At 38.5% G+C, this 144,179-nt stretch overlaps 1 protein-coding gene and 1 pseudogene across 3 annotated transcripts; one reads left to right on the top strand and one right to left on the bottom strand.

Annotated features, from left to right (window-relative positions):
* Nucleotides 1–4,990: 4,990 nt before the first annotated feature.
* On the top strand, nt 4,991–7,315 carry LOC129083036 (importin subunit alpha-4-like; annotated as a pseudogene).
* Nucleotides 7,316–47,116: 39,801 nt separating this feature from the next.
* ZNF569 (zinc finger protein 569) lies at nt 47,117–123,144 on the bottom strand. Of its 3 annotated transcripts, none has more exons than XM_054589088.1 (3): nt 123,106–123,144; nt 65,992–66,084; nt 47,117–49,302 (listed from the first exon to the last, which is right to left on the bottom strand). In XM_054589088.1, the coding sequence occupies exons 2-3, from the start codon at nt 66,011–66,013 to the stop codon at nt 47,480–47,482; spliced, it is 1,845 nt and encodes a 614-aa protein (XP_054445063.1). In that variant the 5' UTR covers nt 66,014–66,084; nt 123,106–123,144; the 3' UTR covers nt 47,117–47,479. The 3 variants fall into 3 exon arrangements, with proteins under 3 accessions (XP_054445063.1, XP_054445062.1, XP_054445064.1); XM_054589087.1 differs by lacking the exon at nt 123,106–123,144 and adding an exon at nt 66,397–66,604; XM_054589089.1 differs by lacking the exon at nt 123,106–123,144 and having other exon boundaries at nt 65,973–66,011.
* Between the last annotated feature and the right edge of the window lie 21,035 nt (nt 123,145–144,179).

Below are 144,179 nucleotides of genomic sequence, written 5' to 3'. Positions count from 1 at the left end.
AACTAGAGACACAACAACAAATAAATCCCAGAGCAAATAGAAGGAAGGAAGTAGTCAAGATTAGAGCAGAACTGAATGACATAGAGATGAAAAGAACAATTCAAAGGATCAAACAACCCAGGAGCTGGTTCTCTGAAAATATAAATAAAACCAACAAGCCTTTAAGCAGTCTCATCAAGAAAAGAAGGGAGAGGACCCGAGTTAATATCAGAAATAAAACAGAAGAAATAACAACTGATACCACAGAAATACAAAGGATTGTCAGAAACTACTATGAACAATTATATGCAAGGAAATTTGAAAACCTCAATGAAATGGACAAATTTCTAGAAAAGTATAATCTTCCAACACTGAAGGAGGAAGAAAAAGAAACCAAAAGCTTAAACAGACCAATAAGAACTGGGGAAATTGAAGCAGTAATCAAAAACCTCCCATCACACAAAAGCCCAGGGCCGGACAGTTTCACAGGAGAATTTTACAAAACATTTAAGGAGGAGTTAACCCCTGTCCTTCTCAGACTATTCCAAAAATTCCAAGAGGAGGGAAGACTCCCAGACTCTTTTTATGAGGCCAACATCACCCTAATCCCAAAACCAGATAAAGACCCTACAAAGAAAGAAAACTGCAGGCCAATTTCGCTGATGAACATAGATGCTAAAATCCTCAACAAAAATGGGCAAACCACATCCAGCAATACATTGAAAAGATTATCCACCACGATCAAGTGGGATTCATCCCAGGGATGCAGGGATGGTTCAATATACGCAAGTCAATAAATGTAATACATCATATAAGTAAAATAAAAGACAAAAACCACATGATCATCTTGATAGACATAGAAGCATTCAATAAGGTACAGCACCCATTTATGATCAAAACACTCAGCAAAATGGGAAGAAATGGGGGATTCTTCATCGTGATAAAGGCCATATATGGAAAACCTATAGCCAACATCATACTCAACGGGCAAAAACTAAAAGCTTTCCCACTAAGATTGGGAACACTACAAGGATGTCTGCTTTCACCACTTCTTTTCAACATCGTATTGGAAGTCCTAGCCACAGCGGTCACACAAGAAAACGAATAAAAAGGCATCCAAATAGGAAAGGAGGAAGTAAAGCTATCACTGCGTGCAGATGACATGACAGTCTACATAGAAAACCCTGTAGACTCTACCAAAAAACTCCTCAACCTAATAAGTGAATTTGGCAAAATAGCAGGATACAAAGTCAATATTCAGAAACAAAAGCCATTTTTGTACACCAGCAATGAAACAGAAGAAGAAGAAATCAGAAAAGAAATACCATTCCATATAGCAAGAAGTAACTAAAGTACCTAGGAATAAATTTAACCAAAGAGGTAAAATACCTGTACACTGAAAACTATACTACATTGAAGAAACAAATTAAGGAAGACACAAATAAATGGAAGCATATGCCGTGCTCATCGATTGGAAGACTTAATATCATCAAAATGTCCATACTACCCAAAGCAATTTATAGATTCAATGCAATCTGTATTAAGATACCAATGTGTATTTCACAGAAATAGAACAGACATATCAAAAATTTATATGGAAACATAAATGATCCAGAATAGCCACAGCAATTTTGAGAAAGAAACACAAAGTAGGAGGGACCACAATACCGGACATCAAACTCTACTACAAAGCCACTATACTCAGAACAGTCTGGTACTGGCACAAGAACAGATCCATAGACCAGTGGAACAGAATAGAAAGCCCAGAAAGAAGCCCAGGTCTCTATAGACATCTAATATTTGACAAAGTGGGCAGAAGCATAAAATGGAGCAATAACAGCCTCTTCAACAAATGGTGTTGGGAGAGCTGGACGGCTACATGCAAAAAATTTAAATTGGATCATCAGCTGACACCATACACAAAAATAAACTCAAGATGGATAAAAGACTTAAATATAAGTCACAACACCATCAAAGTCCTAGAGGAGGACATTGGCAGTAAACTCTCAAATATCCCACACTGTAGTTTTTTCACCGATGTGTCTCCTAAAGCAAGGGACACAAAGGAAAGAATAAGCTAATGGGACCTCATCAAAATAAGAAGCTTCTGCACGGCTAAAGAAAACATCAGCAAAATGAAAAGGGAGCCAACTGTATGGGAAAATATATTTGCTAATGATACATCAGTAGAGGTTTGATCTCCAAGATATATAAAGAACTCACTCAACTCCACTCCAAGAAGACAGACAATCCAGTCAAAAAACGGGCAAAGGAGCTGGGCAGACACTTTTCCAAGGAAGAGCTACAGAGGGCCCAGAGACATTTGAAAGGATGCTCGGCATCACTAGCCATCAGAGAAATGCAGATCAAAACCACCATGAGATACCACCTGACACCAATCAGAATGGCCATCATAAGCCAATCAACTATCAACAGTTGTTGAGGTGCTGTTGAGGCTGTACAGAAAGGGGAACAATAATACACTGTTGGTGGAAATGCAGACTGGTGCAGCCAATGTGGAAAGCAGTGTGCAATTTCCTCAAAAAGCTGAAAATAGAACTGCCTTTTGATCCCGTCATTCCTCTGCTGGGACTATACCCTAAGAATCCCAAAACGCCAATTCAAAAGAACCTATGCACCCCAATGTTCATAGCAGCAGGATTTACAATAGCCAAGTGTTGGAAGCAACCTAAATGCCCATCGGTAGATGATTAGATAAAAAAAAACTATGGTACATTTACACAATGGAATACTTTGCAGCAGAAAGAAAAAAAGAATGACTAAACTTCATGACAGCATTGATGGAACTCGAGAGCATTATGCTAAGTGAAATAAGCCAGGGGGCTAAAGACAAATACCTTAGGATCTCACCTTTAAGTTGAAACTAACCAACAAAACAAAGATGCAAGGAAAATAAGACTAGCAACAGTGAAAGGAAAAGAAACCAACACAGACAGGAGGGAAGTGGGGGGGTGCAGGAGAAAAGGAAGTGAAGGGGAAAGTCAAGGAACATAAAGCAAGGTCTCATGGAGAAAACCAAAGGGGAAGATTGAGGGGAGGAGGGGGGAGTGGGTAAGGGAAAGTGGTAGGGATAAGGCAGAGACAAATGTACTTGAAAAAATAAATAAATAATAAAAATGAAAATAAATAATATCAACCAGCATTTAAGAGACAAAAAAGAAAGAAAGAGCCCCTGCCTTTTGCGTCAACATTGATGCAACTGGAGAATATTATGCTACATGAAATAAGCCAGTTGGTGAAAGACAATTTTCATATGATCTCACCTATATGTGGAATCTATTCAACAAAATGAAGGAATTAACAAATTAAAACACAGGCATGGAAACATGAAGCAGAGTAAAAATGACCAGAGAGGATAGGGAAGGAGGACAAATGGTTGAAAGAAGGGGAAGTTACTAAACAAAGGACATGTAAGAATGACCCATGAACCTGGACAACAGAGTTAGAATTCACTGTGGGAGAGACGGTGGGGTAGGGTGGGTAGAGGAGGGCAAAGGGGGATAAATTGAGATAACTGTAACCGAATATACATGATGTGAAAATTAAAAAATTAAGAAACAAGAACTGATCTGATTCAACACCAGAAAGACAAACAATCCAATTAAAAAATGGGCAGAGAACCTGAATAAACACTTCTCCAAGGAGGGCTTACAGATGACCCATAGACATATCTGAAGATGCTCAACATCACTGGCCATTAGAGAGATACAAATTAAAACCATCATGAGATATCACCTAACACCTGTGAGAATGCTATTAATAAATCAACAAACAAATGGTGGTGAGGTTGTAGAGGAAAGGGAATCCTCTTGCATTTTACAGTAATCACTAAGAAGAATCCAGACCATACTTGATCACTTTGCTTAGAAATATCCTCAACTAACTATACAAGGTTATCACTCGTAAATTCTACCTTCCATGAAACACTGGAACACAGTTCAGTCAAGTTCTTTGTCACTTTCTGACAAGGATCATCTTTCTTTAAGTTTCCAATAATATATTCATAATTTCCATGTGAAAGATAATTAGAATCACCTTTATCATCCAGATTTCTACCTACAGCCCCTGTAATGTAATCTAGGCTTTTTAAAAAATGCATCTCAAAACTCTTCCAGCCTTTAACCATCAATTAGTTCCAAAGCTACCTCTACATTTTTTGGTATATTTTACAGAAGCGTTCTCATTTCACAATACTCAAATCTGTCCATAAAAATTACTTTTCTGCTTAAATTTACTATTGTTTTCCTTTACCTACTGAATAATGCCTGCATTTCTATCATGTACCAAATACTTCATCATCTGACCTCTGATTCCCTAAATTTACCTCTCTGGACTTCATTCAATTTTCTTGCAGTCTGCATAATCCCTATTCATTGTGTTACTTCCATGCAATTACATATGAGATTCCCTTTGCTAATATTAAAATGTTACTTAATTCTCAGTTCACATGGTGTTTATTTAATCTGTCTATATTCACTCAGGGAAAGCTTCATAATTTAACCAAAACTAGGTCAGGTACTCTTTTCTGCTCTCTCAAAGCTTTATGTTGTATGAAAAACACTTATCAGAGTGACCTTTTCATATAAAATAATTTCTTAGAAACTATGCATGCTGTTTCTAACATACTAAAAACTACGTAGATTTAACTTTTTGTTAGACCTCAGGTACACACAATTCCCTTTTTCCCCCCATCTTTAATCCCTTTAAACTCACTGTGTCCTTAAGTTTGTGTCTCATTTAAAAACATAAATGTTCTTCTTTTTCATTGCTTTTATTTTTTATAATTCCTTTATTTAAATTGTTTTGTAAGGCAAGTACCATATGATCTTGTCTATAAGTAGAATCTACTCAACACAACAAACAAGAAAGCAAAATATAATCAGAGACATTGATATAAAGAACAAACTGACAGTAGCCAGAGGGGAGAGGAGAGGGAAATAACTGGGGGAAAGAAGAGGAAGTGTCATCAAGGAACATGTATAAAGGATGCATGGACAAAGCCAAAGTGGGTTAGGAAAGAGGGTGGAAGGTGGGAGGGTGGGGTAGGGAGAGTGGTGATTGGGTGGAATGAAGACAACTGTAGTTGAACAATATAAATAATTAAATAAACAAATAGCTTTGTAATATTTCACCTGATTTTATTTGCCCACTGACTGAGTGATGAATATTAGATTACCTGTAATCCCACCATGAAACACCAGCCCTTTAACAACCACAACGGTAGATTATGATTAAAATTCTTGTACATATCTCATGCAAATATGAAATTTTCCCTGGGTTGTAAACTCAAGAACGGGATTGTGGTATCATAAGGTTTATTTATACTTAATCTGATTGAGAACTGCTACACCGTTCTCCAGAATGATTGTATATTCCTGCCAGTAGTGTATACGATTTCTTCTTTCTCCGCACCACTACCAATAGTTGGCATTATCCAGCTAACTTTTTACAATTGAGTATGTATAAATTGGTATGTTGTTTAAATTTTATCTAGCTATTGAAAAGTTTGTACATTGTTTCTTTGACTTGTTAAATATTTGGTTTCCTTATTGTATAAAATAACTGATACCTTTTTTCTCATTTTTATTGAAAGTATCTACAGAGACTCTCAACTACTGCCACAGCCATGGGAGTAGCCACCGCCAGAGCCACCTGCAGCTACAGCTGAGAATCCTGGCTTGGAAAACCACTGCATCAAAAGCTTTAAGAACAAGGGCAGCGATGTGGAAACAATGCAAAGATAGAAATAAAGTGATGGTTTAACTGTGAAAGAATAAAAGAGATGAACACTTACTGAAAAAAAAAGGAATATTCTCCAAGAAAGTTTAAAAGATTCAGATGCTGATGCTGATTTTAAAGCACAAAATGTAACCCTAGAAGCCATATTGCAGAATGCCACTAGTGATAACCCAGTTGAGTGCTGTCCAGGCTGCAAGAAAACTATTATCCAGTGTCAGAAACCCACCAATTGATGATCTAATAAAATCTGGGATGTTACCAATTCGAGTCAAATGTCTAGAAAGGGATGATAATCCTTCATTGCAGTTTGAAGCTGCTTGGGAATTAAATAATATGGCATCAGGAACTTCTGCACAGACTCAAGCTGTTGTACAGTCTAATGCTGTGCCTCTTTTTTCTGAGACTTCTCCATTTGCCACATCAGAATATTTGTTGGGGTGGGATGGGTGGAGGAAGGCAAAGTGGGAAAAATTGAGACAGCTGTAACAGAATACACATGATTTAAAAAGAAAAAGAAAAAAAAAGAATGTGAACAAGCAGTATGAGCTTTGGGAAGCATTATAGTGTGATGGTCCTCAATGTAGAGATTATGTCATATAACTGGGAGTTGTCAAACCTCTTCTGCCCTTCATCAATCCCTCCATTCCCATCACCTTCCTTTGGAACACCACATGGGTCTTGTCAATCTCTGCAGGAATTAGGACCCCCCACCACCACCTATGGAGCCAGTTCAGGAGATTTTGCCATCATTATGTGTCCTCATATACCATATGGACATAAACAGTCTTGTAGATGCTATTTGGTTTCTGTAATACTTGACAGATGGAGGTAATGAGCAGATACAGATGGTTATTGATTCAGGGGTTGTACCATTTCTTGTACCTCTTCTGAGCCACCAGGAAGTGAAAGTTCAAACAGCATCATTCAGAGAAGTCAGCAACATAGTGACTGGCACCAATGAGCAGACCCAGGTTTTTCTCAACTGTGATGTCCTGTCACACTTCGCAGATCTCTTGTCACACCCAAAGGAGAAGACAAATAAGGAAGCAGTGTGGTTCCTTTCCAACATAACAGCAGGCAAGGAGCAGCAAGTTCAAGTTGTAATTGATGCTGAGTTAATCCCAATGATTATTCATCAGCTTGCTAAGGGGGACTTTGGAACACAAAAAGAAGCTTCTTGAGAAATTAGCAACTTAACAATAAGAAGTAGAGAAGATTAAGTTGAGTACCTTGTACGGAAGAATGTAATACCACTGTTCCATAGTTTACTGTCAGTAAAAGATTCTCAAGTTGTTCAAATCATTCTAGATAGTCTGAAAAATCATTCTGATAAAGGCTGGCCATCAAGCAAGCACAATAGCTGAAATAATAGAAGAATGTGGAGGTTTGGAGAAAATCGAAGTTTTACAGCAACATGAAAATGAAGACATATGTAAATTAACATTTGAAATCATAGATTAGTATTTTTTTGGTGATGATATTGATGAAGATCCTAACCTCATTCCTGAAGCAGCACAAGGAGACACATAATTTTGACCCAACAGCCAATCTTCAAACAAAAGAATTTAATTTCTGAGTACAGTTGAGTGCAACATCTTTTCCACCTTCAGTGTGACGCACCACCAGATGGCTACCAAATTACAGGACAAAAAAAACCTCCACAACACAAATACCTCTTCTTCGTTTTGATGTTTCTAAAGCAAATCATGTCTCAGTCATTTTGCAGTTGCCAAAAGTCACTATCACTTGGACTGTTGATACATATGCATGACTTTCTAAACTGCTTTAGAATTTTCCTTAACAATTTCAACTACCTAGTTATTCCCTGTTCCCTGGTGCCACATGCTGACATTTGCAATCTCCAGTTTAGCATATTCCATAGTGGTGGTATGTTACCTGTCCACTTAATATTCCTTTGGAAAATGGTGCACTGTGGATCAAGACACTTTGGTATGATGTGTATACACATTGGAAGACTTTAAAGAAGTGCAGCCTGATATGAGCCTCCATCATTTTCCTCCACAAACATATTTTTGTATTCTTTATGTGGAAAAAATAGAATTAAATTGTAAGCCAAGTGATTTTCATTGGTAAAAGTGACACAAAAATGTCACTTAAAAAAGAAACTTGATTATTGATTAAACAGATAAGTTTTAAAAAACTACTTCATCTACCAGTTATTGGTGTGTTTATTATCTGCCTCAGAAGCCAAGACTGGAGGAATAAATTTAGCTATGGATGGTAATACTTTCTCCATATACTTAATTTTTGGGAATTAGATGAATAGAGTTAGATGAATCTAATTCCTCACCTCTTGATTCTTGGGTGCTATTACTGGTTTCTTGACCAATAAAATGTGGCATAAATAATGTTCTTAATGTTTTGTGGCTCCTGAAGTGAGGTCACAAGAAGCCTGGAGCTTCTGAGTAGTTGTTTTGGTACACTCACTCTTGGGATACCCCATATGGGAATCCAGCCACCATACTGTGAGAAGCTGAAGCTACACTGAGGATATTTATTTTATATTATTTGTACTTATATTTATTCATTCCCAACAACTGGCCCAGCTAAGCTCCTAGTCATCGGCTGGTACAGCCATATGAATAAGTCATAGTGGAAGTCTTAAAGTTTTTTAATCCTCACCTGAGGATATGTTTTATTGATGAGAGAAAGAGAGATCAGTGTCAGGCAGATCAGTGTCATCAATGTCAGACAGAAACACTGATTGGCTGCCTCCAGTAGGCACCTCGACAAATGAACAAACCTGCAACTTAGGTATGTGCCCTGACCATGGATCAAACTCACAACCTTTTGCTGTACAGGATGATGCCCCAGCCAACTGAGCCACCCAGCCAGGAAAGATGCCCTAAATTTGATGAAAGAGATGAAACTACACATCCAAGAAGCTAAAAAAACAAAACAAAACAAAACAAAAAAACTACCAGCATGATAAACTCAAAGAAATCCACACTGAGGCACAATATAATACATTTGTAAAAAGAGAGAGAGAGAGACAGACAGACAGAAAATCTTGAAAGCAGCAAGAAAGTGGAAACTCATCACAGACAAAGGATCCTTAATAAGATTAAGAGCTGAAATCATGGGAGCCAGAAGGCAGTGGGATAAAACATTTAAAGTGCTGGGAAAAACTTGCCACACAAGAATTCTATATTGACAAAACTGTCTTACAAAAATGAATACAAGATTAATGCATTTCCAGATAAACAAAAGCTAAGAGAGTTTGTCTCTACTAGACCCATGCTGCAAGAAATGCTAAAGTAGTTCTTAAGGCTGAAGTAAAAGGACATGAGATAGTAACTCAAAGCATAAAAAAAAAAAAAATCACTGATGAACTTGACTACTTGGGTATTTACATAAAATGTATTATTATTATATTTCTCATTTGTAACTCTATTTTTGCTTCCTATATTGTTGAAAACACAACTGCATAAAACAATTATTATAAGTCTATATCAATGAGCACATGATGAATACAGGTATCATTTGTGAAACTGCAACAGAAGTTTGGGATAGAGCTGGGTAGGAACACCATTAATATGTTATTGAACAAATTAGTATCAATTCAAATTTGAGTGGTATAAATTTGTGGTATTAACTGTAATCCCCATAATAACCACCAATAAAATAACTAAAAATATACTAAAAAATAATCAGGGAAGAGATTTCTGATCATGATGGCACAGTAGATAAATATGGTACTTGCATCCTCATCACACATCAACACATCAAAATTACAACTGAACTAAAGAATAAACATTTTTGAGAACATCCTCAAATCAAGCTGAACAGAAATTTTATAACTAAAAATATAAAGAAGAAGCCATGGGGAGGCCAATAAGAAAGCCAGTATGAGAAACTGGTTCCATACCCATGAGTGGTAGGTGGTGGTTGAATATAGTGAAAAATATCTCAGCTGTGCAAGTTATTCCCAAAGAGCAAGAAGTCCGAACTTCACACCAGGTGTCCTCTAGCCCAGGGTTCCTGGAGCGGAAAAAGAAGTCCCCATAATTTCAGGCTCTGAATACCAGTGGGGACTGTGGCTGAGTGAGATAATGTACTCTTAGAGTCCTAGGCATTACCCTGTAAAAGCCCAATGGTCTTATTCAGATTCACTGGCTATGAGCTCCAGGTATGGGGCAGCAAATCAAAAGGTATGTCAAGGACATATGGAAAGAACTGAATTGTCTGGCATTAAAGCAAGAGCTGAAGAACCATCTTTCTCCCAGAAAAAAGTGTTGCCACAGGCCATTGCATGTTTGTAGAGCCCTCCCCCTACAGAGTTCATATCTGAGCCTCCATCAAACTGGCTAACACAGCTTGCCCTGCTCTGGTGTTTCCCTGAGACTGCCCCACTTTCAGGCCTAACCAAAAATTTCAAGTTGCTTTTCAATACAAATGACTTCTTGTCTTATTCTGAGGATTTTCCTAAAATTTCAATGGTTCACAAAACCCAGATAAGCAGCCTGGCCTCATCATTCTCCATACCTCTTGTTAGGTGGCCCAAGGCCTGACACCAGTAGTAGCTGGCCTTAGTTTGCAGCTTGGCTTTTCTGGGCACCTTCAAGGTCAGAAATGGTAGTGTCTATATGCAGATCATTTAGTAGTTCATGCTGGGAGGACCCAGGCAAGACACAGGTGGCTGATATAGGCCTGCACAGTTTTAAAGCCCACAAAACCAGCATGTCCCAATGGCCAGCTTAAGAACATGCTAGGGAACAACCTAACCACCTCTACAAGTGACATACTATAAAGAGAGATTCATCAGGTACCAAAGCCCCACTGAGGCAAGTCCTGCTTTGTGGACCAGCCCCTGCACAGCAGCTCCTTCACTATGGTCTCAGCTCCTCTTTCACAGTTCATTGGTCAGAGGGTAAATTTCCTGAAATGACATGCCAACAGCAATAAAAGATCAACTACAACATAAAAGCCCACATGGGATTTGCACCTGGAACAACCAGATTGCATGACTGGGGAGGCTGCCTTACTGTACTTTGTAGGAAACCTACTACATAAGACAACTCTACCAAGATTTGGAGACATAGCAGTATTACCTAATACATAGACACAAACACAGACACAGCCAAACAAGTACAAAGAGACAGCCAAATAAAAGGAGATAAAGAAACGTCCCAAATTAAACAACTAAACAAAATGGAAACAAGCAAATTACCAGATGGAGAATTCAAAAGACTGGTTATACAGATGCTCAATGACTTCAGTGAGAACTTCAACAATCAGGTAGGAAACATAGAAAACAGACATTGATAACATAAAAAAGAATCTGTCAGAAATTAATGCAGTAACTGAAAAAATACATTATAGGAATCAACAATTAAACAGATGAAGCACATGATAAAATCAGCAATTTGAAAGATAAGGAAGCAAGAAACATGCAATCAGGAAAGCAAAACAAAAAAAATTGAAAAAACAAAAATAGTTTAAGGAGAACTATGGGATAACTTCAATTATACCAACATTTGCATCATAACTGGTGCTGGATGGAAATAAATAGAAGGAATTAAAAACCCAGTTTTTAATTTTTTGTCTCTTCACATTTTTTTATTTTTAAGATCTCTTTCCAGCTTTTAAAAATTTTTTTTGTTGCTCAAATACAGTTTTCTCATTTTCCACCCATCACTCCCCTCCTGCCCCATCCTTCCCTGCCTCCCACCAGCAATACTACCCACTTTGTCTTTTCCATGTGTCCTTTACACGTTACTTGATGACCCTTCCCCTATTTTCCCCTATTATCACTCTTCCCTCTCCCCTCTGGTTGCCATAAGTTTGTTCTTTATTTCAATGTCTTTGGTTATATTTTGCTTGCTTGTTTGTTTTGTTGATTAGGTTCTACTTATAGGTGAGATCATATGATATTTGTCTTTCACCACCTGGCTTATTCACTTGGCATAATGCTCTCCAGGTCCATCTATGTTGTCGTGAATGGTACTTCTTTCTTTCTGCTGCATAGTATTCCACTGTGTAAATATATTACAGTTTTTTGATTCACTCATTTACTGTTGGGCACTTAGGTTGTTTCCAACACTTGACTTGTAAATTGTGCTGCTATGAACATTGGAATCCATAGGTTCTTTTGAATTGATGTTTCAGGTATCTTAGGGTATAATCCCAGCCATGGAATTGCCAGATCAAAAGCCAGTTCCATTTGTAGTTTTCTGAGGATATTCCATACTGTTTTCAAAGTGGCTGCACCAGTCTGCATTCCCACCAACAGTGTCCTAGGTTTCCTTTTTATCCACAACCTTGACAGAACTTGTTGTTTGTTGATTTGGTTATGAGAGCCATTCTGACCGGTGTGAAGTAGTATCTCATTGTGATTTTAATTGCATAGTCTGGATGGCTAGTGATGCTGAGCATCCTTCCATATGTCTCTGAGCCCTCTGTATGTCCTCGCTGGAGAAGTGTCTGTTCAGGCCCTTTGCCCATTTTTTAATTGGATTGTCTTTCTGGTGTTGAGTTGGATGAGTTCTTTATACGTTTTGGAGATCAAACTCTTGTCCAAGGTATCATTGGCAAATATATTTTCCCATACTGTTGGTCCCCTTTTCATTTTGAGGATGTTTTCTTTAGCCATGCAGAAGGTTTTTATTTTGATGGGGTCCCATTTGTTTATTCTTTCCTTTATGTCACTTGCTCTAAGGACCTATCGGTGAAAATATTACTGTGCAGAATATCTGAAATTTTCCTGCCTATGTTCTCCTCTAAAACTTTTACAGTGTTGTGATTTATATTTAAGCCTTTTATACATCTTGAGTTTAGTTTTATGTATGGCATAAGTTGGCGGTCAAATTTCATTTTTGCATGTAGCTGTCCAGCTCTCCCAACACCCTTTGTTGAATAGACCATTTTTACTTCATTTTATGCTTCTGCCCCCTTTGTTGAATACCAATTGACTGTAGAGACTTGGGTTTATTTTCAGGCTCTCTATTCTATTCCACTGATCTATGATTCTGTTCTTATGCTATTTTTTATTACAGTGGTCTTGTAATATGCTTTGATATTAGAATTGTGATCTCTACTACTTTGTTGTTCTTTTTCAAAATTGCTGCAGCTATTTGGGGTCATTAGTGATTCCATATAAATTTTTGAAATGTTTGTTCCCTACCTGTGAAATATGTCATTGGTATTTTAATAAGGATTTTATTGACTCTATTAATTGCTTTGGGTAAGTATGGACATTTTGATGATGCAGATTCTTCCAATCCATGAATATGGTATACGCTTGCATTTATTTGTTTCTTCTTTAATTTCTTTCTTCAGTATTGTATAGTTTTCTGTGTACAAATCTATTACGTACTTGGTGAGGTTTATTCCTAGGTACTTTATTGTACTTGTTGCTATAGCAAATGGATTTTTTTTCTGATTTATGTTTCTGATATTTCATTGTGGGTATACAGAAATGCCTTTGATTTCTGAATATTGACTTTGTATTCTGCTGCTTTTTCAAACTCACTTATTAGGTCAAGTAGTTTTCTAGTGGAGTCTATGGGGTTTTCTATGTACACTATCATGTCATCTGCAAATAGTGAGAGTTTTTTTCTTCCTTTTCAATTTCGATGTCTTTTATTTATTTATTTTTTATGTCTGATTGTTGTCATTAGGACTTCCAATACTTTGAATAGAAGTGGTGAAAATGGACATCCTTGACTTGTTTTTCATCTTAGTGGGAAAGCTCTTAATTTTTGCCCTTTGGGTATGATTCTGGGTCTAGATTTCTTGTATATGGCCTTTATTATGGAGAGGTATGCTCCATCTACTCCTGCTTTTCTGAGTGTTTTTATCATTGATGAGTGCTGTATCTTATCAAATGCTTTCCCTACATCTATTAATATGATCATGTGATTTTTGTCTTTCCTTTTGTTTATGTGATGTATTATATTTATTGATTTGTGAATATTGAACCATCCTGGGATGGTTCACTGGGATGAATCTCGCCTTATCATGGTTATGATCTTTTCACTGTATTTCTGGATGTGGTTTCTCAATATTTCATTGAGGATTTTAGCATCTATATTCATCAGCGATATTGGCCTATAGTTTTCTCTCTTTGTTGTGTCTTTATCTGGTTTTGGGATTAGGATGATGCTGGCTTCACAAAAGGAGTTTGGGAGTGTTCCCTCTTCTTGGGTTTTCAGATAAGTGTGAGAAAGATAGGGTTTAACTTTTCCTTAAATATTTTATAAAATTCTCCTGTGAAACCATCCATTCCAGGGCTTTTGTGTGCTGGGAGTTTTTTGATTACTGCTTTGAGTTCACCAGATGTTATCAGTCTGTTCGGGCTTTCTGCTTCTTCTTGCATCAGTTTTAGAAGATTATATTTTTCTAGAAATTTGCCCTTTCACCCAGGTTTTCATATTTCTTGGCATATTGTTGTTAATTGTAATTTCTTTCAATCCTTTGTTTTTCCGTGGTATCAGTTGTGACATCTCCTTTTTCATTTCTGATTTTATTCATTGAGTATTCTCTTTTTTTCTTGATGAATCTTTAATGTTAAATGTTTGTTATTTTTGTTTACCTTTCAAAGAACCAGATCCTGGATTTATTGGTTCTTGGAATCATTGTTTTAGTCTCTATATCATTTACTTCCTCTCTGATCTTGGTTATTTACTTCCTTCTACTCACTCTGGGGTTTGTTTGTTGTTGTTACCCCAGTTCTGTAGATGTAGGGGTAGGTTGTTTATTTAAAATGTTTCTCTTTTTTAGGTACACCTGCATTTCTATGAACTCCCCTCTCAGGACTGCCTTTGCAGTGTCCCATAATAGATGGTATGTTGTGAGTTCATTTTCCTTACCTCCAGAAACTTTTTGTTTTATTCCTTGATCTCATTATTAACCAATTCACTATAATAGCATGCTATTCAATCTCCATGAATTTGACTGTATTTGTGTTTATTCCTTGAGGTTGGTTTCTAGTTTCAGGCCCTTGTGATCTGAGAAAAATATTTTATATGACTTAAATTACCTTGAATTTATTGCGGTTTGTTCTGTGTCCTATCATGTGGTCTATATTTGAAAATGTTCTGTATGCATTTGAAAAGAATGTGTATTTTGCTTCTTTGGGATGAAAGTTTCTATATATATATATATATTATATATATATATATAACATATATATATATATCAGTTAAGTCCATTTGATCTAATGCATCATTCAGTTCCACAATATCCTTGTTGATATTTTGTTTGGAATATCTATCCATATTTGATGGTGGCGTGTTAAAATCCCCTACTCTCAGTATGTTGCTGTCTATATCTTTCTTCAAGTACTCCAAGATTTTCCTTATATGTTTGGGTGTTCCTATATTGGGTGCATATAAGTTTATAATAATTATGTCTTCTTGATGGATTCCTCCTTTGAGTATTATGAAGTGTCCTTCTGTGTCCTTTTTATGGTTTTTGTTTTGAAGTCTATTTTGTCTGATATGAGTATTGCTACCCCAGCTTTTTTTCCCCCCTGTCTATTTGCTTAGAATATTTTTTTCCAACCTTTCACTTTCAGTCCATGTAGGTCCTTTGTTCTGAGGTGGGTCTCTTATAGGCAGCATATGTGCAGGCCATGTTTTCTCATCCATTCAGCTACTCTATGTCTTTTTATTGGAGCAGTTAATCCATTAACATTTATGGTTATTATCGATAGATAATTATTTATTTTTCCTGCTTTGTACCTATGTTCCTCTCTCTCTTTTTCTTCCTCTTATTAAAGCGGTCCTTTTAGCATATCTTGCAGTGCTGGTTTGGTGGAAGTATATCCTTTCAGCTTCTTTTTGTCTGGGAAACTCTTTATTTTGCCTTCCATTTTAACTGAGTGCCTTGCTGGGTAGAGTAGTCTTGGTTGCAGACCTTTGCTTTTAATTAATTGGGATATTTATTGCCATTTTGTTTTGGCTTGTGGTGTTTCTGTTAAGAAATCAGCTGCTAGCCTTATCTGATATCCCTTGTATATTACTTCATGTTCCTCCCTTGCTGCTTTTAAGATTCTCTCTTTGTCTTTAAAGCTTGGCATTTTAATTATGATGTGTCTTTGAGTAGGCCTCTTTAGGTACATCTTGACTGAGACCATTTATACTTCCTGAACTTACAATGTTTTTCTCTCTCCAGGTTATGGAAGTTTTCAGTCACTATTTTTTCACACACGTTTTCTATCCCTTTCTCCTTTTTATTTTCTCTTTCTGGTATTCTTATGATTCAAATGTTGTGTTTCATGTTGTGTTGCCATTTCCTTAAGCTATTATCATAATTTTTGTATCATTTTTTTGTGCAGCTGCTCTACCTGGGTATTTCTTTCTACTTTGTCTTCCAGCTCACTATTTCAGTCCTCTTCTTCATCCAACCTGTTACTAGTGTATTTTTTATTTCAGATATTTTATTCTTCATTTATTTCTGGTCTTGTTTATAGTTTATAGTATAAAACTTGTTTATAGTATAGTTATAAGAAATGTTAAATGGTCTTATTTAAAAAGAAAAAGATACAATATAATCTCACCTATAAGCGGAACCTAACCAACAATACAAAGACGCAAGGAAAATAAGACCAGCAACACTGAAAGGAAAAGAAATCAACAAAGACAAGAGGGAAGGAGGGAGGGGGGGTGGGGACAAGGAAGGGAAGGGGAAAGTCAAGGAACATATAGCAAGGACTCATGGACAAAACCAAAGGGGAAGAGCTGAGGGAGGGAAGGAGGGAGGGGGCAAGGGAAAGTGGTGGGGGGTAGGCAGAGACAAATGTATTTGAAAAAATAAATTAAAATAAAATTTAAAAAAATAAAAATATAAATATAAATAAAAAAGGCAATAAATATATAGTTATCAATAATTACTTTAAATGTAAATATATTGAATGCTCTAATCAAAAGATATATGATGTCTGAATGGATAACAAAACAAGACCCTTACATATGCTCTCTACAAGAGCCCCACTTCAGACTGAAAGACACAGAGACTGAAAGTAAAGTGATGGAAAAAGATATTTTACAAAACTGGAAATAAAAAAGCTGGGGTAGCAATATGTATACCATACAAGAATAGACTTTAAAACAAATGCTATAAGGAGAGACAGAGAAGGATTTTGATTCCATCTCTGTATATTTTTTTGAAGAACTTAAAATGCTAAATTATAGATATATGCACTCATGTATTCACTGAGGCATTATTTACAATAGGCAAAATATGGAAGCAACCTAAATGTTCATCAAGAGTTGAATGGATAAAGAAGTGGTGCATATATACAATAAAATATGACTTAGCCATAAAAAAGAAGGAAATCTTTTCATCTGAAGCAAAATGAATGGACCTAAAGGGTATTGTGTTGAGTAAATGCCAGACAAAAAAATATGAATGCAATGTAATTTCACTTATGTGTGTAATATAATAAATTAAATGAACAAGCATATCAGAAACAGACTCATAGATACAGATTAAATTTTGATAGTTGCCAGATTGCAGGGGGGTTTGGGAGATGGTTGAAAAAGGTGATGGGATTAAGAAGTACAAATTGGGAGGGGTTGAAGATGGTGGCTGAATAGGTGGGAGCTGAGTCCCCCTGCGCCCCCAACTAGGATTTTTGGCTTATCTTTGGACAATTAACCACAACAATCAATAGAATCTAAGCTGATATGAAGTTTTGAAGCCAAGTAGTACAGATGATATACTGTATCATCTGATAAAGAGATGTTATAAATTGACAGGGTAATACCCTGTGTGTGTTGTGCCAGCAGCTGTGGAGTGACTGGACAGAAATTGCAGCTTAGGAGCTCCTTCCTATCTTGGAACAGAGGTCCCTAGTCCCACACAGGGATTCCAAAACCTAACTAGGAGAGACTTGGGTGGATAAACATAGTCTGTGAGACCCAGGCAGCACATCGATAATGATAACACCAACCTGTAGAATTCAAAATAGGGATTCAATCTCCTAAAATGATGAGGCTGCTGCATCTGGATCTGTCAAAGGCACCAGCAGGCTATAACCAGCTTTGGTAATCAGAGACATTTTGCCTTTTGGGGAGCGGGTATCTATGAAGAACCAGCGAGTGACTGCGTACTGCGGTATGGTTACCACATAAAGTCTTTCTAAAACGGAACTGAAAAGTGGCTGGGCAAAGATTCCACATGCAGATGTTCTGCCAGAAAAGAGACCAGATTGAAAGTGTAGTTTGTTCCCACTGAATTCAGCTGGGTAGAAATTTCAGGAGATTACACAAGGGGTTTGCTGGACCCTGCCCAGCTTAGCCAGCAGGCTGGGAACTTTGCAGAACACAGAGTTATGGGCTGAGTCTCCAGCAAATGCAGTGGGCTGGGAGTTATATGGGCAAGAGTTGAGCACCACAGATCATTTATAGACAAGTAGACCTCCCATTGCACTGCAGAGTAAACACAACTAGGAAGGGAAAGCCATGCTCATCTCCCTCATGCAGAAACATCTCACCAGGCTCAAGAGCCCCCTGCTTGGTGTGTACATGCAGGGGAAAGAAAGGGAGACACCAAGAGGGGGCATTTCTGAGATTTTCTCAGCCATGACAGGACACACTGGGTATTCAGGCCCCATTCCACTGAAATCAGCTGGGCAAAGGGTGCATAAATTGGTACTGCAAGAGGAACTAAGGGCTCCACCAGGTCTCAGCTCTTATACAGAGTTGTCATTGGCACCAGGCAAGAAAGCTGTCCCTTTTAAACAGATTGGTCCCCACAAACAGACAGCTAACACATCAGAAATTATACATTACTGGATATAATCTGGGACAGACCAAGATGTGTGGAGTAGGGGTGGGAGAACACACCCATCATCTTCCCTAAAGTCTGAAAAGTACCCCCAAGAGGAGATCCAGAAGGCACATCTTCCCAATTGTACCAGAGCCCTCTCAGAGACAGATCAGCGGTAAGGATAAGGCTAATGGCAGGACCACAGATAGAGGCAGGTGGAGGTGGTACTTGCTTTCAAACACTGGATGACCCAACCCTGGGCCTTGTTATGATGAATTGCCAGCAGGACAGAATAGCAAGGACCATGCCAGACACAGCCAAGCCTAAAGAGACAGCCACAGACTGTGAATCACTTGTAGCCTCAAACAGGCTGCCTAGAACTAGAGAGTGATGTAATCTGACATTCCCAGATTTGGATCCAGAAGGAGAGGCCTTCAGCCTAGCACTGGACTCTGCTGAGATGAAGTCCAACTATTCTTTTTCATTGTTTGCATGGTTTCTTTCTTTTCCACATTTAAAAAAAATATTTTGTCATCAGTTTTGTTCTTATTAGTTCACTATCTTTTTTTATTTAAAATCTCATATTTTATCCTTCCTTTTTCTTGCTCTATATTGCCTTCTTCCATCCCTTTCCTATGTTCTTATTTTCATTTTAAAATTTATTTGTACCTTTCTTTAACTCATTCCTATTTCTTTTTTTTTAAATTAACTTATTGATTTTTCCAAATACATTTGTCTCTGCCTTCTCCCCACCACTTTCCCCTGCCTCCCCTGCCCCACCTCTCTCGCTCAATCCTTCCCCACTTTGGCTTTGTCCATGACTCCTTGCTATGTGTTCCTTGACTTTCCCCTTTCCTTCCTTTTCCACTGCCCATCCCTCCCTCCTTCCCTCTTCTCCATTGGTTTCTTTTTCTCTCAGTGTTGCTGGTCTTATTTTCCTTGTATCTTTGTTTTCTTGGTTAGGTTCTGCTTATAGGTGAGATCATATGGTAATTGTCTTTCACCCCCTGGCTTATTTCACTTAACATTGTGCGCTCGAGTTCCATCCATACTGTCGCGAAGTGTAGTAGTTCTTTTTTTCTTTCTGTTGAGTATTCCATTGTGTATATGTACCATAATTTTTTGATCCAATCATCTACTGATGGGCACTTAACGTTGCTTCCAACACTTGGCTATTGTAAATTGTGTTGCTATGAATATTGGGGTGCATAGGTTCTTTTGAATTGGCGTTTGGGGATTCTTAGGGTATAGTCCCAGCAGAGGAATGATGGGATCAAAAGGCAGTTCCATTTTCAGCTTTTTGAGGAAATTCCACACTACTTTCCACAGTGGCTGCACCACTCTGCATTCCCACCAACAGTGTACTAGGGTTCCCTTTTCTCCACAGCCTGGCCAGCACCTGTTGCTTGTTGGTCTGTTTATGATGGCCATTCTGACTGGTGTGAGGTGGTACCTCATGGTGGTTTTGATCTGCATTTCTCTGACGGCTAGTGATGCTGAGCATCCTTTAAATGTCTCTGGGCCCTCTGTATCTCCTCCTTGGAAAAGCATCTGCCCAGGTCCTTTGCCCATTTTTTGATTGGATCGTTTGTCTTCTTGGAGTGGAGTCGAGTGAGTTCTTTATATATCTTGGAGATCAAACCTCTACTGATGTATCATTAGCAAATATATTTTCCAGTATGGTTGGCTCCCTTTTCATTTTGCTGATGTTTTCTTTTGCCGTGCAGAAGCTTCTTATTTTGATGAGGTCCCACTTGTTTATTCTTTCCTTTATATCCCTTGCTTTAGGAGACATATGGGTGAAAAAATTGCTGCGTGGGATAGCTGAGTGATTCCTGCCAATGTTCTCCTCTAGGACTTTGATGGTGTTGCGACTTATATTTAAGTCTTTTATCCATCTTGAGTTTATTTTTCTGTATGGTGTTAGCTGATGATCCAATTTAAATTTTTTGCATGTAGCCATCCAGCTCTCCCAACACCATTTGTTGAAGAGGCTATTATTGCTCCATTTTATGCTTCTGCCCCCTTTGTCAAATATTAGATGCCCATATAGACCTGGGCTTCTTTCTGGGCTTTCTATTCTGTTCCACTGGTCTATGGATCTGTTCTTGTGCCAGTACCAGACTGTTCTGAGTATAGTGGCTTTGTAGTAGAGTTTGATGTCCGGTATTGTGATCCCTCCTACTTTGTGTTTCTCAAAATTGGTGCAGCTATTTGGGGTCGTTTATGGTTCCATATATATTTTTGAAGTGTCTGTTCTCTTTCTGTGAAATACGTCATTGGTATCTTAATAGGGATTGCGTTAAATCTATAAATTGCTTTGGGTAGTATGGACATTGATGATATTAATTCTTCCAATCGATGAGCATGATATATGCTTCCATTTATTTGTGTCTTCCTTAATTTGTTTCTTCAATGTTGTATAGTTTTCAGTGTACAGGTCTTTTACCTCTTTGGTTAAATTTATTCCTAGGCACTTTAGTTTTCTTCTTGATATATCGAATCATTATTTTTCTGATTTCTTCTTCTACTTCACTGCTTGTGTACAAAAATGTCTTTGATTTCTGACTATTGACTTTCTATCCTGCTGTTTTGCCAAATTCACTTACGAGGTTGAGGAGTTTTTTTGGTAGAGTCTACACAGTTTTCTATGTACACTATCATGTCATCTGCACGCAGTGATAGCTTTACTTCCTCCTTTCCTATTTGGATGCCTTTTTATTCTTTTTCTTCTGTGATCGCTGTGGCTAGGACTTCCAATACAATGTTGAAAAGAAGCGGTGAAAGCAGACATCCTTGTCGTGTTTCTGATCTTAGTGGGAAAGCTTTTAGTTTTTGCCCGTTGAGTATGATGTTGGCTGTAGGTTTTTCATATACGGCCTTTATTACGTTATGCCTCATTTATTCCCATTTTGCTGAGTGTTTTGATCATAAGTGGGTGCTGTACCTTATCGAATGCTTTTTCTGCATCTATCGATGTGATCATGTGGTTTTTGTCCTTTCTTTTATTTATGTGATGTATTACGTTTATTGACTTTCGTATATTGAATCATCCCTGCATCCCTGGGAAGAATCCCACTTGATCATGGTGGATAATATTTTCAATGTATTGGTGGATGTGGTTTGCCAATTTTTGTTGAGGATTTTAGTATCTATGTTCATCATGAAAATTAGCCTGTAGTTTTCTTTTTTTGTAGGGTCTTTATCTGGTTTTGGGATTAGGGTGATGTTGGCCTCATAAAAAGAGTCTGGGAGTCTTCCCTCCTCTTGGATTTTTTGGAATAGTCTGAGAAGGACAGGGGTTAGCTCTTCCTTACATGTTTTGTGAAATTCTTCTGTGAAACCGTCCGGGTATGGGCTTTTGTGTGCCAGAAGTTTTTTGAGTACGCTTCAATTTCCCCAGTTGTTATCAGTCCGTTCAAGCTTTTGGTTTCTTGTTTCTTCCTCATTCATTGTTGGAAGATTATACTTTTCTAGAAATTTGTCCATTTCATCGAGGTTTTCAAATTTCCTGACATATAATTGTTCATAGTAGTTTCTGACAATCCTTTGTATTTCTGTGGTATCAGTTGCTGTTTGTCCTCTTTAATCTCTGATATTATTAATTCGGCACCTCTCCCTTCTTTTCTTGATGAGTCTGCTTAAAGGCTTGTTGATTTTAGTTTTCTTTTCAAAGAACCAGCTCCTGAGTTGTTTGATCCTTTGAATTGTTCTTTTCATCTCTATGTCATTCAGTTCTGCTCTAATTTTGACTATTTCCTTCCTTTGACTTGCTCTGGGATTTATTTGTTGTTGTGTCTCCAGTTCTTGAAGTTGCAGTGTTAGGTCTTTGATTTTAAATATTTCCGTCTTTTTTAGGTAGGCCTGTATTGCTATGAACTTCCCTCTCAGGGCTGCCTTTCCTCTGTCCCAAAGGTTTTGGACTGTTGTCTGTTCATTTTCATTTGTTTCCAGAAATTTTTTGATTTCCTCTCTTTCTCTTTATTGACCGAGGCATTGTTCAATAGTCTACTGTTCAGTGTCCATGAGTTTGCAAGTTTTTGAAGTTTCTCTTTGAGGTTGATTTCCAGTTCAAGCACTTGTGGTCCGCAAAAAAGTTTGGTATTATTCAATTTTCCTGATTTTGCTGAGGTTTGCTTTGTGTCTTATCATGTGGTCTATCTTTGAAAAACTGCCATGAGCATTTGAAAAAAATGTGTATTTTTCTTCTTTGGGATGTAAGGTTCTATATATGTCAGTTATGTCTATTTGATTCAGTGTGTCAATCAGCTGCAAAATACCATTATTAATGTTTTTTTTTTTTGAAGATCTGACCATTTTTACAGTGGGGTGCTGAAATCCCCTACTATCAGTGTGTTGCTGTCTATATCTTTTTTGAAGTCATCCCAATTTCCTTATATACTTGGGGGTCCTATATTGGGAGCATATAAGTGCACAATGTTTATGTCTTCTGGATAGATTCTTCCTTTAAGTATTATAAAGTGCCCCTCTGGGTCTCTTTTTATGGCCTTTGTTTTGAAATCTACTTTGTCTGATGCAAGTATGGCGACCCCACCCTTTTTCTCTTCCCCATTTGCTTGGAATATTTTCTCCAATCCATTTACTTTCAATCTGTGTAGGTCTTTGGCTCTGAGGTGGGTCTCTAGTAGGCAGCATATGTGTGGGTCGTGTTTTCTTATCCATTCAGCTAATTTGAGTCTTTTCATTGGGGCATTTCGTCCTTTTACATTGAGAGTTATTACCGATAGAAACTTATTCATTTTTTCTCTTTGTACCTGTGTTTTTCTCTTTCTCACTCTTTTCCTTCATCTTCTTAAACCAGTCCCTTGAGCATATCTTGGAGTGCAGGTTTGGTACAGATGTATTCCTTTAGCCTTCTTTTGTCGGGGAAACTCCGTATTTCCCCTTCTGTTTTAATTGAGATCCTCACTGGGTAAAGCAGCCTTGGTTGTAGGCCCTTGCTTTTCATGACTTGGAATATTTGTTGCCATTCCCTTCTGGCTTGTAGTGTTTCTGTTGAGAAATCAGCTCCTAGGCATATCAGGGCCCCCTTGTGTGTTACACTCTCCTCCCTTGCTGCCTTGAGGATTCTCTCTTTGTCTTTGACAGTTGCCATTTTAATGATGATGTGTCTTGGAGTGGACCTCCTTGGGTCCCTCTTGAGTGGGGTCCTCTGTGCCTCCTGTATCCACGAGAGCCTGTCTCTCCTCAAATTAGGGAAATGTTCCATCATTACTTTTTCGAGGAGGTTCACTATCCCTTGCTCCTCTTCTTCTCCTTCTGGGATCCCTATTATACGGATATTATTGCGTTTCAGGTTGTCTTGCATTTCCCTCAATGTCTCTTCATTCTTTTTGAGTCTTTTCCATTTCTTGTTCTTTCTGGTAGCTGTTTTCTACCTTATCCTCCATCTCACTGATTTGATCCTCGGCTTCTTCCAGCCTGCTTGGATTCCTTCTACTGTGTTCTTCAATTCAGAAATGGTATTCTTCATATCCTCTTGTGTCTTCTTGATCATTTCTATGTCCTTTTCCAGGCTGATATAGTTTGCTGTAAGATCCTGATAGTTTCTCTGAAGTTTCTCATAGTTATCTTTTTTAAAATTTTATTTTAATTTATTTTTTCAAATACATTTCTCTCTGCCTACCCCCCACCACTTTCTCTTGTCCCCTCCCTCCTTCCCTCCATCAGCTCTTCCCCTTTGGTTTTGTCCATGAGTCCTTACTATATGTTCCTTTTCTTTCCCCTTCCCCTCCTTTTCCCCCTCCCCCCCTTCTCTCTTGTCTTTGTTGATTTCTTTTCCTTTCAGTGTTGCTGGTCTTATTTTCCTTGCATCTTTGTATTGTTGCTTAGGTTTCACTTATATGTGAGATGATATGGTATTTGTCTTTCGTCCCCTGGCTTATTTCGCTTAGCATAATGCTCTCCAGTTCCATCCATGCTGTCGCGAAGTTTAGTAGTTCTTTTTTTCTTTCTGCTGTGTAGTATTCCATTGTGTATATATACCATAACTTTTGATCCAGTCATCTACTGATGGGCATTAAGGTTGCTACCAACACTTGGCTATTGTAAATTGTGCTGCTATGAACAGTTGGGATAGCTGGACGGCTACATGCAAAAAATTGAAATTGGGTCATCCACTGACACCATACACAAAAATAAACTGAAGATGGATAAAAGACTTAAATATAAGTTGCAACATCATAGTTATTTTTGAGCTGGCTGAGCTCATTGAGCTTTCTTAGAACCAGTGTTTTGAATTCAATATCTGATAGTTCCCTTGCCTGTATTGCATTTAGCTCTGTGGGGAGCCCCCTTTTCCATTCATTTGGGGGGGAACTTCTTTTTCTTCCCATTTTTGTGAGAGTCTGTGAAGTAATTTACTTATTTATTTATTTATTTTTGCTTCTGCTTCAATTGGGCTATCTCAATTTCCTGACTTTGTGTATTAAACTTCTATGGTAGTAGGTGGGTCTTTTTATGTATTTATTTATTTATTTTTCCTTTAGTTTTCTTTCTGGGCCTGCCTCTGATGATGTCAGTTGTTGACCCTATATGACCTTGGGTCATTTGTTTGAGCCTTCCAGGAGTCTACTGTCTGTGTCTGACTCCTGCTTTGGGCAGCTCTCTGACCCCTTCGGCTAGGGATCCACTATTTCTGTGGATCGCTCTGCACTCTCATGCCGGCTCCTTGAGCGCTCTCCCTGGCCTGGCAGGATTCCCGCTGGCCTAGGCTCATGCGTGCTTGCCCCAGCCCAGGGGGCTTCTTTGCGACCTCATGTACTGGTCTGGCCCCCTAGTCCAGTGGGCACCCCTACACTGGTCCGTTTAGGGTCTTCTACTATGTGCTTTCCCTGCTTTTGGCTCTTTGGATGAGTTGCCTGCCCTCGTCAAATGGAGACTTCAGAAATGGGAGGAAGTTACAGCTCCAAGCCTCTCCGGTTAATCCTGTCTCCAGTCTCTCCTCCAGGGACTCTGGGCAGCTCTGTTACCCCTTCGGCCCGGGATCCACTATTTCCGCAGCCTGCTCTGCACTCGCGGACCTGCACGGGTCGATTTACACCTGTCCTTGCCGGTCTGTGCACTCCCTCGCAGGCCCCATTGGTGCCAACCTGTGGGAGGCCTTGCCAGCCTGCGCGAGCCCTCGGCAGCCTGCGTGGATCCACACACATACTCGCCAACCCTCGCCGGCTACTCAGCCCAAGTGTGCGTGCCTGCAGTGGGTGGTTTTGGGCTGTCTATTGTGTGCTTTTGACTTTTGGCTCTTTGAGGGTGTGGCCTCTTCCTGCACAATGGAGACGAGGGAAAGGAGAAGGAGTCGGGACTCCCCGGTTCCTCCTCATGTTCTTTCCCCAATGCCTCCATCTCCAGTCTCTCCTCAGAGGTCTCTGGGAAGTTCTGTGACCCCTTCACCCAAGTATCCACCACCTGTGTGGACCGCATTGCAATCTCGGGCAGTCTGGTTCATGTGCGCCCCGCTTCTCCCTCTTTGGGGGCGTGCCCTACCTGCCCAAAATGGAGACTACAGAATGGGGTGGGAGTCGGGACTCTCCAGTTCCTCCTCCCGTTCTTTCCCCAACGCCTCCATCTCCAGTCTCTCCTCAAGGCTCTCCCAGCCAGTTTTCTCTTAGCTCACACGCGCACAAGCTGTGTGCAGAGCGCACAAAAGGCAGGTTAATTGATTCCCTTATGACTGAGCGAGATGGTAGCTACAGAGTGGGAGGTGCGTTATCACCAGGGCTCCAGTGGCTGCCATCTCAGTTCTCTTCACAAAGTTTTCCTCACCAGTCTTTTCCCAGGCACCAGCCCACCCTGCTGCCACCTCTACCCAGAGATCAAGGAGGGTGGCTGCCACTGCAATTTTTGCATTGGCCCTTTAAATGTCTCTTTGCATCCCCAGCCACCTGTCTCTGGCAGAGAGCGCCCCTAAGGTTTTCAGGGTTGCGTTTTGTCTGTATTTTCCTGGTTTTAGCTGCTGTAGTTTAGAGGTCCCTGTTTATGATTCAGACCCCGTTCTTCTCGGGGGGAGTAACTGGCCATTTCAATGTCCCTCTGGTGCTAGTGCCCGTGGGCACCCAGCCCACCCTCTCGAGCCTCCACTGCACTTCTCACCCATTGGGATATGTGAGAGTTGAATCCACTGTGTGTCTGTGGCTCCAAGCCTCCTCTCCCACCATAGTTCCATTGTTTTCCAGGTGAGTACTCCACTATTTAGTCGCAATTCCAGTTTGGTCTTGGGAGGAGGTCAGTGTTACTCCCATTCACTCCTCCACCATCTTTCCACTTGTCATATTCTTAAAATGGTCCTTTTATCATATCCTGTAATGCTGGTTTGGTGAAAGTGTATTCTTTTAGCCTTTTGTCTGGAAAAATCTTTATTTCACCTTCCATTTTAATTGAGATCCTTGCTGAGTACAGTAGCCTTGGTTGCAGGCCTTTGCTTTTAATTACCTGGAATTTTTCTTGCCATTCCCTTCTGGCTTGTAGTGTTTCTGTTGAGAAGTCAGCTGCTAGCCTTATCAGATCTCCCTTGTATGTTACTTCCTGTTTCTCCCTTGTTGCCTTAAGGATTCTCTCTTTGTCCTTGAAACTTGCCATTGAATTATGATATGTCTTGGAGAGGACCTCTTTGTGTTCATCTTGTTGGGGCCTTTTGTGTTTCCTGAACTTGTTTGAAAATTTCATCAAATTAGGTAGTTTTTCCTTCATTACTTTCAAGCAGGGTTTCTATCCATTCTTCTTCTTCTCCTTCTGGTATCCCTGTTATAGCAATATTTTTATGTTTCATGTTGTCCTGCATCTCTCTTAACTCCTCTTCCTTCTTTTTGAGTTTTTTTACCTTATTCTTGGTGTATCTGGGGATTTTCTTTTTTTACCTTGTCCTCCAGCTCACTGATTCAAGCCTCTGCTTCATCTAGCCTGCTTTAAATTTTGTGTACTTTGTTCTTCAATTCGGAAATCGTGTTCTTCACTTTCTCCTGGCTCTTATTGATAGTTTTTAATGTCCTTTTCATGCTGATGTAGTTTATGGTAAGTTCCTTGTAACTTCCCAGTAGATTTTTCTAATTCTCACTGAAGTCATTGAGCTTCATTATTATCATTGTTTTTAACTCAGTGTCTGATAGTTTAGTTGCCTCTATTTCATTTAACACTCTTTCTGGGGGTTCCTCCTTTCCTTTTGATTCAGGGTTGTTTATTTGCCTCTTTGTTTCACAGGAGACTATTCTTATATGCTACTCCTTCTTAAATTGATCTGCTTTGACTCCCTGTCTTTGTGGTGTGAACTTCTATGGTAGGAGACCTATGAATTTCAGTGGTGCAGTCTCCTTGCTCTCCTGAAGTTGATACTCTTGGGATACCATTTATGCCACTTATGTTGGCTCTCTGGATGTAATTAGGTTTTGATTGTTGTTGGGTCATTCTTTGGTGGGTCCTTCCCTTCAGCTGGTTGACTGAGGGTCTGTCCACACACACCCTCTTGTATTTAGTTGTGCAGATGCTGCCAGAACAGACTCACAGGGCCCAGGAAACAAACCCATGCCCCCAAAAATAACTCCCACCCACAATCCCACTCTCAACAGCAAATGAACCATTATTAATAAAGGTATATAGACATTAAGACTATTATAAGAAAGGAGAGTGAATATGAGATGACCGACTTAAGGTAAAACGATTTTGGGAGGGTAGAGGTAGGAGCACTAATAAGAATAGGGAATCAGAGCTATGCAAAGAAAGTAATATTATATCATAAATAACAAAGGGAATTAAGAAGACCAAATGAAGAGAAGGGAAATGTATAGTATTATGCTTGAACAGAAATTTTTAAAAAATAAAATGAAAGCCCTGGCTGCTGTGGCTCAGTGGGTTGAGTGCCAGTATGTGAACCAAAGGGCCACTGGTTTGATACCCAGTCATGGCACATGCCTGATTTGCAGGCAAAGTCCCCAGTTGGGGGTGTGTGGGAGGCAGCCACACATTGATGTTTCTCTCCCTCTGTTTCTCCCTCCCTTCCCCTCTCTAAAAATAAATAAATAAAATCATTAAATAAAATAAAGTGAGAGAAAAAGGAAAAAAATAAAAATATAATAAAAAAGGAACCAAATTCGAGAAAAAGATCCACCACAGCAGTATCAACAAGTGAGCTAAATTTAATATGAGTGAGATGAGAATAAGAGAGAAAAAAGAAAAAAATAAAAGCTTAAGGGATGCCTAGAAGAAAGGGAAGTGATTTTGAGATGATAGAAGAAGCAATATTAAGAGTAAGGAATGACAATCAGACTAAGACAGGGAAAAATTAAAATTTGAGATTAAAAGAAAAAAAGGAAAAAGGGCAGGATGAAAGAGAAAAAAAGAAAAAAACAGGCTAAGAGAAGAAAAAATTAAAATGTGAGATAAAAAAAGAATAGGAAAGGGAAACAGTAAAATTTGAGATTTGAAATACAAAAATAGTGAAGATCTAGAGATAAAATTGGAAAAATAAATGCAGCAACTACCCTGCCCACAACCAAGAAGCAAAGTTTGCTAAAGGTGGTGAGAGAACATGGGTATTTTATTTTATTTATTTATTTTTAATTAATTTATTTACTTTTTAAATATATTTGTCTCTGCCTTCCCCCCACCTCTTTCCCTTGCCCCCTCCCACCTTCCCTCCCTCAGCTCTTCCCCTTTGGTTTTGTCCATGAGTCCTTGCTATAGAGAACATGGGTATTTTAAAAGCAGGAAAAGGAATGTGAGATGACCATTTACAAGGAAATTGGTTTTGAGAGGCTGGACAGGGAGAAAGAGTGCAGAATGGAAACAAGTTGTAGCAAGAGAGAAAACAAAATTTATAACAAAAATAATAAAAAGAAAGAAGAATGTAAAATGGGGTAAGAGAAGGGAGAAGCAAAATATGTGAATTGAAATAAACTATAATATAAAATCTAGTGACTTAATATGCACAAAATTGAAGGACAAAAAATAAATGTTAAAAAGTTATGTAGGAAACAAAATATTACAAATCATGAAGACCATGGTGAATTTTGTCTCAGTAGCATCTAGTATTTACCAGTGTTTTTTTTCTTTCTGGACCAACTTCTGGTGATGTCAGATGTTGACCCCATCTGGCCTTAGACAGCCTGTTCGAGACTACAAAAGATTTACTGTCTGTGGCTGACTCCTTCAGTTGATAATCTACTCTACACTCAGCAGTTAGGCTTAAGCACCATAGGTGGGGAAGAGTCCCCTCTGGGGGTGGGGCTATTGCTTCCCCTCAGGCTTCTGCCACTCAGAGTGGAGTGGTCTGCCTGAGCATGATGGCTGCTGCAATATGGGGGAAGACTCAGCACTGGGATCCCTGTGACTACTCTCAGTTCTCTCCCCAAAGCCTCCATCCCCAGTCTCTCCTCAAGTGTCCCTAGTCCAATCTGCCCCCACCTTTTCTAGAGCCCAGGGTAAGTGGCTGAAAATGAAAATTTATGTATTGGCCCTTTAAATGGCTCTTTACATTTCCATCCAGCCATCTCTTGCAGGGAGAAACCCTGCCGCTTTTCACAGCTGGATGTTGTCAGTGTACTTTTTGGGCTCTAGTGTTCTAGGCCGGGGATCCCAGCTAAGGGTTTAGACTCCACAGTTCTCAGGGGAATCTGACTGGCTGCTTAAATATCCCTCTAGCACTTCAGCTGCTGCCTGTGGGCACCAAATCAGCCTCCTTGTATCCCCTTCAACCTCCCTTTCAGGCATGTTGTACTGAAGCTATTTCTGCTGCCTGTCCATGGTTATAAGGCTTTTCTATTGTAAATGTTCAGTTGTTTTTCTTCTGGATGATTTCTCTACAATTTAGTTGTAATTCCAGATTGGTCCTGGGAGGAGGTTTGTGTAATTTCCACTCACTTCTCTGCCATCTTGGACCTCCTTTTCAAATTTAAGCTTTTACATTAATGGGGAAAATGTTTTGGTCTTGGTGTTTGTATGAAATTCTGGAGGTTTTGATTTAAATCTCTTATTGTTTTGTGATTTCTTTTCAGATGTCTTGTCAAATAAATGTTCCTATTAAAAACCTTGCCAGATGCCCCATAACCCAGTTGAGTGCACGTCAATTGGGTAAGGGAGAGCAGCTCAGCTCCTTTTCTTTTTCTTCTTCCTAAAGCAAGACCTTTAACATGTGTTGCAGTATTGGTTTGGTGTTTACAAACTCCCTCATCTTTTTCTTGTCTTGTTAAATCTTTATTTCTCCTTCAATTTTAAATAATAACCTTGCAAGGTAAAGTAGATTTGAGTGTAAGTCCTTGCTTTTCATCACCTTGATTATTTCATACCTATCCCTTCTGGTCTAAAATGTTTCTGTTGAGAAATCAGATGACAGTCTAATTGGAGCTTTCTTGTAGGTAGCTAACTGTTTTACTCATGCAGCTTTTAGGATTCTCTCCTTGTCTTTAGATTTTGACATTTAAGTTATGATGTGCTTTGGTGTAAGCCTCTATGGGTCCATCTTGTTTGGGACTCTGTACTTGCTAAACACTTGTCTTTTTCCTCCACTAGATTAGGGAAGTTTTCAGTCATTATTTCTTCAAATAGGTTCTCGATCCCTTATTCACTTTCTTCTGCTTCTGTTATTCCCATGATTAAATGTTCTTGTACTTCATGTCATTCCAAAGGTTTCTTAAACTCTTTTTTTTTTCTTGGTGCATTGCTTGTGTTTTTTCCTACCTTATCTTCAAAATCACTGATTTGGTCCTCTGCTTCACCCAACCTACTGTTTATTCTTTCCAGTGTATTATTTATTTCAGATAATACATTTTTTATTTTTGACTGGTCCTTTTTGATGGTTTCTATGTCATTTTTATGCTGTTGATATCCTTATAATTATTACTCTGACTCCATATCTGATAAATTGCTTGTATCCATTTCATTTAGCTCTTCTTCTGAATTCTCTTGTTCTTGCATTTAGGTCATGTTTCTTTCTCTTCCCATTTTGGCTGCCTCTTTGTATTTGTTTCTAAGTATTACATAGTTCAGCAGACTTTGGTGCAGCCCTATATTAAACACTCTATGTGACTGTCCCTGGACAACTTGTTTGGAGATATCAGCAATCCATAGCATGTGGCTTCCTCTGCTGGATCTGGGAGTGTGCAGGAAAAAACAGGCTAAGCATCAAGGTTGGCTTTTATCAGCACCAGGGCCAGGGGAAGGCTAGTAAAAGTCTCAGAGCTCCCAGAGGCCCACCTTGGACTTACCATATTTTAATGACTATAATGCATACCCATGTTTTTGGCCCATACATTCAGAAAAAAATCTTTCATTTTAATTTTTCAATTTTTTATTTATTTATATTTAGATATTTGTTTTTTTGTATTATAAATATTAGAATTTATTTTTTAACATAAGAAATTTTATGTATCACTAACAAATTTACAATATTTATGCATCATAGAAGGATAAGAACTCTCCATTACTATCAATATCATGTTGTTTTTTCATTTTCTAATTTATTTTATTGTTCCAATACATTTGTCTCCAATTACCCGTCACCACTCTCTCTTGCCCCATCCACCTCCACTTCCCCCCTCAATCCTTCCCCACCTCAACTTTGTCCATGTGTCCTTCACACCTGTCCTTTGATCTGACCCTTCCCCTCCCAGCTATGCCCCTCCGTCCCTCCTTCCCTCTCATCCCTGTCAGTTTCTTCTTTGTTGCTAGTCATATTTTCTTTGCCTGCTTGCTTTCCTGGTTAGGTTCCACTTATAGGTGAGATCATATGGCATCTGTCTTTCACCACCTGGCTTATTTCACTTAGCATAATGCTTTCCAGTTCCATCCATGCCATTGCGAAGGGTAATGGCTCGCTCTTTCTTTCTACTGCATAGTATTCCACTGTGTACCATAGCTTGATCCACTCATTTACTGATGGGCACTTAAGTTGATTCCAGCACTTAGCTATTGTAAATTGTGCTGCTATGAACATTGGGGTGCATAGGTTCTTTTGAACTGGTGTTTCGGGATTCTTAGGGTGTAGCCCGAGCTGTGGAATCTCTGGGACAAAAGGCAGTTCTATTTTTAGCTTTTTGAGGAAATTCCAAACGGTTTTTCACAGTGGCGACACCAGTCTGCATTCCCACAACAGTGTACTAGGGTTCCCTTTTCTCAACAACCTCGCCAGCACTCATTGTTTGTTGATTTATATATGATGGCCATTCTGACAGGTGTAAAAAGGTATCTCATTGTGGTTTTAATTTGCATTTCTCTGATGGCTAGAATCATAAGCAGCCTTTCACATATCTCTGGGCCCTCTGTATGTCCTCCTTGGAGAAGTGTCTGTCCATGTCCTTTGCACATTTTTAAATTGGATTGTTTGTCTTCCTGGAGTAGAGATGGGTAAGTTCTTTATATATTTCAGAGATCAACCCCTTGTGTGAGGTATCATTGGCAAATATATTTTCCCATATGGTTGGCTCCCTTTTCATTTTGCTGATGTTTTCTTTAGCCATGCAGAAGCTTCTTATTTTGATGAGGTCCCATTTGTTTATTCTTTCATTTATGTCTCTTGCTCTAGGGTATATATCGGTGAAAATATTGCTGTGTGGGATATCTGAGAGTTTCCTGCCGATGTTTTACTCTAAAACTGTTATGGTGTCACGAATTATATTTAAGTCTGTTATCCACCTTGAGTTTCTTTTCATGTATGGTGTAAGTTGGTGATCAAATTTCATTGATTTTTTGCATGTAGCTGTCCAGCTCTCCCAACACCATTTGTTGAAGAGGCTATTTTTACTCTATTTTATGCTTCTGCCCTCTTTGTCAAATGTCAATTGGCCATAGAGACATGGGTTTATTTCTGGGCTCTGTATTCTGTTCCATTGATCTATGTTTCATTTCTTATACCAGTACCAGACTGCTTTGATTACAGGTGCCTTCTAATACAGTTTGATGTCAGGTATTGTGAGCACTCCTACTTCATTCATCTTTCTCAAAATTGCTGCGACTGTTCGGGGTTGTTTATGGTTCCATATAAATTTTTTAAATGTTTGTTCTATATCTGTGAAATACATCATTGGTATTTTAATAGAGATTGCATTCAATCTATAAATTGTTTTGGATAGTATGGAAATTTTGATGATGTTAATTCTTCCAATGCATGAACATGGTACATGCTTCCATTTATTTGTGTCTTCCTTAATTTCCTTCTTCAGTGCTGTGTAGTTTTCTGAGTTATAGGTCTTCTATACCCTTGGTTAAGTTTATTCCTAGGTACTTTATTTTTCTTGTAGCTATAGCAAAGGGGATTTTTTTCCTGATTTCTGATTCCTATATTTCATTGTTGGTATAAAAAATGTCTTCGATTTCTGATTATTGGCTTTGCATCCTGCTGTTTTGAAAAGTTCACTTATTAGGTCAAGTAGTATTTTGGTGGAGTCTATTGGGTTTTCTATGTACACTATCATGTAATCTGCAAACGATAGTTTTACTTTCTCCTTTCCAATTTGGATGCATTTAATTCTTTTTCTTGTCTGATCGCTGTGGCTAGAACTTCCAATACTATGTTGAACAGAAGTGGTGAAAATGGACATCCTTCTCTTGTTTCCAATCTTAGCAGGAAAGCTTTTAGTTTTTGCCCATTGAGTATGAGGTTGGCTGTAGGTTTTTCATATATGGCCTTTATTATGTTGGGATATGTCCCCTTTATTTCCACTCTGCTGTTTTTATCATAAATGGGTGCTATATCTTATGAAATGCTTTTTCCACCTCTATTGATATAATCATGTGATTCTTGTCTATCCTTCTGTTTATGTGATGTATCACATTTATTGATTTGTGAATACTGAACCATCCTTGCATCCCTGGGATGAATCCCACTTGGGGGGGATCATGGTGGATGATTTTTTCATTTCATTGCTGGATGTGGTTTGCCAGTATTTTGCTGAAGATTTTAATGTCTATGTCAATCAGTGATATTGGCCTGTAGTTTTCTTTGTTATGTGTTTATCTGGTTTTGGGATTAGTATGATGCTGGCCTCATAAAAAGAGTTTTGAAGTCTTCCCTCTTCTTGGATTTCTTGGAATAGTCTGAGAAAGACAGGAGTTAGTTCTTCCTTAAATGCTCTGTAAAATTCTCCTGTGAAACCATCCAGTCCAGGGATTTTGTGTGATGTAAATTTTTTGATTACTGCTTCAATTTCACCAGCTGTTATTGGTCTGTTTAGGCTTTCTGCTTCTTCAATGTTGGAAGATTATACTTTTCTAGAAATATGTCCATTTCTTAAAGGTTTTCAAATTTCTTGGCATATAATTGTTCATCGTAATTTTTTACAATCCTTTGTGTTTCTGCGTTACCAATTGTTATTTCTCCCTTTTCATTTCTGATATTATTTGGGTCCTGTTCCCCCCCCCCTTTTCTTTGTTTCATGAGTCTGCTTAACAGCTTGTCAATTTTGTTTATCTTTTCAAAGAACCAGCTCCTGGATTGGTTTATCCTTTGCATTGTTCCTTTACTCTCTAACGCCTCATATCCAGTCTTTTCTCAAGTCTCTCTAGACCACTCTGCAACCCCTTTAGCCAGGAACCTACTATCTGTGAGCATTGCTCCATACTAGTACCCAGGCCTGTTGCAACACCAGGCTGTGGCTGAGCCTCCTGGGGGCATGGGTATTGTGTCCCTCCATGCTGCTGCCACTCAGGAGAGTGTTCTGCCTGAGCAAGTTGGCTTCTGTCATATGGGGGAGGAATCAGCACTGGGATCCTCCTGGCTACTCCCTAATTTCTCTCCCCAATGCCTCCATATCCAGACTCTTCTGAAGTGGCTCCAGACCACTCTGCATCCCCTTTAGCCAGGGACCCACTATCCGTGACTGCCGCTCTGTACTCAGTACCCAGACCTGCGCAACACCAGGCTGGGGCAGAGCCTCCTGGGGGCAGGGCTAAAGTGTCTATTCATGCTGCTGCTGCTCAGCAGAGTGGTCCTCCCAAGCAAGATGGCAGCTGCCAAATGAGGGGGATGAGTCAGCACTGGGACCCTGCTGGCCACTTTCTCAGTCCTCTCCCCAAAGCCTCTTTCCCAGTCTCTCCTCAGGGGGTTCCAGCCCACTCTGCTCCCACCTCCGCCAGAGCCCAGGTAAAGTGCCTGCCAGTACAAATTTTTGCGCTGGCCCTTTAAATGACTCTGTGTGTCTCCAGCCACCCTTCAGTGACAGTGAGCACCCTGCCTCTTTTTACAGCTAGCTGTTTGTGTGCTTCTTGTGCTCTGGTGCTGTAGGCTGGAGATCCCTGCCTATGGTTTAGACCCTGCTCTTCTCATAGGGGTCGAACTGGCCATTTCAATACCCCTCTGATGCTGCTGCCCATTGGCACCTAGCCCACCTTCTTGAGCCTGTACTGCACCCCTTACCAGTTTGGTTGTGCTAAAGCCAATTCCTCTGTCTGTCCGACGTTTTAAGGCTCCTCTCTCCTTACTTTTCAGTTGTTTTCCAGGTGATTGCCCCACAGTTTAGTTGTAATTCCAGGTTGGTCCTGGGAGGAGGTCAGTGTGACTTCCACTCACCCTCCACCATCTTGAATCCCCTCTCTCATGTTCTTCAATTTCTACAGTACTGGTGTCTTCTGAAGAGTCACTTTCCTCATCCTAGAAAATTTCATCATCTTCAGTTCCATCCATAGCATTGCTAATGCTGGATCTTTAAAAATGATTTCATTACTGCTTCCTTCTTGACACCATTCTACGATCTTCGGATCCAATCACAAACCTGGACAATAGATGCTTCCTTGATCCTGCCTGTAGGTATTAAATCATTACCAGCTGACTGCATCCACAATGTCCTCTCTTTCTTCATTATGGATTTAAAGGGATTGTTTACTGACACATCAAGAGGTGGCTGTTGGCTGGTAAGCCCACCAGGTATAAGAGCGAACTGGGTTTCAAGTCCACTGCAATTGCTTTTGTACTTTGCATGGCATGGCCTTTGAAGTGATTGAAAAAAGCAATCCTCCAGGCCTTTGTGACCAGACTTTGTTGAACCAGAATGTCATGCCTTCTTCATCCATCCATTTTCATGCACATGGACAATAACTCCATTTGGGATCTTTCCTTTTGAAAATTCTTTTATTTTAAAGATGATTGTAGGTGGTAGCTTCGTCCCATCTGCACAACAGACTAGAACAACAGTAAAATGTGTTTTCTCATGACCACTAGTTTTAACAGCCATAGTCTTTACTTCTTTGACATCTGCAGTTCTTTTGGATGGCACATCAAATATGAGTGGGACCCTATCCATGTTGGCGATCTGGGACAGCTCAAAGTTGTAAGTCTTTTGAAGACTGATAACATCGAGATGAAATTCCATAACTTGATTCTCATAGACTGCTGGAAAATTCTGGGCAAGTTTTGTTCATGTCCTCATGCTCAAACCTTCTCTCTTCATAAAGTTAAGGTACCATTTAGGTGTTCCTGAGAAAACATCAATGTTTTTTTCTTGTGCAATCCTTTTACCTTCTTCTTGTGTCATCTTGGTCGAAACAGAGACCCCAGTTTGACGCTAACACAGAATCCAGGTCTTCACTCCTGCTCCACCTCTGGCCACTTTGGAGGTTTCCCGCACATTCCCTTCTTCCGTCTTGGCATCTGAAGCTTTCCTTCCTGTTGCCTCCATAATATGATGACATTCTCTGTGGGAAGAGGTCCCAAGTATCTCTCGGCAGCTCTTTTGCCATGCTTTTTAGTATATTTAATAACTTTTAGCTAAAATCTTGCAGTGTACAAAAACTTTTGACATTTTCCAAGGAATTTTCCAATAATTTCTCCTGCCTAAACTGTACAAAGAGAAATGTCATACTGTTCATCCTATGGTAATAAAGTTGGCATCACCTATCTTTTTAAGTGGACAATCATCTATCTTACTCTGTGGATAACAATACATTGGTCTTAGTTTCATTTTGTTGAATCATTGGCCAAAACTGCTTTCATTGCCAGTTTGTTGTAAGTCCAATAAAACCAATTATTGTATTCCAGGGTATTATTTTGCATATGGATATTGTTGTTTTTAGAGTTACACTTTTAGCACATAAGCATAAATAAAAGAATTAGAAACATTTATATATGTATGGAATTAGTACAACCCATGTATAATGCATGTTATTTTTCCCTCAAAAATTTGGCAAAAAAAGTGATTATACATGGCAAAATACAGTAATCACTGAGACAGCCTCCAGCTAGATTCAATGGCCTGGCTTAAGCTCCACAGGATGGGTTGGAAAGAATTTCTGTGGGGTATTGCTTCCCCTGAATCTGATGCCACTTGGAGGGGAGTGCTCTGCCTGAGAAATGTGGCTTCTGCAGTATGGGGAATGACTCAGCACAGAGATCCTGGTGGCTGTTCCTTCAGCTTCTCCTCAGAGCCACAAACCCCAGACTCTTCATGCATTTCTAGTCCACTCTGCCCTCCCTCTGCCAGGGTAAGTGGGTACAATGAAATTTTGTGCATTGGCTACTTAAGAGGGTCTCTGCATCTGTCTCTCCCTGGTGAACAGAAACACCACTGCTTTTCACAGGTGGATGTTACTTAGGTTCCTTTCTTGCTTCTGGCACTCTAGGCTGGGAGCCCAGCTTGGCGCTTAAACCCCACACTTCCCAGGGGGAAACCCCCTGGCTACTGAAATATCCTTCTGAGTCTCTAGCTGCCACCAATGGGAGCCCAGCCAGTCCTCTCACTCTTCTGCATTTGCTACCAGTCTCATCGCGGTGAAGTTGCTTTTTCCATATGTTCTTGGTTATAAGACTCCTGTCCAGCTAGTGCTCACTTGGTTATTCAGGATGATTTTTCTTTAGTTGTAATTCCAGTTTTGCCCTGAGACAATGTTAGTATAGCTTTCACCTACTCTGCTGTGATTTTGGGTCTCCCCAAACATGAAAATATTTACGGCACAATTTCCTGAGATGTTAACAATGTGAGGTTTAGTGGTAAACTTACTCATACTCATGCATTCTCTCCTTTGTCACCTCAGAGATGCATTACTTATCATATGGATATGAGCATGAAAGTGTTGTTGGGTAAAGAACTGAAGTTTTGTTCAACAACTGAGACTTTCCATGAACAAGCTGGTTGAGAATTGAATTGTTTGAGATGGGAGACATTTGAGAACTGAGGTTTGATGGTAAAAACTGGCATAGCTATACTTGTAACAGACAAAATAGACTTTAAAACAAAGGCTTTAATAAGAGGCTAAAAAGGACACTACATAATGGAAAGGGGTCAGTCCAACAAAAGGATTAACACTCATAAATATTTATACATCCAACTGTGGAGGATGGTGAAGGCTGACATCAAAAACCAGGTTAAACACATGGCAAGGTCATGCTTGACCACTTGCATCTGCAAGGCAGGGCAAGCTGGAAGCTGACAGCAGCCAGAATCTGCCAAGGGTGAGAAGGGAGTAGATAATTGCAAGCTTCAGCCAAATACGACTGCAACCTCTGCAGAAGAAAGCTTTATCATGTGGGTAGCCTGGGAATGGAACAATCCATGCCTGCAGTGTTCCCTTAAGTCTGCAAAACTTCCTTGAGCTTTATCTAACCAACCCTTATAAAATAAACACGGAGACCACGTTCAGGGTCATTGTCTCTTCACCCAGGGACTATAGCCCACCTGACCCCCACTTTTCTCTAAACTGTTTGTGTTGTGTCTTTCTTAACCTCCTGTCACCCCCACTCAGGGACCACCACTCTGTGAAGGTCACAGCACCCAACATAAGGAAACCTAAATAAATAAAGTAAATCTTGATAGACACAAAAGGAGAGATTGATAGTAATAGTCATAGTAGTAAATTTAAACAACTAATTGGCATCAGTGGGCAGAACTTCAAGGTAGAAAAACAAGAAGTAAGCTGTGGCCTTAAACGACACACTTGATTAGATGCATTCAGTTGATATCTTTAGTGAATTGTATCCCAAAGCAGCAGATTAGACGTTCTTTTCAAATGCACATTAAACATTTGCTAGGATAGATCACATGTTAGGACACAAAATATATCTCAATAAATTTAAGAACATTAAAATAATAGCAAGCATCTTCTCTGACCAAAATGGTTTGAAAAGAAAAATCAAATACAAGAAAAATGCTTAAAAACACACCAAGACATGGAGACTAAACAGCATGTTACTAAAGAAATAAAAAATACACTGAAGCAAATGAAAATTAGAATCCAACAATTCAAAATTTATGAAACACAGTGAAAGCACTCCTAAAAGAGAAACTGAGTACAGGCCTCCCTCATGCAACAATAAAAATCTCAAACAAATAATCTAACTTTGCACTTAAAGGTACTAGAAAAAGAACGAGAAAGCTTAAAGTGAATACAAGAAAAGAAATATAAAAATCATGGATGGAACTGGAGAGCATTATGCTAAGCGAAATAAGCCAGGGGACGAAAGACAAATACCATATGATCTCACCTATAAGTGGAACCTAACCAACAATACAAAGATGCAAGGAAAATAAGACCAGCAACACTGAAAGGAAAAGAAATCAACAGAGACAAGAGGGAAGGAGGGAGGAGGGGCAGGGACAAGGAAGGGAAGGGGAAAGTCAAGGAACCTATAGCAAGGACTCATGGACAAAACCAAAGGGGAAGAGCTGAGGGAGGGAAGGAGGGAGGGGGTAAGGGAAAGTGGTGGGGGGTTGGCAGAGACAAAATGTATTTGAAAAAATAAATTAAAATAAAATTTAAAAAAAGAAAAATCAAAGCAGAAATTAAAAAATAACTAGAGGCTAATAAACTATATGAAAGAACAATGAAATTAAAGCTGGTTCTTTGAAAAAATAAACAAAATTGCCCTAGGTGGTGTGGTTCAGCGGATTGAGTACCAGCTGAACAAAAAGATCGCTGGTTTGATTCCCAGTGTAGGGCGCATGCCTCCATTGCAGGCCAGGTTCCCCAGTAGGAGGCACATGAGAGGAAACCACACGTTGATGCTTCTCTCCCTATCTCCCTGGCTTCCCCTCTCTAAAAATAAATGAATAAAATCTTTAAAACAAAAAAACCGTACCTTTGGTTAAAAAAGAACGCTTTAAAAATAAAGATAAACAAAATTGACAAAATGTTTACCTAGACTCAACAAAAAAAAAAAAAAAAGGATCCAAATAAATCAAATCTGAAATAAAAGGGAAGAAGTAACAACTGACACCAAAGAAATACAAAAAGAAACTGTATGAAGTATTGCAGACAACTATATGGCAAAATATTGGACAACCTGGATGAAATGAATAAATTCCTACAAATATACAGTCTTTAAAAACAGAATAAATAAAAATCAGAAAATCTTAATAGACAGATTACAACTAATGAAATTGAAGCAGTAATCAGAGAACTGCCAGCAAACAAAACACCTGGACAGGACAGCTTCACAAGTGAAGTTCACCAAACATTGACTAACATCTATCCTTTCAAAAGTATTTCAAAAAAAATTTCAAGGGAAGGAGACACCCCCAAGCTTATTTTATGAGGCCAGCATTATCCTAATATTAAAACCAAATAAAGACACTACAAAGGAAAAAAGTATAGGCCAAAATTCCTGATGAATATAGGTTCTAAAATTTTCAAGAAATATATTAGCAAACCAGATCTAGCAATACATTAAAAAGATCATACTCCATGACCAAGTGGGATTTAGTTTGAGGATGCAAGGTTAGTACAATATCCAAATCAATAAACATGGTACATGACATAATCAAAATGAAGACTAAAAAGCACATAATCATATAAAAATATGCAAAACATTAATAAAATCCTGTAACTATGATAAAAATTGTGAGAAGGAACGAACATATGTCAACATAATAAAGGTCATATATGACAAAGACACAACCAACATTATACACAATGGGTAAAAACTGAAAGTGTTTTTCTTAAAATTAGGAACCAGACAAGGATGTATTCTTTCACCACTCTTATTCAACATACTACTGGAAATTTTAGCCACAGCAGTCAGATAAGAAGACATAAAAGGCATTCGAATTTGAAAGAAAGAAGTAAAACTGTCATTTGCAAATGGCATGCTACCTTATATAGAGACCTGAAAGTGTCCACCAAAAAACTAGAATAAATGAATTCAGTGAAGTAATAAGATGCAAAATAAGTATCCAGAAATCAGTTGCATTTTTATATACCAATAATTACCTATTAGAAAGTGAAACTAAGAAAACAGTCCCATTTTCAATTGCAGCAAAAAATACCTAGTAATAAATTTACCCAATGATGTAAAAGTCCAATACTAATAATGTTATAAAACAATGAAGAAAGAAATTGAAGAAGATAAATGTACGCATATACCGTGTTCAGAGTTAGGAAAAACTAACATCATTAAAATGTCCATACTATCCAGAGCAATTTATAGATTAAATGCAATTCTCATGAAAATATCTATGGTGTATTTTATAGAACTAGAAAAAATATTCCAAAAATTTATATAGAACTACAAAAGACCTAGACTATTCATAGCAATCTTGAGAAAGAAAAACAAAGTTGGATAAATCATGCTAAGATACTAGACTATACCGTGAGGTCAAAGTAATCAAAACAGTATGGTACAGCACAAAAAGAGGCCTATAAATTAATAGAATATAGAGAGCCAAGAAATAAACCCACACTTTATAGTCAATTAAAATTTAAAAAATCAGACAAGAACATACAATGGGGTAGAACAGTTTATTCAATAAATGGTGTTGTGAAAATTGGACAGATATGTGCATAAAATGAAACTAGACCATCTTCTTACTCTATACTCAAGAATAAAATCAAAATAAATTAAAGACTTAAAAATGTAAAGCCAAAACTATAGAAGTTCTAGAAGAAAACATAGGTAGTAAATCGTGGACATTCTTCATAGCAATGTTTTTTTCTGATATATCTTCTCAGGCAAGTGAAACAAAAGAAAAAATAAATAACAGGAACATATTAAACTAAAAAGATTTGGCACAGTAAAGAATCCATTAACAAAATGAAAAGATGATGCACTGAATGGGAGAACATATTTGCTAATGATACATGATAAGGGGTTAATATTCAAAAATATTTTTAAAAACTTTTACAACTCAATAGCAAAAGAAATAAACAATCTAATTAACCTAAATAGACACTGCTCCAAAGACAACATACAGATGGCCATTAGACATATGAAGAGATGCTCAACATCACTTTGAATAGAAATTCAAATTAAAACCACAATAAAATTAGTTCACACCTATCAGAATGGCTGTCATTATTAGGTCGACAAACAAATTTTGGTGAGGATGTGGAGAAAAGGAAACCCTTATGCACTGTTGTGGGAATGTAGATTGGTGCAGCCACTATGGAAAACAGTATAATTTCCTCAAAAAAAATTTTAAAAAAATGTAGCTGCCCTATGACCCAGCAACTTCACTTCTGGGAATATATCCAAAGAAACATGAAAACATTAATTCATATATGCACTCCTATGTTCATTGAAGTACTATTTATAATATCCAAGCTTTCAAAGCAGCCCAAGTGCCTATCAGTAGATCAGTGAGCAAAAAAGCTGTAATACTGTTACAAAAAAAAAAAAAAAAAAAAAGGAAATCTTACTTTTTGTGACAGCATGGATAGGCCTGGAAGGTATTATGCCAATCAGAGAAAGACAAATACCATTATGATCTCACTTATATCTGAAATCTAATGAATACATTAACAAACAAACTCATAGACACAGAGAACAGACTGAGAGCTGTAAGAGAGGTGGTGGGTTTGGGGGTTGAGTGAAAAAGGTGAAGCATTTGAGGGAAAAAACCTCACAGATGCAGACCACAGTATGATGATTATCAGAGAGAAAGGTGTGAAGGGGAAGGGAGAGAGTGTAAGGAAGGGATAAATGGTGACAATAGGGGACTTTGGGTGGTGAACACGCAATATGATATATAGATGTAATATTATGGAATTGTACACCTGAAATTTATATAATTTTATTAACCAGTGTAACCCCAATAAAATTGGTAATAGAAATAAAATTAAATATAAAAATTATAAGACCCTGAAGAAATTATATAGGATACAAATATATAGCAGTGTATACTATGCTCACTAATAGAAAGACCAAAAAAGTTAAGAACCATATGATTTTACTCATATGTGAGACAGTAAACTGAAGGCAACAAATGAACAAACAAGAAGAATAAAAAAACTCAGAAACAGATAGTATGGTGGTTACCAGAGGATAGAAGGGTGTAGGTATAATAAAGGGTAAAGGGGTCAAATATATGGTAAAAAAAGATTTGATCTGGGTGGTGAACACAAAATTCAATGTAAAGATCATATGTTTAGAATAGTACAGTTGAAACATATATAATTTTATTAACCAATGTCACCCCAATAAATTTAATAAAAATAAAAAACTTTGATATATCTACTGAAAATGTCTATACCTACTTGGATTATTAACTGGAGAACTAGAATTTTCTCTCTTCAGTTTTATTGAGATATAATTAACATACAGCACTGTATATTTTTAAGGTGTACAACATAATGACTTTAATTATACAAATCGTGAAATGGTTATCACAACATGTTTTGTTAACATTCATCAGCTCATGTAGGTACAAAAGAAATAGAGAAAAATGTTTGTAATGAGGACTCTTAGAGTCTACTCTTTTAAGAACATTTCCATATAGCAGTGCAAACTGTAGTTATCATGATGTACATTACATCCCTAGTACTTATTTATCTTATAAGTAGAAGTTGGTATATTTTGACCACCTTCATCCAATTACCCTCCTTTATTCTTACTTCTGGTAAGCATGAATCTGATCTTTTTTCCTGAGCTTTTTTCCTTTTTTTTACTTGTCATTGTTTTTTAGTTCCACATATAAGTGATATTATACAATATTTGCTTTTCTCTATTTTTTTTCACTTTACATAATGCCCTCAAGGTCCATCCATATCAGGAAATGGCATAATTTCCTTCTTTTTACAGCTGAATAATATTTTACTATATCCAATCTTCTCTATCCATTCATTCATTGGATACTTAGTTTGTTTCCATTTCTTGATTATTATATAAATAATGCTACTATGAACATGGAGGTGCAGTTATTTCTCCCACATAGTTTTGTTTGTTTCCTGTGGATATATTTTCAGAAGTGACATTGTTGGACGAATGATTATAGCAGTGTTATTTGTAATAACCTCAAAATGGAAACAACCCAAATTTCACTCGGTGGCTAAATGGTTAAAGAAACCATGGTAAATTATTCATACCATAGAAAATTTAAAAATAACCCCCTCTACAGAGGAACAAATGGTTGTACTTGAAAAACTGGGATTTATCTCAAGGAAATTATGCTGAGTTTAAAAAAGCCTATCTCAGAAGGTTATATAGTTATATAGTGTATAATTACATTTAAGACACTCTATATGACAAAAATGATTGGGAATAGATTAGTGGTTGCCAAGGTTTAGGAACAGGAAGCAGAGAAAGGATGGATGTGACTACAAAGGGATAGAACAAGGGATCTTTATGGTGCTGGAAGTTCTCTATTTTGATTGTGGTGTAGTTACACAAATTTCATAAGGTAAAATTATATAGCATTACATGGACACACACACACAAGTGCATGTAAAACTAGTGAAATACGATAAGACCTGTGGATCATTCCAGTGTCAAAGTTGATACTGTACTATAGTTATACAAGATGTTACCAGTAGAGAAAACTGGATGTAAGGTACACCAACTCAATAGTACTATAGAATATTATATCTTTAACTTCCTATAAATCTACACTTACATATAAACATTTTTAAAGTCCCAGAAGAAAAAAAAAATAAAATATATCAATGGGCTACTCACATAAAAGGAAATTTGATACCAAAAATATCTGAAAGTCCTCAGTATATTATAAAACAGCTGTGGTAGTGACATTTCACATCCACGGGGCCCTTACCTGACTTATATAAAATCACCAGAATCTGCATCCTCATTTAAGGATCCAGAAACCAAAGAAACCTTATTTTGTTATTTTATTTTTTATTGTTGTTCAGTTACAATTGTTCCCATTTTTCTCCCCTTGTTCTCCCCTGCCCCATTCAACCTTTTTAGATACATTGAAATTGCTTCTTCTCTGATGTGAGTTACTATCCTTGGGCTTGACTTGTTAAAAAACTAACTTGTTATAGTATACATGGATGATGTCTTCCCCTCAATCTGAAACCAGCCCAGATGCAGGCAATTATTTTCCCAAAAGGAATGTCCATTATCCAAAATATTGAATATTTCTTTAGCTATTTTACTACTTTCAACTAGGAAAAAATAGAATTTGAAAAAACATTAAATTGAAAAATAGCTGGCCACAAATGCAATATACTGCTGATTTTTATTATCCTAATTAACATTATGAGGACACACTAAGCAAAGCATTATTTTAATTCAGGTTTGGTTTGTGTGTTAGGAAAGAATTCTCTGTAATATATGGCTAAAAATAAGAATCCACTTAAAATTATTTATATGGGTCCAGGTTTCTTGTACCAACTTGATTTCTTTTTTGGAACAATAGGTAATAAACAAAGGCAAGAAAGAATACAAAAAAAAGCACAATTTTGACAACCAGATTTGTTACCCCTGTCATATTTGCTTTCATTCTTTCAGTACTACTACTGGTAAATGTAACTACTCCCTCCATACCTTCACCACTCCCTAAAAGTAGAATCCATGGTAATATATGGATCCATGGTTAATACACAGTACTATTCTTTGTATTATTTTAATATATTGATACAAATATTGTCATTTTATTGTATACTTTGTTTTTTACTCCTATTATCTTGTAAACTACCCATGTAACTGCCAAATTTGTATTCTGTAAATACTGTATTATATCAAAGAAATAATCACATCAAATTGATCTCTATCCCATAGAAATCTATGCGATGCCCAATATACAGTAATACAAAGCATAATACAGTGAACACATTTTTTGTGCATATATGTGGGTGCTATAAAGACAATACATCACAATATAACACAGTGAACACACATATATATCTCTTTGTACACATACTTGAATGCCTCTGAAATCAATACACCAAAATAGAATTGTTTCATATTTATGTTTGTTTAAATCCTGTTACTCTAAAGTAATAAATATATTCTATTTTCATCATAGTTTTAGAATTTTGCTTTTTATGTTGTTCTTTAATCTATATGAATTTTATTTTTCTATATGGTGTAGGGAGCTGTTTTTTGTTATTATGAATCTTCCATTTATCAAATAGCCAATCCTTTCTCCTTACAAAATCCACATATCTCTATCCTTCAATCCTCAACTTGTTTCTATTGATTTACTCATCAATAACACGTTGTTTAAATGATGCAGCTTTAAAGTATGTGATATCTAGTAGACTGTCTTCTTTTTTTTGTTTTTCACATTTTCTTCAGCTATTTGCAGTACTTTACATGCCACTATAAAATTTTGAATGTTTGTAAAATTCTTAAATAACTAATGAAAACACTGATTGTAAGTACAAGTATTTCAGTGATTTGTGAAAACAATATTGTTTATAATGCCCAGTCTTTTCCATGCTATTTTTCTAAATTTTTAGTATTCTTTTATGCTCTTCAAAATGTGATATATACTCTTGTGTCTATTCTTAGATGTCAACACATTTTCTAATTATTTCTCATATAAAAGTTTATATAGTTTCTTTTTTCTTCTAATCTTTTTCTTGACAATACATTGGCAAGGAGCTCAAGTATCATGTTGATAAGCTGACTGAAAATATCTTGTTTCAGGCTTTAATGAGAATGACAAATAAAGAGCAATAAATAAGATATCTGCTAGAAGTTTTTGATGAGCAGCTTTTTCATTACACAATTTGTAACCTTGGTAATAATTCTCATGTTTCACAAGTGTGTGACTTCTTCAAAAGCTTTCCCATATTCATAGTTTTCTGCTCTACAATCAATTATGTAATATGCAAGGAGGTGTTAATTCTTTCTGAAGGTTTTTCCATATTCACAATATTCATAGGGCTCCTATTTCTAATAAGTATGAATTTTCTGGTGTCTAATAAGATGTGACTTTTGACTGAAAGCCTTACCACACTCATTACAATGATAAGGCTTTTCACCTGTATGTTTTCTCATATGAAGTGTAAGAGACGAGATTTGAGAGAAGGCTTTTCCACATTTACTGCAGTCAAAGGGTTTCTCACCTGTATGACCTCGTATATGTATGGTAAGGGATGAGCTTTGAGAGAAGGCTTTTCCACATTTATTACATTCATAGGGTTTCTCACCAGTATGACCTCTCATATGCACAATAAGGGAAGTTCTTTGAGAAAAAGCTTTTCCACATTCATTACATACATAAGGCTTCTCACCTGTATGACTTCGCATATGTAAATTAAGCAATGAACACTGAGAGAAGGATTTCCCACATTTATCACATTCATAGGGCTTTTCCCCTGTGTGACTTCTCAGGTGAAGAGTAAGGGATGCAATTTGAGAAAAGGCTTTACCACATTTATTGCAATCATAAGGTTTCTCTCCAGTGTGAACTTTCTGATGTGTAATAAAGTTTTGTTTTTGGCTGAAGGCTTTACCACATTCATTACATTCATAGGGTTTCTCTCCAGAATGAATTTTTTCATGAGCAATGAGATTTGATTTCTGGCTAAAGGCTTTGGCACATTCCTTACATACATAGGGTTTTTCTCCAGTGTGAATTCTCTGGTGTCTAACAAGATTTGACATCTGAATAAATGCTTTCCCACATTCATTACACTCATAAGGTTTCTCTCTAGTATGAATCTTTTGGTGTGTAATGAAGTTTTTTTTGTGGCTGAAGGCTTTTCCGCATTCCTTACACTCATAGGGTTTCTCACCAGTATGACTTCTCATATGTACAGTAAGGGCTGAGCTTTGAGAGAAGGATTTTCCACATTCATTACATTCATAGGGTTTCTCACCTGTATGAATTCTCATATGTATAATAAGCATGGAAAACTGAGAGAAGGCTTTTCCACATTTATCACACTTATAAGGTTTTTCTCCTGTATGACTTCTCGTATGAAGAGCAAGGGATGCAATTCGAGGGAAAGCTTTACCACATTCATTACATGCATAAGGTTTCTCCCCGGTATGAACTTTCTGATGTGCAACGAGGCTTTGCTTCTGGCTGAATGCTTTTCTGCATGCATCACATTCATAAGGTTTCTCTCCAGTGTGAATTTTTTCATGATCAATGAGATTTGATTTCTGACTGAAGAATTTTCCACATTCCTTACATGCATAGGGTTTCTCTCCAGTATGAATTCTTTGATGTCTAATGAGATTTGACACTTTAATGAAAGCTTTCCCACACTTACTACATTCATAAGATTGTTCCCTATTGTGAATTTTCTGATGTTTTAGGAGTTTTTCTTTATGGGTAAAGGCTTTTCTACATTTTTTGCATTCATAGGGTTTCTCTCCACTATGAATTCTCAGGTGTCTGATGAGATCCGAAGTTTGACTAAATCCTTTTCCACAATGATTACACATAAAAGGGATTACTGCGAGATTTAATGAGCTATTGCCAGATGACTTGATAGATTCATTATAGTCACAGTATTCCTTTCTTATAAGAATTCTCTCGTTATTATGACAGTCAAAATTATGTTCTAAACATTTTCCAAATAAGTTATAGTCATAAAGGTTGTGACTAGAAGAAAAAATGTCTGAGTTTGGAGAAAATGTATAAGAAGTTTTTTTATGATATTCTCTGAATTTTTCTTCCATCAGTGTTTTTATAAACTTATCTTCAAATTGTGTCAAAAGTCTGTCCTGTATATTCTGATGGTCATCAATTCTCCACATTTCTCCTAAAACAGATTGCAAATAAATATTAATTGTAAATTCTCCCAATGTTATAATAGCAAGAATATTTCAAAACATGCTATTATAGGATTGATTCATGGCTTAAGGCCTAATTTCCCACTATTAAGCAAATTTCAGGTACACATACCTGTTATTTTCTAAGGTTTAGAAAATTTGAGGAAGGTAAATATGAGTGGTGGCAGACATTTATGTATACAAATAGACTTGATTGCTTCTAAATGGGATCTGAGAGAAAATTAACTGTTGATAAAATAAAAGTAATGCAGAATTTACAAATAAAGTAAGAAGAAATAATAAAGAAAAAAAGGAAGTTATATAATAAATTTTGCAGGACTCTATTGAAACACATTATTATAAACTGACATGAATAATTTTTCTGGAAAATGTAAATCATCAAACTGACTCTAAAAGATATAGAAAATTGGGGGTTCTGGCCAAGATGAAGGTGTAGGTAGAAATGCTTCGCTTCTTCACACAACCAAAAGAAGGGTAACAACCGATTTAAAAACAATAAACAAGAACTGTCAGAAAATGAAGCTGCATGGAACTCTGACAACCAAGGAGTTAAAGAAACATTCATCCAGATCAGTAGGAGGGGCGGAGCCGGGCAACGGGCAGAGAGGACCAACCGCAAGGCAGTGGACAGTGCAGGGGAGGCTGGGGCTGGCTGACTGGGAAATTATAAACTCATAAACCTCAAGCTGTAAAATCCTGTGGGGGTTGTGAACACAAGAGAAACTCAGTCTCATAGGAGAGTCTGTTGGAGAGGCCTACAGGATTCCAGAATATACACAAATCCACCCTCCCAGGGAATCAGCACCTGAAAGGGTACACTCTGCTTGTGAGAAGCAAGGGAAGTGACGGAAAGTGGGGCTAGAGCAGAGCAAGCGGCATTGTGCCCACTTTGACCCCTCCCTCACAGATAATGCCACAGCACAGCAAAGAGGGTTGCCCTTCCCAGGTGAATACCTAAGGCTCCACCCCTTACAACAGAACAGGTGTGCCGAGACAAAGAAATATGGCCCAAATGAAAGAACATATCAACACTCCAGAAAAAGAACTAAGTGATGAGGAGATAGACAACCTATCTGATGCAAAGTTCAAAACACTGGTAATCAGGATGCTCACAGGATTGAGTGAGCTTGGTTGCAAAATGAAGGAAGAAATGAAGGCTATACAAAGTGAAAAAAAGGAAAATATACAGTGAAAGGGAGGAAACAGGGACTCAAATTAATGATTTGGAACAGAAGGAAGAAATAAACATCCAACCAGAACAGAATGAAGAAACAAGAATTCAAAATAATGAGGAGAACCCCTAGGACAACTTTAAGTGCTCCAACATCCGAATAATAGGGGCACCAGAAGGAAAAGAGGAAGAGCAATAAATTTAAAACTTATTTGAAAAACTTATTTGAAATAATTGGGAAAACTCCCCCAATCTGGTGAAGGAAACAGACGTCCGGGACATCCAGGAAGCCCAGAGAGTCCCAAAGAAAACGGACCCAAGGAAGAACACAACATAATTACATTACCCAAGATTAAAATAAGGAGAGAATCTTAAAAGGAGCAAGAGGAAAGTTACCTACAAAGGAGTTTCCACAGACTATCAGCTGAGTTCTCAAAAGAAACCTTACAGGCAAGAAGAGGTTGGAAAGAAGTATTCAAAGTCATGAAAGGCAAGGACCTACATCCAAGATTACTCTACCCAGCAAAGCTATCATTTAGAATGGAAGGGAAGATAAAGTGTTTCCCAGATAAGGTAAAGTTCAAGGAGTTCATCATCACCAAGCCCTTATTATATGAAATGCTAAAGGGGTTTATCTAAGAAAGAGAAGATCAAAAACTATGAACAGTAAAATGACAACAAACTCACAGCTATCAACAACTGTACCTAAAAAAAGAACAACAAAAAACTAAGCAAACAACTCAAACAGTAACAAAATCACAGAAGTGAAGATTGCATGGAGGGTTATCAGTGAGGAGGAAGAGGGAGAGAATGGGTGGGGTGTAAAAGGTACGCAGAATAAGAAGCATAACTGGTAGGCATAAAATAGACAGGGGGAGTTTAAGAACAGTATAGGAAATAGAAAAGCTTAAGAACTTATATGTACAACCCATGGACATGAACTAAGGTGAGGGGGGAAATCTGGAGGGTGGGGAGGGTGCAGGGCAGTGGGGGGATTATGGGGACAAAAATTGGGACTACTGGTAATAGCATAACCAATAAAATATACTTAAAAAATAACATATATAGAAAATCTAGTAGGCTGACTTCCATGAAATAAATAGAAAAACATAAAAAGAAATCCCTTAAAAACAAAACAAATAGAGATTCACAAAGAATTTTAACAAACATTTAAGAGAGCAATAATGCTGTGCAAAAATGTTACAAAAGAAAAAAGAGTAGAATTTCCTCTGTGTGTGTGTGTGTGTGTGTGTGAGAGAGAGAGAGAGAGAGAGAGAGAGAGAGAGAGAGAGAGAGAGAAACAAGCAATATTAATACCAAAACCTGACAAAGATGATGACCAAAGAAAGCAAATTATATGCCAATTTGACCCAGGAATATCAACATCGAAATTCTACATAAAATATCACAATGACCTAGAAGAAAAATAAAGGGACCCAGAAAGTACATTAAATATAAGATATATCATATATGAACAGATTTTTTTTTCAGGAATATAAGCATGTCTCAACATTAGAAAAATTCATTTACCATAAGTAAATTGGTCAAAAGTGAAAAATAATATCCAGAGATATTAAAGAGATGATAAAACTCAGCATGTTTTCTATTAAAAAAAACTTTATAAAATGGGACTAGACAAACATTCACATTTAACTTGAGAAATAAAGTACAGTAGAACTTAAACAAAAACACTGTACTTAATAGGAAAATTCTCAAATCATTAAAGTCAGGAAGAAGATGAGTACTATGCCACTATTATTACAGCAATGAACAGTGCATTAAATAAACATAGAACAGACTGATAGCTGTGAGAGGGGAGGTGGGTTGGAAGGCTGGGTGAAGAAAAGGTGAAGTATTGAGCAAAATATGTATAAAACACATAGACAGTAGGGTGATAGCCAGAGGGAAAGCGGGTGGGGGGGTAAAAAGGGGCAAAAAGGGGATAAATGTGGACAAAAAGAGACTTGATTTTGGGTGATTGTCACATGATGCGGTATGCAGATCATGTTTTGTTGAGATGTACACTTGCCTGTGTTTCTGTCAACCAATGTCAGCCCAACAAACTCATTTAAAAGCTTTAATAATTAACTCATTCCCATTATAATGAAAATAATAAAAAATTTCAAGATTATTGTAATTTTATTCTAGATGCACTTTTTTCCTATTTAAAATAATATTTATTATATTTTTTCCATTACCATTTAGTGCCCTAACCCCCCTCCCCCAGCAATCACCACCCTGTTTTTCATGTCCATGAGTCCTTTTTCATTTTTGCTCAATCCTTCCACCCCATAGCCTCATCCCTCACTAGTTATCATCTGTTCTCCATCTATGAGTCTGCCTCTGTTTTGCTTGTTAGTTTCATTTGTTAATTAGATTCCACATAAGAGTAAAATCATACGGTATTTGTCTTTCTCTCACGGGCTTATTTCACTTAGCATAATGTTCTCCAGGTCTATCCATACTGTTTCAAAGAGTAAAATTTTCTTTTTTATGGCCAACTAGAATTCCATTGTGTAAATGTCCCATAATTGTTGTATCCACTCATCTATTGATGGACACTTGGGCTGCTTCCATAGCTTGGCGATTGTAAATAATGCTGCAATGAACATAGGGGTGCTTATGTTGTTTGGAATTAGTGTTTGGGTTCCTTCGGATATAATCCCCAAAATGGGATTGGTGGGTCAAAAGGCATGCCCATTTTTAACTTATTGAGGTATTTCCATACTGCTTTCTACAGTGGCTGCACCAGTCTGCATTCCCACCAACAATGCTAAAGAGTTCTCCTTTCTCCACACCCTCACCAGCACTTGTTTTTTGACTTATTGATGATAGCCTTTCTAACAGGTGTGAGAGGGTATCTCATTGCAGTTTTCAATTGCATTTCTCTGATGATTAGTGACGTTCAGTGTCTTTTGATATGTCTAATGGCCACCTGTATGTCCTCTTTGGAGACCTCTCTATTAAGGTCCTTTCCACATTTTTTAATTATGTTGTTTGTTTTTTTTTTGGTGTTGAGTGTTTTCTTAAGATTTTAATTTTAGACAGAGGGGAATGGAAGAAGAAAGAGAGGGAGAGAAACATAAATGTGTGGTTGCCTCTTGTGTGGCAACCACAGGCATGTGCCCAGTAGTGGACACTACTGGGGACCTGGCCAGAAACCCAGGCATGTGCCCTGACTGGGAATTGAACTGATGAACCCTTGATTCACAGGCTGGCAATCAATCCACTGAGCCATACCAGCCAAGGCTTGCTGTTGAGTTTTGTAAGTACTTTATAATTTTGGATATTAACCCCTTTACAGATGCATTAGCGAATATGTAGTTCCATTCTGTGGGTTGTCTTTTTTATTTTGTTGATGATTTCCTTTTGCTGTGCAAAAATTTTTTAGTTTGATTAAGTCCCAGTTGTTGATTTTTTCTTTTGTTTCCCTTGTCTAGGGAGATATATCCACTAAACAATTTCTATGAACAATGTCCTAGATTTTGCTGTCTATGTTTTCTTCTAGGATTTTTATGATTTTGGCCACAGCTATCAGACAAGAAAAAGAAATAAGACATCCAAATTGGAAAGAAAGAAGTAAAACTGCCTTTATTTGCAGATGACATGATACTGTACATAGAGAACCCCAAAGATTCTACTAAAAACTACTAGAATAACTGAATTCAGCAAAGTAGCAGAATATGAAATTAATATTCAGAAATCAGTTACATTTTTATATGCCAATAACATACTACCAGAAAGGGAAATTAAGAGAACAGTCCTATTCACTATTGCTTCAGAAAGAATAAAATACCTAGGAATAAACCTAACTAAATACATAAAAGACCCATACTTGTAAAGTTATAAAACACTGGAGAAAGTCTTTGAAGAAGGTACAAATAAGTGGAAGCACATACCATGTTCATGGCTAGTACAAATTAACATGATTATTTTACCCTTTTAAGAAATTCAGAGGAATCAAGATGGCGGAGAAGTGAGTGGAAGTCACACTGACCTCCTCCCAGGAACAACCTGGAATAACAGCTAAATTGTGGAGAAATCACCTGGAACAAACAACGGAACAATAATGAAAGAGGAATCTTGTAACCTCAGAGACCAAAGAATCAGTTTTAGTGCAATCTAACTGGGAAGGAATGCGGTACAGACTCCAGAAGGTGGGCAGGGTGCCCACAGGCGGCAGCACCAGAACGATATTGAAATGGCTAATTGGACCCCCCTGAGAAGAGCAGGGTCTAAACCAAAAGTGGGGATCTCTAGCCTACAGCACCACAGCCCAAAAAGTACACAGAAAACAGCCAGCTGGAAAAAGCGGCAGGGTTGCTCTCTGCCAAAGACAGGCAGCTGGAGATGCAAAGAGCCTTTTAAAGGGCCAATGCAAAATTTTTATTTGTAGCCAATTACCCTGGTCTCCAGCAAAGGCGGGGGCACAATGGGCTAGATACACTTGAGGAGAGACTCGGGAAAGAGGATTTGGGGAGAGAAATGAGAGAGTAGCCGGCCGGACCTTGGTGCTGTCTCATCCTCCACGCAGCAGCAGCCACCTTCCTCAGGCAGAGGCCACTCCCCCTGAGCAGCACCAAAATCAGAGGACCCAATAGCCCCATCCACATGTGGGATTCCACCCAGCACTGTGCTGTCTAAGCTGCCTGCTGAGTGCAGAGTGGCAGCCACAGACAGTAGATCCATTGCTAAAGGGGGCACAGAGAGGTTTGGAGACACTTGAGGAGATACTGGGGATGCAGGCTTTGAGGGGAGAATGGAGAAAGTAGCCGGGGGGATCCCAGAGCTGACTCCTCCTCAACATGGCTGCTGCAAAAGAGAGGACCCAATAACCCTGTCCCCAGGAGGGACTCCACCCCGCTCTGAGCTGTCTAAGGAGGCCTCCTGAATGCAGACTGAGTAGATTAACAGCTGGAGGAGACAGCCACAAACAGTAGATTACTAAAGTTTCGAACAGACTGCCTAAGGTCAGACACGGACAACATCTGACATCATCAGAGGCAGATCCAGAAAGTAAAACCAGTGGTTTCCTACCCCAGAAGTTCACACCACAAACTCAGGAAATCAAGACAGATCAACTTAAGAGGCAGAAGCAAAAGAAAAGAGTCTCACAAATAATGGGAAGACAAAGAAATATCCCCGACTCGAAGGGAAAGGAGGAATCCCCACAAAGAGAACTAAATGAAATACAGGCAATTAAACTATCAGATATTGAGTTCCAAACAACAGTTCTAAGGAAGCTCAGCGACCTCAGAGAGAATTACAAAAACACTACCGGAAAACTACTAGGAACTTACTGCAAACTATGTCAGCATTAAAAAGGACATAGACACTATCAATAAGAGATAAGAGGAAATGAAGAATACAATTTCTGAGTTGAAGAACACAGTAGAAGGAATCAAAAGAAGGCAAGATGAAGCTGAGGACCAAACCAGTGAGCTGCAGGACAAGGTAGAAAAGAGCTCCCAGAAAGAGCAAGAACATGAAAAAAGACTCAAAAAGAATGAAGAGGCATTGAGGGAAATGCAGGACAACCTGAAAAATAATAGTATCCATATAATAGGGATACCAGAAGGAGAAGAAGATGAGGAAGGGATAGAGAACCTGTTTGAAAAGGTAATGATGGAAAACTTCAACTGGAGGACAGAAAAAGTCACACAAGTCCAGGAAGCACAGAGGGTCCCATTCAAGAGGAACTCAATGAATCCCACTCCAAGACACATCATCATTAAAATGGCAAATATCAAAGACAAACAGATAACCCTAAAGGAAGCAAGGGAGAAACAAGTAGTAACATATAAGGGAGCCCCCATACAGCTAGCAGCTGACTTCTCAACAGAAACACTGCAAGCCAGAAGGGAATGGCAAGAAATACTCCAAGGAATGAAAAGCAAAGACCTACAACCAAGACTGCTCTACCCAGCAAGGCTCTCAATTAAAATGGAAGGCGAAATAAGCAGTTTCCCAGACAAAAGAAACCTAAAGAATACATCCCTACCAACCAGCAATGCAAAATATTCTAAAGGGACTGCTTTAAGAAAATGAAGGTTGAAAGATGGCGGAGGAGTGAAAGGGAGTCACGCTGACCTCCTCCCAAAACCAAACTGGAATTGCAACTAAATAATGGAGTAATCACCTGGAAAGCAGTGGAGCAATAGTGGGAGAGGAGCCTTGGTGCCGCGGACAGTGGATTCTACTCTCACACATCCCAACGGGTGAGAATTGCGGTGGAAGCTCGAGAGGGTGGGCAGGGTGCGCACGGGCACTGGCACCAGAGGGACATTGAAACGGCCAGTTAGCGTCCCCCCGAGAAGAACGGGGTCTGAATAATAAACAGGAACCCCTAAACTAAAACAGCTAAAGCCGAGAAAATTACAGACAAAACGCAACCCCAAAAAGCTTAGGGGTGCTCTCTGCCAGAGACAGGTGGCTGGGGAGGCAAAAAGACATTTAAAGGGCAAACGGAAAAGTTGCAGCAGCAGCCACCCTCCTGGATCGCTGGGTAGAGGTGGCAGCAGGGTGGGCTGGTGCCTGGGAAAAGACTGGTGAGGAAAACTTTGTGAAGAGAACTGACACGGGGGCCGGTGGAGCCCGGGTGATAACGCACTTCCCACTCTGCAGCTACCATCTCGCTCAGGCATAAAGGAATCAATTAACCTGCATTTTGTGCACTCCGCACACAGCTTGTACGCATGTGAGCTACGGGGCTGAGTGCAGACTGGCTGGGAGAGCCATGAGGAGAGACTGGAGACAGAGGCGTTGGGGAAAAAACGGGAGGAGGAACTGGGGATTCCCGACTCCTTCCCGGTTCGGTAGTCTCCACTGTGGGCTGGAAAGGCGCGACCCCAAAGAGGCAGAAGCGGGGTGCGCATGAACCAGACTGCCTGCGATTGAAACGCAGTCCGCACAGGGGTTGGATCCCTGGCCGAAGGGGTCACAGAACTGCCCAGAGGCCTCTGAGGGGAGACTAAAAACGGAGGCATTGGGGAAAGAACGGGAGGAGGAACCGGGGAGTCCCGACTCCCTCTCCTTGCCGTAGTCTCCATTGCGCGGGAAGAGGCCACACCCCCAAAGAGCCAAAAGCTGAAAAGCAAACATAGACACCCCCAAAACACACAGAGCAGGCGCGCACACTTGCGCCGAGTGACCGGCGAGGGTGGGCGAGCGTGTGTGTGACCCACGCGGGCTGGCGAACGCTTGCACCTGGCGGCAAGGCCTCACACAGACTGGCACCCATACGGCCTGCGAAGCATTGCACAGAGGGGCAAAGGCAGGCGTAAATTGACCTCCCCGCCGCGATTGCGGAGCGGCCCACAAAATAAGTAGAGCTGCCCAGAGTCCCTGGAGGAGAGACCAGAAACAGGATTAACCGGAGAGTCCTAGAGCTGATTTCCTCCCATTTCCGTAGTCCCCATTTAGCGAGGGCAAGCAACGCACCCAAAGAGCCAAAAGCGGGGAAAACACGCAATAGAAGACCCTAAACTGACCAGTGCTGCGAAGCTCGCGTGCCAGGGAGGCCAGATGAGTAAGGAGGTCGCGAATAAGCCCCCTGGTCTGGGGCAAGCACATGCGAGCCCAGGCAGGTGGGGGACCCTGCCCTGCTGGGAACGTGCTCAAGGAGCCCACGTGAGAGCGCAGAGAGAACCCAAAAAATAGCTCAGCCCTGACCAAAGGGGTCACAGAGCTGCTCCAAGCAGGAGTCAGACACAGGCATTAGACTCCTGGAAGGCTCAAACAAACAACCCAAAGCTGTATAGGGTCAACAACTGACATCATCAGAGGCAAGCCCAGAAAGAAAAGTAAAGCACAAAAATACTTAACAGACTCTCACAAAAATGGGAAGAAAAAGAAGTTCCCCTCAAATGAGTGGAAAAGGGGACACCCCACAGAGAGAGCTAAATGAAATAGACGCGAGGGAATTATCAGATATGGAATTCAAAACAATGGTTCTAAGGAAGCTCAATGAGCTCAGCCAGCTCAAAGAGAACTATGAGAAACTGCAGAGAAACTATCAGGATCTCACAGCAAACTATATCAGCCTGGAAAAGGACATAGAAACTATCAAGAAGACACAAGAGGATATGAAGAATACCATTTCTGAATTGAAGAACACAGTAGAAGGAATCCAAAGCACGCTGGATGAAGCTGAGGATCGAATCAGTGAGATGGAGGACAAAGTAGAAAAAAGCTCCCAGAAAGAGCAAGAAATGGAAAACGACTCAAAAAGAATGAAGAAGCATATAGGGAAATGCAGGACAACCTGAAACGCAATAATATCCGTATAATAGGGATACCAGAATGAGAAGAAGAGGAGCAACGGATAGAGAACCTCCTCGAAAAAGTAATGATAGAAAATTTCCCTAATTTGAGGAGAGAAAGGCTCTCATGGATCCAGGAGGCACAGAGGACCCCACTCAAGAGGGACCCAAGGAGGTCCACTCCAAGACACATCATCATTAAAATGGCAAATGTCAAGGACAAAGAGAGAATCCTCAAGGCAGCAAGGGAGAAGGAGAAAGTAACATACAAGGGGGCCCCGATACGCCTAGGAGCTGACTTCTCAACAGAAACACTACAAGCCAGAAGGGAATGGCAACAAATATTCCAAGCCATGAAAAGCAAGGGCCTACAGCCAAGGCTGCTCTACCCAGCTAGGCTCTCCATTAAAATAGAAGGAGAAATACGGAGTTTCCCAGACAAAAGAAAGCTAAAAGAATACATCTCTACCAAACCAGCACTCCAAGATATGCTAAGGGGACTGGTTAAGCAGATGAAGGAAAAGAATGAGACAGAGAGGAACACAAGTACAAAGAGAAAAGATGAGTAAGTTTCTATCAGTAATATCTCTCAATGTGAATGGACTAAATGCCCCAATCAAAAGACACAGGGTAGCTGAATGGATAAGAAAACATAACCCACACATATGCTGCCTACAAGAGACCCATCTCAGAGCAAAAGACCTACACAGATTGAAAGTAAAGGGATGGAAAATAATATTCCAAGCAAATGGACATGAGAAAAAGGCTGGCGTTGCCATACTTGTATCAGACAAAGTAGATTTCAAAGCAAAGGCCATAAAGAGAGAAACAGAGGGGCACTTTATCATACTTAAAGGAAGAATCTATCAAGAAGACATCAACATTGTAAACTTATATTCTCCCAATATAGGAGCCCCCAAGTTTATAAGGAAATTGTTGGATGACTTCAAAAAAGATATAGACAGCAACACAGTGATAGTAGGGGATTTCAACACCCCACTGTCAAAAATGAACAGATCTTCCAGACAAAACATTAATAAACATATTGTGGCGCTGAATGAAACACTGAATCAAAGAGACTTAACTGACATATATAGAACCTTACATCCCAAAGAATAAAAATACACATTCTTTTCAAATGCTCATGGCAGTTTTTCAGAGATAGACCACATGATAGGACACAAAGCAAGCCTCAGCAAATTCAGGGAAATGGAAATAATACCAAACTTTTTCTCAGACCACAAGGCCTTGAAACTGGAAATCAACCTCAAAGAGAAAGTTCAAAAACTTGCAAACTCATGGAGACTGAACAGTACACTATTAAACAATGAATGGGTCAATAATGAGATAAGAGAAGAAATCAAAAAATTTCTGGAAACAAATGAAAATGAACAGACAACTGTCCAAAACCTATGGGACACAGCAAAGGCGGTCCTGAGAGGGAAGTTCATAGCAATACAGGCTTACCTTAAAAAGATAGAAACATTTCAAATAAAAGACCTAACTCTACAACTTCAAGAACTGGAGAAACAACAACAAATAAATCCCAGAGCAAGTAGAAGGAAGGAAATAGTCAAGATTAGAGCGGAACTGAATGACATAGAGACAAAAAGAACAATTCAGAGGATCAACCAATCCAGAAGCTGGTTCTTTGAAAAGATTAATAAAATTGACAAGTCATTAAGCAGACTCACCAAGACAAAAAGGGAGGACACAAATTAATAATATCAGAAATGAAGGAGGAGAAATAACAACTGATACCACAGAAATACAAATGATCATCAGAAACTATTATGAACAATTATATGCCAAGAAATTTGAAAATCTTGATGTTATGGACAAATTTTTAGAAAAGTATAATCTTCCAACACTGAAGGAGGAAGAAACAGAAAGCTTGAACAGACCGATAACAGCTGGGTAAGTTGAAGCAGTAATCAAGAAACTCCCAGCACACAAAAGCCCAGGGCCAGACGGTTTCCCAGGAGAATTTTACAAAACATTTAAGGAAGAGCTAACCCCTGTCCTCCTCAGACTATTCCAAAAAATCCAAGAGGAGGGAAGACTCCCAAACTCCTTCTATGAGGCCAGCATCACCCTGATCCCAAAACCAGATAAAGATCCTACAAAGAAAGAAAACTACAGGCCAATTTCGCTGATGAACATAGATGCTAAAATCCTCAACAAAATATTGGCACACCACATCTAGCAATACATTCAAAAGAGTATCCACCACGATCAAGTGGGATTCATCCCATGGATGCAGGGATGGTTCAATATACGCAAATCAGTAAACGTGATACAGCACATCAATAAACGACAAGACAAAAACCACATGATCATCTCAATAGATGCAGAAAAAGCATTTGACAAGGTACAGCATCCATTTATGATCAAAACACTCAGCAAAATGGGAATAAATGGGGCATTCCTCAATGTAATAAAGGCCATATATGAAAAACCTACAGCCAATATCATACTCAACGGGCAAAAACTGAAAGCTTTCCCACTAAGATCGGGAACACGACAAGGATGTCCGCTCTCACCGCTTCTTTTCAACATCGTATGGGAAGTCCTAGCCACAGCAGTCAGACAAGAGAAAGAGATAAAAGGCATCCAAATAGGAAAGGAGGAAGTAAAACTATCATTGTTTGCAGATGACATGATAGTGTACATAGAGAACCCTGTAGAATCTACCAAAAAACTCCTCAACCTAATAAGTGAATTTGGCAAAACAGCAAGATACAAAGTCAACATTCAGAAATCAAAGGCGTTTTTGTACACCAGCAATGCAATAGAAGAAGAAGAAATCAGAAAAAATATACCATTCGATATAGCACAAAAAAAGATAAAGTACCGAGGGATAAATTTAACCAAAGACACAAAAGACCTGTATGCAGAAAACTATACAACGTTGAAAAAAGAAATTAAGGAAGACACAAATAAATGGAAGCATATACCGTGCTCATGGATTGGAAGAATTAATATCATCAAAATGTCCATACAACCCAAAGCAATTTATAGATTCAACGCAATCCCTATTAAGATACCAACGTGTATTTCACAGAAATAGAACAGACATTTCAAAAATTTATATGGAACCATAAAGGACCCCGAATAGCCACAGCAATTTTGAGAAAGAAACACAAAGTAGGAGGGATCACAATACCGGACATCAAACTCTACTACAAAGCCACTATACTCAGAACAGTCTGGTACTGGCACAAGAACAGATCCATAGACCAGTGGAACAGAATAGAAAGTCCAGAAGTAAGCCCAGGTCTGTATGGGCAACTAATATTTTGACAAAGGGGGCAGAAGCATAAAATGGAGCAATAATAGCCTCTTCAACAAATGGTGTTGGGAGAGCTGGACGGCTACAGGCAAAACATTGAAATTGGATCATCGGCTGACACCATACACAAAAATAAACTCAAGATCGATAAAAGACTTAAATATAAGTTGCAACATCATCAAAGTCCTCGAGGAGAACATTGGCAGGAAACTCTCAGATATCCCATGCAGCAATTTTTTCACCCATATGTCTCCTAAAGCAAGGGACATAAAGGAAAGAATAAACAAGTGGGACCTCATCAAAATAAGAATGTCTTGCATGGCTAAAGAAAACATCAGCAAAATGAAAAGGGAGCCAACTGTATGGGAAAACTTATTCGCTAATGATACATCAGCTAGAAGTTTGATCTCCAAGATATATAAAGAACTCACTCGACTCCACTCCAAGAAGACAAACGATCTAATCAAAAAATGGGCAAAGGACCTGGGCAGATGCTTTTCCAAGGAGGAGATACAGAGGGCCCAGAGGCATTTGAAAGGATGCTCAGCATCACTAGCCATCAGAAATGCAGATCAAAACCACCATGAGGTACCACCTCACACTGGTCAGAATGGCCATCATAAACAGACCAACAAACAACAGGTGCTGGGGAGGCTGTGGAGAAAAGCCAACCCTAGTACACTGTTGGTGAGAATGCAGACTGGCGCAGCCATTGTGGAAAGCAGTGTGGAATTTCCTCAAAAAGCTGAATGTGGAACTGCCTTTTGATCCAGTGATTCCCCTGCTGGGACTATACCCTAAGAATCCCAAAACGCCAATTCAAAAGAACCTATGCACCCCAATATTCATAGCAGCACAACTTACAATAGCCAAGGTTGGAAGCAACCTAAATGCCCATCAGTAGATGATTGGATCAAAAACAATGGTACATTTACACAATGGAATACTATGCAGTAGAAAGAAAAATAGAACTGCTACACTTCGCGACAGCATGGATGGAACTCGAGATCATTATGCTAAGCGAAATAAGCCAGGGGGTGAAAGACAAATACCATATGATCTCACCTATAAGTGGAACCTAACCAACAATACAAAAATGCAAGGAAAATAAGGCCAGCAACACTGAAAGGAAAAGAAATGAACATAGACAAGAGGGAATGAGGGAGGGGGGCAGGGGAAAAGGAAGGGAAGGGGAAAGTCAAGGAACCTATAGCAAGGACTCATGGACAAAAGGAAAGGGGAAGAGTTGAGAGAGGTAGGGAGGGCGGGAGGAAGGGAGGGGCAAGGGAAAGTGGTGGATGGTAGGCAGAGAGAAATATATTTGAAATAATAAGTAAGTTAATTTTAAAAAACACAGTTAAAAATAATAATGCAATAAAAATATTAAAAATATAAGAATAAATTTAACTAGAAACATCTTCAAATTATAAGAAAACTTTAAAATCCACCCACAGATTTGAACAAATATAAAGGTGCCATGGGTTGCACTATGTACCTATCCCCCACCAAAATGTATGTATTTAAGTCTTAACCCACTTCCAGAACCTTAGAATGTGAGTTATTTAGAAATAGGGTTATTACAGATGTAATAAGGTAAGATGAGGTCATAGTTGATTCATGTAACCCCTAATCTAATGAGCGATGTTCTTATAAAAATAATAATACATGAAACACAGAAACATAGGAAGAATGCCTTGTGAAGGTAAAGAAAGACTTGAGCTACTGTGTCACAAATAAAAAAATTTCTGGAGCTACCAGAAACTGAAAGGGACAAGGAAGGGTCCTTCCACAGGTTTCAGAGGGAGTATAACCCTCTGACACCTTGATTGAGTATTTTTAGTCTTCAGAACTGGGAGAACAAATTTCTGTTATTTTAAGCCATTCAGTTTGTGGTACTTTGTTATGGAAACACTATAAAACTAAGGTAAAATGTATATCACATTCTTGGAAATGAACATACAACAGCAAAGATGACAATTATCACAGGATAACTTAATAACTTAAAGTGGTTTCAATAAGAATGTTTGAAAATACAATTATGTCATAGCTCAAAGGAGAATGATGCTAGGGTTTCCCAGTGTAATAGGACAGTAAAAAACTAGGATAATTCCTGGCAATTGGAATAGGGAAACTGAGACAAGGAAATTAAACAAGGCCAAACAGTTTGAGCAACTTACAGCCAGCTGGTGAATCACACAACCTTATCTCCCCTAACCAAGGACACCTGAGAGTAAATGGTTTCTACCTCTCCTCCCTAACCAATAAATATATATCTTAAATCTGGTCTGGGAAAATAGACAACTGAAACCCAATTAATGTCATTTGTGCCAGCTAAATAACAAAAAACCCATTAAAAGCCAGACAGGCCCAAGATAAAAGAAAAACAAGATAGGAGACCAAAGAATAATTCCAAACTCCCCATATGTTCATTTTGACACATCAGCACATTAAAAACGCACCTGGAAAGCCGATAAATATTCCATCAAAATGCTTCCCTAAGATACTTCACCACAGGAAAAAAAAGGATGTAAAGCTCTTAGGACAAAGACTCAGTGCAGGCTCTCTCTAGGGTATCCCATGCCCCTTCCCGGGCATGAATTTTTTCCTTTTTCCTAAACACTAAGGGACCCCAAGGGACTTGAAGTCAGGGGAGCAAAAGGCAGTGGCAGCTTGACCTAGGCTTACCCCATGATTCTGTCTCCAAGGTCCCCTTTTTCTCTGACTTCCAAGTGAGCTAAAAGCAGCCCTGCCTTGGCTAACTTCTCCGTGTCTCCGTGACCGTCTAATTTCTAACAATGCTAAGAATGCTGTTTCTAATTTCATAGGTAATTTCAGTTTTGGGAAAAGTCAGAAGCCACAGGGCACAAAATCTGGGCTGTAGGGGAGTTGAGTCACCTGGCTGATTTGATGTTTCACCAAAAAACTGCACGAAACATGAGCACAAGTGGACATGTTGTCATGATGAAGCTGCCCATCACCAGCTGCCCATTAGCTGCGGCCTTCTGAATCATCCCATAGTTTCCGCAGAGGAATGTTCAAGCTTAATGCAAAATCTGATGCAGATTCATTGTTCTACTTGCTCAGTCATTTTGAATATGATAGCCACACAATAAATGTGCTCACTCAACAGCATCTACTGCCCCCACTGACTAGTACAGTGAAGTTGTCATTGTTCACACATGCACATTCCAGTCCCTTCTCCTTGGCTGCCATGTTACAATGATGTTGTGCAAACCATTCTTGTTATATTAACAATGCTGGACTTTTCCTGGACAGACCTCGTATGTGTATGCACATATCACACATATACACACAGAAACATGAGCATATGTATACAAGATAAATGTAACAGATAATGTGAGCAAACTGAAAAGTACCACTGTCTTTAAAACTTTTCTTGAAGTAAAATGTAGCCATTATTGAAGTATGAGAGCAAAAGCTAACAATACAGTGCGTTCAATTATGTGTACAAAATATGATGTGAAAGCATTTACAATGGAAGGAAAAAAAGAAATTAGAAACTAAAGGACTATAATTATAACAGGTTTATTTGAACAACTGTAATTCCATGAATATCTGAACATAAAAAGAAAGGATCATATCTAAAAAGGTGGGCAGACACACTGAAGATGTCAAAAACAAAATGATTACCAATTTAAACCTGGAAATGAGTCAAGAAATATTGATATCTAACATCCAGGTAAAAAAGGCTAACTGCTCTTTCAAGTTTCTTGAAAATAACTTCTGAGGAAAGAAGAATCTTACCTAGAAATGATACCTTAAGTTCTTTTAAAAATTCACACTTATTGTCACTATAGAAGTCTAGCCTTTAGGAAAATATCTTTGAAGAACATTTTAGAAGAATCAACTATTCACATATTAATTATTATACGGTCCTGTCTCCTCCTCTCTTACCTGGTTACTTCCCACTAACCTGGGCAGTGTCTCCTTAACATTTCTTCCTCCACAACCCATGGTTCTTCTTGCTCCAACTTTAAAATCGCATAAGGTTTGGTGAATGGACAGCCTGTCAAAGGGAAATGACATTATTTAGGCATAAATACTAGAACAAAGAATTACTCAAGAATTTACGCTGGCCCAAGGAAACAAGGTTTTCTGAAGGACAAGAAGTGTGGTTTCTGGGGATGCTACTCCCTCCCTGAATCATAACCAAAAAGGACCTTCTGTTTTGAAAGCTGCAGCATGCATATTCACATGAGTAGAGGCATCTAAAGGCCAAATTCACTTTAATACTTAAAGGTTCCACACACTTCAGAAAACTGGGAGGAAAAAGCAAATTTATTCCAAGAATTTGGGTTATATAGTAAACTATCCTTACCTACTGTGATTAAGTTGTTATAGTTTTCTAGCATCACATTCCAGTACAGGTTCCTTTGAGCAGAATCCAATTGCTGCCACTCTTCTTGAGTGAAGGCAATAGCGACATCTTTGAATGTCACTGTTCCCTGTAACAACACACTCTTACTTAGTCTGAATTCATCCATCTTAGATGATGTGGAGAAAAAAAAACATACTGAACTGTGCTCTCATGGTATGCACAGGTTAGAGGCTATAAAAATTTACCTGCTTTTTTTTTAATTTCTAAAAGAAAAACATCACATTAGCATTCTATCAGGTTATGTTCATGCATTGAATTAGCAAGCACATATCTTTAACAATCACCATGGGTTAAAGAGGTCTTGGGCGCCAATTTATATTGAATGTAGAAGATGGGACAATATAAAACTTTAACTCAAGTTAACTGGTTTGGGAATTCTCTAGATGCCTGTGATTCACTGAGGCAGGGAAAAATGCAATCAGGGTTTGGATGGAACAGAAGCAGGGAGAGAAGGGAATGCAAAATTTGTGGTATGGTAGAACATCCAACTGAGATAGAATACAAGGCCTTCACAACTACCTTGGAGACTATGACAAACACCTTGTCAGCCACAGTGGAATATTAATAATGTATTAATAGAACCTAGGGCCAAGAAGGGAAGATGTGAGAATAAAAATCTCTCTGCTAAATTCTAATAACAGAACCCAGGGCCAAGAGAGGAGGATGTGCAACTGCAGGCATCCTGTGTTCAACATTCCCATAGAGAAGGGATATAGAACAAACACCTGCTGAGCAAAATTTAGCTGAAATCAAGCTATCATATATTACTGGGTGTCAAATAAAGACAAAGAACCTTTTTCTTAGACTTTATAGGCTAAGAGAAACTCAAAACCCAGCAGAATCCAGCAAGCCTATAAAACCTCTTTTTCTCTCACTTTGGCATGACTTTCTGGTTCTAACATCCAGAGTTTCTGCCCTCTGCAGAACTGAAATAAATCTTACTTTCATTATTGGTGTCCCTGAAATAAATTATTTTATTTCAGGAGACAAGAACCCATGTGTTTCCAGTCCGGTTTGGTATCACAGCTAGAGGTATACATTGACATATTGTTGAACATATTGTTCATTAGATCAGGAGAAATGTAGATGAAAAAAGGAATGTTCATTAGCTTATACTAGGTGTCTGAAGCCATGAAACTAGGCTATGATTTTTCAGAGTTCACATACTTTGAAAAAAGACGGCTATAGACAGAATTATAAAATAGAAAGAAAAAGAAAAGATTCATAAAGTTTTTTAATACTCTGAACTAAAATTATAAGTAGAACTAAGAGAAAAGATCATTAAGAAAGAGCTTTAGAGTAAGTTTCAGAAATGAGATGCTGGTGAAAAACTTCTTGAAAGTGATGTGAATTAAATATGAGAAATATCATGTACTTTTCCTAGTTAAAAAAAGTAGTCAAATAAATATAACAAAAAAATTTTCAACAGCACTAGAACAAAGGAAATTGTCCATACTTCCTGCCCTTTTAGGAATTTCTATGACTGATGGGTGAGATAGTAAGAAATTGCCAGCCCTGACTGGTGTGGCTCAGTGGATTGAGTGCCAGCCTGTGAACCAAAGAGTCGCTGGGTTTTTTTTTTTATACTTATTGATTATGCTCTTACAGTTGTCCCATTTTTTTCCTCTCCTTTATTCCCCTCCAACCTATACCACCCCCTCGCACATTCCCCCCTCACCCCCTTAGTTCATGTCCATGGGTGTACATTTAAGTTCTTTGGCTTCCTCATTCTCTATACTATTCGTAACCTCCCCCTGCCTATTTTGTACCTACTATTTATGTTGCTTATTCCCTGTACCTTTCCCCCCATTCTTCCTCCTCCCCCTCCACTCTGTTTTATTGTTCATAGCTTTTGACCTCTTCTTTTTATTAGATAAGTCCCTTTAACATTTCATATAATAAGGGCTTGGTGATGATGAACTCCTTTAACTTGACCTTATCTGGGAAGCACTTTATCTGCCCTTCCATTCTAAATGATAGCTTTGCTGAATAGAGCAACCTTGGATGTGGGACCTTGCTTTTCATGGCTTTGGAAATTTCTTGCCTGTTCTTGCCGGCAAAGTTTCTTTCGAGAAAACAGCTGATAGCCTCATGGGAACTTCTTTGTAGGTAACTCTCCTTTCCTCTTGCTGCTTTTAAGATTCTCTACTTAGCTTTAATCTTGGGTAACTTAATTATGATGTGCCTTGGTGTGTGCTTCCTTGGGCTCAACCTCTTGGGGACTCTGAGCTTCCTGGATCGCCTGGAAGTCTATTTCCTTGGCCAGATTGGGGAAGTTCTCCTTCATTGTTTTTTCAAATAAGTTTTCAATTCATTGCTCTTCCTATTCTCCTTCTGGTACCCTTATGATTCACATGTTGGAATATTTAAAGTTGTCCCAAAGGTTCCTAAGCCTCTCCTCACTTTTCTGAATTCTTGTTTCTTCATTCTGTTCTGGTTGAATGTTTATCTGTTCCTTCTGCTCCCAATCGTTGATTTGAGTCCTGGTTTCCTTCCCTTTACTGTTGGTTCCTGTTGTATATTTTTCTTTATTTCACTTTGCATAGTCTTTGCTTTTTTCCTCCATTTTGCAACCATATTCAACCAATTCAGTAAGCATCCAGATTACCAGTGTTTTGAACTGTGAATCTGATAGATTGGCTATCTGTTCATCACTTAGTTCTATTTTTTAGAGCTTTGACCTGTTCTTTCTTTTGGGCCATATTTCTTTTTCTCAGCATACCTTGGAAATTGTTGGAAGGGGCAGAGCCTTAGGGATTTGCCAGGGCGGGGCAACCCAGTTCACTGAGTTGTGACACTGTGTGAGTGGAGGGGTGGTCCGAGAGGGAACAATGCCTCTTGCTTGGCTCTTGGACAGCTTTCAGTCACTTCTTCCACTACCCACAAGCAAATTACACCCTTCTGGTGCTGATTCCTGGGTGGATGGGTTTATGTACATTCTAGGATCCTTTGGGTCTCCCCAACAGACTCTCCTGTGAGTCTGGAAGTTTCTCCTGCATCCACAACCCCCACAGGTTTTTACCTCCAGAGGTTTTGAGGCTTTCTTTTCCCACGCTGGAACCCTGGATTGTATGGTCTGTCTCACTCCCCAGCTGTTCCTCTGGTTTATCTGCATGCCAACGTGTGACCGCCTGGTCCTCCAGCTACCACCTTGCTGTGCATCCTCTCCATCACAGCTGTCCATCTCCATCCCTCCTACCGGTCTGGGTGAATGTTTCTTCTTTAGCTCACTGGTTGTCGGGTTTCCATGCAGTTCTATCTTCTGGCAGTTCTGGTTATTTTTTGTTTTTAAATTTGTTGTTGTCTTTCTTTTGGTTGTGCGAGGAGGCACAGACTATCTACCTACACTCCATCTTGGCCAGAGGTTGGGTAACTGGTTTGATTCCTAGTCATGGTACATAGCTGGGTTGTGGGCCAGGCCCCCAGTAGGGGTGTGTGAGAGGCAACCACACATTGATGTTTCTCTCCCTCTTTCTCCCTCCCTCCTCTGCTATCTAAAAATAAATAAATAATATGTTAAACAAAAAAAGAAAAAGAAATCACCATGAGCCCTGGCTAGGTGGCTCAGTTGGTCGGAGCATTGCCCCATGAACCAAAGGTTTGCAGGTTCAGTTTGTAGTCAGGGTACATGCCTGGGTTGAGGGTTTGATCACCAGCTGGGGCATGTACAAGAAGGAAACAGTCAATATTTCTCTCTGTCTCTCTCTTTCTCCCTTCCTATCTCTCTAAAAATCAACAAACATATTCTTGAGTGAGGTTTAAAGAAATAAATAATAAAAAAAGAAATAAGGAGCTAATTCACAATCACTGTTTCTATTAATTTATTTCTATGTCCTAAAAGGATCTTATGAACATAAACATTCACTAACACCAAGGTTTCAGGGTAGGCTGTGGGACTAATATGAAATCATCTTTTGGAACCCTTTTCCATTGAAGATCAAGAGCTTTGAAATAAACAGGTTTAAGAAACAAAGGCAATTATGGCTGAATAAGACATCCTTTCTTTGTTTCCTCCTCTCTCACAACAACAATTTGGCAACCATTCATGGGCAAAAGTGCCTTTGTGGGAGCTGTGGGATCCAGCACCATATACCAAGGGGCTCAGAAAGAGTTTTGCCCAACCATGTATTGGATAATAGGTATACAGACCTTAGCCCCAGCTATGGACCCTGCAGGAAGTCATGAACCAACTCTAGTCCCTCTTGGCTATGGTCCAGAAGCCCCTGGTAAAAAACTGTTTCAGACAATCACCCATGGATGACAGGTCTACAGAAGAAAAGTTTAAGCACACCACTGGAGTAAAAATGTGTTTTGACTTATCAGAAATGGTAAGAGAAACAGTTTGACTTGACTTGCATCACCTCTTCATCACTGTGGCATCAATTAGGGACATGAGAGATCCTCTGGGCCCATGATCTCATCCACAGGGAAAAGTAAGAGTGTGCAATTGAACATCTGGCTTCCTAGCATGCAAGATAGTGCCAAAAAGACTCATTTCTCTCTTGTCCCATCCAGGGGACTGAATTCTGAGCTAAATAAGAGGGGAAGAAAAAGCCTGGGATAATGGAACATAAGACTCTTGTTGAGCAAGAAAGGAACACATATCCTACTAACTGCATTGCAGACTCCATCAAGAAGCCTGTCCATGGGCTTCTGAGTATGCTTTGCCTGTAGATTCCCCCAAATGCTCATGCATACCTCAGAGATCTACAGGACTCACCCACATACCCCCAGAACCTGTAACTGGCTCCCTGTTCATGTTCCTGATGGTGGTGGAGAGAGCTGTGGAACATAACTAGTGAGCATGTGCAGACAGCCAGCCTGAATCTGCAGGCCAAGGAGAGATTACAGACAAAAGTTTTATAACTGCCTTTGGGAAAACAAAAGAGAGGTTCTCAGCAAGCATTCTGTGTAGTGTGTTGCAGGGTCAAGAGAAGGCATACAAGCTTAAGAATTCTGCCACAAGAGGGAGCAAGAAGAGTGGAGTGGGTATATCCATAGATGCTCTGAGAAAACCTCAGAATCCCTAGTAGAGCTAATGAAAATTGTTTCTTTCCTGAAAGTAACTAGTAAAGACTGGAGAATGAGACTGTTACTCCAATGCAAAACTTCAAGAAACCTATAAAAGAGTCAGAAAACAATGAATAAGATGATGGGAGTAAGTCCTTATCCATCAAAAATTACTCAAAATGTAAATTGATTGGATCATCTAATCGAACGTTATAAAGTGGCTCAATGGATTAAAAAAACAAGATTCAACTATATGCTGTCTACAAGAGGCTCATTTTAGCTTGAAGTATACACATAGGCACAAACTAACAGGATGGTGAAAGATATTCCACGCAAGTGGAAAATAAATAAGAAAAGTGGTACTTACACTTACAACAGAGAATATAGACTTTAAGACAAAAACTGTAACAAGCAACGAAAAAGACCATTAGAAAATGATAAAGTGGCCCTGATCAGTGTGGCTGAGTTGGTTTGGGCATCATCCTGCAAAGTAAAAGGTTGCCAGTTTGATTCCCGGTCAGGGCACATGCCTGGGTTGCAGGTTGTCCTTGATCAGGCTGTGTACGAGAGGCAACTGATAGATGTTTCTCTCTCACATTAATGTTTCTCTCCCTCTCTTTCTCCCTTCCTTCTCCTCTCTCTAAAAATAAATAAAATCTTTTTAAAAAGAAAATGATACAGTGGTCAATTCATTCAGATAATATAACAATAATAAATATATATGCACCCAGTATTAGAACATCTAAATATTAAGCAAATAATAATAGATCTGAAGAGAGAAATAGACAACAATACCATAATAGGAGACTTTAACCCTACTTTTAAACATGAATAGGACATGGAAATAGAAAATCATATATGAACACACTGAATTTGAACTATACTTTAGATTGCATGGACCTAACAGACATATAAAAAATATTCTATTCAAAAGCATCAGAATACATATTCTTCCAAGTGTATACAGAACATCCTACAGGATAGAATATTTGCTGTGTCACAAACAAGTCTTAGAAAATTGAGGAAGACTGAAATCATACAAAGCATCTTTTTCTGACCATAGTGGAATCCAGTAACAAGAGGACAGGTAGAAATTTCACAAATATGTAAAAATTAAACAATACATCCCAATAAGTAATGGGTCAATGAATACATGAAAAGGGAAACTAAAATATATCTCAAAACAAATGAAAATGGAAACAAACTATAAAAACTTAGAAGATGCAGCAAAAAGTACTAAAAGGGAAGTTAATAATGACAAATGCCTACATGAAGAAAAAAGATCTCAAATAAACAACATGTTACACTTCAAGAAACTAGAAAAAAAGAACTAAGTTCAAAATTAGCAGAAGGAAGGGAATAACAAAAATCACTGCAAAAAATCAATAAAAAACATTAGAAATAATCAACAAAATTAAAGACTGATTTTTGAAAGAAACAATATTGAAAAATCTCTAGCTGGACCAAGAAAAATAGAAGAGTCAAACAAATAAAATCAGAAATGAAAGGGACATTAAAATTGATACCACAGAAGACAAATGGTTGTAAGAGACTATTATAAACAATTATATGTCAACAAATAAATAAGTTAGAGAAAATGAATAAATTTCTATAAACATAAAACCTACCAAGAGCAAGTCATGAAGAAAGAGAAAATTTGAACAAAATAATTAACAAGTAAGGAGACTGAATCACTAACCAAAAATCTCCCAACAGAGAAAAACTCAGGGTCACATGGTTTCCCTGGTAGATTCCACTGAATATATAAAGAAAAGATGGATGCCAATCTTATTCAAACTCTTCCAAAAAATATAGTGGAAGGAATATTCTCAGTTCATTTTGAGGCTAGTTTTACCTTGATACAAAATCCAAATCAGGACACTATAAGAAGAGAAAACTATCGACGAATATCTGAAACATATAGATGCCGTGATCTCTCATTGTGCTTTAAATTTGCATGGACAAAGCCAAAGGGGGATAGGACTGAGGGTGGGGGGTGGGGGGTAGAGTGGTGAGGGGGGAATTGGAGACAACTGTACAACTGTACTTGAATAACAATAAAAATATAGATGTAATAATAGATCCGATGATGTAATATAGATGTAATAGTAGATCTCTCAACAAAAGATTAGTAAATCAGATCAATGGCACATTAAGAGATTCATAAAACATGATCAAGTGGGATTGATCCCTGGGATACAAGGATGATTCAACATATGCATATCAATAAATGGAAAACACCACATTATCAAAATGAAGGATAAAATCATATGGTCATCTCAATATATGCAGAAAAAGCATGCAAAAAACATCATTTTAAGATAAAAACTCTCAACAAGTTGAGTGTAGAAGTAACATAACTTTACATATTAAATGACATACATGACAAGCCACAACTAAAATTGTACTCAATGTTGAAAGACTGAAAGCTTTTCTTCTAAGACAAGAACAAGACAATATAATACTAGACAATTTAAACAGAACAATCAGGCAAAAAGAAAAGTAAAACGTATCCAAATCAGAAAGAAGTAAAATTATCTTCGTTTGAAGGTGACATAATCATACACACACACAAACACATGCACAATCCTAAAAGCTCCATCAAACTGTGAGAATGAATCAATGAATTCAACAGAGTTGCAAAATAAAAAATCAACATAGAGTAAGCAATCAACTGAATATATACACTAACAATAATATATCTATAAAAGAAAGAAAACAATCCCATTCCGAAAAGCATAAAAAATAGTAAAGTACTTAGGAATAATTTTAACCAAGAAAGGAAAAACAGGTACAAGAAAAACTACAAGACTTTGCTAAAAAAAAAAAAAAAAAAAAAAAAAAGGCCACAAACAAATGGAAAGATATCCCATTGACATAGATCACAGGAATTAATATTGTTAAAATGTCCATACTTCCCAAAGTCATCTACAGATTCAATGGAATCTCTATCAAAATTCCAACTGATTTTTTCCACAGAAATTACAAAAAAGTTCCTAAAATTTGTATGGAACCACAAAAGACCCTGACTACTCACAGCAATATTGAGAAAGAAGGACAAAGCAACATTACCTTTCTGATTTCAAACTTTAGTACAAAGCTACAGTAATCAAAACAATATGGTACTGGCATAAAAACAGACACAAACAGACCATCTAAACAGAATTGAGAGCCTAGAAATAAAGCCATGCACTATGGTCAACTAATAATTGATAGAAAATAAAGAATGCTCAATAGAAAAAGGATAGTCTCTTCAATAAATGGTGCTGGGAAAACTTGAATAATCACATACAAAAGAATGAAATTAGACTCCTATCATACAACACTCATTAAAATGAACACAAAAGGGTCAAAGATTTGAACATTAGACTTGAAACCATAAATCCCTAGAAAAAATAGGAAAAAAGCTCCTTGATGTTGATCTTGTCAATGACCTTTTGGATATGATACTAAAAAGCACAAGCAATAAAATGTAAAAATAAGAAGTGGTGCCACAGCACACTAAAAAGCTTATACATAGCAAAAACAAAACAAAACAAAACCCAAAAAGTGAAATGGCAATCGATGGAAGTAAAGAGGTTATTTGTCTCTCCCACCTTCCTTCTCTCTCTAAAAATAAATAAATAAAATATTTTAAAAAGAATTAGGGAGAATCAAGATGGCAGAGGAGTGAGTGGAAGTCACACTGACCTCCTCCCTGGAATTACAACTAAATTGTGGAGAAATCACCTGGAACAAACAACGGAACAATATCAAGAGAGGATCCTTGTAACCTCAGAGACAGAATAATCAGCCTTAGCACAATCTAACTAGTAAGGAGTGATGTACAGACCCAAGAAGGCGGGCAGGGTGCCATGGGCAGCAGCACCAGAAGGATAGTGAAACAGCCAGTTGGATCCCCCTAAGAGCAAGGTCTAAACCAAGAGTGGGGATCTCTAGCCCACAGCACCAGAGCCCAAAAGGTACACAGAAAACAGCCAGCTGTGAAAAGCGGCAGGGTTGCTCTCTACCAGAGACAGGTGGCTGGAGACCCAAAGAACCGTATAAAGGGCCAACACAAAATTTTTATTTGCAGCCACTTACCCTGAGGTAGTAACATATAAGGGAGCCCCAATATGGCTAGCGACCTACTTCTCAAGAGAAACCCTGCAAGCCAGAAGGGACTGGCAAGAAATATTCCAAGGAATGAAAAGCCAAGGCCTACAACCAAGACTGCTCTACCCAGCAAGGCTCTCAATTAAAATGGAAGGCGAAATAAGGAGTTTCCCAGACAAAAGAAGGCTAAAAGAATACACCTCCACCAAACCTGCACTGCAAAATATGCTAAAGGGACTGCTTTAAGATGAAGAGAAAGTTTCTATGAATATCCAGTTCCTTTCAGAGTTGCCAATACTTGATATTACCAACATTTTTAATATTCATTAATCTGATTGTGACGATGATGTTATTTTAATTGTTCCTTCATTATTTGTTGAAACTAAACCTGTTTTAGTATATTTCTTGCCTATTTCTATTTTTTTTTTTAAAAGCTTTAAATGACTTTTTGGTATTCTTTATCCATTTATTGATTAAAGGTTTGTGGAACTTTTTTCAAAAAAAAAAAAATAAAAACCTATTAACCAGGTTTTAGATGTGTTTCAAATACTTTTCCATTCTATTCCTCATCCTTTAACTTTTTTTATATGTACATTACTATGTAGTTAAATGTTTAATATAATCATATTGTCAATATTTACTTTATAGCTTCTGGGTTTGAGTATTTTACTTCAGGTCATGAAAAATACTATTTTGTATTTTCTCTGAAAACTCTTTAGATTCTCACATATTGATTTTTAACTCACCTGAATATTTCTTGTTAATGTGTGAAACAGGGCTCTATATTTGTTTTATTTCAAGTAATAGTGGACCATGCACCTTATTTGTTGAATAAGCCTTATTTTACCCATTGACTTGAAATATCAACTTAATCATATATTGTTAGGCAGATACATACATTTGTCTCTAGAATGTTCATTATATTTCATTGATCTACTTGATTATTTCTGTGCTGGTGTCATGTTGGTTTAATTGCTGAGACTTTATAAGGGTTTAAAATTTTTTTTAATATAATTAACTTTGACACTTAAAAAATAAATCAATCTGCATTTAAGAAAGAAAGAAAGAGAGATGGAACTGCTACCTTTTGTGACAACATGGATGAAAATGGAGAATATTAAGCTAAGTGAAATAAGCCAGTTGATGAAAGACAAATACCATATGATCTCACCTATAAGTGGGCTGTATTCAACAAAATACACTAATGAACAAAATAAACCACAGGCACGGAAACATGCAGCAGACTGAAAGTGACCAGAGGGGAGGGGAAAGAGGACAACGGTACAAAGAAGGGGAAGGGACTAGACAAAGAGCATGTATGAATGACCCATGGACATGGACAACAGAGTGGGAATTGACTATGGGAGTGGGGTTGGGATGAATGAATGGGGATAAAGGGGGAAAAATTGAGACAACTGTTATAGAATAAACATGATTTATAAATTAAAAATAAAGTAAAAAAATTGAAAAGAATTTTTAAAAAACAGTGAAAAGAAAAATTTGGAAATAAAAAAAGAAAACTTTAAAAAAAAGAAGTTACTTTTAACATGTGTATCTGATAAGGAGTTAATACCCTAAATATCTAAAGAATTCATACAACTCAGTAGCAAAAAACAAAAAAAAAAACTAATGAAAATATGGGCAGGAGACCTTAAAAGGCATTTTTTCAATGAAGACATACAAATAACCAACAGGTACATGAAAAGATGTTTGACATCACTATCACCAGAGAAAAAAATGATAATAATCTCAAAACCAAAATGAGATCTCACACCTGTTAAAATGATTATCATTGAATTGACAACAGATCAGTGTTGATGAGGATGTGGAAAAAAGTGTACCTTTCTACACTAATTGATGGGAATCTGAACTGGTACAGCCACTACACAAAACAGTATCAAGGTTCTTCAAAATAATAAAAGTATCAGATGACCCACCATTCCAACTTCTGGGTATATATCCAAAGGAAGTGAAATCAGGATCTCAAAAAAACATCTATACTGCCATGTTTATTACAACATTACTCATAATAATCAAGATCTGGAAACAACTTGGTGTCTATCTACAGGTGTGATATATAACTGAATATTTATTCAGCCATGAGAAATAAAAAGAAGGGCTGTTATTTGGGACAACATGGGTTCACCTTGAGGGCATTATGTTAAGTAAAATAAGTCAGGGAAAGACAAATATTATATTTTATTTATATGTGTAATCTTAAAAAGTCAAACTCATAGAAACAGACTAGAATGATGGTTGCTGAGGGCTGGGGTTGGACAAAATGGGGAGATTTTGGTCACTGAGTTGGTCACAAAACTCCAGTTATAAGGTGAATAACTGTGATGCCAGATAAATGGCGGCAAGAGATCCCTCTTGGTCTCTCTTCCAGAAATTTCAACAAGTTGAAGAACTATAACTCAACCAAGGATTCCCTGCTGAACATAGAGGCATGTCTGAGAGATTCATGCACTGAATCATCTAAAGGTGAGCAAGCACTAACAGAGAAGGCTCACATTGGCCACAGACTCAGCCATGTACCTGGGAGCTTACAGCAAGCTCAGCGAAGAAAGGTGAGGAAGCTGGCTGTGACTGGTGCTTCCTTCAGCTGGGAGAAGCAGAGATACTTGGTGTGCACTCCTTAAGGAGTGAGCAGTGCAAACTATGGCTGAGACAAGAGACCTCAGCGAGGACACAGCATAGGGGCTCTGCCACAGCTGTCAGGCAGCTGGCATTCCAGAAAAATAAAGAAAACCACAGAGTGCTCCCACCACATAAACTCCCAAAACTTGCATCCAGTCACACTTGGTGTTGGGTTGCAGAACACATTATATGTAAACCAGAGAACTATTACTACAGAATCCCTATTCCCCCTGAGTAAAGGGTGCTTTCTGTGACTAGTACCAGCTGGGGCACCTGTAGAAGGGACCTAACAGAAAACTTGAGATTACCTATACCAAGAAAACAAAACAAAAAAAGACAGCTGGGATTTCCCCAGACAACCCCACCTCCAAGGATCATGCCTATGCTAATGGCAACCATGGAGGTCAGTTTTAGAATTTCACAGAGCTAAAAAACTAGTGATTCACTGCCATCTACTTGGAAAATAATAAAAAAGACCTCTTCAAGCCACTAATACATGCATGCCTAGACAGAAAGAAAGACATCAAATACCATAAGTCACTGAGGTATCAAGGCAACTCAGAATGAATAAAAAACTCTTAGAAATCAAACTTAAACACATGGAAATATGTGGTATAAATGATAAAGAATTTAAGACTGCAGTTCTGAAAATGCTCAATGAAATGCAATAAAAATACACCCAGTCTATAGCAAATGGGGTTTCTTCCTAGTTTCTCTTCCTGGTATTTCATTTTTGGTATATAAAATGCCACTGATTTCTGAATATTGACTTTGTATCCTGGTATCTTGCCAAATTCACTTCTTTGGTTGAGTACTTTTTTGGTGGAGTCCATAGGGTTTTCTATACTATCATGTGAATAATGAGAGTTTTATTTACTCCTTTCTAATTGGGGTGCCTTTTATTTCTTTTTTTCTTTTTTCCTTTTTTTTTTTTTTTGCACTTTAAGATAGTATTACATTTTTTTAATTTATTTTTTCAAATACATTGTCTCTGTCTATCCCCCACCACTTTCCCTTGCCCCCTCCGCCTTCCCTCCCGCAGCTCTTCCTCTTTGGTTTTGACCAGGACCCCTTGCTATATATTCCTTGACTTTCCCTTCCCTTCCTGTTCCCCACCCCCCCACCCCCCGCCCGCCTTCCGTCTTGTCTCTGTTGATTTCTTTTCTTTCAGTGTTGCTGGTCTTATTTTCCTTGCATCTTTGTATTGTTGGTTAGGTTCCACTTATAGGTGAGATCATATGGTATTTGTCTTTTGCCCCCTAGGTTATTTTGCTTAGCATAATGCTCTCTAGTTCCATCTATGCTGTCGCGAAGTTTAGTAGTTCTATTTTTCTTTCCGCTGCGTAGTATTCCATTGTGTATAAGTACCATAATTTTTTGATCCAATCACCTACTGATGGGCATTTAGGTTGCTTCCAACACTTGGCTATTGTAAATTGTGCTGCTATGAACATTGGGGTGCATAGGTTCTTTTGAATTCGCATTTTGGGATTCTTAGGGTATAGTCCCAGCAGGGGAATCACTGGATCAAAAGACAGTTCCACATTCAGCTTTTTGAGGACATTCCACACTGCTTTCCACAATGGCTGCGCCAGTCTGCATTCTCACCAACAGTGTACTAGGGTTGGCTTTTCTCCACAGCCTCCCCAGCACCTGTTGTTTGTGGATCTGTTTATGATGGCCATTCTGACCGGTGTGAGGTGGTACCTCATGGTGGTTTTGATCTGCATTTCTCTGATGGCTAGTGATGCTGAGCATCCTTTCAAATGCCTCTGGGCCCTCTGTATCTCCTCCTTAGAAAAGCATCTGCCCAGGTCCTTTGCCCATTTTTTGACTGGATCGTTTGTCTTCTTGGAGTGGAGTCGAGTGAGTTCTTTATATATCTTGGAGATCAAACTTCTAGCTGATGTATCATTAGCGAATAAGTTTTCCCATACAGTTGGCTCCCTTTTCATTTTGCTGATGTTTTCTATAGCCGCGCAGAAGATTCTTATTTTGATGAGGTCCCACTTGTTTACTCTTTCCTTTATGTCCCTTGCTTTAGGAGACATATGGGTGAAAAAATTGCTGCATGGGATATCTGAGAGTTTCCTGCCAATGTCCTCCTCTAAGATTTTTATAGTGTTGAGACTTATATTTAGGACTTTTATACATTTTGAGTTTATTTTTGTGTATGGTGTCAGCTGATAATCCAATTCATGTTTTGCATGTAGCCGTGAGCTCTCCCAACACCATTTGTGAAGAGGCTATTATTGCTCCATTTTATGCTTCTGCCCCCTTTGTCAAATATTAGATGCCCATATAGACCTGGGCTTCTTTCTGGGATTTCTACTCTGTTCCACTGGTCTATGGGTCTGCTCTTGTGCCAGTACCAGACTGTTCTGAGTATAGTGGCTTTGTAGTAGAGTTTGATGTCTGGTATTGTGATCCCTCCTACTTTGTATTTCTTTCTCAAAGTTGCTGAAGATATTTGGGGTTGTTTATGGTTCCTTATAAGTTTTTGAAATGTCTGTTCTATTTCTGTGAAATACGTCATTGGTATCTTAATAGGGATTGCGTTGAATCTATAAATTGCTTTGGGTAGTATGGACATTTTGATGATATTAATTCTTCCAATCCATGAACATGGAATATGCTTCCATTTATTTGTGTCTTCCTTAATTTCTTTTTTCAATGTTGTATAGTTTTCTGCATACAGGTCTTTTACCTCTTTGGTTAAATTAATGCTAAGGTACTTTATTTTTCTTCTTGCTATATCAAATGGTATTTTTTTTCTGATTTCTTCTTCTTCTATTCCATTGCTGGTGTACAAAAATGCCTTTGATTTCTGAATATTGACTTTGTATCCTGCTGTTTTGCCAAATTCACTTACTAGGTTGAGGAGTTTTTTGGTAGAGTCTACAGGGTTCTCTATGTACAGTATCATATCATCTGCAAACAATGATAGCTTTATTCCTCCTTTCCTATTTGGATGCCTTTTATCTCTTTCTCTTGTCTGACCGCTGTGGCTAGGACTTCCGATGTTGAAAAGAAGCGGTGAAAGCGGACATCCTTGTCGTGTTCCCAATCTTAATGGGAAAGCTTTCAGTTTTTGCCTGTTGAGTATGATATTGGCTGTAGGTTTTTCATATATAGCCTTTATTACATTGAGGAATGCCTCATTTATTCCCATTTTGCTGAGTGTTTTGATCATAAATGGGTGCTGTACCTTATCAAATGCTTTTTCTGTGTCTATTGAGATGATCATGTGGTTTTTGTCCTTTCTTTTATTTATGTGATGTATTACATTTATTGACTGTCATATATTGAATCATCCCTGCATCCCTGGGATGAATCCCACGTGATGATGGTGGATAATCTTTTAATGTATTGCTGGGTGCAGTTTGCCAATATTTTCTTGAGGATTTTAGCATCTATGTTCATTAGCGGAATTGGCCTGTAGTTTTCTTTCTTTGTACGGTCCTTATCTGGTTTTGGGATCAGGGTGATGCTGACCTCATAGAAAAGGTCTGGGAGCCTTCCCTCCTCTTGGATTTTTTGGAATAGTCTGAGAAGGACAGGAGTTAGCTCTTCCTTAATGTTTTGTAAAGTTCTCCTGTGAAACTGTCCGGCCCTGGTCTTTTGTGTGCCGGGAGTTTCTTGATTACTGCTTCAACTTCCCCAGCTGTTATCGGTCTGTTCAAGCTTTCTGTTTCTTCCTCCTTCAGTGTTGGAAGATTATACTTTTCTAAAAATTTGTCCATTTCACCAAGATTTTCAACTTTCTTGGCATATAATTGTTCAGTGTAGTTTCTTATAATTCTTTGTATTTCTGTGGTATCAGTTGTTATTTCTCCTCTTTCATTTCTAATATTAATTTGGGTCCTGTCCTTTTTTTCTTGATGAGTCTGCTTAAAGGCTTGTCAACTTTATTAATCTTTTCAAAGAACCAGCTTCTGGATTGGTTGATCCTCTGAATTGTTCTTTTTGTCTCAATGTCATTCAGTTCTGCTCTAATCTTGACTATTTCCTTCCTTCTACTTGCTCTGGGACTTCTTCGTTGTTGTTTCTCCAGTTCTTGAAGTTGTACTGTTAGGTCTTTTATTTGAAATGTTTCTATCTTTTTTTAGGTAAGCCTGTATTGCTATGAACTTCCCTCTCAGGACTGGTTTTGCTTGTCTCATAGGTTTTGGACTGTTGTCTGTTCATTTTCATTAATTTCCAGAAATTTTTTTATTTCTTCTCTTATCTCATTATTGACCCATTCATTGTTAAATAGTCTACTGTTCAGTCTACATGAGTCTGAAAGTTTTTGAAGTTTCTCTTTGAGGCTGATTTCCAGTTTCAAGCCCTTGTAGTCCGAGAAAAAGTTTGGTATTATTTCAATTTTCCTGAATTTACTGAGGCTTGCTTTGTGTCCTATCATGTGGTCTATCTTTGAAAAACTGCCATGAGCACTTGAAAAGAATGTGTATTTTTCTTCTTTGGGATGTAAGGTTCTATATATGTCAGTTAAGTCTATTTGATTCAGTGTGTGATTCAGTGCCACAATATCCTTATTGATGTTTTGTTTGGAAGATCTGTCCATTTTTGACAGTGGGTGTTGAAATCCCCTACTATCAGTGTGGTGCTGTCTATATATTTTTTGAAGTCGTCCCACAATTTTCTTATAAATTTGGGGGCTCCTATATTGGGAGCATATAAGTTTACAATGTTGATGTCTTCTTGATAGATTCTTCCTTTAAGTATTATAAAGTTCCCCTCTGGGTCTCTTTTTATGGCCTTTGTTTTGAAATCTACTTTGTCTGATACAAGTATGGCAACCCCGGCCTTTTTCTCATGTCCATTTGCTTGGAATATTTTTTTCCATCCCTTTACTTTCAATCTGTGAAGGTCTCTTGCTCTGAGGTGGGTCTCTTGTAGGCAGCATATGTGTGGGTCATGTTTTCTTATCCATTCAGCTACCCTGTGTCTTTTGATTGGGGCATTTAGTCCATTTACATTGAGAGATAGTACTGATAGAAACTTACTCATCCTTTCTCTTTGTACCTGTGTTCCTCTCTCTCTTTTTTCCTCATCTTCTTAAGCCAGTCCCTTGAGCATATCTTGGAGTGCTGGTTTGGTAGAGATGTATTCTTTTAGCCTTCTCTTGTCTGGGAAACTCTTTATTTCCCCTTTTATTTTAATGGAGAGCCTAGCTGGGTAGAGCAGCCTTGGTTGTAGGCCCTTGCTTTTCATGACTTGGAATATTTGTTGCCATTCCCGTCTGGCTTATAGTGTTTCTGTTGAGAAGTCAGCTCCTAGGCATATCGGAGCCCCCTTGTATATTACTTTCTCCTTCTTCCTTGCTGCCTTGAGTAATCTCTCTTTGTCTTTGACAGTTGCCATTTTAATGATGATGTGTCTTGGAGTGGACCTCCTTGGGTCCCTCTTGAGTTGGGTCCTCTGTGCCTCCTGGATTCATGACGGCCTGTCTCTCCTCAAATTAGGGAATTTTTCCATCATTACTTTTTCGAGGAGGTTCTCTATCCCTTGCTCTTCTTCTTCTCCTCAGGGATCCCTATTATACAAATATTATTGCATTTCAAGTTGTCCTGCATTTCCCTCAATGCCTCTTCATTCTTTTTGTGTCATTTTTCCATTTCTTGTTCTTTCTGGGAGCTGTTCTACCTTATCCTCCATCTCACTGATTTGATCCTCGGATTCTTCTAGCCTGCTTTGGATTCTTTCTACTGTGTTCTTCAATTCAGAAATGGTATTCTTCATATCCTCTTGTGTCTTCTTGATAGTTTCTATGTCCTTTTCCAGGTTGATATAGTTTGTTGTAAGATCGTGATAGTTTCTCTGCAGTTTCTTATAGTTATCTTTGAGCTGGCTGAGCTCATTGAGCTTCCTTAGAACCATTGTTTTGAATTCCATATCTGATAGTGCCCTTGCCTCTATTGCATTTAGCGCTCTCTGTGGGGTGTCCCCTTTTCCACTCATTTGGGGGGAACTTCTTTTTCTTCCCATTTTTGTGAAAGTCTGTTAAGTAATTTACTTATTTTTTTATTTATTTTTGCTTCTTCAATTGGGCTGTCTAGATTTCCTGACTTTGTGGATTAAACTTCTATGGTAGTATGGGGGGGTCTTTTATTTATTTATTTATTTATTTTTCCCTTTACTTTTCTTTCTGGGCCTGCCTCTGATGATGTCAGTTGTTGACCCTATATGACCTTGGGTTGTTTGTTTGAGCCTTCCAGGAGCTTACTGTCTGTGTCTGACTCCTGATTTGGGCAGCTCTGTGACCTCTTTGGTCAGGGCTGGGCTATTTTTGGAGGTTGCTTTGCACTCTCACGCTGGCTCCTTGAGCGCACTCTCTGGCCCGGCAGGATACCCTGCCCGCCTGGGCTCTCGCGTGCTTGCCCCAGCCCAAGGAGCTTATTCGCGACCTCGTATACTCGTCTGGCCCCCCTGACCAGAGAGCTCCCCAGAACTGGTCAGTTTAGGGTCTTCTATTGTGGGTTTTCCCCACCTTGGCTCTTTGGGTGTGTTGCTTGCCCTCACCAAATGGGGACTACAGAAATGGGAGGAAGTCAGCTCCAGGACTCTCCAGTTAGTCCTGTCTCCGGTGTCTCCTCCAGGGACTCCGGGCAGCTCTGTGACCCCTTCGCCCAGGATCTACTAATTTTGTGAGCCGCTCAACAATCGTGGGCCAGGCGGGTCAATTTACGTCTGCCCTTACCGCTCTGTGCACTCCCTCGCAGGCCACATCGGTGCCAATCTGTGGGAGGCCGTGCCGGCAGGTGCAAGCATTTGCCAGCCCACGCAAGTCCAACTCACGCTCACCAACCCTTGCCGGTCACTCGGCACAAGTGTGCACGCCTGCACTGGGTGGTTTTGGGGTTTCTATGTGTGCTTTTCGGTTTTTGGCTCTTTGGGGGTGTGGCCTCTTCCCACACAATGGAGACTAAGGCAAGGAGAAGGAGTTGGGACTCCCCGTTTCCTACTCCTGTTCTTTTCCCAACGCCTCCATTTCTCGTCTCTCCTTGGGGGTCTCCGGGTAGTTCTGTGACCCCTTCGGCCAAGAATCCACCCCCTGTGTGGACTGCATTTCAATCGCGGGCAGTCTGGTTCATGCATGCCCCACTTCTGCCTCTTTGAGGGCACGCCTTTCCAGCCCACAATGGAGACTACGGAGTGGGGAGGGAGTTGGGACTCCTTGGTTCCTCCTCCCGTTCATTCCCCAATGCCTCTATCTCCAGACTCTCCTCAAGGCTCTCCCAGCCAGTCTGCACTCAGCCCCACAGCTCACACGCGTACAAGCTGTGTGCAGAGCGCACAGAAGGCAGGTTAATTGATTCCCTTACACCTTAGCGAGATGGTAGCTGCACGGTGGGAGGTGAGTCATCACCGGGGCTCCACCGGCCACCGTGTCAGTTCTCTTCACAAAGTTTTCCTCACCAGTCTTTTCCCAGACACCAGCCCACCCTGCTGCCACCTCTACCCAGAGATCAAGGAGGGTGGCTGCCACTGCAATTTTTGCATTGGCCCTTTAAGTGTCTCTGCATCCCCAGCCACCTGTCTCTGGCAGAGAGTGCCCCTAAGCTTTTCGGGGTTGCATTTTGTCTGTATTTTCTCGGCTTTAGCTGCTGTAGTTTAGGGGTCCCTGTTTTTGATTCAGACTCCGTTCTTCTCGGGGGAAGCTAAGTGGCCGTTTCAATGTCCCTCTGGTGCTGGTGTCCGTGGGCAGCCAGCCCACCCTCTCGAGCCTCCACCACACTTCTCACCCATTGGGATGTGTGAGAGTCGAATCCACTGTCCGCGGCTCCAAGGGTCCTCTCCCATCTCTTTCCATTGTTTTCCAGGTGATTACTCCACTATTTAGTCGCAATTCCAGTTTGGTCTTCGGAGGAGGTCAGCGTGACTCCCATTCACTCCTCCACCATCTTCCCCTCCTCAATCCCATTTCTGTATCGCCTTTTATTTCTTTATCTTGTCTGATCACTGTGGCTAGAACTTTCCGTACTATATTGAATAAGAGTGGTGAAAGCAGACATCCTTGTCTTGTTCATGATCATAAGGAAAAAACTTTTAAGTTTTTGCCCATTGAGTATAATGTTGGCTGCAGGTTTCTCATACATGGGTTTTATTGTGTTGAGGTATGCTTCTCCTATTCGCACTTTGCTGAGTGTTTTTTTTTTTTAATCATAAATGGGTGCCTGATTTTATTTAAAAAAAAAAAAACCATTTACTGTAGCGACAAGAAAAATAAATTACCTAGGAATAAATTAAACAAGGAAGGCAAAAGACCTGTACTTGGATAATTACAGAACACTAAATAAAGAAATTGAGGAAGATACAAATGAATAGAAGCACATACCATGCTCATGGACTGGAAGAATTAACAAAATTAAATGTCCATACTACCCAAAGCAATCTATAGATTCAACGCAATTCCAATTAAAATATCAATGGCATATTTCACAGATATAGAACAAATATTTCAAAAATTTATATGGAACCAAAAAAGACCCCAAACAGCCTCAGCATTCTTGAAAAAGAACAAAGTACGAAAGATCACAACACCTGGTATCAGAGTATACTACAAGGCCACTGTAATCAAAAAAGTCTGGTACTGGCATCAGAATGGACACAGAGATCAATCGAACAGAATAGAGAGCCCACAAATAACCCCATGTCTCTATGGTCAATTAATATTCAACAAAGGGGGCAGAAGCATAGAATGGAGTAAAAAATAGTCTCTTCAACAGACAGTGTTGGGAGATCTGGACAGCTACATGCAAAAAAATGAAACTCAACCAATTTATACAATACACAAAAATAAACTCAAGATGGATACAATACTTAAATATAAGTCGCAACACCATTAAAGTCCTAGAGGAGATCACAGGCAGGAAAATCTCAGATATTCCATCCAGCAGTATTTTCACTGGTATTTCACCTAGAGCAAAGGACATAAAGGCAAGAATAAACAAATGGGACCTCATCAAAATAAAAAGCTCCTGCACAGCTAAAGAAAACATCAGCAAAATGAAAAGGGAACAAACCATAAGGGAAAATATATTTGCCTGTGATACCTCAGACTAGGGTTTGATCTCCAAAATATATAAAGAACTCACATGACTCCACTCCAGAAAGACAAACAGTCCAATTAAAAAAATGGGCCAAGGATCTGAACAGCCATGTCTCCAAGGAGGATATACACAGGGCCCAGAGACATATGAAAGGATGCTCATCATCACTAGCCATTAGAGAGATGCAAATTAAAACCACAATGAGATACCACTTCATACTGGTCAAAATGGCCATCATACACAATTCAACAAACAAGTGCTGGTGAGGATGTGGAGAAAAGGGAATCCTAGTACTGTTGGCGGGAATGCACACTGGTGCAGTCACTGTGGAAAATGGTATGAACTTTCTACAAAAAGCTAAAAATTGAACTGCCTTTTAACCTGACAATTCCACTGCTGGGATTATACCCTAAGAATCCTGAAACACCAATTCAGAAGAACCTATGTACCCCAATGTTCATAGCAGCACAATTTACAATAGCCGAGTGCTGGAAGCAACCTAAGTGCCCATTGGTAAATGAGTAGATTAAGAAAATATGGTACATTTACACAATGGAATACTATGTAACAGAAAAAAAGCAGCAGCTCCTACTCTTCACAACAGAATGGGTGGATCTGGAGAGCATTATGCTAAGCGAAATAAGGCAGGTGGTGAAAGGTAAATACCATATTATCTCATCTATAAGTGGAACCTAATCAACAAAACAAACAACCAAGCAAAATATAACTAGAGACATTGAAATAAAGAACAAACCCACAGTTACCAGAGGCAGTAGTAGTGCAATAACGGGAGAAAGAAGGAGAAGGAATGTGTATAAAGAACCCATGGACAAAGCCAAACATTTGTAGGATTGATGGTGGGAGGCATGGGTTGGTGGGGTGGGGGGAAGTGGTGGAGAGAAAATGGAGACAACTGTACTTGAGCAACAATAAAATATAAAATGAGATAAAAAAGAAATACAAAGAAAATATTATGAACTACATGCTAACAAATTGGACAATCTGGACAAAATGGATATATTCCTAATATAATACAATCTTCTAAATATGACAAGAATTATCAGAAAATCTAAAAGGACAGATTAAAGGTACTGAAATTGAAGACATAATCAAAATATTGCCTAAAACAAAAGTCTTGAACCAGAAAGGTTCACAGGTGAATTTTAACAAACATTTAAAGAAGAATAAACAGCTATCCTTCGCAAACTATTCTAAATAATTCTAGCAAAAGGAAGACTCCCAAGCTCATTTTACAAGGCACATATTATCCTAATTCAAGAACCATTTAAAGACACTAGAAACAAAGAAAACTATAGGCCAGACTCTGATGAACATAGATGATAAAATCCTGAAGAAAATATTAGCAAACCAGATACGGAAACACATTAAAAAGATCATACACCATGATCAAGTGGGATTTATTCCAGGAATCAAAGGTTGGTATAACATACAGAGATCAATAAACAAAACACACTACATTAAAAAAAATGGTTTAAAAAACACATGATTATATCAATAGATATAGAGTAAGCATTTGATCAAATCCAGCACCTATCTAAGATTAAAAAAAAAAAAAAACTCTCAGCAAAGTGAGAATAGAGGGAACATACCTCAATGTAACAAAAGTCATATATGACAAACACAAAGCCAACACACATTCAATGGACAAAAACTAAAACTGTTTCCTTTAAGATTGGGAAAAAGACAGGGATGTCCATATTCACTACTCTTATTCAACACAGTCCTAGCCACAACATTCAGACAAGAAGAAATAAAAGGAATCCAAATTGGAAAAGAAGTAAAACTGTCATTAATTGCAGATGACATGATACTGTATATAAAACACCCTAAAGACTCCACTTAAAATCTACCAGAACTGATAAATAAATTCAGTAGGGTAGCAGGATATAAAATAAATATCCAGAAACCAGTTTCATTTTTCTACACCAGTAGTGAACTATCAGAAAACTAAGAAAACAATGCCATTCATAATAGCATCAAAGAATAAAATACCTAGGAATAAATTTAACCAGGGATGTAAAACACCTATACTCAGAAAACTGTAGGACATTGAAGAAAGAAATTGAAGGAGATACAAGTAGAAGCATATATGGTGCTCATTACAGAAAGAATTAACATCATTAAAATGTCTGTGACACCAAAGCAATCTATATATCCAGTGCAACTCCTATCTAGAAAACAATGGTATATTTCACAGAACTTGGACAAATATTCCAAAAATTTATATGGAACCACCAAAGACCCAGAATATGCACAGCAATCCTGAGAAAGATAAAGTTGTAGGAATCACATTACCTGATATCAAACTATACTACAATGCCATAGTAATCAAAACAGCATGGTACTTGCATAAAAACAGACATATAGACAAATGGAACAGAATAGAGAGCACAGAAACCCATGTTTTTTTGGTCAATTAATATTTAACAAGAAAAAAAGCAACAACAGAAAATAGGGTAATGATAGTCTTTCAATAAGTAGTGTTTGGGAAAATCAGGCAGATGCAAAAAATATGGAACTAGATCATCTTCTTACACCAGAATAAATTCAAATTGGATTAAAAACTTAAATGTCAGACGCAGAAGCATAAAAATCCTGTAAGAAAACATAGGCAGTAAAACCTCAGAAATTTCTCACAGCAATATTTTTCCTGATGTTTCACCTTGGGCAAGGAAAATAAAAGAATAAATAAAGAAATAGGACTATGTCAAGTTAAAAATTTTTGCAGAGCAAAGAAAACCATCAAGAACAACAACAACAAATAACAATGAATAGGAGAACATACTCACCAATGATACATCTGATGAGAGCCAATGGTCATATGAAAACATGATCTACATCACTAATCATCAGAAAATGCAAATTAAAATCCCAATGAGGGTTTAAGGAGATATCACCTTACACCTGCCAGATTATCTATCATCAATAAATCAACCAACAACAAGTGTTGACAAGGATGTGTAGAAAAAAGAACCCTCATGCACTATTGGTGGGAATGCAGATTGGTGCAGCCACTATGGAAAGCAGTATGTAACTACCTCAAAATAGTAAAAACTGAACTGCCTTATTACCCAGTGATTCCACATCTGGGAATATATCTGAATAAACCCAAAATACCAATTCAAAATAATATATGCACCCCTATGTTCACTCTAGTGTATTTACAATGGCCAAGACTTGGAAGCAGCCCAAGTGTCCATCAGTAGATGGGCAGATACAAAAGCTGTGGTACATTTACATAATGGAATACTACTTAGCCATTAAAAAGGAAATTTTACCTTTTGCAAAAGCAGGCATTGACCTGGAGAGTATTATGCTGAGTGAAATAAGCCAGTCAGAGAAAGACAAGTATCATATGATTTCACTTAAATGTGGAATCTAATAAACAAAATACACTAAGAAAACAAAATAGAAATAGGTTCATTGATACAGAGAACAGACTGACAGCTGTCAGAGGGGAGGGGAGGTTGTAGGCTGGATGAAAAAAATGAAGGGATTAATTGAAGGAAAATAAATCTCATAGATTACCAGAGGGAAAAGGGTGGTGCTGAATAAATGGTGATGGAAGGAGACTTGACTTGGGGTGGTGAACACAGAGTGCAATATACAGATGATGTATTATAGAACTACACACCTGAAACGTATATAATTTTATTAACCAATGTTACATGAATATATTAAAAAAACTTGAATTGACACAAGGAAAGATAAAACAGTAGAAAAAGACATAGTCAGAAATACATATATTACATAAGTATGTCTTAAAACACAATGTGGAGTGTGAGCTGCAGAACTCAAAGTCCACTATGTTCCTAGTTATTTAAAAATCTAAAACTCAGAGCAACAATCTGTAATTTTTTTATATACAAATCTACATGGTAAAAATATAAAACTATGGACTCTATGAAAATACACACACACACAGTATTGCCTCTGGGGATAGAGTAATATTCTAATTACTTTATTGAAAAAACCTGAAGGTAAAAATGATAAAATAATAAAATATGCTAATTCTTGGTTTTGTGGCTGTTTATTCTGCTTTTCCCTCATACTTACTAAAATTTAAAATAATAAAGAAAATATGAAAAAGAGAAGAGAGAGAAGGATGGAGAGAAACAGCTCTTTATTTGTTCTCTTTGGTTATTCTAACTCTCTGACTTAAATTTTATTCTTACCAATTCCTTTTTTTATTTTCTCATTCTGCTTCAAATTTCTAGAGCTGCATATCTTGTTTAAAATAATCTTATTTTTCAGTCTATAGGTTTTCTTCTGTGCATTGTTTTATGTTTTAGATATTCTATAAACAAATGCTCTTATGTCCTAGTTTACCTGAATTGTTTATGCTAGGTTAAAAATGTCCATGTGTAAGAGATTTTCTTTTTTTTTTTTTAATCTTTTATTACTAACTTTACGTGTAGTTGCATTGTGGAACTATCACATTTATAATTTCTATTTTTAAAATTTATTGAATTTCATTGGTGCAGCCGCTATGAAAAACAGTATGGAATTTCCTCAAAAAACTAAAAATGGGAAATTGCTGGGAAAAACAGTATGAAATTTCCTCAAAAAATTAAAAATGGAATTGCTGGGAAATGACCCAGCAATTGCACTGCTGGGATTATACCCTAAGAATCCTGAAACACAAATTCAAAAGAATCTATGCACCCCAGCATTCATAGCCGCACAATTTACAATAGCCAAGAGCTGGAAACAATCTAAGTGCCCATCGTAAATGAGTGGATCAAAAAACTTTGGTACATTTACACAATGGAATACTATGCAGCAGAAAGAAAAGAAGGAACTCCCACCCTTTGTGAAAGCATGGATGGAACTGGAGAGCATTTTGCGAAGTGAAATAAGCCAGGCGGTGAAAGATAAATACCATGTGATCTTACCTATCAGTGGAACCCAATCAGCAAAACAAAGAAGTAAGCAAAATATAACCAAAGACATGGAAATAAAGGACAAACTGACAGTAACCAGAAGTAGGGGGGATAACAGGGGAAGAAGAGATGGGGTCATCAAGGAACACGTATAAAGGACCCATGGATGAAGCCAAAGAGGGGTAAGATTGAGGGTGGGAGGTAGGGGTGGGTGGGGCAGGGAAAAGTAGTGGCAGGAAAATGGAGACAACTATACTTGAACAATAAAAAAATTATTAAATTTCATACAAATTAAAACTAAAATGAGATATCACTTCACACCAATCAGAATGGCTATCATCAATAAATCAACAAACAAGTGCTGGAGAGGATGTGGAGAAAAAGGAACCCTGGTGCACGGTTGAGAATGCAGACTGGTGCAGCCACTGTGGAAAATAGTCTGGAGGTTTCTTGAATAAGGCAGTTAAAAATGGAACTGTCTTATCATCCAGTGACTCCACTTCTGGGTATTTATCAAAAGAAATCTAAAATCTTAATTCAAAAGAATATATGCAACACCTATCTTCACTGCAGCGTTATTTAAAATATCCTAATCTATGGAAACCACCCAAGAGCCCTTAATAGATGAGTGGATAATAAAAAGCAGTGGCACTAATATGCAGTGGAACATTACTCAGCTATAAAACAAAAATAAAATCTTAATATTTGCAATAGCTTCGATGGACCTATTATGGTCAGTGAAATAAGTCAGACAGAGAAAGACATATGACATATGGTTTCAATTACATGTGGAATCTAAAGAACAAAATAAAGAACAAACACAACAGAAATAGACTGAGAGAACCCATGCTTACCAGGGGGTTTGGGGTGGCGGGTGGCGGGTGGGGGGTGGGTGAAAAAGGTGAAAGGATTTCTCTAGAACTTCAGATTGGTAGTTACAAAATGGTCACAAGGATGTAAAGTACAGCATAGGAAATACAGTCAATAATGTTGTGATAAGTATGTATGGGGTCAAGTATGTACTAGAAATATGGTGAGGGGGACACTTTTTAAAGAATACTCCTATGGTTGTATAACTATGCTGTACACCTGTTATACAAAACAATATTGAATGCTAACTGCACTTGAAAATATTTAAAACTGTAAAATGAAAAAATAAAAAGGTAAAAAAAATATTGAATTTCAGACCTAATACGTAGCCAGTTTTTTAGTTTATCCCATATCTAAATAATGGATATTACTTGTTTCTAGGCTACAAGCTATGTAATTAAATTAACTCAATAAAATTAAATTGATAGTTCCATTCATTTTTTGTGTACCTTATCTGTGTATCTTGAGCTAAGACAGCTCAACGAAAGTTTCTTACTGATAGGTTTCTTCTTATTTTTCTGTGTTCCTTATAGTAATGCTGAGGGTCATTTGGGACAGAAATAGTCTTAGCCATTTTCCTTTATTATCTACAGAGCTTCCTGTCTTGAATTTTATATCACCTGATAGTAACACATAGACTTTTCCCTTTTTTAAATGCATTGTATGGCTTTACTTAAAGGTTAAAATTTCTCTGGGTCAAGAGCTTCCCATCTCTTAAATGAAATGTTGGGATAAATATTATGCTAAGTTCCCTTGTAATACTTAATCATTCTTTTTTTTAAAGATTTTATTTATTTATTTTTAGAGAGGGAGAAAGACAGGGAGAGAAACATCACTGTGTGGTTGCATCTCATGTGCTCCCTGCTGGGGACCTAGCCTGCAACCCAGGCATGTGTCCTAAACTGGGAATTGATTAGGCGATTCTTTGGTTCACAGGCCGGCGCTCAATCCACTGAGCCACACCTCCTAGGGCTAATCATTCTCAATAGAAAAGGGAAGAGCCATGGCTGGTGAGGGTCAGCGGACTGAGCACCAGCCTGTGAACCAAAGGATCACCAGTTCGATTCCCAGTGAGTGCATATGCCTTGGTTGCAGGTGCATGAGAGGCAACCACACATTGATGTTTCTCACCCTTTCTTTCTTTCTTCCTCCCTTCCCCTCTCTGTAAAAATTAATAAATAAAGTATTTTTAAAAAAGAAAAAGAAAGGGAACAGCTAAGAAAATGGATAAGATTCTTTAAAAGGTCCTGGATTTTTTGATAGACAAAAAATTATAGGACTTCAAGATGGCAGAGAAGTGAATAGAAGTCACACTGACCTCCTCCCAGGAAAAACCTGGAATTACAACTAAATTGTGCAGAAATCACCTTGAAAACAACTGAACAATAGTGAGAGAGGAGCCTTAAAACCTCTGATGGACAGAGGAACCAGCTTTGAAACAACCTAACTGGTAAGGAGTGCAGTACAGGCTCAAGAAGGTGGAATAGGCACCAACAGGCGGCAGCGCTAGAGGGACATTGAAACGGCCAATTGGATCCTCCTGAAAAGAGCAGTGTCTAAACTATAAGCAGGGATCTCCAGCCTACAGCACCAGAGCCCAGAAAGCACACAGATGGCAGCCAGCTGTGAAACGCAGCAGGGTGCTCTCTGGCAGAGACTGGTGGCTGAAGCCACTTAAAGGGCCAATACAAAAATTTGTATTAGCAGCCACTTACCCTGGGCTCCGGCGGAGGTGGGGGCAGAGAAAGCTGGAGCCGCCTGAGGAGAGACTGGGGAGGGAAGCTTTGGGAAAAGAACTGAAAAAGTGGATGGTGAGGTGCCAGTGCTAACTCACCCCCAATTCTACATCTGCCATCTTGCTTAGGCGGACCACTCCCCTGAGCAGAACCAGTGTGAAATGACACATCGGCCATGCCCTGAGGAGGTTCACCCAGCCAGGCATTGCACTAGCCTAGGTGCTGAGTACAGAGTGGAAGTCACAGAGGAGATCATTGGCTAAAGGGGACTAAGAGTGGTCTAGAGATGCTTGAGGAGAGTCTGGCGACAGACACACTGGGGAGAGAACTGAGGGAGTAGCCAAGGGTATCCCACTGCTGACGCCTCCCTCAGACAGAAGCAGCCATTTTCCTCAGGCAGGCCACTCCCGGGAGCAACAGCAGCGTGAAAGGACACAATAGACCTGACCCCAGGAAGCTCAGCCGAGTCCAATGCTGTGCAAGCACAAGTGCTGGGTATGGGCAGCAGTCATAGAGAGTCAATCCTAGGCTTAAGAGGATGCGCAGTGGTCTAGAGACACTTGAGGAGAGTCTGGTGATGGAGGCATTGCAGAGAGAAATGAGGGAGTAGCCAGGGGTATCCCAGTGCTGACTACTCCACCATATGGCAGCAGCCATCTTGCTCAGGCAGACCACTCCCCGGAGTGGCAGCAGCATGAAAGGACACAAGAGCCCTGCCCACATAAGGGACTCTGCCCCGCCCTGAGTGCTGAGGGCAGAGTGACTAGATTAACAACTGGAGGAGACAGGCACAGACAATAGATTCCCGGAGCCTCTTAAAGGCTGCCTAAGGTCAGATGGGGTCAACATTTGATGGAAGGGAGGACGGGAGGAAGGGAGGAAGGGAGGGAGGGAGAGAGGAAGGAAGAAAGGGAGGAAGGAAGGAAGGGAGGGAGAAAGCGATCTCCACAAAGTAAGGAAGTCAAGACAGATCAATTTAAGAAGCAGAAGCAAAAAAGAAGAGTCTTACAAATAATGGGATGAAAAAGAAACACCCCCACACCCCCGCCAATCAAAGGGACAGGAGGAATCCCCACAAAGAGAAATAAATGAAGTAGAGGCAAGTCAACTATCAGATATTGAGTTCAAAACAATAGGTCTAAGGAAGCTCAGTGAGCTCAGTGAGCTCAAAGAGAATTACCACAAACTACACGGAAACTATGAGGAATTTATTGCAAAGTATATCACCATGAAAAAGACATGAAAGTATAAATAAGAGACAAGAGAACATAAAGAATACAATTTCTGAATTGAAGAACACAGTAGAAGAAATCAAAAGCAGGCTAGATAAAGCAGAGGATCAAATCAGTGAGGTGGATGGTAAGGTAGAAAAAAGCTCCCAGAGAGCAAGAAAATGAAAAAAGACTGAAGAAGTTTTTAGAGAAATGCAGGACAACCTGAAACATAATATCTGTATAAAAGGGATAACAGAAGAAGAGGAACAAAGGACAGAGAACTTATTTGAAAAAGTAATGATGGGAAACTTCCGAAATTAGAGGAGAGAAAAATGCATGCAAGTCCAGGAAGCACAGAAGGTCCCAATCAAGAGGAACCCAGTGAGGACCAGTGCAAGACACATCATAATTAAAATGGCAAATATCAATGACAAAGATAGAATCCTAAAGGCAGCAAGGCAGAAACAAGTAGTAACATACAAGGGAGCCCCAACAGATCTAGCAGCTGACTTCTCAACAGAAACAGTACAAGCCAGAAGGGAATGGCATGAAAGATTTCAAGTAATGAAAAGCAAAGGCCTGCAACCAAGGCTGCTCTACCTAGTGAGGCTCTCAATTAAAATGGAAGGCGAAATAAGGAGTTTCCCAGACAAAAGAAAGCTAAAAGAATACACCTCCACCAAACCAGCACTACAAGATATGCTAAAGGGACTGGTTTAAGAAAGTGAAGAAAAAGAGTGAGAAAGAGAAGAACCCAGGCACAAAGGGGAAAAAATGAATAAGTACCTATCAATAACTTAAAATGTAAATAGACTAAATGTGCCCATTCAAAAGACATAGGAAAGCTGAATGAATAAGAAAACATGACCCACATATGGTGCCTACGAGATATACACCTCAATGCAAGGACCTATACAGACTAAAAGTAAAGGGATGGAATAGAATATTCCAAGCAAATGGACAGGGAAAAAAAGCAGGGGCAGCAATACTTATATCAGACAAAATTGATTTCAAACAAAGGCCATTAAAAGATACCCCCAAGGACACTTTTTAATACTCAAAGGAAGAATCCATCAAGAAGACATATACATTGCAAACTTACATACACCCAACACAGGAGCACACAAATATATATGGAAAATCTTGGAGGACTTCAAGAAAGATATAGAAAGCAACAAACTGATAGTAGGGAATTCTAACACTGCACAGTCAAAAATGGATAGATCTTCCAAAAATATATCAAGGATATTGTGGAACTGAACAAGACATAAGATCAAATGGACTTTACTGACATACATAGAAACTTTCATTCCAAAGAAGCAAAATACACATTCTTTTCTAATGCACACAGAATATTTTCATTTATAGGGCACATGAAAGGACACAAAAGAAGCTTCAAAAAACTCAGGAAAATTGAAATAATAACAAGCACTTTCCCAGATCACATGAGATTGAAATAGGAAACCAACCTCAAGGAAAAAAAATCTCAAAAACATTCAAACTCATAGAAATGGAATAGCACTCTAGAAAACAATGAATGGGTCAATAATGAGATTAGAGAAGAAATAAAAAAGTTTCTGGAAACAAATGAAAATGAACACACAATAGTCCAAAAACTATGGGACACAGCAAAGGCTGTCCTGAGAGGGAAGTTCATAGCAATACAGGCCTACCTAAAAAAGATGGAAACATTTCAAATAAATGACCTAACCCTACAGCTTCAAGAACTGGAGAAACAACAAAAAACAAATCCCAGAACAAGTAGAAGGAAGGAAATAATCAAGTCAGAGCAGAACTGATGACACAGACACTAAAAGAACAATTCAAAGGGTCAACCAACTAGGAGCTGGTTCTTCAAAAAAATAAACAAAATCAACAAGCCTTTCAGCAGACTTATTCAGAAAAAAAGGGAGAGGACCCAAATAAATAATATCAGAAATGAAAGAGGAGAAATAACAACCAATACCACAGAAATACAAATTACTATAAACAACTATATGCCAAGTAATCTGAAAACCTTGATGAAATGGACAAATTTCTAGAAAAATATAACCTTCTAACAGTGAATGAAGGAGAAGCAGAAAGCCTGAACAGACTGATAACAGCTGGTGAAAATGAAGCAGCAGTCAAAAACTCGTGCCACACAAAAGCCCTGGACCAGACAGTTTCATGGGAGAATTTTAGAAAACACTTAAGGATGAGCTGACCCTTGTCCTTCTCAGACTATTACAAATAATCCAAGAAGAAGGAAGATTCCCAAACTCTTTTTATAGGCCAGCATCATCCTAATCCCAAAACCAGATGAACATACAACAAAGAAAACTACAGGCCTATATAGCTGATAAGCATGGACTCTAAAATCCTCAACAAAATATTGGCAAACTGTATCCAGCAATATAACAAAAAGATCACCCACCATGATCAAATGGGATTCATCCCAAGGATGCAAGAATGGTTCAATATTTGCAAATCAATAAACATAATACACCACATAAGCAAAAGACAAAAACCACATGATCACATCAACAGATGCAGAAAAGCATTTGATAAAGTACAGCACCCTTTTTTGATAAAAAACACTCAGCATAGTGGGAATAAAGGAGGAATACCTCAATTTAATAAAGGTCATATATTAAAAAACCTACAACCAAGCTCATACTTAATGGGAAAAACTAAAAGCTTTCCTACTAATATCAGGAACAAAACAAGGATGTCTGCTTTCACCACTTCTATTCAACACAATATTGGAAGTACTAGCCACAGCGATTAGACAAGAAAAATATATAAAAGACATCCAAATTTGAAAAGAGGAAGGAAAACTATCATAGATTGCAGATTACATGATAGTATACATGGAAAACTGCATAGACTCCCCTAAAAAGCCACTTGATCTAATAAGTGAATTTGGCAACACGGCAGGATACAAAGTCAATATTCAGAAATAGAAGGCTTTTCTGTATACCAAAAATGAAATATCAGAATCAGAAATCAGGATAAAAATCCCCTTTGCTATAGCTACAGAAAAAATAAAGTACCTAGGAATAAACTTAACCAAGGAGGTAAAAGACCTGTGCTGAGAAAATTATACAACACTGAAGAAAGAAATTAAGGAAGAAACAAACAGGTCCACAAACAACAGGTGCTGGCGAGGCTGTGGAGAAAAGGGAACCCTAGTCCACTGTTGGTGGGAATGCAGACTGGTGCAGCCACTATGGAAAGCAGTGTGGAATTTCCACAGAAAGCTGAAAATGGAACTGCCTTTTGATCCAGTGATTCCCCTGCTGGGACTATACCCTGAGAACACCAAAAAACCAACACAAAAGAACCTATGCACCCCAATGTTCATAGCAGAAAAATTTACAATAGCCAAGTGTTGGAAGCAACCTAAATGCCCATCAGTAGATGATTGGATCAAAAAATTATGGTACATATACACAATGGAATACTACGCAGCAGAAAGAAAAAAAGAAGTACTAAACTTTGCGACAGCATGGATGGAACTGGAGAGCATCATGCTAAGTGAAATAAGCCAGGGGGCGAAAGACAAATACCATATGATCTCACCTATAAGCGGAACCTAACCAACAATGCAAAGATGCAAGGAAAATATGACCAGCAACACTGAAAGGAAAAGAAATCAACAGAGACAAGAGGGAAGCGGGGGGCAGGGAAAGGGAAGGGAAGGGGAAAGTCAAGGAACATATAGCAAGGACTCATGGACAAAACCAAAGGGGAAGAGCTGAGGGAGGGAAGATGGGAGAGGGCAAGGGAAAGAGGTCGGGGGGAGGCAGAGACAAATGTATTTAAAAAGTAAATAGATGGCTAAGGGGGAAAGATGGCGGAGGAGTGAAAGGGAGTCACGCTGACCTCCTCCCAAACCAAACTGGAATTGCAACTAAATAATGGAGTAATCACCTGGAAAGCAGTGGAGCAATAGTGGGAGAGGAGCCTTGGTGCCGCGGACAGTGGATTCTACTCTCACACATCCCAACGGGTGAGAATTGCGGTGGAAGCTCGAGAGGGTGGGCAGGGTGCGCACGGGCACTGGCACAAGAGGGTCATTGAAACGGCCACTTAGCGTCCCCCCGAGAAGAACGGGGTCTGAATCATAAACAGGAACCCCTAAACTAGAGCAGATAAAGCCGAGAAAATACAGACAAAATGCAACCCCAAAAAGCTTAGGGGCGCTCTCTGCCAGAGACAGGTGGCTGGGGAGGCAAAAAGACATTTAAAGGGCAAACGCAAAAGTTGCAGCAGCAGCCACTCTCCTGGATCGCTGGATAGAGGCGGCAGCAGGGTGGGCTGGTGCCTGGGAAAAGACTGGTAAGGAAAACTTTCTGAAGAGAACTGACACAGCTGCCAGTGGAACCCGGGTGATAATGCACTTCCCACTCTGCAGCTACCATCTCGCTCAGGCATGAGGGAATCAATTAACCTGCCTTTTGTGCGCTCTGCACACAGCTTGTACGCATGTGACCTACAGGGTGAGTTGCAGACTGGCTGGGAGAGCCTTGAGGAGAGACTGGAGACGGAGGCATTGGGGAAAGAACGGGAGGAGGAACCGGGGAGTCCCGACTCACTCCCCGTCGGTAGTCTCCATTGTGGGCTGGAAAGGCGCGACCCCAAGGAGGCAGAAGCGGGGCGCGCATGAACCAGACTGCCTGCGATTGAAACGCAGTCCGCACAGGGGTTGGATCCTTGGCCAAAGGGGTCAGACAACTGCCCCGAGGGCAGTCTCCCTGAGGGGAGACTAGAAACGAGGCATTGGGGAAAGAACGGGAGGAGGAACCGGGGAGTCCCGACTCCTTCTCCTTGCCGAAGTCTCCATTGCGCGGGAAGAGGCCACACCCCCAAAGAGCCAAAAGCTGAAAAGCAAACATAGACACCCCCAAAACACCCAGAGCAGGCGCGCACACTTGCGCCGAGTGACCGGCGAGGGTGGGCGAGCGTGTGTGTGACCCACGCGGGCTGGTGAACGCTTGCACCTGGCGGCAAGGCCTCACACAGACTGGCACCCATACGGCCTGCGAAGCATTGCACAGAGGGGCAAGGGCAGGCGTAAATTGACCTCCCCGCCACGATTGCGGAGCGGCCCACAAAATAAGTAGAGCTGCCCAGAGTCCCTGGAGGAGAGACCAGAAACAGGATTAACCGGAGAGTCCTAGAGCTGATTTCCTCCCATTTCCGTAGTCCCCATTTGGCGAGGGCAAGCAACGCACCCAAAGAGCCAAAAGCAGGGAAAACACGCAATAGAAGACCCTAAACTGACCAGTGCCGCGAAGCTCGCGTGCCAGGGAGGCCAGATGAGTACGGGAGGTCGCGAATAAGCCCCCTGGTCTGGGGCAAGCACATGCGAGCCCAGACAGGTGGGGGACCCTGCTGCGCTGGGAACGCGCTCAAGGAGCCCGCGTGAGAGCGCAGAGAGAACCCAAAAAATAGCTCAGCCCTGACCAAAGGGGTCACAGAGCTGCTCCAAGCAGGAGTCAGACACAGGCATTAGACTCCTGAAAGGCTCGAACAAACAACCCAAGGCCCTATAGGGTCAACAACTGACATCATCAGAGGCAAGCCCAGAAAGAAAAGTAAAGGACAAAAATACTTAACAGACTCTGACAAAAATGGGAAGAAAAACAAGTTACCCCGAAATGAATGGAAAAGGGGACTCCCCACAGAAAGAGCTCAATGAAATAGAGGCAAGGGAACTATCAGATATGGATTCAAAACAATGGTTCTAAGGAAGCTCAATGAGCTCAGCCAGCTCAAAGATAACTATAAGAAACTGCAGAGAAACTATTAGGATCTTACAGCAAACTATATCAGCCTGGAAAAGGACATAGAAACTATCAAGAAGACACAAGAGGATATGAAGAATACCTTTCTGAATTGAAGAACACAGTAGAAGGAATCCAAAGCAGGCTGGATGAAGCCGAGGATCGAATCAGTGAGATGGAGGACAAGGTAGAAAAAAGCTCCCAGAAAGAACAAGAAATGGAAAAAAGGCTCAAAAAGAATGAAAAAGCATTTAGGGAAATGCAGGACAACCTGAAACGCAATAATATCTGTATAATAGGGATACCAGAAGGAGAAGAAGAGGAGCAACGGATAGAGAACCTCCTCGAAAACTTAATGATGGAAAATTTCCCTAATTTGAGGAGAGACAGGCTCTCATGGATCCAGGAGGCACAGAGGACCCCACTCAAAAGGGACCCAAGGAGGTCCACACCAAGACACATCATCATTAAAATGGCAAATGTCAAAGACAAAGAGAGAATCCTCAAGGCAGCAAGGGAGAAGGAGAAAGTAACATACAAGGGGGCCCCGATACGCCTAGGAGCTGACTTCTCAACAGAAACACTACAAGCCAGAAGGGAATGGCAACAAATATTCCAAGTCATGAAAAGCAAAGGCCTACAGCCAAGGCTGCTCTACCCAGCTAGTCTCTCCATTAAAATAGAAGGAGAAATACGGAGTTTCCCAGACAAAAGAAAGCTAAAAGAATACATCTCTACAAAACCAGCACTCCAAGATATGCTCAAGGGACTGGTTTAAGAAGATGAAGGAAAAGAATGAGACAGAGAGGAACACAAGTACAAAGAGAAAAGATGAGTAAGTTTCTATCAGTAATATCTCTCAATGTGAATGGACTAAATGCCCCAATCAAAAGACACAGGGTAGCTGAATGGATAAGAAAACATGACGCATACATATGCTGCCTACAAGAGACCCACCTCAGAGCCAAAGACCTACACAGATTGAAAGTAAAGGGATGGAAAATAATATTCCAAGAAAATGGACATGAGAAAAAGGCTGGGGTTGCCATACTTGTATCAGACAAAGTAGATTTCAAAGCAAAGGCCATAAAAAGAGACCCAGAGGGGAACTTTATACTACTTAAAGGAAGAATCTATCAAGAAGACATCAACATTGTAAACTTATATGCTCCCAATATAGGAGCCGCCAAGTTTATAAGGAAATTGTTGGATGACCTCAAAAAAGATACAGACAGCAACACACTGATAGTAGGGGATTTCAACACCCCACTGTCAAAAATGGACAGATCTTCCAGACAAAACATTAATAAACATATTGTGCAGCTGAATGACACACTGAATCAAAGAGACTTAACTGACATATATAGAACCTTACATCCCAAAGAAGAAAAATACACATTCTTTTCAAATGCTCATGGCAGTTTTTCAAAGATAGACCACATGATAGGACACAAAGCAAGCCTCAGTAAATTCAGGAAAATTGAAATAATACCAATCTTTTTCTCAGACCACAAGGGATTGAAACTGGAAATCAACCTCAAAGAGAAACTTCAGAAACTTGCAAACTCATGGAGACTGAACAGTACACTATTAAAAAATGAATGGGTCAATAATGAGATAAGAGAAGAAATCAAAAAAATTTCTGGAAACAAATGAAAATGAACAGACAACTGTCCAAAACCTATGGGACACAGCAAAGGCGGTCCTGAGAGGGAAGTTCATAGCAATACAGGCTTACCTAAAAAAGATAGAAACATTTCAAATAAAAGACCTAATACTACAACTTCAAGAATTGGAGAAACAACAACAAATAAATCCCAGAGCAAGTAGAAGGAAGGAAACAGTCAAGATTAGAGCGGAACTGAATGACATAGAGACAAAAAGAACAATTCAGAGGGTCAACCAATCCAGAAGCTGGTTCTTTGAAAAGATTCATAAAGTGGACAAGCCTTTAAGCAGACTCATCAAGAAAAAAAGGGACAGGACCCAAATTAATAATATCAGAAATGAAAGAGGAGAAATAACAACTGATACCACAGAAATACAAATGATCATCAGAAACTATTATGAACAATTATATGCCAAGAAATTTGAAAATCTTGATGTTATGGACAAATTTTTAGAAAAGTATAATCTTCCAACACTGAAGGAGGAAGAAACAGAAAGCTTGAACAGACCGATAACAGTTGGGGAAATTGAAGCAGTAATCAAGAAACTCCCAGCACACAAAAGCCCAGGGCCAGACGGTTTCCCAGGAGAATTTTACAAAACATTTAAGGAAGAGCTAACCCCTGTCCTTCTCAGACTATTCCAAAAAATCCAAGAGGAGGGAAGACTCCCAGACTCCTTCTATGAGGCCAGCATCACCCTGATCCCAAAACCAGATAAAGATCCTACAAAGAAAGAAAACTACAGGCCAATTTCGCTGATGAACATAGATGCTAAAATCCTCAACAAAATATTGGCACACCACATCCAGCAATACATTCAAAAGAGTATCCACCACGATCAAGTGGGATTCATCCCATGGATGCAGGGATGGTTCAATATACGCAAATCAGTAAACGTGATACAGCACATCAATAAACGACAAGACAAAAACCACATGATCATCTCAATAGATGCAGAAAAAGCATTTGACAAGGTACAGCATCCATTTATGATCAAAACACTCAGCAAAATGGGAATAAATGGGGCATTCCTCCACGTAATCAAGGCCATATATGAAAAACCTACAGCTAATATCGTACTCAATGGGCAAAAACTGAAAGCTTTCCCACTAAGATCGGGAACACGACAAGGATGTCCGCTCTCACCACTTCTTTTCAACATCGTATGGGAAGTCCTAGCCACAGCGGTCAGACAAGAGAAAGAGATAAAAGGCATCCAAATAGGAAAGGAGGAAGTAAAACTATCATTGTTTGCAGATGACATTATAGTGTACATAGAGAACCCTGTAGACTCTACCAAAAATCTCCTCAACCTAATAAGTGAATTTGGCAAAACAGCAGAATACAAAGTCAACATTCAGAAATCAAAGGCGTTTTTGTACACCAGCAATGCAATAGAAGAAGAAATCAGAAAAAATATACCATTCGATATAGCACGAAAAAAGATAAAGTACCTAGGGATAAATTTAACCAAAGACACAAAAGACCTGTATGCAGAAAACTATACAACATTGAAAAAAGAAATTAAGGAAGACACAAATAAATGGAAGCATATACCGTGCTCATGGATTGGAAGAATTAATATCCTCAAAATGTCCATACTACCAAAAGCAATTTATAGATTCAATGCAATCCCTATTAAGATACCAATGACGTATTTCACAGAAATAGAACAGACATTTCAAAAATTTATATGGAACCATAAACGACCTCGAATAGCGCAGCAATTTTGAGAAAGAATCACAAAGTAGGAGGGATCACAATACCGGACATCAAACTCTACTACAAAGCCACCATACTGAAAACAATCTGGTACTGGCACAAGAACAGACCCATAGACCAGTGGAACAGAGTAGAAATCCCAGAAATAAGCCCAGGTCTCTATGGACATCTAGTATTCGACAAAGGGGGCAGAAGCATAAAATGGAGCAATAATAGCCTCTTCAACAAATGGTGTTGGGAGAGCTGGACGGCTACATGCAAAATACTGAAATTGGATCATCAGCTGACACCATACACAAAAATAAACTCAAGATGGATAAAAGACTTAAATATAAGTCGCAACACCATCAAAATCCTCGAGGAGAACATGGGCAGGAAACTCTCAGATATCCCACGCAGCAATTTTTTCACTGATATGTCTCCTAAAGCAAGGGACATAAAGGAAAGAATAAACAAGTGGGACCTCATAAAAATAAAAAGCTTCTGCACGGAAAAAGAAAACATCAGCAAAATGAAAAGGGAGCCAACCGTATGAGAAAATATATTTGCTAATGATACATCAGATAGAGGTTTGATCTCCAAGATATACAAAGAACTCACTCGACTCTACTCCAAGAAGACAAACGATCCAATCAAAAAATGGGCAAAGGACCTGGGCAGATGCTTTTCTAAGGAGGAGATACAGAGGGCCCAGAGGCATTTGAAAGGATGCTCAGCATCACTAGCCATCAGAGAAATGCAGATCAAAACCACCATGAGGTACCACCTCACACCGGTCAGAATGGCCATCATAAACAGATCCACAAACAACAGGTGCTGGCAAGGCTGTGGAGAAAAGGGATCCCTAGTACACTGTTGGTGGGAATGCAGACTGGTGAAGCCACTATGGAAAGCAGTGTGGAATTTCCTCAGAAAGCTGAAAATGGTACTGCCTTTTGATCCAGCGATTCCCCTGCTGGGACTATACCCTGAGAACACAAAAATGCGAATTCAAAAGAACCTATGCACCCCAATGTTCGTAGCAGCACAATTTACAATAGCCAAGTGTGGAAGGAACCTAAATGCCCATCAGTAGATGACTGGATCAAAAAATTATGGTACATATACACAATGGAATACTACGCAGCAGAAAGAAAAAAAGAAGTACTAAACTTTGGGACAGCATGGATGGAACTGGAGAGCATCATGCTAAGCGAAATAAGTCAGGGGGCGAAAGACAAATACCATATGATCTCACCTATAAGCGGAACCTAACCAACAATGCAAAGAAGCAAGGAAAATATGACCAGCAACACTGAAAGGAAAAGAAATCAACAGAGACAAGAAGGGGGGAGCAGGGAAAGGGAAGAGAAGGGGAAAATCAAGGAACATATAGCAAGGACTCATGGACAAAACCAAAGGGGAAGAGCTGAGGGAGGGAAGGTTGGAGGGGGCAAGGGAAAGAGGTCGGGGGAAGGCAGAGACAAATGTATTTAAAAAGTAAATAAATTAATAAAAAAAGAAGTAAATGAATTAAAAAAAATAAAAAGAAATTAAGGAAGAAACAAATCAATGGCAGCATACACTGTGTTCCTGGATTCGAAGAATTAATATCATCAAAATGGCCATACTACGCAAAGCAATATAGAGATTCAATGCAATCCCTATTAAAATACCAATGATGTATTTCACAGACATAGAACAAACATTTCAAAAATTTGTATGGAACCATAAATGACCCTGAATAGCTGCAGAATTTTTGAGAAAGAAAAACACAGGAGGAGGGATCACAATACTTAATATCAAACTATATTACAAGGTCACTGTAATCAAGACAGCCTGCTACTGGCATAAGACCAGGCAGATCATTGGAACAGAATAAAGAGCACAGAAATAAACCCATGTCTCTATGATCAATTAATATCCCAAAAAGGGTGCAGAAGCATAAAATGGAATAAAAATAGTCTCTTCAACAAATGGTGTTGGGATATCTGGACAGCTACATGGAAAAAATTGGAAATCGACCACCAACTGACACCATACACAAAAATAAACTCAAGATGGATAAAAGACTTAAATATAAGTCACGACATCATAGAAGTCCTAGAGGAGAACATACGCAGGAAATTCTCTGATATCTCATGCAACAATATTTTCACCCATATGTCCCTTAGAGCAAGGGATATAAAGAAAAGAATAAACAAATGGGACCCCATAAAAATAAACGGCTTCTGCACAGCTAAAGAAAACATCAGCAAAATGAAAAGGGAACCAATCATATGGGAAAATATATTTACCAATGATCTCTCAGACAGGGGTTTGATCTCCAAAAGATATGAAGAACTCACACAACTCCACTCCAGGACAAAAAAAATCCAGTTAAAAAATTAGGTAAAGGACCTGAACAGACACTTCTCCAAGGAGGACATACAGAGGTCCCAGAGATATATGAAAGGATGCTCAGCATCACTAGCATCAGAGAAATGCAAATTAAAACAACAGATACCACTTCACACCCGTCAGAATGGCTATCATAAATAAATCAACAAAGAACGGGTACTGGCGAGGTTGTGAGGGAAAAGGGAACACTAGTACACTATTGGTGGGAATGCAGATTGGTGCAGCCACTGTGGAAAGCAGTGTGGGATTTCCTCAAAAAGCTGAAAATGGAACTGCCTTTGACACAGAGATTCCACTGCTCAGATTATACCCTAAGAATCCCAAAACACCAATTCAAAAGAACCAATGAACCCCAATGTTCATAGCAGCACAATTTACAATAGCCAAGTGCTGGAAGCAACCTAAGTGCCCATCAGTAAATGAGTGGATCAAAAAACTACAGTACCTTTACACCATGGAGGAATACTACGCAGCAGAAAGAAAGAGCGAACTACTATCCTTCACAACAGCATAGATGGAACTGGAGGGCATTATGCTAAGTGAAATAAGCCAGGCAGTGAAAGACAAATACCATATGATCTCACATGGCTTTGCCTAATCAGCAAAGCAAGCAGGGAAAGAAAATATGAACAACACTGAAAGAAAGAAGAAGCCAACAGGGACGGAAGGGGTGGAAGAAGGGAGGTAGTGGGAGGCGAAGGTCGAGGATTAGATCAAGGAACAGGTGTGAAGCACGTATGGATGAAGCCAAGGTGGGGAAGGATGGAGGGGTGTAGGGGAAAGTGGTGGCAGATAAATGGAGACAAATGTATTTGAAAAATTAAAAAAAAAGAAATTAATACATTTAAAAAATTGTAGCCTTCTCTAACAGAAAATAATGCTTTTCTAATTATCATATGTTTATTTACTGCCTATAGTCAAGTTAGTAGTTTGCCTTTGGCAGTTTACTATTTCCAAGAAACATTATGTATTCCATATTAGGTTTGTAGAAAATAATATTCAGCAATATCTACCAGTAACTTTCTTACCTTGGTTAATGGCAACACTAACCAACTCTTTTAAAAAGTGGACCGGTGGTACTAAGTTTTCATTTCTACTTCTTCTTCAACACATAGGTACCATGTGTCAAGTTCTTTTCATTCAATCTCAGCAACATTTCCTAAATGTCAACTCTTCTATTTCCACTATATATTAAAATAGCAGAACCCTAGGATTAAATGGTTGAACTTTTCTTTTTCCTTTTCTTTCTTTTTTTTTTTTTGATAGCTCAGACACTATTTTAGGCTTTTGTAGTATTTGAGGTTTTTCTGTGTGAACACTGCCATTAAAAATCATATAAACATAACTCTTATTTGAGCCCTGGAGTTATGGGTTTTTTTAAAAAATTCAATAAGTGACTAAGTTACTGAGTCAGCCCAGCACTGACTTAGACCCTAACAGCAGTAAGAAAGACAAATATCGTCCTCTTAGAATTTATATTCTACATGAGGGAAATAAAAGAAAACATAAACAAGTAAAATACATGAGATAAAATAAGGTAATGTATGACTGGCAAGATGGCGGAGAAGTAAATGGAAATCACACTAACCTGCTCCCAGGACTAATCTGGAATTACAACTAAATTGTGGAGAAATCACCCAGAATAAACAACTGAATGATAGTGAGAGAGAAATCTTATAACCTCAGACAGACAGAAGAATCAACTTCAGCACAACCAATTGGTAAGGAGTGTGGTGGAGACTCAAGAAGGCTGGCTGGGCACCCATACGTGGCAGCACCAGAGGAATATTTAAGCAGCTGGTTGGATCCCCCTGAGAACTGTGGGGTCTAAACCCTAGGCTGGGATTCTGGCCTAGAGCACCGACGTCCAAAAAGTACACAGATAACAACCATCCGTGAAAAGCAGCAGGGTTGCTCTCTGCCAGGTACAGATGTCTGGAGACACAAAGAGTTGTTTAAAGGGCCAACACAGAAATTTTCATCTGCAGCCACTTATCCTGGACTCCAGCAAAGGCAGGGGCAGAGGGGCTAGAGATGCCTAAGGAGAGACTGAGGACAGAAGATTTGGGGACAGAACTGAGAAAACAGATGCTGGGATCCTGGTGCTGAGTCATCCCTCATATAGCAGCAGCCCTCAAGCTCAGGCAGACCACTCCCCTCCTAGAGACAGCAGCCTGAGGGGGAAACAATATCTCTAGACCCAGGAGGGATTCTGCCCCACCCTATGGTGCTTAAGCTTGACTGCTAAGTGCAGAGTGACTAACAATGAAGGACAGTGATTAAGATGACAGGCTTCCCAGTCATAATGCCTAGGACTGAATCCTGATTCTACTACATCCTTCACCTATAACCTTCAGCAAGTTTCTTAATCTTTCTGTGCTTCTTTACCCATTCATGAAATAAATAAATAAATAAATAAATAGAGAGTAGACTCCTTATGAAGATTATATAGGGTTGTCTATGTAAAACTTTAACAATAGATGTTAACTTTTATTTGCAATTTTTATTGGGAATTTTTTCTTTATTACTTTTTTAATTGTGAGTTTTTTCATGTCCTATATATAGTTTTTTACTGGGTTTTAATATAATTTGTAAATATATATAAAAACCATACTGAATCTGCCATATGTATTACTAAAATTTTTGCCATGTTTTGCCTATTTATTTATGGTGATGGTATCAAAAAAAGAATGCATTTTTATGTACTTAAATTTAGTTGAGCTTCTCTTTGACTGCCTATGAGTTTGATATTATGCCAAAAAGGCAAGTTAGCATGTGTAGAAAATATACTCAAGAAGGTTGTCTTGAAGTAACTGAAAACTCTCATACACTGTTAAAGCTGTAATTTTTGACAAGTATTTTGGAAAACTGTTTGGCAGGTGACCTTATATATAATTGATGACTAAGTAATTCTACTTCTGCTTTATACCCAAAGGAATGTGCATATATGTGTAACAAAGGATATCTACAAATAAGTTCATGGCAGTAACTTTTGTAATTGTCCATAAATAAAACCTACCTAGATATCAGTAATAGAATGGATAAATAAAATTGTGAACTACAACTACATGCCATTCAGCATGAATCTGATGAATATAATATTAAGCAATTCATCATGAATATAATATTAAGCAAAAGAAGCCAAACACAGAGTACATAGATTATATGAATTTAAAAGATAGGCACAAAGAATATATGGTGATAGAAGTTAAATAGTGGTTATCCTTGGGATAAGGGTAATGACACAGAAAGGTACAGGAGTCTAAAGTGTGTCAGGGTAGTGTTCTATTTCTTGATCTACTGCCTATGCTGGTTACACAAATGAGTTCATTTTTAAAGTTATCTGAGTTTGATAAGAAAAACTAGAGATATACAGAAGCTGCTAGGTAGGGATACACAGTCAAAGAAAGTTATATCTCAGTACAGCAGAGCTTTGAGCTGAGGGTACAAAGGCAGTGAGATATGTTTGATATTGAAGGGTAAAGAGTACATATGAAAGACAAAAATTCCAAATGAAGAGTGAAGATAAAGGATGAGGTTTTGAGGAAAGGAATTACTCTTGAAGAGGAGTCAGATATCATTTACTCTAAGAGCAAAATAAAGAAGAAATAAGGAACTGTGGATCCAATTCATTAAAACCACAAATATTCAAAAAACCATGCATACCAGGCATTGTTCTAGGGGCTGAGATAACAGCAGTAAATGAAATAAAACATTCTCTGTTTATATTCTAGTAGAATAGAATTATAAAAATTTACCAGCATTTTTTACTTTAAATTATGGCCCAATCTATAGCAAATGCCTATTGAAAAGACAGATAACTATGTAGTGTCACTTGAAAGACATAGATCCTATATATTTTTAAAGGTATTTTAGTTCTTTTTTTAATGAGGTATGGCATGCATAAAATAATGTGGTACAATGCACTACACTGAAGTGTAAAACCTGATACATTTTATAGTTATATATTTGTGTACCTACCATCAGGTCACGATATAGAATATTTTCAGTACTCCAGTAGATTCCTTCATGTCTCCTTCATGGTAAATACCCCTTCAAGGGTAACCATTATTCTGGTTTCTATCATAAGACATTAGTCTTACAGGTTTTCAAACTTCACATAAGTGAAACCATATAAACTATACTCTTTGGATTTACAACTATATTTAAAAAAAAAACAACCAACTGAATACTAACTGAAGAGGAATCTTATAACCAAAAAATTTATAGAAGAAGCCACATCAAGACTGGTAGGGATGACTATAGGAGATCCTCCTACAGCCAGTGGCTGAGGTTTTAGAGGGATATTTCAATTGCAGGAGTTTGCCCCTAAGAAGCATGGGGCCTAAATCTCAAGCTAGGCTCTACAGCCAAGAGCACCAGAACTGCTAAGAGGCACCCACATAACATCCAGCTGTGAAACACAGCAGGGTTTCTGTCTGCCAGGGAGAGATGGAGTCTGCTGGAAATGCAGACACACTCTTAAAGGGATAATGCACAAAATTTCATTCCCAGCCACTCACCATTGGCTCTTGTGGAGGGAGGGTGGAGCTGACTAGAGTTGCCTGAGGAGAATCTGGGGTTTGTGGCTCCCAGAAGGAAGCTGGTTGGAGAGCCACCAGAATCTCTGTGCTGAGTCATTCTTCCATAACTCAGACACTGTTTTCTTGAGTATAAAGTATTCCCCTCTGTGTGGTATCAGCCCAGGAGAAAGCAATTGTCCACCCTCTGGATTCCCTCTTATTCACCCTGCAGAGCTTAGGCCTGGCGGAAAAGTCAGCTGACTTGGTCAGGGTATAGAGGACTGAGCAGTCTCAGGGGATGTCAGTGACTGAGTTGTCTAGGGATGGAGACCATTCCCTCTCTTTCCTGTGAACATAACTGGCATTTCCCCCTTGTAGGGTAAGTGGAGGCAGTCTGGCTTCCTCACCCAGGTGCTTGGGTCACTAGAGGGAGCGGCTTCTCACAACCTTGAAGGAGTCTGATAAAGCAGTGTTCTCACAGCCTTGAGCCTGGGTCTTATGGCCTTGAGTCTGGGTGCAATAAACAGCCCCTTAGCCTTGAGTAGGCTCACATGTGTAGCTCATGCCAGGTTACCTCACTTTTTGGCCTGAAGCCGGCTTCATTTGTGCTACTACTTAAGGAGATAGGGACTTCTGAGAGAGAAAGAGAGAGAGAAGAAAGGGAGTAAGGGAGTCAGGCGCTGACATAGATGTGGGCTTGTGGCCCATGTGACTCCAGAATAAAGGCATGTCAAGCATCCCCACGGCTTCATACATCTTCCTCTGTCTACCTGAGTCTCAAGTGGACCTGCCCAGCCTAGGGAGGCTGCAATACATCCCTCATTGGAGATTCCATAGAACCACCCTTCCAGCTTCTGGCACAATCAACCCTTGGACTCTGGAAGCCCCATTTCCCCTATTACCCAGCCAAATTCAGGACAAAATCTGCAAAAGACTTAGTTGTGTGGCTCTGGGGAAGGGACTACACCCACCACATTCCCCAACTCCATTAGCTTCATCCTCCCAATTCTGCCAGACGCTCTTTCAGTGACTGACCCTAACAGGCAGCCAGCAGTCAGAGGCAAACGTGGGCAGACATTGGGGTGTCCTAAAACCTTTGCTGACCTGCCTCTGGGCCTGGAGCTGATTAAAGGCAAACTTGGTATGCAGCTTGGTCCTTCCACTAAGGACCAAAGCCCAGCACAGGCAGCCACAAACTGTGTGTCACCTGTGGCTCCAAACAGATTGATGAGCACTAGGCAAAGACAGTGTCTGAAATTGGCTTGGACCAGAGTCTCTCCCAAGAGCCCAGAATCAACATAGCCAAAGGTCAGCTTCAGACAACATCATAGCAGGATCCAATAAGCTTCACAAACAATACAGACAAAGAAAGATCTTGGCAGGCACCAAACCATGCTGAGGTGCATTCCACTTCATGTGGTCAGCACCTGCACAGCAGTTTGCAAACAATGATGGAAACTGAGCCACAGAATCAGCCAACCTGCGAGTTGATTCCATGCACAAATGGGCCAACAGCAATCAAGATTCAATTATGACAAGAAGGTTCACATAACCTACACAAAAGACATCACCAGAGCACCCAGCTTAGGTGATCAAAAAAGCTGTGCCACTGGTTTCCAAGGACACCTACTAAAGAAGGCCACTCCACAAAGATTGGGAGTCATAGCAAATCTATCTAATACATAGAAACAAACACAAAGAGGCAGCCAAAATGGGGAGACAGAGAAAAAGGCCCCAAATGAAAGAACAGGAGAACTCTCCAGAAAAAGGGCTAAATAAAATGTAGGCAAAAAATTCATCAGATATAGAATTCAAAATAATGGTTAGTAAGATGCTCAAGGAACTTAGAGAAAATAAAACAGCATGAAAAAGAACACAGAAATCACTAAAAAGGACCCATGAGAAATGAAGAATACAATATCTTACATCAAGAGAACAATGTAAGAAATGAACAGTAGGTCAGGTGAAGCAGAAGATCAAATCAGCGACTTGGAACACAAGGTAGAAAAAACAATCAGAGCAGCAAAAAGAAAAAAAAAAGAATTACAAAGAATGAAGATACTTTAAGAGATCTTTGGGACAACATGAAGTATAACAAAATCTGCACAATAAGGGTACCAGAAAAAGAAGAGAGAGAGGTAGGAAGCAAGAACCTATTTGAAGAAATAATGACTGAAAACTTCCCTAACCTAGTGTATAGAAAAAGACACACAAGTTCAGGAAGTGCAAAGTATTCCAAACAAGATGAACCCAAAAAGGCCTACACAAGACACATCATAATTAAAATAGCAAAGAGAGAAACTTCAAAGCCGCAGGACAAAAACAGTTAGTTACCTTTAAGAAAGGTCCCATAAGACTGGCAGGTGATTTCTCAACAGAAGCATTTCAGGTCACAAACAGCATGTAATATTCAAAGTGAAAAAAAGCAAGGATCTAGATCGCAAGAAGGCTGCAAAGTAGCTGGAAGTTTCATCAGCTTTCTCGCAGCAACGGCTCAAACTTGCAGCTAAATTGCAGAGCAATCAACCTGAAAATCCAGTTGAAGTATAGCTGATCTAAAATTTTATAAACAGAAGAATGGAAGATGATGGGAAGACAGAAGGAGAGGGTGGACCCTTGCACATGTGTGGCAAATGTGAAAGCAGAGGAATACTGCAGCAGCAGCGCTTCTTCTCTGTGGGGGTGTGCGGTCTCAACCCCCAGCAGCGGCCCCAAACAAGAGCAAGAAGAGAGGGGAAGGGAAACTTGAGCATAACATCAGCTGGTGGGAATCAGTAGGGACTCAATCCACCTGGGAGACTCGAATTCCCCATCCCAGAAAAGAAGTAAGCTCATTGTTACATAAAACTACCTTGGAATGTTTCCTCAGATCTGTGACTATTGTGGGGGGCCACATGGCACTTCAGGGCTAAAGAAGGGGTTCGCTGGGTACATTCAGCTGTGACTTCATGGAGCCCCCTGTTCTCTGGAAGGACTTTGGGCAGAAAACCAGTCAGAGTCCAGCCTGTGAGGCTTACGGAAAAGGGCTTTCTCTCCCACACTGAGCACACAGATGCCACCCCTTCCCCACCCGCTGAATCGCTTGGTCCACCCTGTCCTGCGGTCAGTTTTCCGAAGCGAGGATGGGTTGTGCTGAGGATGGGATGTGGCCCCATTCTGCTTGGTTGGATGGCACAAGAGTGGGACATTTGGCCTATTTGGAGCCAGAGCGGAGCTGGGAATTTCACCCTGCTATACTGGCGGTATGTGGACAAATTGGAGTGCCAGGCGTCACTGATTTTATTTTATTTTATTTTTATCCTGTTCTGCTTGGTTGGGCTGCCAAAAGGTGTCAGCGGGACATGCAGAGCTGGGTTTCTGAAACTGTTTCACAGACGGCCTTCTGTTCTGGAGTCAGAGACATTTGCTGGGCTCTGCAGCCAAACCTGCAGCCAACATCATATTCAATGGGCAAAATCTAAAAGTGTTTCCTTAAAATCAGGAACCAGACAGGGATGTCCACTTTAAGTACTCTTATTCAATATAGTATTGGAAGTTCTAGACACAGCAATTAGACAAGGAGATAAAATAAAATGCATCAAAATTGGGAAGGAGGAAGTAAAACTATCAATAGTCACAGAAAACATGATATTATACATGGAAATCCACAAAGACTCCACAAAATTCTACTAGATTTAATAAATTTGGCAAAGTAGCATTATACAAAATTGATATCCAAAAATTGGTGGCACTTTTATACACCATAATACACTTTCATAAAGAAATTAAGAAAACAATCCCATTAAACATTGCAACAACAACAAAAAATACTGTACCTAGGAATAAACTTAACCAAGGAGGTAAAAAACCTATACTGGGAAAGCTATAAGATATTGACAAAATAAATATAAAAAGACACAAACAAGTGGAAGCATAATACTATGTTTATGGAGTGATGAATTAACATCACTAAAATGTCCATACTACCAGAGGCAATCTATAGATTCCATGCAAGTTTCATTAAAATACCAATGGTATACTTCAAAGACCTACATCAAATATTCCAAAAAATTATATGGAACCAAAAAAGATCCCAAGTAGCCTCAGCAATCCTGACAGAGGAGAACAAATTTGGAGAGACCACAATACCAGATATAAAACTACAAGTATACTACAAAGCCACTGTAATCAAAACAGCCTGGTACTGGCAAAAGAAAAGGTATATAGATAAATGGAACAGAACAGAGAGCCCAGAAATTAACCCATGTCTTTATGGTCAATTAATATTTGACAAAGGAGGCAAGAGCATATGCTATCGTAAAAACAGTCTTTTCAATAAGGTGTTAGGAAAAATTAGACTGATACATGAAAAAAAAATGAAACTAGACCACCAACTTATACTATACACAAAAATAAACTCAAAATGGATAAAAGACTTAAGTGTAACTCACAAAACCATAAAAATCCTAGAAGAAAACATAGGCAGCAAAATCTCAAACATCTCATGTAGCAATCTTTTTCCCAATATCTCTCTTAGGGCAAGGGAAACAAAGGAAAAAGTAAACAAATGGAACTACATCAAACTAAAAAGCTTCTGCACAGTGAAAAAAACCATCAACACAATGAAAGGGAACCAGTGTATGGGAGAACATACTCACCAATGGTACATGTAATAAGGGGTTAATTTCAAGATATATAAAGAACTTATATAACTCAACACCAGGAAGGCAAACAACCCAATTAAAAAATGGGCATAGGACCCCAATAGACAATTCTCCAAGTGGGACATACAGATTGCCATTAGACATATGAAAAATTATCAGTGCCACTAATCATAAGAAAGATGCAAATTAAAACTACAAAGAGGTATCACCTCACACATGCTAGAATGGCTACTATCAATTAATCAACAAACAAAAAAAAGTGCTAGTGAAGATGTAGAGAATAAGAACCCTAGTGCACTGTAGGTGGGAATGCAGACTGGTGCAACCACTGTGGAAAACTATATGGAGTTTCCTCAAAAACCTAAAAATGGAATTGCCATTTTACCCAGCAATCCCACCTTTGGCGATATATCCTAAGAATCCTGAAACACTGATTAGAAAGAACATATGAACCCCTATGTTAATAGAAGCGTTATTTACAATAGCCAAAACCTGAGAACATCCCAAGTGCCCAGCGGTAGATGGGTGAATAAAAAAATTGTGGTACATTTACAGAATGGAATATTACGCAGCTATAAATAAAAAAAAAAGAAGAAGGAACTCTTACCCTTGTGACAGTATGGATGGACCTGGGAAAAATTATGAGTAGGGAAGTACACCTTTCAGAGAAAGACAAATACATATGATCCCACTTATATGTGGAAATTAAGGAACAAAATAAATTGATGAACAACATAACAGGGTCATGGATACATGGAACACACTGACAGATGTCAGAAAGCGAGGAGCTGGGGGACCCTGGAAGAAATTAGCCAAAGAACATATATGTATATATGCATAGCTCACGTACACAGGAAACAATGTAGTGTGAAACTGGGTGGACAAGGGCTGGGTGGAGCAGAGCAAAAGTGGGGAAATGGGGAACATCTGTAATACTGTCAACAATATAATAATAATAAAAAATAATAATTATATTATATATATATATTTTTCAAAAAAGCAAGGACCTACAACCAAGACTACTTTAATCAGCAAGGCTATGATCATCTAAAATTGAAGGAGAAATAAGATCTTCTCAGACAAGAAAAAGCTAAAGGAGTTTGCTACGACCAAACCTGTATTACTAGAAATGTTAAAGGGCCTGTTTGGATGAGGAGAAAAAGAGGTAAAGGAGGAGAAAGAAGAGAAGGGGGGAGGTGGAGCAGAAAAACAGAGGAATAAAGTTAAAAGAATAATATGGCAATAAATATGTACCAATCAATTTAAGCCATTGAAAGGTAAATGGCTCAAATGCCCCAATCAAAAGACACAGAGTAGCTGAATGGTTACGAGAGCAAGACCCATATATTGGGTTGAAAAAAAAGTTCCTTGTGTTTTTACCATAAGATGGGTCTAGTAGTGCTTAGTTGTCTTTAACTTCATTCAAAACAATTTTGTTAGATTGTATTGTGACAGTTTTCATATCAGTGTGCATTTAAAAAAAATCAAAATTGGTAAATTTTTGTGTAACCATTTTAATATGGAAGAAAATATACAACAGTTTTGGCATATTATGCTTTATTATTCCAAGAAAGGTAAAAATGCAACAGAAATGCAAAAAGAAAAGATTTGTTCAGTGTATGGAGAAGGGGCTGTAACTGAACAGGTCAAAAGTGGTATGCAAAGTTTCATGCTGGAGATTTCTCGCTGGACAATGCTCCATGGTCAAGCAGACTAGTTGAAATTGAAAGCAATAAAATCAAGACATTAATTGAGAACAATCAATGTTATATCACTCAGGAGATAGCTGACATACTCAAAATATCCAATCAATAACGCTAGTGGTGAAAACGTAAAATGTGTCATTTATTTTACAGAAAAAACTGAATGAACTTTTTGGCCAACTCAATATATGCCATCTACAAGAGGCCAACCTCTGAAAGAAATCTTGCTGGACAAAAAAAGAAATTGATAGCAATACAGTCATAATAAGGGATTTTAACACCCCATTAACATCAATGAATAAATATTCAAAATAGAAAATCAACAAGGAAACATGGCCTAAAATGATACACTAGATTGGATGGAATTGGTATCTTCAGAGCATTTCATCCCACAGCAGCAGAATATATATTGTTTTCAAGTGTACATAGAACATTTTCTAGGATAGACCACATATTAGGATACAAAACAAGTCTCAGGAAATTTAATAATATTGAAATCATATCAAGTGTCTTCTATGGCCATAATGGTATTAAACTAGAAATCAATCACAAGAAAAAATTGAAAAACACACAGATACATGGAGGCTAAATAACATGTTACTAAACAACAATTGGGTTAACAATGAGAGCAAGGAAGACATCAAAGGATACCTTGAAACAAATGAAAATGAGAACACAACAATCGGTGAAACACAGTGAAAGCAGCCCTAAGAGGGAAATTCATAGCATTACAGGCCTATCTCAAGAAACAAGAAAAAGTTCAAATAAACCATCTATCTTTACACTTAAAGAACTAGAAAAATAACATCCATCAAAGCCCAGAGTGAGTAGAAAAATATAATAAAAACAGAGCAGAATTTGAAAAAATAGAGTATAAAATAACAATGTAAAATCAATGATACCAAGAGCTGGTTTTTTAAAAAGATAAACTTGATTGAAAAACCTCTAACCAGACTCATTAAAGAAAATAAATGAGGAGCAGTAACAACTTACATCAAAGAAATAAAAAGAATTGTAAGAAAATATTATGAACAACTACATGCCAACATATCTGACAACCTGGAAGAAATGTATAAATTCCTAGACATACAACCTTCCAAACTGAATCAGGAATAATCAGAGAATCTCAATAGACAGATTACAACTAGTGAAATTGAAGCAGAAATTTAAAAGTTTCAGGAAACAAAAGCCTTGGACTGGACAGCTTCACAGGTGAATTTTACCAAACATTGAAACAAGAACTAACATCTATCCTTCTCAAACTATTTCAAAAAATTAAAGAAGAGGGAAGACTCCAAAGCTCATTTTACAAGGCCAACATGATCCTAATTGCCAAACCAGGTAATACACTACAAAGAAAGAAAATCATAGGACAATATCCCTGATGAACATAGATGCTAAAATCCACAACAAAATATTAGCAAACGAAATCTAGCAATACATTGTAAAGTAATACACCATGATCAAGTGAGATTTATTCTGGGGATTCCACGTAGGTGCAATACATGTTGTCTGTATTACACCACATAAACAAAATGAAGGATAAAAACCACATGATCATATCAATAGATGCAGAAAAAGCATATAATAAAATCCAGCACTCATTTATGATAAAATCTCTCAGCAAAGTGAGAAGAGGGAATATATCTAATATATGACAAACCCATAGCCAACAGCATACATAATGGGCAAAATCTAAACGTGTTCCCTTTACGATCAGGAACAAAATGTGATGTCCCCTTTCACCACTCTTATTCCACACAGTACTGGAAGTCCTAGCCACAGAAATCATTCAAAAAGAAGAAATAAAAGGTATTCAAATTGGGAAGAAAAAAGTAAAATTGTTGTTCTTTGCAGATGACATGATACTGGATAGAGAGAACCCTAAAGAGTCTACCATAAAACCACTAGATTTAACAAATGAATTTGGCAAAGCAGCAAAATACAAAATTAATATCCAGGAATCAGTGGAACTTTTATATACCAATAATGACTCTCAGAAAGGGAAATTAAGAAAACAACCCCATTCACAATTGCTTCATAACAAATAATATACCTAGGAATAAGGCAAATTTAACAACAGACGTAGAAGACCTATAATTGGAAAATTATAAGATACTGAAAAAAGAAAGTGAAGAATATACAAGTAAGTGGAGGTATATACCATGTTCATGAATGGAAGTATTGATATTATTAAAATGTCCATACTATCAAAAGCAATCTACGGATTCATTGCAATTACTATCAAGATACCAGTGGCATATTTCACAAAATTAGAACAAATATTCCAAAAATCTATATGGCACCATAAAGGACCCCAAATAACCAGAGCAATCTTGAAAAAGAAAAAGAAAGTTGGAGGAATCACACTAAAATCTGATTTTAAACTTTTTAATCACACTACCTGAAAACAAACTAATCAAAACAGTATGGTACTGGCATGAAAACAGACATATAGATGGAATAGTATCAAGAGCCCAGAAATAAACCCATGCCTTTATGATCAATTAATATCTGACAAAAAGAAAAGGCAAACATTCAACAGGGTAAAGATATTCTATTTAATAAATAGTGTTGGGTAAATTGGACAGATATGTGGGGAAAAAAACAAACAAAAGAACTAGACCACCTTCTTATACCATACTCCAGAGAAAAAAATCTCAGAATGGATTAAAGATAAATGTTAGACTCAAAACTATAAAAATTCTAGGAGAAAACAGGCAGTAAAATCTTGGAAATTTCTGGTAGCAATATTTTTTCTGCTATATCTCCTCAGGCAGGGGATATATCCTAAATAAAACAAAAGAAAATTTTGCTACCTCTGGTTAGGATTTACAAAACGTATCATCTATATTACAGGAATCAGACTGTTTTAAAACAGCTAGATAATCAAATTTTGCAAATTTTGTCAATTTTCTATATTGTTAAGGTACATATTTAACTATTTTTGATTTATCCATTCACAAATATTTACTGAGTACTTTTTTTGTAAAGTATTAAGGATTTTTAAATAAAGGACTGATGGTGGGAGGTGGGGGTGGGTGGGGCATGGGAAAGCAGTGGTGGGAAAATGGAGACAAATGTATTTAAACAATAAAAAAATTTAATAAAATCAAATCATAAAGAAAAAAATGTCTAAATTATGGTCTATTCCCTCAAAGGTTACAACCCCCTTGAAAAGGGAGACCACTTGTGCATTAAAGTTGGAGATTATAGTTGAGTAGGTTCTGGGGCATGAATTTTGAAGGAAAAAAAAAAAGGCTACTTAAGCTGTAGCCATGTTGTATCTGAGGTGAAGATAGGAAGTCCAAATTTAATTGAGGTCATAAGCCACAGGAAAAAAGGATGGTAGATGGAGTTAGCTACATAAAGGGTTTTATACACAGTAATTTTTTAAAAAGGCAGAATATTGGCACAATCTGTAAATGATACTCCCTAAACAGCAAGTATATTTGAAAAGTTTTACAAAGTGATCAAGTTTAATAATAGTTTTCAGTTACCTCTCTTTGTGCCCTTCACTTGCTTAGGGATTTTCTAAATGTCATTGGCTTCTTAAAGATGGAAGAATCTACATTTGAAGAGCATCAGGAATATTTTAGGACTGTACCTCAAGCTCTGTCCACTTCAGGTCACACATCTTTGCTACTTTCTCCAAACAGATAGATACCAAAAATCCAATCTGGTTGCATTAAGTGTGGGAAATGAAGGAGAGAGGAGGAAGAGCAGGCATTAAATAGGGCAAATGGAAAGGCTTCCAGTTACGTCCAGAGGATGAATTATTTAGTCAGTTAAATCAGTGGAGAGTTTCAAGTCAGAAAGTTAGAAGACAACATTATTGGCAAAAACTGGATTTCTGGAAAAATTTTGGGGACTTTATTCAAAAAGCTATGTCAGTCTTTAACTATCATAGGAAGCATCTGGTCCATATTTGAATGGGGAAGTATGCATTCTAAGTTGATATTATACAATTTAACATCACCAGGGAAGGCAATCTATAGCAATATTTGTGTGAAATTGAGGGCTCCTTCTTCCAATTACATTTTTCAAAGGTTATTATTATCTGTGATTTCTTCAAAGAACAACAAATAAATTGAATTCAGCTATACATTATACACATTCACACACATTTATTTCTGGCCTCTCATTCCATATTTTTGTGAGATTTATCCATGTTTTTGTGAAAAGCAGTAATCTGCTATCTGTTTTATTGTTGTGTAGTCTTCTACCACATGAAATACTATAATTTATCCCTTTATCTGATAATCTTCATTTGTGTTCTTTCCAATGCTAAGTTATTTTAACATATATTCTTTTATGATTGAACAAAACAAACCATCAAAAAAACTGGATTTATCAACTATGAGAGGTCATACAACAATGTATTCACTTACCTAGATGCCAATGAAAAGCTTACTTCTGTTAAGAAATATTCATTTTTATCCTTATGTACAATGAAAATTATGTAATGAATTTCTGCTCTGGTTTGCTTTACCTATAATAATAAAACTCAAAATTGTAGCCCAACTTTAATCTCTGAATGAACGCTTTCCTGCAAAAACATGTAACTCTTTCCTGGTTTTAATCCTCCAACTCTATTTCTTCTGAAAATATTTATCTATATAAGATTTTTCAATTTACTGCATGGATTACTGCAATCCTCTTAAACTACACTGTAGAATAAAGTAAGGAACAAATACACTTTTTAAAATTTACCTGGGACTCAGTCATTTCCTCTTCTTTCTGGGAATGGACAGGGCCTGAGAAGGCAGAGCTGGAGAAGAAAATAAAAGCCATTAGACCAGGCTTGTTCTTTGGTTTCGGAAACATGCACTCACAACAGTTAAGGTAACACTGAAACAAAATGATATTTGGGTCCATCAGAAAAACCAAGAATATTAATAACACAGAGGTGCTAATAAGTACAAGGATGACTAGTGTGATCATGTGGAGCTTAAAATAAAGTGAAAAGGAATAGGAGTGATATATGGAATAGGAGATGCAAAGGAATAGGAAATGGAAGTAAATAGGAGATGCCCCATGAATTTATCCATAGCTCTGTATCAGAGAATAAACAGCTCACATGGAGCTAGCTAGCCTCATGAAATCATATAACCAAGAAAATTATAAAACTGACAAAAACCTGAGGTATTTTAGTGTATTGAAACATTTAAAGAGAAATATTTAAGTACCAACTAAATGGGAATTTAACCAAAATGGTGACATAATTATATTTCAAGGCAGTAGTAGAAAGTTTGTGTGTGAGAATGAAGTGTATGAGAGATATTGGCAGTGTTAATTCTTACTTTCTATATAAAAAAAGAAATCGAAATTTTAAAAGTGTCAAATAATAGCAGGATAAACATATGATTTAGAAAAATAGAGTAAAAACAAGAAATTAACTTACAATTAGAAAGCAGTTCTCTCTTGGAATAGGAATTAGGAATGGGGCGAAAAGGAAGAGGGTATAGTCAAACCTCAGTTTTCAAATGTCTTGGTTCTCAAACAGTTCGGGTCTCGACCAAGTTGTTTATGGAAAAAATGTCTCAGTTGACTAACAAAAGTTCTAGTGTCAATTCTCTACTCGACAACCATTTCATGCTGATACCTGTATGATCAGTCATGCGTCTCTCAGGTGAAAAAGAAGATTCAGTTTTTTAACAAATCCCTTCTCAAACAATTTCCAAGAATGCATTAGTTTGAGAACCGAGGCCCCACTGTATAGTTTTTCTCATTATTATTACAAGACTGGTAGCACTATTTGATTTTTTAAAACAAATTCACATCTTACTTCTCCCCAAATACAAATTTAATAAAAAAATGTACACCATTTCTATAGAGTCAAGCAATACCATAGTGTATAAGGAACATGAATATCCTCCCCTGCCCACATGCACAGCCCCTTTCCCAGTTTTAATTTGCGGAAAATTCATCTGTTTTTTACTATCCTTTTTTTCGTTTTATTTTTTCTTTAGTTGTTTTTGGCTTGTTTTAAATGATTTTTGTTACTCATTTGGGTTTTATTCCTACAGGATCTTTTAAAACAAACTTTAGGCCAGATGAATTATAGTGGGAAAGAACAATGTCCTGGGGGCAAAGAGATTTGCTTTCTAGTCCTCTATGCCATGAATAAGCACTGGGACTCTGGGAACCCCATTTTCTTAGAACCATTATAATCAACACTCTTCTTTTATTGTTGTTCAATTACAGCTGACCCTATTTTGCCCCCATTACTCTCCCCTACCTTACCCACCCCCACTTCCCACACTCAATCAACTTTTAAGAGGACACCAGCGTTGTGAAATTCTGTAAAGAAAATTTCATACCTTGTTAAGGAAGAAGAATCATCATATTCTCCATCCTTAGATGGCTAGATGCAGCAGATAATATTGCTACCTAAAATAGCCATTGCCCCCAAACTGGTACATTTACACAATGGATTACTATGCAGCAGAAAGAAGGAACTCCTACCTTTTGCCACAGCATGGATGGAACTGGAGAATATTCCAGCTTAGTGAAGTAACAGTCAGTGAAAGACCAATACCATATGATCTCACCTATGAGAGGAATCTATTGAACAAAATAAACTAACAAACAAAATAGAAGCAACAAGCATGGAAAGATGGAACAGACTGAAAGTGACTAGAGGAGAGGGGTATAATGGTGGAAAGAAGGGGAAGGGACTAGACAAAGAACATCTATGAATGACCCATGGACATGGACAACAGTGTGGGAATTAACTATAGGAGCGGGTTGGTGGGATGGGCAAAAGAGGGCAAAGGGGGAAAAACTGGGACAACTGTAATAGAATAACAATTTTGAAAAATGATTTAAAAGAAATAGACATTGCCCCCACCTTATTCCTTGAAAACTAGACCCTAATTTTATCACAGTGACAACATACCTTCTACCAAGGATGAATCATGATTGATCTATATCAATGATGGTAATCCTGTTCCCTTTTGCCAGTTACTCCCTTTCTCAGCAACCCTTCACAGCTAAGGGTTACCATGTGACACAGTATTAGCCAATAAGACTTGATTAGGCTGATGGAGGAGTGCAGGGTAAATGAAGGCAGTCTGGCTTCCTCACCTAGATGTCTGAGCAACTAAGAGAAGCAGTTTCCCATAATCTTGAGAATGGGCCTAATAAGTAGTGCTATCATAGCCTTGAGGCTGGGTCTGATAAATGCTTCCATAGCCTTGAGTGGGCTCACACGCATAGAATGAAGCTCTGTTGTACAATATCTGTTGGCTCCCTGCCAACTTTGTCTGCATTTGGTATATAAGGGAAATAGGGGCATGGGACAGGAGCCACTCTGTGGAACAAGAGAGAGGGGACAGGTGACATGCAGTTGGACACATGGGGACACAGAGCTTGAAGCATGCATGGATTGCCCATCCCAGCAGCTCATGAATATTCTTCTGTCTGCCTGAATCTCAGGTGAACCCGTCCAGACTTGAAAGGTTCCCAACACAGAGGGTAATGGAAATTTTTCTGTCTTCTAGTTTAAGAAAAGACAGAAGAGCTATCCAACTACAGTAACAAGGTTTGGGTAATTCCAAAGATCTGTTTGCACTAGTTTAAAGATGCAATAAAAGTCATCTATTGGGGGTGGGGGAAATGGACACTATTTTACAAAATGACAGGTCAGTTGCTTTCTTCCACATCACCTTCAGTGAGGTTATGTCATACATTTATAGTACAGTAAGTACATTTCTCATAGTCTGCATTTCATTTTGTTTCCACCCCAATCTCATTGATAACTACAAAAAAAAAAAAGATTGCTAGGAATTTGATTAGGGTTGTGTTTAACCTATAGATGAAATTGAGAGAAATGAAGATAAGTTTTCTGATACATAAATGTAGCATATTTTTCTACTTATTTTTTATTTCTTTCATCAGCTTTCCATTTTCAACAGAGTGCCTGCAAATAGTTTGTGAAATTTATTTTTAAGTATTCAATTTGGGGAGATGTTAATAAATTGGCACTTTAAATTTTATTTTATATTCCAATTGTCCATTTCTGGAATATAAAAATGATTTATTTTTCAGGAGCTTCTCATAGATTCTTTGGAGTTTTCTACTTGTTTACAAAAAGAGTTTTTTTTCTAATTTGTATGTCTTTTATGTTGTTCTCTTGCTTTATTGCACTGGCTAGTACTTCCAATGTGATGGTGAATAATGGTGGTGACAGAGGACATTCTTGCCTTGCTCACAGTCTTTGGGGTAAAGTATTCATTATTTTATCATTAAGTAAATGTAAGCTCTACATTTTTTGTTTTGTTTTGAAGATGGACTTTATTAAAGGATGTTCCCTTATAGTCCTAGTTTGGCTAGAATTATTTTTTTATGAATAAATGTTAATTTTTAAGTTATTTTTCTGCATCTATTGAGATGAGAATACGATTATTCTTTAGTCTCTTATTATGGTTAATTATAGTAACTGATATTCAAAAAATGAACTTGAAATTCATCTTGCATTCCCAAGATGAACCCATTTGGTCATGATATATTATCCCTTTTGTATATTGCTAAATTCAGTTTTTCAATTCAATGTTGAGAATTTTTGTTTCTAAGTCTGTGAGAAATATTGGTCTGCAGTTTTCTTTTCTTATGTCTTCCTCTGGTTTTGGTATCATGGTAAGGCTAGCCTCATAAAATGATTTGGAAAGTGTTCCTCCTTTTCTATTTTCAGGAAAAGCTTATAAAGAATTGCTGTAATTTCTTCCTTAGATGCTGCTATTTCAACAGTGAAATTACCTGGGCATGGAGTTTCCTTTTCAGAAGGCATTTTAAAAAATGAGATATAATTGACATATAACATTATATTAGTTTAGGTATAAAAACAACAATTCAATATTTGTATGCATTGGAAAATAATATAGTTAATATATGTCACCTCACATAGTTACAAAAACTTTTTTCCTGTAATGAGAACTTTTAAGTCAACTCTTTTAGGAACTTCCAAATGTGTGGCACAGGATTATTAACTACAGTCAGTATGCTATACATTTCCATGACTTATTTTATAAATGGAAATTTGTACCTTCTAGCCTTCCTCATCCATTTCTCCAACTCTTCCTGCAGGACACCCTCTCACCCCAACTTCTGGCAACCATCAATCTGTTTTCTGCATCCATAAGCTTGGTATTTTGGGGGGACACTTTTTTTTGTAAGATTTCATGTGTAAGTCAGATGATGTGGTATTTGTTTTCTATGAGTTAGTTCAGTTAGCATAATGCCCTCAAGGTCCATCCATGTTGTTGCAACTGGCAAGATTTCATTCTTTTTTATGGATGAGTAATATCACATCTGGTATATATACCACACTTTTAAAATCCACTCATCCATCAATGGACACTTAGATCGTTTTCATATCTTGGCTGTTGTAACTAATGCTACAACAAACATGAGCTGCAGATAATTTTTAAAATTACTGTTTTCATTCCTTTGGATAAATAACCAGACGAGGGGTTGGATCATGTAGTAGTTCTCTATACTATTTTCCATAGTGGCCATACCAACTTACATTTCTACCAACCGTGCACAAGGGTTCCCTTTTCTCCACATTCTCGCTAAAACTTATTATTTCTTGTCTTTTTGATGATATCCATTCTAATGAGTGTAAGGTGATGTCTCATTGCGGTTCGATTTGCATTTCCCTGGTAATTAGTGATGGTGAATATCTTTTCATGTACTTGTTGGCCATCTGTACGTCTTCCTTAGAAATATGTCTATTCATATTTACTGCCCATTTTTAAATTCGATCATTTCTTGCTATTGAGCTCTATGACTTCTTTATATATTTCACTATTAACCCCTTATCAGATATATAATTTACAAATATTATCTTCCATTTAGTGGGTTGCCTTTTCATTTTGTTGATGGTTTCCTTTGCTAGGCAGAGGTTTTTTTAGTTTGATATAGTCCCACTTGTTTATTTTTTATTTTTCTTTGGTGTCATAGGTTTCTAACCACAAATTTAATTTCATTAATAGGTATACAACTATTCAGGTTATTTCTTATTGAGTAAATTTTGATAGTTTGTGTCTTTCAAATAAAATTTGTCCACTCATATAAGTTGAAGAATTCATGGGCAACAAGTTGTTTGTACTATCTTTTTATTATCCTTTCAAGATCTCTGGGGTGAGTGTGATACCCCATATTTCAATCCTAATATTGGCAATTTGTGTCTTATCTAATTTTTTTCATAGTCTTTCTAGAGGCTTAAAATATTATTGATATTTACAAAGAAACGGTTTTTTGGTTAACTAATTTTCTCTATTGTTTTTATGATTTTCAGTTTGATTGAATTCTGCTCTACTCTTTTTGTTTGTTTTTGCTTTTTAGTCAGGTTTATTGAAGTATAATTTACAGGCAGTATAAGTTCTGACAAATTGGATAGTCATCACCACAATCAAGATATAAAATTTTTCAATCACACCAAAAAGTTCTCATGGTGCTTTGTAGTCAGTCCTCTCCCTGTACTCCCATCCCCCGGTAACCATTAACCAATTAATGCCCCTACAGTTTTATCTTTTCTAGAATATTATATAAATGAATTCATACAATATGTAGTCTTCTTTTAGTATATTTTGATTATGCAATTAGAGTTGTCCCATTTCTTTCTCCCCTTTATTCCCATCCACCCTGCACCCCACCTCCAGCATTCCCACTACCTTACTTCATGACCATGCAGAGTACATACAAATTCTTTGGCTTCTCCATTTCCTATACTATTCTTAACCTCCCCCCGCCTATTTTGTGTCTACCAATTCTGCTTTTTCCCCCATTCTCCCTCTTTGCCACCCTGCTGATAACCCTTTCTGTGGTCTCCATTTCTGTGATTTTGTTCCTATTCTAGCTGTTTGCTTAGTTTTTGGTTTTGGTTGGGGGTTTGTTTTAGGTTCAGTTGTTGACAGTTTTGAGTTTGTTGTCATTTTACTGTTCAGTTTTGATCTTCTTTTTCTTAGATAAGTCCCTTTAACATTTCATATAATAAGGGCTTGGTGATGATGAACTCCTTTATCTTATCTGGGAAGCACTTTATCTGCGCTTCCATTCTAAATGATAGCTTTGCTATATAGAGTAATTTTGCATGTAGGTCCTTTCATGACTTTCAATACTTCTTTCCAGCCCCTTCTTGCTTATTAGGTTTCTTTTGAGAACTCAGCTGATAGTCTTATGGGAACTCCTTTGTAGGTAAATTTCTCCTTTTCTCTCGCTGCTTTTAAGATTTTCTCCTTATCTTTAATCTTGGGTAATTAAATTGTGATGTGTCTTCATGTGTTTCTTCTTGGATCCAACTTCTTTGGGACTCTCTGAGCTTCCTGGACATGCATGTCTAGTCCCTTCGCCAGACTGGGGAAATTCTCCTTCATCATTTGTTCAAATAAGTTTTAAATTTCTTGCTATTCCTCTTTTCCTTCTAGCACTCCTATGACTTGGATGTCGGAACATTTAAAGTTGTCCCAGAAGTTCCTCAGCCTCTCCTCATTGTTTTGAATTCTTGTTTTTTCATTCTGTTCCACTTGGATGTTTATTTCTTCCTTTTGTTCCAAATGGTTGATTTGAGTCCCAATTTCCTTCCCTCCACTGTTGGTCTCCTGTATATTTTCCTTTATTTCACTTTTTACTCTATTTTGTGACTACACTCAATCATTTCTGTGAGCATCCTGATTACGAGTGTTTTGAACTCTGCATCAGATAGGTTGCCTATCTCCTCGTCACAAAGTTCTTTTTCTGGAGTCTTAAGCTGTTCTTTTTTATTGTGATTCAGTCACAGTTGATTCCACCCCGCGCGCAACCATTACTCTCCCCTGCCCTACCTCCGCCATATTCCACCACCCCATTGTCTTTGACTGTGGGTAATTTATACATGTTCCTTGATGGTCTCTCCACTTCTTTCCCCCCTCACCCCTCCCTTCTGGTTACTGTCAGTTTATTCTTTATTTCCACATCACTGGTTCTATTTTGCTTGCTTGTTTCTTTTGTTGATTATGTTCCCCTTACAGATGAAGTCATGTGGTATTTGTCTTTCACTACCTGGCTTATTTCACTTAGCATAATGTGTTTTGATTTGGGCCATATTTCTTTGTCTTGGTGCACCTGTTACATTGTAAGGGGAGAAGCCTTAGGTACTCACCAGGGTGGGTCTGGGGGGTCAGAGAATGAACAATGCCGCTTGCTAGCTTACTTGGCTTTCACCCCACCTTCCATCACTTCCTTCATTTCCCAAAAGCAGATTGTGCCCTTTCAGGGGCTGATTCCCTGGGTGGGTGTGTTTATGTATGTTCTAGGATGCCGTGGTCCTCTCCAACAGACTCTCCTCTGAGACTGGGAATTTCTTGCACCAAAACCCCCACAGATTTTTACAGTCAGAGGTTTTGAGGCTTTAGTTTCCTTTGCTGAACCCTGGGTTGTGTGGTTTGTCTTGCTCCCCAGTTGTTCCTCCTGGCATATACACATGTGAACATGGGATATCCCAGTCCACAAGCCACCACTTCACCCACCCAGTCCACCAGCTACTGCCTTGCCATGCACCCTGTCCACCCCAGCTGTCTGTCTCCACCCCTCCTACCCATGTGGGTGAATGTTTCTTTTATAAATCCTTGGTTGTCGGGCTTCCACAGTTTGATTTTCTGGTAGTCCTGGTTGTTTTTTGTTTTAAAATTGGTTGCTATCCTTCCTCTGGTTGTACAAGGAAGCAAAGCATATGTATTTATGCCTCCATCTTGGCTGGAACTCCAAATTCTTCTTTAATCTTTAATATCCTCTTCTCTGTTTTTTTTTCCCTTTGGATTTAAGTTTTTTCTCTGGTTTCTTCAAGTGGAAGTTAGAACCAATTCAAGTTTTTTCTTTTCTATTTATAGCATTTAGCTGAGTTCCACACATTGTGATATGTTGCATTTTCATTCAAAGTACTTTTTAATTTCCTGTGAAATTTCCTCTTTGACCCAAGGGCTTTAGAAGTGTGTTGTTATATTTCCAAGTATTTCAAAATTATACAGATATAGTTCCATTCTTGGTTTCTAGTTTTATTCTGCTATCACTCGAAAACATACTTTAAATGACTTATGTGCCTTGAAATGACTAAAGTTTGTTTTATAGTCCAGAATATGATCTATCTTGGTGAATATCCACTGGGACTTACGGAAGACAAGCATTCTGGTGTTGTTGGGTAGATAGTTATTAATTGACATTAACACTTGAACTCTGAAAAATTGACTTTGAACACTTAAATCAGGGGTTTCCAAACTTTTGACATGTCTGGTCCACACTGGAAGAGCTGTCTTGGGCCGCACTTTAAATACCCAAACACTAACAAAAACTGATGAGCAAGAAAAAAGATCCATGCATGATTTTCATGATAGCTGCCACCACAGATAAGCAAGAAATTCCTCACATAGTAACCCTAATTATGCAGAGGCCCTTTCAATAATCTTTTAAAATCATCAAGGAGGTCCTAAGTTTGTGCTCACTAATATAGAAAATATACATATCTAACTAATAAAAGGTTATTGATTTTTTTAAATATTGTTATTATAAAGGTAAAAGAAAAGAGGGCAACATAAAACTAGTGGGATGTTTGACACTGTATTTGATAAACTAGTGCATCAATATTTGGTTTGATAGCAGTTGCGATTCTCAGTGAGTTCTCAAGGTGCTCAAAAGATATTTTGGTTTTAATTTTACTCTTAATGTGTTTCATTCTTGAAAATAGTTGCTCTCAAATGTAGGTGCTGCCAAATAGTGATGACATGAATAAGGCGTGATTGTGAAGTCAGGGACATTTGTCTCTGGGAAGAGAGGACCTATAAAAGCCCAGAAAAGATGCACGAGCAAATTTTTCTTTAAGTTAAATGTCAGACTGCAGCTCTATCTATTCCATTTGTAAATTGGCAGGTAACATATTTATGTCGACTGAAAACAGAATCACAAATATAGCAAAATATTGATTATTTTCCTGGAAATCTTGAAATCTGTTTTTAAATTCTTATGTCAAATCGAAAAACAAGGCTGCATATTTTTTGTTGTTCACAGGACAGTGTTTAGGCAATATGTCAAAATGCATTCAATCGTTTGCCTTAATTTGAGCTTGCCATAATTTCAGGGGTGGTTTTTTTTTTTTTTTTTTGGAATGTTATTATGACTTGAAGCATAGTATTGATAAGTTGGTTTTCACCTTGAAGATACATGTTTAACTCATTTAAATGAGTGATTAAATCCACTAAAAATGCTGAATTTGTAAGCTAGTTTTCACTGCCAAGTTCTGGCACAAATGTGTTTTTGGATACCATAAACTACTTGGTAACATGTCACAAATTATAAAATTTTTTCAACGTTTGGCCTTGACTTAGCCATCTTACTTCTAAAAAGTAATTGATGTCACCATAGTCAGCATCCATATTTTTAAGGAATTCCTGGAATTGGCAACATTTCAATCCCTTGGCTCTTAGGAAATCCACAGTCTTGATGATGATTTGCATAATGTTATCAATTTTTAAAGTTTTGCACATAAATTTTCATAATGTACCATACAATGATACTTCATCAATCATGAGTTTGGGGTGGTAATTGCATTGTCTTCTATTAAACTTATAAGCCCCATTGCAGGGGCACCATCAGTAACTATAACAGATATGTTGACAATGAACAAAGAAAATCACTTTAACACATTTTTTTACTGCCTCATAAAAATCTCTTGATTTAGCTGTGTCTTTAACTGCACTAAGGAAACCATTTCTTCAGGGACATTATATTAGTCATCAATACCTCTAATAAAATTGCCAAGTTGAGCCATATCTGTAGCATCAGTGCTTTCATCCATCACCAAAGCATAAAATTTAAAATTAGCAGCTTTACTCCTTAAACTTCTTTCAACAGATTTGCCAGTTTCTTCAATTCACCTGGCTATAGTTAGTGAGTCAAACTGACTTTAGAAATATCTCCCTTTTTTTCAGGGCAAATTGTATCTGCCATTGCTTAATAAACTCATCACCATCAGTAAATGGTATTGGTTTTCTTGCTATTAAATGTGCTACCACATAACTAGCTTTTACAGTGGAATCCACCCAAGTTCTAATTTTTGAAAAAATTTTTGTTGAGACCTTTTTCAGTTCTGCTATTTTGTCCTTATGACATAGTCCTTCATATACATTGAATTTTGCAACATGTTTTTGCATAGAATGCCTTTTCAAATCAAAGTCTTTGAAAACTTGCATAAATTCCCTGTAAATTAAGCAGAGTGTCTTACTGTTTGCCTCAACAAAAAAGTAGTCACCTGTTCACTTTTCACTGAACAATCTAATCTTCCTTCATCCATAATTTTTTTGGGGGAGGGGTTCTTTTTTCTTTTGAGACATTGTAGAAGCCGTGCTGGGATTTAAAAAATAACAATAGATAAGGGATAGCAATTATTGTGAATATTGACAGGACAATAGAAAGCAAGGTTTGGGCCCTTCCATAACTCTCTCGGCTGCCAGGGCAAGGCAGTGGTTCGATTGTAAAGTGTGACAGGTGATGTGTGAGGCACCGCTAAGGTGTGGAAGTACTTTTAATAATCAAATAAGAATGCTTACCTGACTTCTAAATAACATTAAATGCCTAACATTGCAATGGTAGGTTGAAATATTATTGATAACCACTGCCTCACTAAGTCATCATGAGTACATGTAACATCTGATGATGTCAGTTCTACTATCTGTGCTTAGAAGATAACATACTGGAAGCCAAACACGACCATAAAACTGAAGCCACACATACGTACAAATAGCAAGAGCATATGTATGTTTATTTTATGTGACACTGTGACACATAATCACAAAAAAAAAGCTCATGTTTTAGGTAAATTTATTATTTTGTTTTGGGCCACACACATAGCCACACTGGGCTGCACGTGGCCTGCAGGCTGTGGGTTGGACACACCATTTAAGTCTTACATGCTAGTTGATAAGTGTTATTCAGGTCTTCTATAACCTTTCTGATTTTCTGCCCCCTTTTTTGATAAAAGACAGGAGCTTTGAAGTCCCCAGCTATAATTGTGTATTTATCTATTTATCATTTCAATTTCATCAGTTTTTGCCTCATATATTTTGAAGCTCTGTTTTTAGCTGCAAACACATTTAGGAACACTCATGTCTTCTTAGAGAACCAGCCCCTTTATCATTATGTAATGTCTCTCTTCATCCCTAATAATATTCCTTGTTCTAAAGTCTACTTGCCTAATATTAAAACTGCAGCTTCATATTTGTTTTGATTAATATTTCTATGGTATATTTTTCTCTATCATTTATTTTTAATGTATCATTCTTTTTTTTTTTTTTAAATAGAAGTCCACAGCTGCCACCCTGGGGGATAACATACTATGTATAAATGTCTTTTTCTTAACTTGGATTGTTGAATTTGATGGGAGCCCAATAAATGTAATTTTATTTTATTTCTTATAATCTATTTTTAATCCTCAACTAAGGACTTTTTTTCATTGCCTATTAGAGAGAGAGGAAGGGAAAGAGAAAGGAAGAGAGAGAAAACGCAATGAAAGAGAGAAGCATCGATTGGATGCCTCCAGTACATGCCTGGACTACGGATTATATGTGCACAGATCAGGGATAAAACCTCCAAACCAGGTATGTGCTCACAATGCTCCAACCGAGCCACACTGACCAGGGTTAATGTATCATTCTTTATATTTGAAATGGGCTTCTTGTAACAGCCTTTAGGGAATCTTTTATGCAATGTGATAAACTCCATTTTCATCTTTTAACTGGTGTGTTTAGACCAATGATATTAAAATGATTATTGATATAGTTGTATTAATTTCTACCATCTTTTTAGTTGTTTTCTGTTTGCTCCATTTGTTCTATTTCTTCACCCCTCCCCACTTTTCTGCCTTGGATTGGTTAATTGAGCAATTTTCTTTTTCATTTTATCTCTGAAAAAAAGCTAGTGGTTTCTCTAGGTTTTTACAATATCCATTCCTTATTAATCTGAGTCTCCCTTCAAATAATATATCTTCTTGTATAGAAACTTACAATATATTCCAAATGCCTCCTACCCATCCTTTGTGCTATAGTTGTGATATATTTTACTTTTACCTATGCTATAAACATGTAATATTTACTTCAATCATTTATCTTTTAGAACAATTAAAAATAAAATGAATTTTATTTTACCCTTATTTACTCCACTTTCAATGTTCTTCAATTCTTTGTGCACATTCAAGTTTGAACAAGATCATATTCCTTCCACCTAAAGAACTTCTTTTAGCATTTCCTGTAGAGAAGTCTACTAGTGGAGGTTTTTGTTTACCTGAAAAAGTCTTTATTCTTCATTTTTGAAGTATAGTTTTGATTGGTATAGAATCATGGATTGACAGCTCTTTTTCTTTCAAAGCACTCTGAAAATTCAGCTGTATGTGATTCTTATCCTTGTTCTTCAGTGGGTAATGTTTCTATTTCTCTTGTTGCCTTCAATATTTTTATCCTTATCTTTGTTTTTTAGCAGTTTAAATATGATATACCTAAATATGGCTATTGTTTGTATTTTTAGTGCTTCATGGTTTCTGAGTTTTTTGGATCTGTGGTTTCAGGTCACTTATTTTGGAAAAGTCTCAGCCATTATTCAAATATTTTTTCTTCCTCATTCTCTCCTCTGGGATTCCACTTAACATATATATGAAACTTTTGAGAGACAAAATGGTGGCAAAGTAGGTGGGAGCTGAGCCCACTTGCTCATGCACACAACTGGGACACTTAGCTGATCTTCCAAAGGACAAAATGAACAACCAATAGAATCTTAGCTGATATGAAGTTTGGAAGCCAAAGTATACAGAGGACACTTTCAAACAGGCAGTAAGGAGGTTTCATAGGCAGACAGGGGAAGTCCCTGAACATGGTGCCAGAAACCGTGGCTGCCACAGGAAAACACTGGAGAAGATCCAGGTCAGTGGTAGCAGCCTAGCAGCTTCCTCCCCTCCCAGGGTGGGCAAATCACTGACACACACCAGGAGAGACTTTTAACATGTAAAGTTGCCAGGGGGAAAAACAGGCATGCAGGCACACACACAGCTGGTAGAGCACCCAAGCTGGGGCAGAAGTTGCCAGCTTGGACAGTGCCAGAGAGTTGAGGGGATCCTGGCAGCACCTGGAGCTGGGAGAAAAGGTGGGCCACAACTGGCCATGTCTGAGATAGACTCTGGGCTTGCCAGGGAACTGGAGTGTGAGAAAAGCCAGGCAGTGGTTTGGGGCGGCAGCAACACCCAAAGAAAATTTATTAAAAAGGGGAATCTGGGATGCACTGAGCAAGGACCATGCACACGCAGATGTCTGGCCATTAAGAAGGGAGGATTGTGAGTGCGACTGGCTCCTACTCAATGCACTTCCGGGATTGATCAAAGGGCTGCAAATTGAGGTGGTTTATCAGCACCAGTCCAGCACAACTGTGCAGAGTGGAGAGTGCGGACTGCACAGTGGACTGGAAAGTGGGCACCTGTGACTATCACAGCACAGATTTAGCCTACTTCCTGCCGAACTACCAGAAAGGAAAAACTGAGCCCAACCTCCCACTGCTCGCAGGAGCCAGGAGACCTGCAAAACTGGTCAGGTGGGCCTAACAACCAAGAGCGGAGAATTTGGTTTTGTTCTATTTCGTTTTGTTTTGTTTCATTTTCTTTTTTGTCCAAGAGTAAGACCGTAAGATCTGGAGCTGAGACAAACCCAGAGACAGATCCAGAAAGAAGTCAGAAGGTGCACACCAACAGCTGAGGCAAATTTCAGCATGCCCTTCATCAGAACTTGCATTTTTTTTATTTCACTTTATTCTTTTCATTTATTTAGGAATTTTGGTTTTGTTTGTTTTGTTTTTCTCCCTATCATATTGCATTTTAATTTTTATTCTATTACTTCACTCATTTTCCAGATAACTCACTACTCTTGGTCTTTTACTTTTTATTCAGATTATACATTTTTAATCAAATTATTGTTATCCCAAATCCCACACAGCACCCTTTCCTGGTCTTAAACCATTTCGCCATCTTCCTAAGCTTTATTACTGTTGTGGTAAACTTTATTACCTCTCACACTACACCATGTTCCTATCCCTTACTCTCATTATTTATTCTCCATCTAACCTCATATAAGTGCTCTTCCTTCTTAAGATAGCATACATCTTTATTCTTCTTATAAAAATCTATTTCTTTTCCTGTTTTTATAAACAGTGGCTAGTTGGGCGAAATACCACAGTTATTGCTGTACTTCTCCCAATGAACTCCTATTTGATAACTATTTGTTTGCACTTTAAATTCATAGACTACTTGCCTTTGTCTTACTCCATTTAACCTTCTCTATGTCCCTGATCAGTTGGGTGAGGAATTTTATTTCATTTATTTCCTGTTCTCCTATCTCTCAACCTGAGCTTTACTCCTTACTTTTATTAGTTGGCTTCCCCATCCTCTAAAAATCATTTTTCTTTATGGTAGACATCTCATATTCACTTTTTGTTTTCGTACAATATATTTATTCCTGTTCCACCTTTGTTAGACGTTAGTCAGCTGTCATTGCTATCAACCCTGCTGTGGTTTTTCTGCAATTTTGTTCTCATTGACCCATACATTTTCAACTTTGCTCCAAACCTCATGGTATACTCTTCCCTTTACTTACCCCATGTTCCCATCATCTTTTGTGCTTTACTTAGGTTTTAAATGTTCTTCTCTCCCTTTCTTTGCCTCCATTCTATCCCTATTCTCCTCCTTCTTACCACTCAAAGACATTTTACCCTATTTTAGCCATCTCATGTTCCCTTTATCATATCTTATACTTTCTATAATCTCACTTCAACTTTATTAATATTTGCTCAATTGCAGTTGAGATTGCTGATGTGGTAGGGGATTCTTTTTGCTAACATAGTTTTTGTTGTCTGGTAATACTGCTTTGTTAACCAACAATTTTACTACAGTACACAAGATAAGGTGGGAGTTGTGACTACCAGTAAACCCACTGCAGAGGAGAACACACAAACAAAGAAACCACCACAAGTAAGCACTAAGTACAAGAGAGCCAACACAAATGGAAGAAAGGGCAACCCTAGAACATCCAGGCAAGGAGATCAAAGAGACTACACCACTGAGTCCCATAAAACCCCTACCATGGAAGTCTACGCCACTCAGACAGATGTCAGAGCAAAGCATCCTGATACACAGAAACAATAAAAAGAGTCATGTAAAATGGGGAGACAAAGAATGAACCCTTAATTGAAAAGAACAGAAGAATCCCCAGAAAAAGACTAAATGAAATTGAAACATGCAAAATATCAGGTATAGAATTCAAAAAAGTGGTTGTAAGGATGCTCCAAGAACTCAATGACAACTACAAGGAACTGAGTGGGAACTACAATAGCATGAAAAAGGAAACAGAAATTATAAGCAAGAACCAGGAAGATGAATACAATATCTGAAGTAAAAAAAAAATACACTTGAAGAAATTACAGATAGGCTGAACAAACTACCTAGGTGACCAGAAACATGAAAACAGACTCAAGACGTATGAGGATAGCTTAAGAGAACCTCAGGACAACATGAAATACAACAACATTCAAATCATGGGAACACCAGAAGGAGAAGAAAAGGAACATAGGATAGAAAAGGTGTTTGAAAAAAATAATGACAGAAAACTTCCCTAACCTGGAGAGAGCAAAAGCTATGCAAGTTCAAGAAGCACAGAGGGTGCCAATCAAGATGAACCCAAAAGACACCTACTCCATGATAAATAATAATCATAATAATTATGATTATTATTTAATCATAATTAAAATGCTAAATTTTAAAGACAAAGAGGGAACATTAAAGGCAGCAAGGGAGAAACAGAAGGTAACATACAAGGGAGCTCCAATTAGTCTAGGAGCTGATTTCTCAACAGAAATATTACAAGCCAGAAGGGAATGGCAAGAAATACTTCAAGTAAATAAAGGAAAGAAAAAAAAGGAGGAACCAAGGTGGCAGAAAAGTGAGTGGAAGTCACACTGACCTCCACCCAGGACCAAACTGGAATTGTAACTAAATTGTGGAGAATCACCTGGAAAACAACAGAACAATAGCAAGAAAGGAGCCATAAAACCTTAGAGGAATTGACTTTTGCACAACTAATTGGTAAGAAGTGCAGTGGAGGCTCAAGAAGGTGGGCTGGGCACCCACGGGCGGCAGTGCTAGAGGAATACTGAAACGGCCAGTTGGATCCCCCTGAGAAGAATGACATCAGAACCATAAACGGGGATCTCCAGTCTACAGCACCAGAGACCAAAAAGCACACAGACAACAGACAGCTGAGAAAAGCGTAGCGGTGCTCTCTGCCAGAGACAGGCAGCTGGAGACACAAAGAGCCGTTTAAATGACCAATGCGAAAATTTCTAGTGGTAGCCACTTATCCTGGTCTCTGGGCAAAGGCGGGGGCAGAGTGGGCTGGAGCCACCTGAGGAGAGATTGGAGAGGAAAGCTTTGGGGAGAGAACTGAGAAAGTGGCAGCAGGGTCCATGTGCTAATTTACCTCCCATTCAACCATTTCCATCTTGCTCAGGCAGGCCACTCCCCTGAGTGGCAGCAGCATGAAAGGACACAATAGCCCTGCCCTCGGGAGGTTCTGCCAAGGCCAGGGTTGTGCGCAGGCCTGGGTGCTGAGTACAGAGTAGCCGGCACATATAGTAGATCCCTGGCTAAAAGCGACACAGAGTGGTCTAGAGGTACTTGAGAAGAGATGGAGATGAAGGCTTGGGGAGAGAACTGAGGGAGTAGCCAGGGGAATCCTGGTGCTGATTCCTCCCTCATTCCACAGTTTCCATCTTGCTCAGGCAGACCACTCCCCAGAATGGCAGCAAAACTAAAGGATACAATAGCCCCACGTTCAGGAAGCTCTGCCCCGGCCAGGTGTTGAGCACAGGCCTGTGTGCTGAATACCGAGCGGCAGTCACATATAGTAGATCCCTGGCTAAAGGGGATGCAGACTCGTCTAGAGACGCTTGAGGAGAGACAGAAGGCAGAGATATTGGAGAGCATATTGAGGGAGTAGCCAGGGGGATCCCAGTGCTGACTCCTCTCCCAATCCTCAGTGTCGATCTGGCTCAGGCAGACAACTCCCCTGAGTGGTAGCAGCCTGAAAATACACAATAGCCCCTGCCCCGAGGAGGCTCTACACCACCATGTGTTGCCTAAGCCTGACTGCTGAAGGCAGAGTGACTACCCCAGGAGACAGACATAGACAGTAGATTCCTGGAAGTCTCAAAAAGACTGTCTAAGTTCAGACGGGGTCAACATCAACATCATCAGAGGCAGACCCAGAAAGGAAAAAAAAAGGAACTGTCTACCACCATAAAAGTTCACACCACAAAGTTAGGAAATCAAGGCAGATCACTTTAAGAAGCAGAAGCTAAAAAAGAGGAGTCTCACAAAAATATGGGAAGACAAAGAAAGACCCCCCAGTCGAAGGGAAAGGAAGGATCCACACAAAGAGAACTAATTGAAATGCAGGCTAGTAAACTATTAGATATTGAATTCAGAACAATGTTTCTAAGGAAGCTCAATGAGCTCAGTAAGCTCAAGAGAATTACCAAAAACTACAGGGAAACTACAAGGAACTTACTGCAAACTATATCAGCATGAAAAAGGTCATAGAAGCTATCAATAAGAGACAAGAGGAAATGAAGAATACAATTTCTGAATTGAAGAAAACAGTAGAAGGAATCAAGAGCAGGCTAGATGAAGCAGAGGACTGAATCAGCGAGCTGGAAGACAAGGTAGAAAAAGGCTTCCAGAAAACACAAAATGAAAAAAAGACTCAAAAAGAATTAAGAGGTGGGTAAGGAATTGAAAGACAACCTGAAATGTAATAATATCCATATAATAGGGATACCAGAAGGAGAAGAAGAGGAGCAAGGTATAGAGAACCTGTTTGAAAAAGTAATGAAGGAAAACTTCCCTAATTGGAGGAGAGAAAAAGTCATACCAGTTCAGGAAGCACAAAGGGTCCCACTCAAGAGGAATCCAATGAGGCGCACTCCAAGAAACACCATAATTAAATGCTAAATATCAAAGACAAAGAGAGAATCCTAAAGGCAGGAGGCAGAAACAGGTAGAATTTTAAAAAGTAACAAACAAGGGAGCCCTTATGCGACAAGCAACTAACTTCTCAACATAAACACTACAAGCCATAAGGGAATGGCAAGAAAGATTCCAAATAATGAAAAGCAAAGGCCTGCAACCAAGACTGCTCTGCCCCCCTAGTCTCTCAATTACAATGGAAGGTAAAATAAGGAGTTTTCCAAAAAAAAAAAAAAAAAAAGGCCAAAAGAATATATCTCCACCAAAACAGCACTACAAGATATGTTAAAGGGACTGGTTTAAGAACATGAAGGAAAAGATGAGAAAGACAGGAACACAGGCACAAAGGAAAAAAATGAATAAGTATTTATCAATAACTTAAAATGTAAATGGACTAAGTGCCCTAATCAAAAGACATAGGATAGCTGAATGGATTAGAAAAGACCAACACATATGCTGCCTATGAGAGACACACCGCAGAACAAAGGACCTACACAGACTGAAAGTACAGGGATGGAAAAAAATACTCCAAGCAAATGGACAGGAATAAAGCAGCAGGTAGAGCAATACTTACATGAGACAAAATAGATTTCAAAAAGAGGACATAAAAAGAGACCCAGAAGAACACTTTTTAATACTCAAAGGAAGAATCCATCAAGAAGACATAAACATAGTAAACCTATATGCACCCAAAATAGGAGCACACAATTATAAAAGGAAAATCTAGCATGACTTCAAGAAAGAAATAGACAGCAACATGGTGATAGTATGAGATTTTAACACCCCACTGTCAAAAATGATAGATCTTCCAAACAAAACATCAACAAGGATATTGTGGAACTGAACAAGACATTAGATCAAATGGACTTTACTAACATACATAGAACCTTTCATCACAAAGAAGCAAAATACACATTATTTTCAAATGAACACGGAATACTTTCAAAGACAGAACACATGATATGACACAAAACAAGGCTCAACAAATTCAGGAAAATTGAAATAATAACAAGCATTTTCTCGGATCACAAGAGCTTGAAACTAGAAACCAACCGCAAGGAAAAAGCTCAAAAACATTCAAAGTCATTGAGACTGAATAGCACACTAAAATCAATGAATTGGTTAATAATAACATAAGAAAAGAAATCAAAACGTTTTTGGAGACAAATAAAAATGAACACACAACAGTCCAATACCAATGGGACACGGCAAAGGCAGTCCTGAGAGGGAAGTTCATAGCAATACAGGCCTACCTAAAAAAGATAGGAATATTTCAAATAAAAGACCTAACCCTATAGCTTCCAGAACTGGAGAAACAACAACAAACACATCCCAGAGCAAGTAGAAGGAAGGAAATAAGCAAGATCAGAGCAGAACTGAATGACATAGAGACGAAAAAACTTTCAAAGGACCAACCAATCCAAAACCTTGTTCTTTGAAAAGATAAATAAATTCAACAAGCTTTAAGCAGCCTCATCAAGAAAAAAAGGGAGAGGACCCAAATAAATAATATCAGAAATGAAAGAGGAAAAATAACTGATACCACAGAAATAAAAAGGATTGTAAAAAATGACTATGAGCAATAGTATGCCAGAAATTTGAAAACCTTGATGAAATGGACAAATTTTTAGAGAAGTATAATCTTCCAACACTGAATGAAGGAGAAGTAAAAACCCTAAACAGACTGGTAACAGCTGGGGAAACTGAAGCAGTAGTCAAAAAACTCCCGGCACACAAAAGCCCTGGACTGGACGGTTTCAGTGGAGAATTTTAAAAAGCATTTAACGAAGAGCTAACCCCTGTCCTTCTCAGACTATTCCTAAAAATCTAAGAAGAGGGAAGACTCCCAAACTCTTTTTATGAGCCCACCATCATCCTAATTCCAAAACCAGATCAAGACACAACAAAGAAAGAAAACTACAGGCCAGTATCGCTGATGAATATAGACACTAAAATCCTCAATAAAACATTGGCAAACCGCATCCAGCAATATGTTAAAAGATCACCCATCATGCTCAAGTGGGATTCATCCCAGGGATGCAAGGATGGTTCAATGTTCACAAATCAATAAACGTAATCCATCACATAAACAAAAGAAGAGACACAAACCACATGATTATATCAATAAATGTGGAAAAAGCATTCGATAAGGTACAGCACACATTTATGATAAAAAAACTCAGCAAAATGGAAATAAAGGGGGCATACCTCAACATAATACAGGCCATGTATGAAAAACCTACAGCCAACATCATACTCAATGTGCGAAAACTAAAAGCTTTCCCACTAAGATTGGGAACAAGACATGGATGTCCTCTTTCACCATTTCTATTTGACTAGTACTGGAAGACCTAGCCACAGCTGTCAGACAAAGAAAAGAAAAAAAGGCATGCAAACTGGAAATCAGTAAGTAAAAGTATCATTGTTTGCAGATGACATGATAGTGTACATAGAAAACCTTGTAGGCTCCACCAAAAAGCTACTCGACCTAAAAAGTGAATCTGGCAAAACAGCAGGGTATAAAGTCAATATTCAGAAATCAAAGGCATTTTTGTACACCAACAATGAAATATCAGAAGCAGAAATCAGGGGAAAAATCCTATTTGCTATAGCGAAAAGAAAAGTAAAGTATCTAGGAAAAAATTTAACCAGAGAGGTAAAAAGACCTGAATGCAAAAAGCTATACAGCACTGAAGAAAGAAAT

This window comes from Pteronotus mesoamericanus, unplaced genomic scaffold (assembly GCF_021234165.1).
Source record: "Pteronotus mesoamericanus isolate MK-2021 breed Mesoamerican mustached bat unplaced genomic scaffold, CSHL_Meso_final scaffold_165, whole genome shotgun sequence".
Taxonomy (NCBI): domain Eukaryota; kingdom Metazoa; phylum Chordata; class Mammalia; order Chiroptera; family Mormoopidae; genus Pteronotus; species Pteronotus mesoamericanus.
Note: the sequence above shows the minus strand (reverse complement) of the source record. Positions and strands in the feature narration are given on the sequence as shown.

Bases quoted from the DNA above. Each gene is read 5' to 3' on its own strand.
- ZNF569 (XM_054589087.1), bottom strand. From the start codon at position 66,562: ATGGATGAATTCAGACTAAGTAAGAGTGTGTTGTTACAGGGAACAGTG. The intron at 66,085-66,396 runs GTAAGGATAGTT...TCCCTTTGACAG, and splicing joins TAACAACTTAATCACAGTAG to GCTGTCCATTCACCAAACCT. The intron at 49,303-65,991 runs GTTAGTGGGAAG...AATCTGTTTTAG, and splicing joins GTTAAGGAGACACTGCCCAG to GAGAAATGTGGAGAATTGAT.